This window comes from Lipophrys pholis, assembly GCF_963383615.2.
Source record: "Lipophrys pholis genome assembly, chromosome: 20".
Taxonomy (NCBI): domain Eukaryota; kingdom Metazoa; phylum Chordata; class Actinopteri; order Blenniiformes; family Blenniidae; genus Lipophrys; species Lipophrys pholis.
Genome location: NC_137648.1, coordinates 10,386,339 through 10,506,022, shown reverse-complemented (window position 1 = coordinate 10,506,022; position 119,684 = coordinate 10,386,339). Strand labels below are relative to the sequence as shown.

Sequence of the window (119,684 nt, the reverse complement as noted above, 5' to 3'; positions counted from 1 at the left end):
TCGAGTTCTGCATACAGGGATGTGTTTATACCTTTTAGAATACTTGATTAACAAACACGTCAAAAATAATGTACGGACGCTTCCATTCCTCCAACTAAATGATGTAACTTGAGCTGATTATAATGAGTGAAGAAGACGTTCAGGTCAGTTAATGTGTCACGGCCACACTGCAAAAATATAGCTGAGACATCGGAATTAAGAGAGACAGTGGTAAGTTACTTTTTGTTTCAATAACTAGTAAAGTAACTGGATTGATCATAATGTATAGTATGATAAATACACCATTTTGCTCTGTTCTTAGGTTGACATTCAGAAAAATACCTTGAAAGATCTTATAGTCTTGAGTGCACACAGATACAATATATCACCAGTGTCGGCGAACCGCACAGGCTCTCCTTCATTTCACTTCACTGCTAACCCCTGACCGCTGGCCTGAGCAACCCTGATTCTCACATTTCTGCTGACTATAAATGATTGCTCTCTAAACAGGAGGCCAAATGTCTTATTAGGTCCCTGATGTATCTCAGGATTCATTTATACACATATATCTTCAGCCGACAATGTTCTAAATCAACAGGGACCATCTACAATTCTCCTGCTATCGCACTGCAAGTGAATATTTTATCAGGGCTGCGAGTCTGTGCATCATAATGTATAACTGTAGTTTGAAGCACTCCCGAAATATGGAGAGGAGGTTGTAACACCGGATTACTCGAGACTTACCGGTTAACACACCCCACGACCTTCTGCCCTGCTGTCTTGTGTAAATTTAATGGGATGCGATATAAAGCAGAGTAAATCTCCCATGGTAAAAAGAAAATTAAAAATGTAGACTTAATTCTTAGTCTGTGCAGATCTGTGTCCGTTTTGTTTTTGCGTTTTGTCATTGTTTGTATTATATCATAACATTTGAGTGAAGCTGCAGCACCGTGTGCAGGTCTGATTGCACGTCATGCTTCGTTATCGGGATTTTTCGACTGTACAAATCCTCATTATCTTCTGAGTTGGCTGGAATAGGCTTGACACCATTTTCTGGTTCCCGAGTTCTCACTGCAACACAGGTGCATTCATACAGCACTTAAAAGTGGGGTTATAGTGAAACTAATATAACCACAGATTGTTATACAACACTAACATTTTTTTTTCTCCCTATTATACTAATTCTGACTGGAAGCTGAACGATACACCCCACACACATAAGTCACCATATTTTTCATATCTGGCACCTCCAAATTGTGTAAGTGATGATCTGCCTGTGCAGTGATTCACTTGTTGAAGACATCATTATGGTATGTTGGTTTCTTGTAACATGACGCTCAAACCTTCAACGTTTCATTCTGAATGAAACTCTAATTTAATTTGCACTTCATTAGTCAAACAACACTGAATCTTAGCGCAGGTTGTGTTTGTGCCTCGGTAGTTTCCCCACTAATACTGGCGTTTCATGTTTATTGCTCTGTTGCCCCAGAGGTCACCAGGAGAGTTGAAGGAAAGGTCAGTCGTGCTCAGTTTAGTAGGACAGTGGACAGCCTGAAAAGGCCACATAGGATCTGACCTTTACTGATGAGCATCACTGGTGAGTGTGGAAAAATGTGGAAGGAACACCTCCTTCTGTATGATTTCAGGTCGGTGGTACTTGCAGCAATGTGGGGTGGGGAGTGGTGGGGGGGGGGGGGGGGGGGGGTGCAATACAAAGTAAAACATTAATGCTTCAAGTTTCCTTTAAGATGCACATACAAGATTTCCCTTTTTATAATGCCGAGAGATTTTCCCTGAAGTGATTTACAGTGCTTTAAGTGTTTACAGCTATTTTTGACAGCCCGCGGTATTCCTGTAGATGCACTTCCTTGAAACCCATTTTACTGAATAGAAGATAATTCAGGGTTAATTTGGAATTCACCTTCAAACCGTCTTTAATTGATTGCCACTTTATGTATAGCCTATGCGCAGCTTGTCCAAAAGAACAACCTTTAGTGGTGAATTTAAGTGATTGGCCGATCGTCAATTACCACACTCATGTGAATATCCCAACTAAACGTCCTATTCATTTACATTGCTGTGCTGGTTCCAGGCACCTTCCATATTCAGATTATCATCCATCATCCAGCACCGATCGGACACCCTCTCCTGTTTTGTTTGCCGCGACAACAGCGATCGGAATCTTCAGGAACAAAGAGTCATGAAGCAGATGCTGTGGCTTCTACGGGGATCTGATCTAGACATTGTGACGTACATCTGGGATCACATGAGGGAGAGAAGATACCGAGACCAATTACATCCATAGAGGAGCCGTGGCAGCTTGACTCTTAATAACCTGGGATGATCTTGAAATACTGTGAGCACTGAAAGCAACTCTCGTGGTGTTCGAGGTAAACACTCCACACTTCAATCATTTATCGCATTTAGAAAATATAATCAAATATAGAAGTATGTCTATTTTCCAAACCATCCTTACTTTGTCTGCCAGGATATGTATAACATTGGATTGCATTTGTAAACCATGCAATCTTTTTTTTGTGTGAGTGTCTGTCAGGACTTTAAATAAACTGATTCAATAACAAACCCAAGACATTTTGGAGCAAATTCATCTAATGTGGCAGAGCTGTTATTTGAATTTTTAAGAAAACATTCACAGTGTTAAATAGGGCATTTGGCTCTGAACATACGTATGCATCAGCAAATCTAGTGGATCGCTGTGAGGGTCAATATGTTATTTATCTACAAGTTTACAGATAGGGGAATTTCGGATCTATCTTCCAATGTAAGTTTGCAGGTTCAAGCTTACATAATTGGGACATCTGGTTAGAAGAAAAATGATAAAAACAGCTGATATTTTCAAATATTCGAATATCCTGAGCCATTTTTGGATTTATGCAACACATCCATCCATCCATCCATCCATCCATCCATCCATGCATCCATCCATCCATCCATCCATCTTCTATACCTCAATACTCACTTATACCTACAAAAATAAACATTCAAATAGAAATGTCTTCTTGTTGTCTTCTTATTTGAAAGATCAGGAAAAAAATAGTTGGCTAAAGCGTTAATTATATGATTCAATGAAAAATAGCCTGTGATCTCAAATTCCCAGTGTGAATTGAAAACACAGACTTTGTGAAGAAGTTATCTTTCCTGCCCCATGTGCCTGGACGAATATCACCACTGATTCCGTTATTCCGTCATATGTCAATACTCTTAGGAGTTCAAAAATTACCTGTGATTTCAATGACAATCAGACTTAAATCATTAGTGCTTGATTGTAATGTCATGCTGCAGTTTTCTTCTTAAGAGTGTAACTCAACATCCTTAAGGGCTTCCACGTGACGCCTTGATTAAATACTGATTGAATACTCAGGAGAGTTTCCTGTGCTGATGAATCCTCCCAGACAACAACGGCAATGCCCGGCCGCTGTGCTGCAGTCACTTCATCGTACGTGTTTGTTGTGATCTCATGACGGTGTCAACTTTGTCCAACAGTGTGGCAGCTTTTGATTTCCTCTGAAAACCTAGGGAACAGTGAGTTTCTCCGTATTGAAGGTCTGGGTGGTATGAAAAGAAATGGGAATGGCCGCATGACAAAGAAATGAGAGTTGACGGCAGTTTTACGAGTAAGCAAGCAACCAGTGCAGCAAATTAATTCTTTAGAGGGCGAAAGTGAAGCAGGGAATAAAAATCAGATTCCCCTCTGCGGTTTTCGTTTCATCTAGCCGTAATGAGTGGACGTAGCCGTTAGCGGAGAACAAGTTGAAGGAACTCCAACAGTAGATTTGCTTGTCAAGCGTAAAGTCACATCATGAATCTGTTGCTCTGTCGTCAGCTGGATAGAAAAAGTGGTGTTTTCATTTTGGGTTTCCCTTAAAAATCTCTCCTGAACACACTTGAAAAAGACATCTTAATATTATGCTTTCAGTCATTTCTGAATGGCATAATTGACTTCTTCCATTGAGCAGCACATTTGAGTTGATGAATATGTAAATATACAGCTGCTTTGGCTGTCATACTCTGCCCACGGCCACTTACACTGGCCCTTTCCTCTTAAGTGCATAACCATACACTTCATCTATACCGGCCAGCCTAGTACTGGGCTGGAGAGATGTTGCCTCAGTAGGTGGGTGTGATGCGCTAGGCGGCTGCTGTTTACCTCAGGGGTCGTCCTGGAGGGCCGCAGCCCTGTATGTTTTCCATGTCTCCCTGCTTCAACACGGCTGATTGCAACGAGTGGCTCGTTATCCAGCTTTCTGCTGAATGTGGTGATGAACCATTCAGGTATATACCAATTTCAATAGTACCATATTTGGCTGCGATATCATCGACACGGCAGCCGCTGACTGTCTCCCGCCAGCAGATGCAGGGGCTTGTTTGTGGTTGTTGCCTGCATTCGTAACTGAGGGAAGTATTAAACTAACATGAAGACCTCCCACTGTGTTGGCAGTAAATTGAAGCCGACGTCAAGAAATGACTAGTGCCACAGTGTTTCCCTCTCCTACATCTCCAGGACATCTGGCCACATGGTTCATATATGAACAACGTAAAGACACACTGTCTGATTGAATCCACCGGCAATGCTGGCAGCTGCTAGCAGTGAGCTAATGTTATCAATGTCTCCGTGTGCTGACAAACATTTCTCTTGAAAGGCTGTGTAATGAAATAAATACTTAGACTGTATTTATTTTTCGCCACAGGATAAAATAGATTTTTTTGGCCTTAAAACTAATTTTACGAATCATTTTTGTCACCGCACAGATAGATAGTGGGAAGAAATCCATGAAGCTGGGTTACAGTGTAAAAACTCACTTTCATTTTTTAAACATGGACCATTCTGATTAACAGGCAGATGTTGTTTCATAATTACTTTCCGAAAACTAAACGATTCTTGCACGCGCACATCTCCAGCTAATACCTAGGGAAAATACAACAAAATGTCCATTTTCAGGAGTTGAAGAAAGACTTTGTCACCATAAATGTCAAGTTTAGTTAAATAACTTGATGAAGTGAAGAGTTCTTTACGAGGTTTCCAAAGACATTCGAGTCTTTTGCTTTTGTAGCTGAGTGATTGATTGCCGTCACTGTGACAGATGCGCTGACATGAATTGAGTTTGAAGGCAATTTCCTTGGGTCTTGATTGAATTAAGAGATAGATGTCTTGGTGGCTCCGTCATGGATACCATGAGTTCAGCCAGTCGGATGTGGTCTCCTTCACCGTCACCCTGAAACTTCTCTTCGGCTATTGTGAGCAAAACGCCTCGCTCTGGACCGAATGGCAGCGTGTGTGTTTCTGTGAATGATGGAGAGCAAACTCATTGAAACTCACTCGAACTCTGGCGTTAGTCCAGTGTCTCGGTGCCGTTGATGAAAAGCCTGTCAGACGGCCGCGCGTCGACACAAATCTCAGCTGTTGTCCGTGTCTGTACGCCACAAATCTGATGCCGGCTTCGGTTACTCACTGCCCCGACTGACTTTGGACGTTTACCAGAGAAATGACTCCGGCATCGTCATCAATAAGGAAGATGAGAGTGTAGGAATGTAAACTAGGACAACTGCGCTTGTTTTTTTTGAGTACCTTCATCTGCACAACTAAAGTCATTTGAAATGCATTACATGGGGCTGCGGTATACCCATGTCCAATCAGCTCTGCTCCACCTGCTTCCTGTGATATTACACTTGTGACAAAATGCTGGTGACACTATATAATTTACTGTATGAGTGCCTGTGTGATGGTACTTAAATAAATATTCATCGATGTTGGGTAAATTGCTCACTTCCTGTCTTTTCAGGGTTTTCCTGATGAATTGTGGTTTGCAGATAGATTCCGAATGTTGTGTTGTCGTTATGTGTGTTGTTCTTGAAAGAGGCGATTTACCAAAAGAGCTACACCAAACAAGAGTTGTCCCATCCGGCCACTTTTAAAATGGAAATACACTGAAGTGCAGAATAGAACAGGGAAGAAACCATGATAATTTTCCAAACAAAGAATGCACTGAAATGTGCCTTTCATGTGAAAGAGAGAATAAATATGCTGCCATGGGAGCTCGGGTTCAGGAGCTGAAACAAGAGGAGGCTATTATTATTTCAGCCTTGCAACCACATGTCTAATGGACACCAGTGGCCTTACACTTGTGTTGCAGCATCTTTCCCTTCAGCACAGAGACACATGAGAGCTTGAATCTACATTAGTTTCATCACAGGGAGCATCTGTCATCCCATGTCTTCAATCTGAAAACAACAAATAGGACACCCTGAGATAATGAGATCATGTTTGCTTCGACACAATCTTAATCAAAGTCCAATCAGGGCTGCTGTAGTTCTGAATTAATACAATAGTGTATCATGTGTCTCCTGTCGATGGACATTTTCTCAATACACACTGAATGCACTGGAATTGTAATTATTTGCATTTATTTATGAATTTATTTATTTTACCTGAAGCAGTATAGACGATGGATGGACATTGCCCATAGGTGTGACTCACTGTGATTGTCTGTCTCTCACTGTTTGCTCAGTACCGTTGACCTGTGTCTAAAGTCCAGTTGGATCAGCTGCAGCCCCATGGGATACTGACTTATATAAAGTTGTTTAGAAGATGGATTAAACTGCACTTCAATTTCTCCAGTCCTTTAGGACACTCACACCAACAATTACAAAACCTGGAGGATATTTTTGTACTTATTGTTATATTCCAAAAATCTGTTGGATAGTAGTATATACAAGTATCACACTGACTGAAATTATATATATTCCATCCTTTCCAACTTAAAAATGTCTCACTTTATTGCTGTAAATAGTTATTTACATGCTACAAAGTCCAACTGTCTTGTCATATTTGCAACAAAGGACAATAAATAATAAGACTTATTAGGTGCATTGGACACCTTTCCATGTTTTTTGTTAATGTGATTTGCACAAGACAGAATACAGAAGCTACCAAATATGGCCACTTGCCCCATAAAGGATTAGAATACTTAAATGTTCAACTGTTCTCATATTGAATTTATTACAATAGATTAAGCAGAATAGATTAGAATATAAATACTTTATTAAATAATCTCTCAGGGCCTTCCTCTGTGGAGTTTGCCTGTTCTTCCTGGTCATGTACTCAGGGTTCCTCGCCACAATCCACAGACATGCCTGTAGGGTTAATAAGTTACTTTAAACTACGTGGAAGTGCCAAAGTCTGTTTATGTGACTGAAAAATGAACTGAAAGCGAGGTATTTCAACTCAAGCTGAGTAATCGGAGTCTCTAGATGGCTCATAAGCTCACGGCTATCAGCATCCAGCCACTCTGCGATAACAGATAAACCTTTCTAGCTCTTTTGAGTCTGTCTGCAATCGTCAGAACAAGGCGCAGCGGTGGCTTAGAAAAATGCAAGGGAATACAGTGGATCAATAAAGTATGCTTTCTTTCAGTTTTCTTTCAACAATGACAACATTCAAAAATACTGCCCCCTTTTTCTTGGTTAATGTGTTGACAGCGATTTTTCTTCCTCTATCACTGCTGGTCCCAAAATGACAGATGACAGGCATTTTTCTTGAAGGGCAGTTTCGCAAACGCTCAGAAAAATAAATAAATAAATTACTGGATGTTTTATCTTTTTTTCTGAGCTGTATGAGACGGCATGTGCTCCCTCCACTTTGAGGACAACTGAAAACGATGCATCGACTCAGGGAAACGGTTTTGTGCACATTTGGCATTTACTTGACCTCATGAGAATACACTGATTCTCTGTGGCTAAGGTCTCTTGTTGATCTTATATGTTGGAACCGTATCTATACTCGCTCGTGTTCCACAACTTCTGGCTTAATCGTTAAGAAACCAGTTGATCAAATGGGCTGCTTAATGATCATATTCTGCTGTTGTTATAGATTTGTTTTGAGCTTCCAGGGGGAGGCGGGAGCACTGTCGTGGCAGCATGTGGTTTGTCCTCACGCTCCTCTTTGCTCAATAAATGAGTTGTCATATTGCCCAATATGTCATGTTTTTGTCAAAACTACCAAATAAGAGTTAACAGCAAATTAAGGTGCTTTACATCGGCATACAAGGTTTTGTTTATTCCTCATGAGAGCAACCCACATCTCCACGCTCTGCTGCTCATCCCACAAATACATGTTCTCATGCTCTTGGTCTAGGATACACACTGAGATGCATTGTAACGATGAAAAAATAATCCACCAAGCACAAATGTTTGTTCTCGCTGATTGACCCGTTGACTTTGTGCAGTATTTCGGTTTATGACACAAAATTCCCAAAAGCAAATTCCATTTTACTTTGTGAGAAAAGAACTACTAACATTTTGAATGAAAGAAGTGCAAATGGTATCTAAAAATCATCAACATTCCAGTGCGATGAGGATTTTCTCACATATCGATCTCAGTTTTGCAATTGCAATGTAACCACATTCATTCAAAGACTGAGAGATAAATCAGAGGAAAGTCAAAATAACAGAAAAAGCTTCATTTGCTGTGGATGGCTGAGTTGTTCTTAAGAGGGGGGTGGGGGGGGGGTTAATAAAAGCTTTGCCAACTGAGCTCATAATGCTCAGCTTTGTTCACTTCAAGCATTGAAGTGGAACACTGTAAGAATTTAACAAAAAGCATATTTTCTGGGGTCAGAGTTTTAAAAAGTGACTGCAGTGGTCCTACTCCTGGGCTTCCTGTGACCCCGAACCACTCCTTTTTCCACCTCATTTATTCCACACTCTATGTCCCTGTTTGAAAACCACAAATTGAGCCATGTTTTCCTTCTTTTTGTCAGCAGGTGACACTGATTGCCACTTGTCACCCTGTGTCACTGACGGTTACCGTGGAAACAGCTCTTAGCCACCCTGAGAGAGGAAATATAATGTCTTAGGCCTAAAAAAAAAAAATCTATATTTATTTTGTGAAGCTATGTACCACACAGATGAATAAACCTCAGAATAAAACTATGGCCTGAGCTGAATATGTGAATGAAAGTGCAGCGAGTGCTCAAACATGAAAGTGGGAATTGCATGGTCGGTCGCTGACGACATCTTTTTCCGGGCGCTTCAGGAGTTTTTGAGCTATTTCGAGATGTTGTGTCTGTGGTGATTCACTTGCATTGTTTTCCCGCCTAACTCTGCATTTTGATGATGCTGTGGGTGCTGCTGATGTTGGAGCCAGCTGGGTGGGTTAGTTGTTGCAGGAGATGTGGAGGTCAGACACACAGTTCGCTGCGGGGACAAAAGAACAGCTGGGCGAAACAGGATACTGCCTGCAGCTGAAGAAAGGCCAGGCACCCCTCCGCCTCACTGCCGAGTGCACTTGAGAATGCACGTGTGCACATGGCACACTTAATGTATGGTTATTTCTCTCCACTGTACATGGTTAGGGACAATTATGAACTAAATTCACGTTTGTTGTGCTACTTGTAAATCGCAATGTGTTTGGCTCTGTGAGTGAGATGAGAGGTGCTGGTTAGAAGAAGCCTCTTCTGCTAATCATCAGGTGTTCATTTATTCTCCAGCAGTAGTCTCCACTGATTTAACCGACATATCAACAGCAAAGGAAGAAAGAGGAGAGAGAGGATGGATGGGGTGGATGAAGCCCAGGGGAGCTGTGAAGAAGCAAAAGTAAAAAATAAATAAATAAATAAACACATTTAAAGCCCAAGAATATCAAAAGAGAAGCAAACAGAGGCAGAGAAAACAATTTACCTTCTGTGACGAGGACTTCTGGGAAAAAGGAGATTGTTGTTGTAGCATTTAGTGATTGACTGAGATTTCTTTTGTGCTGTTCCGATGGCCTTTTGTAATTGTAGAAACACACACACACACACACACACACACACACACACACACACACACACACACACACACACACACACACACACACACACACACACACACACACACTTCTTTCAATCTATTTGTGCTCATCGATTAAACATAGTTCCCTGGGGTCTTTCAATCCGCAGATTTAATTAACAAGTTTCATGGGACTAACGGGCAGCAGGGGCCTGCAGCTGGGGGAGCAGATTACTGCGGTGAGAAAAAACAGAATATGAAAGAAAAGGAAGGTGTTAAGGGGAGAGGAAAAAAAAACACAATTGGCATGAGAAATGGACAAGGCCTCGGGCAGCAGGAGAGGAAGGATGCTGACTTTAAGGATTTATAGATTGAAGTGCAAAAGAGCAAGTTACAATTAGGTGTGCACTTTCAGGTAGAGTTAGTTGTGCACTTCTGGAAACACATTTATTTGCTGCCTTCCTCCACTAAGAAATAGATGGAAAAATTCAACCATGTCGATAAAAGTTATTTGCAGCTGTAAGTAAACTTCAGTTAAAACTGATTGTTGTTATTTCTTCTTTTTTTTTCCCAACACGAGGACATGAAGCAGGCTATCTTTCAAAATATACAATTTTCTGGGACAATAACTTACAGTGACTCCAGCAGTATGACATGATTTCAATCTTATAAATACAATGCAGTTACCTTGACTCAATGTTTTCAGGTTCATACTAAACCAAAGTGACCCGTTGTCATGGAATTATATAGAGACTTGAATCCTTAACATTTCAACCCTACATTGTTGATGAATTGCATTTCAAGTCGTAGATTTACTTATGTTACTTTATATATCATATGCCATTTAAAAACATTAACATATGTAAAAAAAAAAAAAAAGTGAATTTCATCATTTCATACAATATAATCTTTAAATTGAAGGGATTTTCCTTGAAATTTCTGGAAAAAACTGCAATAAAGTGTAATGTTCTTTGTTGAAAGTAACTGCAGGCAGTTACGGCAGGCAGTCATGCACTGTTACAGATGTGCGTATAAACTGTAAAAAAATTTCCTGCTGATGTCCACAGTGATTTCTTAATCATCTACCCACAGTTGGAAATGTGGAGGTGATTCATGTGCTTTTTATAGCACCACATCTACTCAAACAACTTCCTGCCAACGGAAGTTCTTTCAAAACCATCCATTGCCAGTAATTTTGCTGCCATCTAAATGTAAATAACCAACTTGTCTCTCTGAATGTATTTTCTGAGAAACAGAGCTGAACGATTGATAACACCAACTTGTGTATATGATGAACAACAAGCTTTGCTTCCCAAAAGACAGAAGAAAGGGCTCGGTTTACATATCAATTCAAATTCTGGAAATAGAAAAATAACTGTGCTACATTTGCAGACTTGTCCAGTCGTCATGCCGAGCTTCATAAAAAAAGATACAACTTTGTTAAATGTGCATTTCAGCAATAGTTGTTGTTTTTTTTAACCTTCTTTTGAAAAAAAACAACAACAAATGTTAACTTAAACATGGTTCCCAAATATTGCTTGATGTGTTCCCTCTCGATTACGCCTGCAGGAGAAGCACAAAGCCACAGAGCGGGCAATATGGCGTCCAATTACAACCCCCTGTACGTCACCACTGAGCAATCAATACATGAGAGCCTGCCAGACGTGAACACAGCACACGTGTGTTTGCAAGGCAGAATGAGTTGGCGATGAAACAATTCAGACGTGGTGGCTCGAGAGAAGGAGAGAAATGAAAATACAAAGAGAATTGTGGACACTTCAATGTGGCTCTTGGACTCTGCTTCCAATGATATGTGCAGAATCTCTCACAGAAAAACACCCAAAAGATGTGAGGAGGACTCAAACATGGGAATAAGGAGGGCTCGCACCAAGGAGGTGCATCAATACGTGTGTGGACTGTGTGTCTCTGTGCAGATTGAGATAACTGGTGACAAACAGGTGCTTGGGAGGGTGCGATCAGTAAATTAGAAGTGAGAAAAGCCTGTAGAAATGGAGGATATGAGCATAAGCGTCAACTAAAAAAAAGGAAAATAATTTCTCTTTGGATTTCTATGTTGTAGATACTATGTTGTAGTACCTTTAGTCAGAATGTCAGCGGAACAAAGTGTGTAATTAGTGTCATTGTGGCAGTTTAGGTCTAAATGTGATATAATTATACATTATTTGATGCTGCGTGGACTTTGACTTCTGCAAGTATAAAATAGCTCAACTGATGTGGCCATGTTCCAGCGGCTTCGTGCCTCACATGCAAACGAACCCTCGCACACATGAATGCACATTGTCCCTATAAGTCGCTCGCATATGGCAGGTCTCCCCCCGTCACGTCTGCCAAGGTGGAGGAGAGGTCTCAACTTAATTGCTCAACTGACTGACAGAATAAGGGGAGTCCAGGTGCAAAAGGTCCAGAGCTAGAAAGGTGTGACCATGCACAGAATGAATTACTTATGCATGCCAACTGCTGATCCATTATTGAATGTGTGCCTCTGTAAGAAGAGCATGGCTTAGCTACAACTAAGGCAAATTGCGAGATAATGATAACAATGTAATGGGATGATTATCCTTCAAAACGGATAAAATAATCATTATATAACCATCATTTTCTCTAAATCTCCAGGGAAATATAGAATTGAGGAATATTCCGCCCACTGAGTTCTCTTTCAGTGAAGTAGGAGAGCGATTGTTCCTCAAATCAGTCCTGAGAGGTGTGGAGGGGCCTGTTGGTCCCTATCTTTGTCTTTCACTTCCTATCTGCTCATTAACTCCACGAGCAGTTACCTGGTTGAGACCAGCGCGGCAGATAATAATCACATGGCAGCATTGTGATGGTAATTCTCAGGTCAGCAGTGTTTGGCCTTTAATCTCCTCCACCGGAGAAGATCTGACGAAACACGGACGAATTGGACTCACCGTGAAGAGTTCCTCTGCTCGGTTCCTACGCAAATCTGTGAGTGCAAGTGGTGTCGTATACCACTCTGCTTTTGTGTGCATGCAAGCAATTCTGCATGACATAAGGGTTTTTCAAGGCCTTATGAGGTGATCCACTGGTCTAAGACTCTTAACTGACTGCTCATAAGGCACGGACAATAACCTTTAGTTCCTCACACTGCATTTGGTCTTTCTCCTTGCTTACAAATGTCAGATCATTTGCTGCAGGTTGGCTCAACTCTCAAAAACAACAGATCCCTTCTGTGTGTGTTCATTTTGAAAGTGTCTCACTGAAGCAATTTAGTTTAAAAAGTCCTTTGAGACGCCTCCCCCACCACCACCACTCTTATTTATCGACACTCTGCTTCACTAACCATCCGAAGCTAATTATATTTAATCGCACTAAATAGTAACAGCAACTCATCCGCCCTGCTCATGAATGTTAGTCACAAAACACATGGAGAGTGTTGCCCTGCGAAGGCCTCCATTACCTCGTCTTGTTAACTTTAACAGCAGTGAGCTATACTGTACATAGGGTCATGAAGCAGATGTTCGAATGTAACGGCATGGCAACAACTTTCAGCGGCTTGCTTGCAAACATGTGAAGGCTCAATGTGCTGAATTGTAAGTTCCATTTATTACGAATGACTAAAAAAAGATTTGTACAACACATGAACACAGAAATTGTCAGCCGTAATCGCTTCCTTACGTTGATTCACTCTCTCCACGTGCCGCCATTTATCTTTTTTAAGCCTATAATATGTATGGTTTCTTCAGGAGGTGGACTGCTGTTGATCATGTATTGTTTAACATTACTCAACATTTTCACAGTCATGAAACTGTGGTTATCTGTGCTGCTGTCGCCTTAGAAATCTGTACATGTGAGCAAATGTTGAGATTTGCATCTGCTTCTTCACACGACAGATGCAATTTGAAAGCAAGTGTGTGCGTGCGTGCGTGCCAATATTTCTATATGCACCCAAAGCAGCAGCAATAATATGTTGTAGCTCGTTCTCAGTTGTGAGTTTTGCTGCATTTGCTTTTTGAGAAAGATGATATTACAGAAACGGTTGTCGAGTTCAAATCAGTCAGTGTGACAAGCAAGAATACTGTTGTATTGAAATTATGTAAAGAAAACCACCACTGAATATCCAACAGACATTTAAACACTCTTGAAATTCTAATAAGAAGAAGCTGCAGCTGTCTGGTTGTTGTAATTGATTTTTTAAGAGTAAAGATAAGATGGCTAAACCTCCTTTATTTTGACCTTTGCAAAGGAACTAATTAGTGCAGAGGAACTGCAGAGACAATGTTTTAATGACTATTTGCTCTTTGTTGCTGCATGTTGGACAGTGATAAGAAAATAACTGTCAACCAAACCATCAGTGGTTTTCTATGGGAAGGACTGTCCTCACCCCTTTATCACCCCATCATATCCGCCTCGCTTGCTCTTTGAATTGTATTGATTTTAGTCCACATATGTACAGGCTGCATATGTTGCATGTAGACGTTTACATAGGCATACACTGGTAGGAAATGTAAAACCGATGTGGCTTCCCGCTGTGTTGTTGGGAGGGGTTCGGTTATACAAAGTAATTGTGCCTAAGAGCAGCCTGGGATGTAATGTCATTTATTGAATTGTAACATGGTATTCAAAAACTGTGCTGTCACTGGCTTCTAATCCCCTCTCTCTCTGGATGAGCAATAGATTTCAGAGTGAACCTTTTTTATTAAGTCACCCATTTTTCACCTCTGTGTTTTGACATTAGCCCAGAACAGAGACTCTGTCTAAACTCTATATGAGAAGTAAGGAAATTCATGTTTGGTGGCAATAAATCTTAAACCACTGGAAAGTTAAATGATTTCCTTTACGAATGGCACCGTGGTTGTAAAGAACATGCAGAAGAGTTGAATGGTTTTGCGCCCATAAATAGTACCAATTCTTCTGCAAATCCAAAAAGGTTTTCCTTGCCTTCAAAGGTTGTTTGGTGGAAATTACATGTCACATATAATATGGGAGTAAGCTGGCTTTCCATTGTCTCCAATAAACATTATTACACCAAAAAAGTAACCTACTTAAAAAAAGAAAAGCACTTATTTTAGCTTTTGAGTGTAGTTGTGGATAACAGGGCATTGAGCACTGTGGTGAAGTTGTGCTGTCGGTTAAAATCTATGACCTCAGATCAATCATACTAAATCTTATACACTACACCTGAGTGCAACATCAGGGTTATGGATGGATTAAACAGAGATAAAAGTGCATTAATGAATTTCAGAAGTGCTGAAAGGGGAATTCTGTTAACCTTTGCAGAGTCCTATAGACTCGCAGGCAATTTTACTTTCCAGGCTTTAGTTGAACTTACTGCCAACATTTCCAGCATAGAGATATGAGAGTGGCATCAATACTTTTCAAACAACAAGAAGCAAATAGGTGTCTACCAAGCTGCTCTTTAAATCCTACAGGACGTGAATGAACACCATATCAGGAGCACTGTACAGGAAAATGATATTGGTGGACCCGCGGGTTCAGGTGAGAGATCGTGTCATTATATATTGATTTGTCAAGCTGCCAGAACTCATTCCCCACCACCGCAGGAGAAGTTCCCTCCTCACACACAACCCTTTCGCCTCAAGATTGCTTCAAATTAGGGGTAAAGGCAGCATACAATTGACAGGGAGGCACAGGGAGGGGAGGATGATTATCATGTCCCATTGACAGGTGGGAGGAAAATGAAGTGGGAGGCTTTGGTGGAGGAAGACGTGGACCGACCCGAGGCGTGTGGCCTCTCCTGACTGTAATCTACTTTATCTATCGTCATAGTGCTAAGAGCTGCAACTGCCTATCATACCTGTTTTTCTGCCCACAAGAGGTGCTAAAGCCTCAGAAATCCATTAAGCCTGAGGAAAGAAGATGGACAGACATTAGAGAACCGGGTCTCTCAGTCACCAACAAACTCTTGTGTTTTTACCTCTTTTGTCACAGTGCAGGAGGTGAAACTCCAGCGAGTAAGAGTCTGGCCACGTTGGACTAATTAGACTACAAGCAGCCATCCTTCAAGCGAGCATCCTCTTCCCTCTGAGACACGCTGATAAACATGCGGACGCAGCATGGCATTCATCTTTCTCTCCCCCTCAAGTAGCGGGGACGTGCACATACCGAGAAGCCAGACCCTCCCCCTGCCTTTCACTCATGGATGAACTCCTTCATTTACGAGCCTCCCCACTCACAGAGACCTGTTTACACACATTCTGTCATTCATGCCACATAAATGTTCATAGACAGAATAAGAGCTGGCACCTGTTTGTCCATGCAAAGACATGCATGGATCATCATCATGCATTCAATACAATCCCCAGAGGCCACGCGTGGGTCCACTTATGCATATACAGTATGTGTACAGGATGCACTGCATACGTACAGACATTGCGCGTTATTTAAACAAACATGATCTGCATGAAGTGGAAGACAGACCAAAATAAAACAGATTTGCAAAGCGTATCAGCCACTATTCATCTTTGGAGGATATCAATGCTTTGGGAAGACAAAGTTTGACTGTTTATTCAGTATATTGTTGCTCCACTGGCAGTAAGAGTCTGAGAGGAGCTGTGATGGTTGTTCCTTCTATCCATCTATCTAAGTCCTAGGAGAACTTGAAACTTAAAGTTAAAACTAATTTAACATCATTTAATGCCCCCCAAAAAAATCACACATTGTAAGAAATGTGTTCCATTATGTCAGTAAAAGATTTATTTGGCTGACTCTATGTGCATTCAACAAACACTTCATAAAAGCTCTCAATATTTTCTCTTTAAGTCAGTCAGTGATTTATACTTCCCATTCACCATTTGGCTTCATGTTAATTGATGCCTTTTCTGTTATAGTTTTCCAGTACGCATATTTCTTTGCAGATCACAATAAAGATGTCAAAACTCTGGTTCTTCGTTCTAGAACAGCTTGTTTTAAACTTTCCCAACATACTTGAACAATACATCACAATCAATTCATTGGGATCAGTTGTACTGGTGGAGAGACACATTTTACACATGCACAGTAAAAACACTCCATTAAAATTGGAAGACAGTGAATTTCTGAAAGCAAATGACAGAGAATTTCTTTAAATCATCACGATGCTATCTGGGCCAACACCTGACCACAGGCCGGTCAGTTCTTGGACACGTCACCCTATTAATAGGAAGAGTGTCCAGACAACACACAAAATAGTTTGAACTGTAAACATTTTTTTTTGTGAGACAATGGTACCAACCGCTCTGTCTTTTTCCTTTAATTTTATCCATTCACACAGATTATTTTTCTCTTTTGAAAACTGTTATAATCGTAACAGCTACTTCAAGTACGTCTTAAATATCTTAGTCACTCCTAGTATACTTAAAAGCTTCCTTCAACATAAATCTCAGTGGCTTTAGTTTCTTGATTAGCAGTTTGTGGACTTCATTTTATCCCCGTCAATAAAACGGCAATCTACCCGGGAATTTTCCTTGCAGCTCAAATTGAGCCTCTGAAATCAGCACTGCTCGTCTGTCAAATGCATCTTTTCAAATTTTGTCCTGCTTCATCTTTGGTCCCCCTGTGATTTGCACACTCCCCTGCAGTGCCACTTCCTGAGGTTGATCCTGGAGGAGTGCGAGATCTGACAGCTCCTTATGAGAGACGACAAGGAGCTTCACCGGGAAGCTGCAGTGCACACAGGGGTTTAAAGACCTCCGATCACCAGGATCAAGACATTCACCGAAGCGGCAGGAGTGCGGCGGCGCATACTGTGAGCGCCATCAGACATTAAGTTTGAACATGGGCCTCTGTGATTATGTGTGAGTGTGTCGACTCTGCATCTGCAAGCCAGGCATGAACAGTCAACTTAGAAGCTATTTCGCTGGCTTGTAATTTTCCACCACTACAATCAGCGGCATTCTGGTAAAACTTGGATCATTCGAAGTACCGTCAATGTGAACAAATCTCTTGAAACAATTCACAATCAATCAAAATTTGAGAATGAACAAAGAAAGTTGTGATGATAACAATAAAGACAGAACTTTGAGAATGAGGCTGAATTGTTCAGCATAAGACTTTGTTCTGATTCTTCTAAACTTTCCCATCCAAATGTTTCCTTAAATGTCAATATTTAAAGTTTCTGTATCTTAAAATCAAGATTTCCATTGTGGTATAGTTTAACATTTTAATTTCAACTTTTTTTTTTAATATGAATTGTTACTTTTAATGACAATTTGACTCAGTTTTCACAATTTCATCAATATCTTGTTTATTGAAATGAGGGATTTAAATCAACTGTGAATATGCAATTTTAAAGTTTTATTCTATGCATAACCCCGACAGGTTAAGTCAGGTGACTGCAAACATTAGACAGAGACCTTCAGTTTCTGTCTAATGTTTGTCACATGAAGTCCAAAACCATGGTTTTGTAAGTAATAACTACCAGAAAGTTTGACTGTCGACCTGTTCAGGCTGTAGCCTGCCTGCACCAATAGACCAAAGTCGATGAACATTCAGCTTTTTTCTTTCATACTCATGCCCAAACATGTCATTAAACCAACTCTCTTTTTTGTGTGTGACACCCCTCTGATTGCAGTGTCGCGATTAACATCTTTGACATAATTGTTGATACTCATGAAGCTTCATGAGCTGATGTTGCCTTCAAGACAACATGTCAACACACGTGACATCTTTCAATGTAAAGTCAGATTGCCATGAAATTGGATGAGCGCATTTTTGATCCCAAAGCGGTGAATGCCTTTTGTTTTTAATGACCCTTTAACCTTTCCTTGAGCAGTATTTTTGGACAGATGAATTTTTTTTTTTTGCATCTCCACTTATGAATATGCACAGCAAAGCTATTTCAATTTATTTCTTCCCTGTAGCAGTTTCATATTGTTGGATGTAATAAACTTTGTCACTCCTGGAGGTCTCTGGATTGGTTCCAGGCCTGTGGAGCTTATTATACATTTACAGTACAATAGGGAATCAGTGCTTTCCTGCGGCCTTTGAATTACTGTGAATTATAGGTTTTACACAGAACTTAGGTGGGTTGCAGCAAAGAAAGATTTAAATAAAGAACAAATAAATCTTTATTATTACATGAATTTGCACATGGCTTTGGGAAAACATCTCATTGAGAGGAGGCTTACCGTCCTTATATTTTAAAAACAAGGCATAGAGCAGCACACAATTTAGATCACCAATTGCATTTTAAAATTAAATTATACTCCAGATCAATCAAATAAAAAGATGGGGGTGGGGGGGTAATAATCTAATCAGCATGTTTTCCGTTGCTTGTTTCGTGGTCTGATCTCAACTGTAAACAAGTGTTCATGGATGCGTCAACACTGAATCATCCATTGATCCCACTGCGGGAGAACAGAGTTTTCTAATGAGGCATGGATATAGTGATGCTACAGCTTATTGATGTTTGCATTATGATGATCCCAAACTAGACGTTCCCGTCGCATCACAGTGAGCATCCATAAATTAAAGCATACACGTGCACACGTATCCACACCTGGTGCATCATCACCATAAACAGTTTCAATGGAACGGACCAGAGTCGACGCAGTCACAGTGTCAGAGGAGCAGGTGTTCATGTTTCTCAGAAGAATAAGAGCATCTGAGATGTGGGTTGAGACAAACCAACCCCCTCCCGTTCTTTACTCCCACTGATCTCCACGATCCGGCTACCCTTTTTCCACCCACTGTCATCTTTGATCCTTGTTCTTTAGGTCCCCCCCCCCTTTTGGGCTATACTTATCTCGCTCTCTCAAGATTCATCCTTCTTCCTCTAAATCACCATATAATGTATTCAACCAGGGCTCTTCTGTGATCTTCAAAAAAAAAAAAAAAAAACCTTTTCCTTATTACACTCACCTTTCATTACGAGCAACATTGAGATGGACATATCCATAGGTGAGCCTGGTATAAGTTTCATGTACTTTTATTCACAACACAATGCAGTAAGTACCCGTCGCTGACAGACCTGCCCACCACTAGTTTTACAATCCTGCTAGATTCTTTAGGATCACAATACTTGTGCCTTTTTCAGAACAGCCTACAGGCAGCTTTAAATCACATAGAGGTTTGCCAATAAACATGGTCCATTTGAAAAACACTGATAATGTTTTCACTGTGCAATACATCAAAATCAATTCAAATGAATCCACACTAAGCACGATGCCGTCACATCAATATATATGACAATCTTCAAAATGATGGGAGTCTTCGCAAGGAACAGGACTCCATTTATTCCGCACAATTTCGAGTCCATCGTCGTGAATTTTGTCTTGTGCATGCACTGGTGATAACCACATCACAGTGATGAAGGAAGGGGTGAGCAGGGGGAGGGGAGCAACATCATTCAATCCAGTGCGGCCCACATTTGTCTCCAAAGAGTTTTCAGATGTATATCCACCTGAAACTCGTGAACTGGGGACCCGTGCATGCCGATGAGCAGGGTACATAGTGTACAAGACAAATCCACAGGAAAGTCCGCGCCCTGTGCTGTCGATAAGCCGATGTCAAAGTGTAAGTCCGATTCAAGGAGTAATACCGTTCAAAATGAGATCCCAGGCCTGTTCAATGAAAAGCTTGAGTCTTTGTTGGAGTCAGAAAAGTAGAAACCCTTTAGTTTTCATGAAGTGAACATCACAGTGCTGAGTCGTGTCCGTGCTTCACTTGCTGCCACTGTATTACTCCGAGTATAGAAGCAGATTTGCTTCTTTTGTTTGTGACCAGCATTCGTCTGCGGTCACAGTTCGTTAAAGGTGCCACGTCCGAGTTGAGGCACAACCGCGCAGCCTTATTTCCATTTTAACTTCCTGGCACGCTTCCGTCTTCAGCAGCTGAGAATCTTGATGAAGGCCCTTCTGAACTCGATGTTGAAGGTGGTGTAGATAACGGGGTTGAGGGCGCTGTTGACATACCCCAGCCAGGTGAAAGCACCGTAAAGAGCAGGAGGCACGTAGCATGTCCCGCAGTGGGTGTTCAGAATGTGAGTCACAAAGAAAGGCAGCCAGCAGATGAGAAACACCCCTGGAGCAGCGAGACAGCAGAGATGTACGAGGAGAGGACAACAGAGGAGAGAAGGTTTGAATGGTCAGTGTGGAGTGGATAGAAAAATGTAATTGTGAAATGAAGGTCAACGTGTTTATAGTGTCAATGTAAGGTAAAAGTGTGCAGATGAAGAGTGAGAAAAGCAGAAAAGAGGAGAAAAAAAGACTTTGTGTTAGTCTTTTCCATAGTTTCTGTTCACTGAAAGCTTATTTATCTATTGCCCTGTAAATGGCATCATAGTAACAAGAGACTATTACATTACTAAATCACTTCCAGATTAAAGTAACATTGGCTTTACATTACTTTTCAGTTACCATACAATATTTGAGATAAACAGTTATAAGAAGGACTGACGGTCTAATTATTAAACCTCCTAAAGGTCCACAAAGCGATCAAAATAATGAAGCTCATTTCAGAATCATTTCATCTTGCCAAGGTAAAAGCAAAGCAAGTAAAGAGCAGCTCAAAGACAACAAACAGGAAAAAAGATTTTTAGCTCAGCTGTTTGCCACATTTTGCACTTCAGCTCCACGTCCATCTGCAAAACTAATTTGAAGTAATGACCTGAATCCTCACTACTTCTCTCCGATTCATTATTTGATGTCTTGTGGAACAAATCATCTGATTATGATACCGTGAGATCCAAGTCCCAACAATATTGTCAGATTGGAACTGTTGAGTGATCACTTAATTTGCAGCACTAATGCTTCACATTAGTGTGTTGCAAACAAAACTGATGCCAAAACAATGATGGTCATATAGTTGTAACTATACAAATCAGGTCCGACACACATTATCTACTGTGGTAAAGGTAAACAGTCAATTCATTAAACTCTCCATGTAATCATATACTATGTGTTTGCTATATTACAATAAAATGTGCCACTATGGTTTAAAAAATTGAAACTGTTTTAAAACATCAAGTCTATCAAAGTGGGGCAAGCAGTAAAAAATGAAATAAAACTAAAAACAAAATGCAATGACTTTCATATCTCACAAATCCATATTTAATCAGAAGAGCACATAGACAAGATGTCAGATGTTCAAAGTGAGACATAAAGCTACAAGAAAAACAATCAACAATTTTGAATTGAACGGCGGTACACAGCGGTAACTATACAAAAGAAATACTGTTTAGTGTGCAACACACAGATATAGATTCATGCAAAGTGAGGTCAAACTTTGCTGACTCCTCCTGGCAAAAGCAAGTAATTCCAATATGAGGTTACATTTATGCCTATGGAGTGGAAAGTTTACTCACCTGTAAGGACATTCAGTATATAAAAATTGTCTGGAGGTTTGAGGCCAACATGCGCTCCTATCCAGATGTTTCATTCAGGGAAGAACTTGTGTATTTCCCCTAGACAATACTACACCACATCTCAACAGGGATTTCGTTTGGGCTGAACTGACCTTACTGCAGTCCAGAACAATAGACAACTTTCTGAAGAGGGCAGCGAGAATGTCAAATCAACCAAGAGTGGAACAAATTTTCTCTCCCAAAACTCCAGCAATCATTCTCTTTTTCCCCGTAAATGCATATTCAGATGATTACAATCAAACTCAACAAGTAATCAGATCTCTTACTTTCAACATCTGCTTGAGGTTTATTTTCCTAACGAATCAACAATGAGTTTATGAGAAGTGAAAATCACGGTGTCCTGTTTCTATTTACAGCTTGCACATCCTACTGACCACTGGAGAACTGTGGTTGTATTTGTGTCTGTTTAAAAGAACAATGTGTTGTTTTAGAAGAAAAAAATAAAAGTTTGATGGCCAGAGTCAAAACACTCTCAACCTCTGATTTGTTGTGCATTCTTAAGCAAGAACAACCCATTAGCAGCCAGCAGGATGTCGGTTATTACCTATAAACAAGTCTCCAAACCATAATTGTAAGTGCTGCAGTGCAGCCAGACTGCTCATTACATCCCGGCCTTATAATTGGGGTCACGGCATTGCAGGGACGCCGTGGTCAGCAGGCTGAGGAGCAGGTGGGGAGCCGCTTGGATTGACATCGACTTGTGTGTGCGCGCCACTGTTTTCACCGACACCAGTGTAATGTAATCAGACGCCTCCCATTACATTTTTTTTTTGCCAATGAGCGCTGTGCTGCGCCAGCGCTAACTGGACCTGGCTGATAATTGGAGAGTGTTGAAGCTTGCGTTATTAGCTTCTTTTCCAACACGCACGCTGTGAACCTGAAGCCAGCCACACTTTTGACATTCTGTTATGATTTATTGTAGCTCTGCAAAATGTGCAGCACAAGCACACAGAGTAAGCAAATGCCTCATACGGGCACGGCCGACTGAAATAGCAGGTGATCGAGCGCGTGTGGAGGAAAAGTTCATCAAAAATATATCCAGGCAGTTAATGCGGAAAAACGCCCAGTTCAGATACTGCACCCATAGCTCTGTCTGTGTTTTATGTTAACCTGACATTTACAATTGTGTTGCCTTAACTTATGCCTTTACCGACGGTTTCTACTCACCGAGCACTATAGCCAGCATCTGAGTGGCCTTTTTCTCACGAGCGTGCATGGTCCTGAAGCGCATGTTGTTGATTTGAGCGTGAGATATCGGTCGAAGGGCCGTGTGTGTCCGGCCGTTGGACAGGTCTTTCACTTCGCAGCTCATCCTTGCAGGGGGACACTCCACCTGGTTGCTCTCCTCCACACCTCGCTCCCCTCGCTCCTGGTCCAGGTCCAGGTCCGTGCGGCCACAGGAGGCGTGACTGATGCTGCAGTAGTTATGCGTGTCGACTGCAGGCAGCACAGAGTTCTCCACTGGCCCCGTCTTTGGACGTTTGCGCCACAAACACCCCGACAGCATGCTGGACTTGGAGGGGGCTGAAGGCTCCACACTCTGCTGAAGGAACAAACACATATTGAAAGCAAACCCACGAGGAAAAGATCCATTTTCTCTTGGACGCTTACATGTGATTCGCAGTAAACCTGAAGCTACGTTTTGACGCAGTCTCTTCCGTAGGACCTGGACTCCTGTCGGAGGCCTCCTCCCTGTTGGAGGAGTCTGATACACCTCGGGAAGCAACTCATCAGCTCCAATGTGGCCTTTGAGGCTCTACTGGATATTTGATCTCCTCACTTGATCTTAAAGAATGAGACCCACCTGCCTTGTTACCAGCCACTTATTCATAGATTTGTCTCAATAAGAGATGCACAAATCAAATTTTTTTTAATCCTATTTTTTCCTCACGAGCTACTTTTCCAGCTAAATGTCAAAGCATGTATTGCAATAACATCTATTCTTGTTCATCGAAGTGACAAAAACATTCTCTCAGCTGCTTTTTTAAAATCTCTCATGTCACCTCATCTTTTCATTGTGGCCTCCGAGTCTCACGACAGTCATTATTGCAGTTTCCAAATGCAGCAATCAGCAAAGCCAGTTGAGCACCGATGGGGGAACACAAAAATTCCCTTTTTGCAGCACGTTTTCTCTGGAGATATTAAAACGTAGCTCCAGGGTTACTACGAATCGCATCCAAGTTAACAGAAACGTGTGAATCCTGCTACCTAAACTATGAAGGTTGTGTGTCATATTGGACTTGCTCTGTCATCCTAGAGTCAACAACAAGATAACAGCAGCTTTAATATTTTAATTAAGTGATTACACATCTTTGCATCTACAGCCTGTTGTAGCTTATCCCTCTTGGGCTTAATAGGAGTGCTCCTCCTATAAGCTCACCGACTTGGTGAGTGAGACTCGCTTTTGACCAGTTTCTATTTCAAGAGCCTTTCAACCCGATAAAAACTTTCCCAGCTGGGGTCATAAAAAATAAACCGTGTATAGGTTTTTGCTCATTTCTCTCCTGTTCCAGGGAAAGTAAACAATGCAAATGGGCCGTACGCCTCCAGAGGACGAGGAATCTTTACCTTGCTGTAAGTAATGTACACTGTGTATTTCTTGCAGTGCCGCACAACTGCATTCTCCTGGTATTCTCGTACTCATCTCAGCATGCTATCCTCTGAGGAAAATTACAGATTGTTGTTTCTTCTGCCTTTGAGCAATCTGCAGGTCTTGCAGGTGCTGCAGTGCGTCACCCACACACTTTGCTCAGCCGACTGGTGATCAGGTGACGCAACACAACGGGCCACGTTTCTGAATTACAATATCCAGCGCTCTCTGTCCAACCTCCGGGCGGTGGTCATGCAGCGGAGCAAAAACTCGGGCTTGCATGTAGATTCACGGAGAGGAAGTCAGAGAGACAACTAAAGTCAGAGGTGCTACGCAATGCAACATTGCACGTTATAGCAGTACATAAATGTGAGGCAAAATTATTTTTCCACATCAGATTTCTTTGAGTTGCATGATTTTATTATGTTTTTCTCTCAAATCAGTGGTTTTAACTTGTAGATGTTGAGTGTAACCTAAAACAATCAGTAAACATGAGGCACGAGGGCCAAAACTGACCACCAGGCGTTTTAATCCAAAAACATCTACTGCCACTTTTCACTTATGATTTAACTGCTGTCCCTACAGTCCAGTGGGGGCCACTTCGATTTAGTGAGGACATAACAACACTGAGACCCAGAAGTGAAATGTAGATCGTGGCAGCAATGCAGCAAGAGATCCGAGCTGCACGAGCAAAGATTGCCTATGTTATTACAAGTGAAGCAGTATTAGCTTCAAAGCCATACTCTGAGTTTGTGAAAACGTGCATTCTGAAAGGATGCAGAATTTGTGCGACTTACCATTTTACTAGTCAGACCTTATTTACATCATATTGGGCTAGATTTGACATCTGTGCTACAATCTAAAAGTGTATGAGCTTTAAGGGTCAATATCGTTTCCATTGAGTGTTGTTTTCGGCCCTGAGAAGAGGCACTTCAAGCTTGTTTTTTTCTCACGTCAGCAAATGTCAAAAACAACTGAAACGATTTCAACTGAAAAGTGACATAAAAAGGCCTTCAGTCTTTAACTTAAAATTAAAATAACACTTACCACTTTGATTTTTATGGGTGACAAGTCTTGCTTTGCCTTGGGAGTCTCCTCTTGCAGACAAGTCTCCTGGGAGCCGGGAGAGGTTGAAGATAGAGAATATATAGGAAGAATTGTTAATTTCCAGAGACATTAATCCAACTCATTCCCATAAGTCTTCATATAGAACATTACTGAGTAATTCACTTGAGACTTCAGATCCCCGAGGATACTTTAATTAAAATTCATACTATCCCCACTGACGCATACAAAACAAATGAAGGGAGTTCATGTATCTTGTATTTTAGGTCATTCTCATTCCTGAGCGGAATGCTGCACGGCTCAATTGCAGCTCAACAAAATAATAACAGTGGGTTCTTTTGAAACATGGAGAAACAGAAAAACTCCTTCATATCAAATGATCTGTCACTCGACTGAGCCGGAGTCCTATTATGCCGTTTCAAAACTGTTTTCCATTAAAAGTCTCTCAGCCTGAACCCCTTCAGGGCCTGGATTTTACACTGGGTGTCTCCACTCATGGATGTGATTCCAAACTGGAGCTCAACTACAACCAATTATCTGTAACCTGGTGTTAAAATAGACGACCTGACGGTAAAAATGTGTGTGCACTGAAGAGGAAAAAAAAAGAGTGGGATGAAACCGGCCGAATCAGACGGGAACCTCCCGGTTGAGCCAAAACTGAGCATGTTACTGGATGTTATTATCCAATAGCGTCTTTTTATACACCACATTTTAAAAATAGGGTAGATACAGATGCAGAGTATGTGACCTGATGTCTCCTTGCCCGTGGTTATTAGGATTAAGCCCTCATTTGTATGATAGATGGAATTGGGGCAAACATTGGAGTGATGGATATGATCAAAACCCGACAGCTCGAGAGCAATATTCAGATGTGTATCATAATGAGAAACCAGCATTTAAAGACCAAGGCCATCTTTGACACCAAATCATTAAGAGTGAAATATGAGTGGAAATTATAATTTCTTAAAGAGCATACAAAAGGTGAAATAGATATGGTGTCTGTACCTATCGACTTCATGTTTTATCCAATATACACTTTATTTTACTAGTAATGAGCAATACTAACCATATTCCCATTTTCTTTATCTGTACTCTCTCCATAGTGCAGCGAGGCAAATCTCAGTACAGTGAAAAGATGTTCAAATGATAAATACCATCTATTATCTGGCTGTCAGCATTGCCACTGTGAACATCCTGGTCTTTGCAGCATTTCAGTGACGGTTCATGGGTTGTTAGGCGTCGTCTATTATTTGTCAGTTGCCAAACATTTTGTTTCTTTAAGATGTAATACAGTGGAGTGTGAAAGAGCTCAAAGACAGATGCAAAAACAGAGTCCACATTGGATTTGCTATTTTTAACATGACAAGCTATTTAATTAAGAACAACTTCAGATTTGCAGAGACAGGCGTGTCAGCTGCCTCAGAGCACAGCTATACATTTACATTTCATCTTTGATCTGTGTTCATTTAAAAGCCTGGTCTCTCTCATCCAACATTTACATAACCCCTTCTGGTGTATAATACTGACATCACAACATTATATCCTGAGGATTCTTGTGACATTGCCTCTGAATGATTTTACCTGTGACTATTGGTTGAAAAATAATTCAGCATGTCAGAATTTATTTTTTATTTTTTTTAACTAAAGCAGTTTTATCTAGTCTTTCTGACAGTATAGCTTTTTCCCCGGTCGGTCTTCCTCTACACTTTACATTTTTCTGCTGTGGAGGAACCAGTTATGAAACATTAAGGGTGGATTTGCTTGTGAGGCATCTGTGTATTGGGAGTGCCTCAACCAGAATATAGAGGTGCACTGTAATTTGCAAGTCATTTTCTATGTGCATGTGTGTGTATGGAAATGAGGGAGTAGAGACCGAAAGCACATAAAAAATATATAGTTGCTGTTAGAGGAAGACCTTGTGTCTCCAAAGAATAAGGAGTTGAAAAATAGCTGAATTATTCACAATTATTAATGCATGAATTTTTAACTTCATACAATCTGAAAGGTTTTATAATAGTGCTTTGAAATTTTCTGTGGCTTTGGGACATTATTAAATATTACAATTAAACCAGTAACAAACGTTCAAGGATTTGTTGGGTTTTCAATTCTCACAAGCCTCTATTTGTGTTAAGAAGTCATTCTTAAGTAAAGTTAAGTAAGTAGAAGCACAATCAATTGTGTGAAAATGTTCAAATGTAGAAAGTAAAACCAAAATGTTGTCAAAAAAAATAAATACGCAAGTACAGATGTTTGAAAAATCTCCTCAAGTTACAGTAAAGAAGTGCAAACACTTTGTCACCTGCAGCCTCTGGTTAGAACTGATACTCACCACAGGCGCTGGTACGGAGCCCGGCTGAACTTTTCCACTGGCCTGTCCAAAGGTGATCCTCTTCCGCCTCATCCTGAGGAAGACGTAGATGCGGATGTAGACCAGCAGGGTGACGATGAACGGCAGGTAGAAGGACACCACAGAGGAATAGATGACAAACTCAGGGTTGGAGATGGAGCACACCATAGGATCATCTGCGACAAGAGGGAAGTATCATTATGCAAAAGGGCTCAAAATGACAGGATGATGTAAGGGGGAGGGCATAATTTACAGGTGGTCTCTGACCCTTGAGCATGCTTTCTATCTCTTGGCTTCCTTTCATATTCTGCTTGAATCGGGAGCTGAGCAGTGCGGCACACCAGCACACATAAAGTCATAGGGATGACTCCCAGAGCATGGCATGATTGATTTGATAATAAAGACACTGTAAATACAGGATAAGAGATCTTTTGGCATGTTGATAACACCATATACACTTTTTTTTTTTTTCAATTAATCTTGCAGAGGGAAATGTGCATCTCTCTCAAAAAGAGCTGTGCATTGCAATTTGAAGAGAAAATGACCACATTCTGACTGCACCACAGATGTAAAATATACATTGCATGTCAGTGTCATGAACAAACTGAGGAGCTCTGCCTCTTGAGATCAATACCACATACCTCAATACACATGGAGATGGAAACATGGACCGACAGATAAAATCTATTTGCAGCCTCTCTCCAAACTGTTCTCAGCTTCTACACTCATATTATTTCTCAATGCTGTTTGGCAGGTATAAGACATCCATCTTGTCAAATGCTACTGGTCCCCCCCACCTACGAGGGTTTCAGAATTTCTGCTGCCATTTGTTAGCAGACGTGTGGAATAAACTAACAGCTTAGATCTGAATGAGTAGGTTTACATTGTGTTTGACTCATGTGCCTGACTGCGTGCGCAATCATGTGTCTGCGCTGCTCGCTATTAAAATCTGATGATGTGAAGCTGATGATGTGCTCACCTTTTGCTATTGGTTGTAATTTTTTTCTGTTTCTTCACAGAGGTTAATATTTTGTCAAGTCAATATCGAGTTACACATAGCAGGTGTCGCTGTTCACAAATTACTCACTATCAATGAATGATGCCCGATCTTCATCTACTGTAATTGCAACATAGATGATGTCTGAAAATTTAAATTTGAATAGCAATATACACTTGACTGAAAAAAACAATCCTCCAACACTGCTGCAAATTCATCAAACTACGCACCAATCAACTGTAACGTTGTGTAGGTTCCCCTGTTGCTCATCCTACACATACAAATTATGATGAGCTCCGTGTTTGAAACCTATTAGAATGCTATCTGCTGGGTCAGAACATACAGGCCAACCTTCGTCTCCCAAGTCCAGCTATAAGACTTTGTTCCCCATGACTGTGTTGTTGCCTGTTCACCACTTTAGATGCAGACCACTACAGACTGCACACTTGTATGGTTGCCTTCTCCTGTCAGTGGTCACAATGTTATGGCTGTCTGGCATTTGTATTTTCTTTGACAAAGCAAGAAAAAGACTTCTAAAGTGAGAGAAAAAAAGAAATGTTTTTCAAAGTAAACTTAGAAAAAGCAATGCCACTCCAAAAAACATCACTTTAACACAAAACAACAACTTTAGTGCTCTGAGAATCACTGATAAAAGATCAACTGTGAAAGCCTGAGAACGTCTGAGGAATTGAGCACTTCACTATAAATATAATAAAGCTGGGAGTGTTTACAAGACACAGTATTTGATCCTCAGCCTGGATCAAGTCTCAAATCCACAGAGTATTATATTGCAGTATTCTATAGAATGCAATTTGTTATGCTGCAGAGTGGAGAAATAAGCATTTCCCCTTTTATTCTAATTTGCTCACACCATGCATATCCACACAGCTAATTTAAATATCTTTAAATTGCCACATTTTGAAATTATCTGAGTGGGTCACAACAGTCTTAATGCTGAATCTTATTAAGATATAATTTTAGCAGTGGTGGCCTGGAAGCAATTCTCCCACTGGTTTGTTGTGTTTTCTGTACCAAGTGGGAGGTATTGTTACTGTCATAATTTCCCCACGACTCAGACTCACAGTGACATCACTGACATATCTAGTCTTTCCCAGTCAGCTGCTCATAATTGTGACCTAAGGAATACGACAGGAACAAAGTGTGACACCCTGCCTGTCAGTAAAACTGCCACAACCACAAATCGCCACATGTGCCGCTTTATTATCCTAGATTTCAACACCAACACCATCATTGTTTTATCATTGATTTTTACAGGCTTCACAAAGCTCAAGACAAGGAACATGTCAGCATGTTTAAAGGCTGAGTTTTCTTTATGCAGCTCAATGAAATCCCACTTTATATCATCCTGCCACTGTAAGCGCCTAGTACTGGATCTTAGAATAATTAAAAGTTGTGTTTGCATCTGTCCATTCAACTTCAGTGAAAGCCATCAGGAGAAGAACCACCAACAAGTCAAAATGTTGATCTGACCTGTTGTGTTGAAGCCAAACAGGAGAGGACAGGAGACAGCAAAGGCCAGGACCCACACGGTGGCGATCATCACAAATACTCTCTTCCTGGAGCGATGTGTGGTGTTGTACAACACTGGCATCACTACCGCGGTGTACCTGCAAAACACACACACAAGCACACACACACACGCACACACACACACACACACACACGCACACACAAAACAATCTAAACCGCTTTGAAAACCCGTGTCATTGTTGACGGTGACATTTGAATGAAGAGAAAGTGCTGGTATAGTATTCTAGAATACAATAATTAGAGGAAGTAACAGAGTGTCCTTGAAAAACATTGGGCCCTGGGGATGCCCGGAAATGCACCGCTGAGAGCAAGTGGATCATGTAAAGACCAACAATAGAGAAGCAAACTATGTATTTCTATTCAGAAACAATTTGAGTATTCAGCAATAACCCAAGAGGGGCTTTGATTTTTAAGAGTTAATCAGCACATTATATGCCAAGAGTGTATAATGAGCCCGGTAAAACGAGGTTCAGCACTGGCTCTGAAGAAGCGGCAATTACGCCGGACTCGCGCCGAAAATGGATGTGATGTTATGTTGTTTAGAGCCAGATAACTGCCATGATTGTTTATCCTCATCAGACTAATTACTCTGGTTCTTCTCTGGGCAAAATGCAGAGTGAAACCCGGAGCCAAATGAGCACAGACGTTCACTAAAAATACTTTGCTCCCTGCTTTTAACTCCGTCTGTACCCCTCTGACGTGGCGCTGTCCGGCTGAATAAAAGCGGGTATGAAATGTGGAGAGTCTATCTAGAGAGTAAATATGCAACATGGTTTATTAATCAAGCGCTGCTTTAACTTACTTTCAGTTTGGAATGGAAAAAAGGAAGAAAAAAAAGTGTTCATGTGCTCTGAATCACCACTCAAAGCACAAAGGTATTTCACCTTGAAGTTTGACGTTGCGGCTGACTTTCTGCTGTATTCATGCCGCTAATGTATAAAGCAGATTTCTCTTTTTTTTTTTTTTTAAAAACGCGGCAACTCTTTAGCACTATCAGAGCCGTCTTTGCTGGGAACTTTTAAATAAACAAGGCTGCCGCCAGTGTAATGCAGATTTGTTTTACACCATGAACACAGAATGCCTCTGACGCGCTGCAATTAATTTAGATCCAAACAAACATGTGATGCTGCAGAGGGAATGTTGTCTCATGTAATAATCAATCACAAACAACCGCAACGCTCCAAGAAACTTTATCTGCATTATGTACTGTGTGAAATGAGCAAGCACCCCACACAGTGCAATTAAACAGGCAAAAGATATTAAAATACGTTTGAGAAACATCTGCCGGCTAAATCGTCCCCATGATCGACTTACAGACTTTGGCTGAAGGGCTAAACGTTGTGCGTTTTAGACTACAGGAGCCTGAAACAGTCATTTAAAAGCCAGGAACTTTCCTCAACTCATGAAAGAGCACTATCTTCAGCGACACTATAATAAAGTCACAGATTTAAATCTTTAGACACTTTAATACCATGAAAAAATCAACTTGTTGGAAAGCCCTGTGGTAGAAAATTGCTTTCAGGTCACTACCTTCTTTGGCCTTCTCCTCCCTCTTCATTGTGAATGAAACCTTAGCGCTCACATTAAAAGCCAATTCTGGCCGCAGGCAATGCAGATGACTAATTAATGAAGAAAAAAAAAAAAGAAGAAAAGAATGGCCATTTGGTGACTGAGGACACATTCGGGACACAGAACACTGACGTAAAGTCGCCTTTTTGTCACAAGGTTAACTATTTTTATATACAGGATTTACGTCTGGTTCTTCGGCTCCTTGAAGTTCACTTGTGCAAGAATAAATTCATGTTTGACATTTGCTACATGGCTGTAGTGGGTTTACAGATTTTTCCATGAAAACGGCAGCTTTCCCTGGCCTGAAAGTGACACTGAGAGCATTCCGTGTAAATCTGGCCAACTAATCAATACTCACAATCTCATCATACATCGTTATAAGAATACAGTAGAGCTGGAGGGCTCTGTGTGTGTTACCTCATCACTACAAACAACCCCTATGACATTACCACAAGGATTTTATTAGTAAATTCCAATATGAGCGAACAAAAGATACTAAAACGAGGTCTGAGTTCAAGAACTCAAGAAACGTTAAAAATTCTGAATGGCTGCGGTAGAAGTATAAATGTCTTATAACCAGGCAAATACAAACGATCATGCCCTCAAAAACTAAAACACTCAGCAAATCTGTATCTTAGGGAAAGCGCTTCGAGTCCTCTGCATCTTTACTGAGTGCACATAAATACAAACACTCCCTTCTCCTTCAGGATGTACAAATAAAATATACATTCCCCAGACACATCCACTTCTTACAAACCTATTTGATTCATTCTGAATATTGTTCTCCTGATGCCTGGAGGTTGTAAGTTCAAACACCGTGGAGAAATATAAAATATTAACTGTAACACAACAAGAAAACCAAGCAAATGAATAATGTAAAAACTCGATGCAAACAGTTGAAGCTCAAGCACGACACTCCTCCCAAACACCTGTCATGTGCGAGATGGCAGAATGCTGTCTTCCTGCAGTAAGCTTTGAAATGTCTATGAGAAGAGATGAAGGACAGAACGGACCTGGCAGAGGTATGGAAATCTAACATTTCCCGCTGGAGGTGTCATGGCTGCATCCGTAGTTGTACACAAAACCTGCTGCAAGAAAGAAAAACGCCACAGACAATCTCACCTGTCGATGCTGATCGCACACAGATTGAGGATACTGGCAGTGCACATCATCACATCAAGCGTGACAAAGATGTTACAGTAGAGCCGACTGAAAAGCCAGGCGCCGCCGACCACCTGCACAGGACAGACAGGCAGATTAACAACATACGAGCTTCTTGTCCCCCCCTTCACCGTGAAGTATGAATGCACACGCTCGTGACATTGAAGTGAGGGAAGGAATCAAAGTGTTCACTTTACACAAAGAAAAAAATATCTGCCTCAGCTGCTAATATTAGTGGTGTATGTATGCCGATGTATTGAATTGGAAGATTACTTCCCACTGGAATGTTAATTAGGATAATGTATGCGTGTTCAAGTTGACATACAGTCCATGTCGTCCTCTCAACAGTAGCTGCAAAGTGCTCTGGAGCAGTCAAGCATAAATATTTTGTGGTGCTGTCATGGATGACATGGATATTGTTAAGGAGACAAAGGAGAGAACCTGTATAACACATAATCTAATTATCTTGCAGAGGGTTTCAATTTTAGTAGAAGGACAGAATCCTCCGGCTAAACCAACAACACCTTAAACCCCCACATCTCTACCCCCCCACCCCCCGAGCCAGGTCCTGCTAAGGCTGACGGGCTTTAAGTTAGGCTCTATAATGCCTGGTAATAACTGTCTGACAGAGATAAATGGGATCCAAGAGCCACTGCCTCACTATTGAATCTCTCAGATCCAGGATGAGAATGTACGCCTACCTACAAAGAGAGGCGATGTCTGCATGTGGGAATGTGCACAGACATACACACACACATAAAGATGTAAATAGAAGGTGCTCTCTACTTACACAGATCGGATATGTTCCACAGAGACTAGGGCATTCACAAGGACAATGGTTTTGAAACACATGTGCAAAAAAAAACAGAACATCTAACTGCTTATATCTCCATGTATTTCAAAATTCTAACAAAATATAATCTTACCCATTCACAATCAATGTAGTCCTATTGACATATCTCTTCAGACTCATACCTAAAGATCAATTGTATTAGATCTTCTGCTGCCCCGGACAAATTCTCTCAAGTCTCCAGAAATGTCACCGTGATGTCATGAGAGCGATCTCCTGGGACAGAAAAGTTGAAGCAAAAAGCTGCGGGCACAACGTTTGAAAGATTTGGGTGTTTTAACAGGCATGAAGCGCTGCGTCTTAGTTCCATATGATATGATGCTCGTGTTGCGTTATGCAGTGTGTTCACAACTTCAGATGGGAGTTTTTCTTTTCCACCGTCGCCTGCGATTGCTCAAGTGGAACAGTTGGGTGTTTCTCCATCAAAGTGCCTTGACATGACAATGTTGTTATTGGTGCTGTAGAAATATACTCAATTGAATTGGGACAAATGGCAAATCAGTGACATTGGTGCAACAGCTGAATCATAATCAGGATTTTTGAAACCACAAAGGTGTGTGTACTGTTACAAATACAAGTGACTATAAATCAGTGTTTTACAGTGGAACTGGCAACCCAGGATGCTGTACAACATGCCGCACTGCTCCAAAAAGTCCTACAAATGACAGGGTCATTATCAAGCTTTTGCAAAACCTGATGACAACCTATTTATTTGAATAAAGAGTGCTAGAGCAGAGCGATGTCCACAACATGCCGGGTAATGTGTCTCAAGTACCACGCAAGGGAAATACTGATTCAAAGTAATGATTTGGGAATGAGAAACGGGATACATCAGGCTCTGCTGCATCGATTCAGATTCTTTTTAATCTCTCTAGTGAATTGTCAAACTTTATGGAAGCTCTGAGATAAATTCCTGTAGTTTTTAATCTGAGTTTGAAAATCGAACTCTAAAAAAAATAAATATATATATATATATGATGTATGTGCACAGATGATTGTACTCGGCCCCCACACACTTAAAGGACTGAGGCACGAACATGGGTCCATAATAAATAATATGTAGGGAGTCCAAAGCAGTGCAGTGTGTGATCTCTACTGTCAAATGATGGACAGTTCAGTAAAAACACTCGGTGGGTGAAGACCAGACCTGAGCATTGAAAATTCACATGTGACCCTTCTGTTGTCTCTGACTGACTCACTGAATGAGAGGTTATGAGTGGAATGACGACGCATACAACGTAGAAAAGCGTGCTTATGGTGAAAAACAGCTTTGAACAAGACCTGGACTCCTCATCATATGGAAGAAGTACACAGACTAGACTAGATATTATGATAGTATTGAGCTGGGATCGATTCTCACTCTGCCCTCTGCTGCAGTCCTCGTTTGTTATGTGGCCCCTCAGAAAAAAAATAATTGCCATTCCCTCCACTCCTAAAGTAAAGGGTCTGATAAGTGAACTCATGGGATGAAATAATTTGTTCTGTTAAGAAAATAACAAGAAAACGTATCAGCAGTGTGGTTTTGGGAAATTTTACAAATTTGACAATTACTTTCCATGTTCCCATGTCAAATTTCAGTGACAGTACTCAATGAAACAAAAAGGCTGATGTGAAACGGAGAAACGTCATTTAGGAAGAATTCTGGAAACCATACCCTCAGTCACTACCTCCAGCACAACTACTATGTTCAAGCACAACAGGTCATAGATCAACTGTACCAATCAGGCGAGAGGCGCCTTGCTCAACAGCACATGATTAGTACCTGCTGAGGAAAATGAAAGTGATACTCCAAACCAGCAACCCTCTGGTCACAGGAAGCTTAATCCCCCGTCGTTGAGATTAGAGCTCACAGGGTGACGGTGGATTAAAGGCCCTGATGCTGAACATGTTTCTTCTCTCTGCCTCATTTAAGATATTACTAGTCTCTGCATTGATATGAAATTAATGAACATTAGACTTTTCTGTCATACTATCTTTAATGGCTCATTCCTCATGGGATTGTAAGATTCCCTCTGAATGTGAAATTAGCAGCACTGAAATGAAATAACAGCTCTTACAGCATGACTGCACGCAAGGAAGTGAAACCCATGACTGAATCTCATCGAGGATCCGAGGTACCTTAATTTACCTCTCATAGGATGTAATCATCTTTAATTTGTCAGCTCCTGCTCACTGAGGAAGGTAATTTTCTTTTCTGGATGACCTGCCGCTGAATCCTCCGCTCACCATGAGAAATACCACAGTCTGTTTATGCTGAGGAAAAACTTTGGAGAGTGGCATGGCTTCTTGTTATACATAATGGGTTTTCAACCGGACGATTTTCAGACCTCATGTGGGTAAACACCTGCCCTTGAGGAGGCACATCCAATTTCCACAAGCCTTCAAGGATACTACCTTGCACACGCTTGCGCATGTATGTCCGTGATCTTATACAAACAGGATGTTCCTGCAATGAATTTCTGGCGTGCCGTATATCACTCAGATGGAACGCAGGTGCCCCAGGGTCAGGTGTGCTAGGACAGGTAATGAAGTTTCTAAACAAGGAAGTAACACAAGAAGGGTGAATGAGGAAATTGAACAATCAGCGGCCGAAAAACTTATGCAAGTGAGTAATCTGTGAAGCACAGATGAACATGATGACTTGAGATTCCGTTGACACTTGAAGCTCAGCCAAATATCTAAAGCGGATAAAGTTATCATTTCATGTTCAATATGCCCTTCAGCTCAACCCAAAATACATTCGATCACAATTACAGTCTTCTGTCAGATGACCCACGTTGTGGTCATGTTTACTGACCCACATCATTTTTCTATCTGACTTCAGCTGAGGGGTTTTTTCTTTTTTCTTTTTGATATTTCCCACACAGCTGCCATGGATCCACATTTCATTCTTGTCCACATCCTCAGATGCAATATGTCTTCTATCCGCATTTTTCTTCTTTTCTGTGATTGATTAGCTACTTCCTATTAGAGGACACTTGTTCCACATGAGCTGTATGTACTTCTGCAAGTGTCAGGGACGGGGTGTAGGAAATGTTCCAGAGTAGACAGCAATTTAAAATGGGTAATAAACAAAACTAGGATTGCAAATTGGTTTGTCGCTGATCAGAATAGAACTGGTGAACAAGTGAAAAGAAGATGAAAAGCTCCATTTTTAAATGTTTATGAGATTCAAATGAATAAGCCAGTATTTTAAAATGACGATGAGAGGATGACAAATTGATAAAAACCTTGAACTAACTGACTGGAAACAATAATTAAACTTTCAAGAGTTACTCACAATATGTGAGTACATTTCATTGCTATACTTGAATGAGTGGCAAAACTATTAAAGCACAAAGTAAAAAATAAGTAAATGAATAACAGATAGATGTTAAAACATGACTAAAAAGTCCAATAGTGCTGAAGTGATGATCAATGTGAATTTTTTGTCTTCTTCACATAATTAACAAAGACTAATGTACTTGACACTGGAAGCTAATAATACAACAAAGTTCAGCAAATAGATTAAATATCTGAAGGAAGTCACATGGGAGTGCTTCTCAACATGTGAACTATCTTCACTTAAGAATACCCTGAAAGTGGAAATAGTGGATATTGTGAAACAAAAACAAAATCAAAAAATTCATAGTTCAAAAATGTTAAAGTGTTTTTTCATTTTGGAAAAGTTAGTTTAAAAAACTGATAAGTTGAAAAAGTGGATATGATGAATGAGGTGGGCTGGAATTGTGTTTATCATTATAAAATAGTTAATAATAGGGTTGGAATTGACAAGTAATTGTCTGAAATATTCTAGATTTATTGATAAATAAATACTACAGTATACCAAATGTTCAAACAAATGCATCTGGGAGTAGAACGTTAAAAGAAAATTAAATGGATAAAGGTATTTAATTAGTCAAACGTAATTAAGAATAGACTGAAATCAAGGAAACTACAAGTGACTAATGTTTTACTTGTTAGTTTTACTTTTAGAATTAGTGGATGAATAAATTGCCTAAATAGTGCAAATGTGAAACATAAAGTACTGTACTTCCGAACTGTGTCAGCCAAAAATAACAGAAATTGTGGCGATAGATTACCTGTACAGTCCATCCATCCATCTCAGTGCACGCACATAGAGAATTTGACAACCACATTCAAATTCACACACACAATTTACAGAACCAATGTACCTCAGATGCATGCTTTTCAAAAGTACCCCGAGAAAACACCCACAAGCACAGGGAGAACATGCAAACCCTGCACAGAGAACTAGACCCAGACCTGAACTGGGAACCCTGTCCCCATGAGGTGAGAATGAAGGAAGCTCAAAGTAGAACTTTTGAATTAAAATACAATATATTTTAATCATTTTGTTCAACTAAAGCAAATGTGGTTGTGTCTTGACCTTGACTGTGGGACCCTGGGTTGAATTCTGGGGAACAAATACAACAACAAATAAATAAACTAGCCAGGTTTACTGTGCAACTTGCAGTGACTTGTACCAACCCCCTTTAAGTGGAATATACACTTCCAGTTCTTCTATAGCCACTCGAGGAAGGAAGAACATGAATGTAAGAAAAGATGTGTGTACATTCCTCAGTAGAAAAGTGTTGTGCTCGATATAAATACTCACCTCCAGGTACACAGCCCAAGGCATGACCAGCGAGGCCACCAGCAGATCGGCCACAGCCAAACTGACCACCAGGTAGTTGGTGGTGGTCTGCAGCGAGCGCTCCCTCAGCACAGCCAGGCACACCAGCACATTTCCAAACACTATGGCCAGTATGAGCAGGGAGTACAGCATGGCGTAGTAGTTGCGCTCCCCGTCCTCCTGCCCTGCTGCCTCCGAGCTCTGGTTTCCCTCGTCCCAACCAAGGCGGTCCGACTCGTTCCAGAGCCGCTCTGCGCCACTAAAGACCGCCATGGAGACGTCCAGGAGTCATGGGAGGTGAGAAGTTTGGCAGACCTTCATCAGAGGGAAAAAAAACCCCCACATAATTGGGTGTTTACTCACCACAAACCTTTCCCTGTTTGGACAGGCATGCAGATACAGACAGATTCCTCACATCTCATTAGTCAGATCAGTGGCCAATAACACATTAGACGTCTGATAATGGCAGCATCACTTCATGTCAAAGGGGAATTATACTGGCTCCTAGCAACAGCAGATTGAGGACCTGCAGGCCTGAATAAAAGCTAATGGTTAATATGTGTCCAAACAGTAATGCTCTTTGCAGGACATCACTACTGTTTGATGGTACAAATGTATTACTTCTCCTGCTGAGTGTAAAATGGAAGCACATATTGATGCCTCATCAAGATTAAGCTCTCTGGCTCCTATCTCCATAAGGACTCAGCAGAAAATCATGCTCTTAATAGCAAACATATAGACTGCGCTTCATTTATGATGATTCCAGTCAGCCTTACCATCCTCCTTCCTGTAAATGGTATTTAACGCAACTAATAGAAACAGAAGCAGCAAAACAGAGATAGTTACTTTAATGAGAATCTGGCAGTGTGCCTTTGAGCAGTGTGACTGGAGTTAGATGACCGGGGAGGAGTAATAAGTCTATGCTGCCACCCGGCAAGACTCAGTTGGCTCCGGTCCCGTTATCTGCTCCCTGCACTTCATCCTTCTCCTCATTTATTCCCAAGCCTCCCTATCTGGCCTGAGTCCAGATATCTGCAGTGTGGTAATGCTCACACCTGTGTCTCGATGGTAAACAAACTGATCTATCTCATCCAGCTCCCTCATCTCTTTCTCACAGACAGAAATAGGGTGAAATGCACAGTGAAAAGCAGATCATTTTTAGACTTGGCTCAAACCCAGGAGGCTTTTAAAGATTTCCTGAGTCTATCATTCTCCACTCAGTTCCTCAGTGGCTCCAGTATCATGTTATTGTTCACAAGAAAGCACTGGGAAAGAAAACGGGGTGCCTATACTGATCACCTTTAAGTCTCCTAATAGGAGTGCAGCAGTGAGATTGTCACAAGATTGGGTGGGACAGGCCACAATGTAAGAGAACCATGCAAGAAAAGCCCATCAGCACACAGATTCACATGCACAAAAAAGCTTTTCCTCAGATGTGACTGCATAACACCCGGTTCCCTCTCCTGATAGGTTTGTTTAAACTTTTAGAACAAGTGCTGGTTGAAGCAAATTGTCTTCTTTCCTCTCATGTTCACTACTGATCATGCTTTATCAATATCTGGCAAGTATGAATGAAGTCAGCATCACTCAACCCCCCGCAACTCAGAAATGTACATGTCTGTTGAGATTGTAATTAAGAGGAAGTGTTTCCCTGTTTATTCATTGGACCTTTAGGCAATTTACATTTCAACAAGATCAATTGCTGATTGTCGGGAAGATGCCACATACGATGGCCTATAGGTGGTAGCGTGTGATCGATTAATTTATCTGGAATTTATTTCAGGTGCTACTGAATAGTTTACAAGAGCCGACGCGTCATCGTCAAATTCAATTAAATGGTGTCATTTGGGCACTTTATCAGGCTCCGCTATCACGGTGTGAGAAAGGCTGGGGTCAAACATAGTGCGGTTACATTGAGGACTAATCATGTAAAAAGAAAACACAAATCATAACAGCACAACCAGGAGGGAACAGCTAAGAAATAAAGAAATTAGGTATTGCTTTTGTAAAGAACTGATGGTAAACAAAGGAAATAATTAGAGCGTTCAACAACCAGCATGTTGTTGTTTTTTACTACACAAACAAGTAAAAGTGGTCGGACGCACACACCTGTCAATGTTTCCCAGTGAAGAACTCATCAGATGGCATCGAGGAAAGACATCATCCGTGCAGAGTTAAAAGTTGTCCGATCACCGCGTCCAGCGCTGCGCGGGGAGCGGGAGGAGCGCGCGGTGCCATTGCGCACGAGCGAATGTGAGTGTGGGGAAGCTCACGCATGGATCAAGAAGCACACTCACTTTCTTCCTTCCCCTCCAAATCTCAGTGGCTCCCCGACAGCCGCCAAACGTTCAGCTTTTTACACTTTGGGCGCACGTAACGACGTGGTGCGTCAGGTGTTTCTATTTGCGCGCTCAGTGAAACGAATCCAAACAAGGTGGTGAGGTTAAAAAAAACAAAAACAAAACAACGTCATTGTGCAAGTTGGAATATCTAAATGCCATGCGTAAAAGTCCCGTGGCTATGTTTCTCATTATGACCCTGAACCCGTGTAAGTCGTGCTTTGCTGGAAGTGACGTTCGCGTAAAAATAGCCCAATGTTGGCCTCACAAAGCAACCAGTTGAGGGACCACTAAGAACTACAGAGCGTAAATTAGGTCAGCATGCGTCTATGCATGAAGAAATGTAGGCTATGGGCTGGCACACTTCTGTGCCAAGAGATGCAAAAAGAAGAAGAAGAAAAAAAAAAGCTCAGGTCAGATAAACAGTATCGGAGTTTGCTTCTTTCATCTTTCACTTTCACTCCCTGCCAGTCTCCTTTGTTTTGCTGTATACAACATGGTATTTAATAATTAGCCCTGAGTATACCACCAAGCCAAACCATTTGAAGTGTGCACATTAAGGTGCTTTTACACCCTTGATTCATAAACTCATAGTTACATGTTAATGATAACAGGAAAACAACCTTAATGACTTCCTGTGGAATCTAATTACATGTTTACATTTTATAAAAATTAGTTATAGCAGTCCATTAAGCAATCATTCGAGAGGCAAATGAAGACCACATGGTTCAGATTTCAGGATTTTCTTATCTGGAATACAGATTTATAACAAAGCTTTGGTGAAGTGAATTTAAAAAGAGAGAGAAAACTGCAGGCAGTTGATGATCTACTTTATGTAACCGCAGTAAGTGACAAACAGCCCTTTTCTGTTCATTTCTCACCTCAAACCACTCGACAGTTTAGGTTTTAACTAATGTAAAAGTGTTCAAATGTCCTTGGAAATTTGAACTACATCCTTCTTCGCCACTGCAGCATTGCTGGTAAATATCTGCTGCACTGTGCCGAGTGAGAGAGAAGCCTATGTGACACATTATAAGTGGTATGAATTTGAGGCTTGACTGACTGAACTGATGGCGCGTGATATCCATTCCATGTGAAATTTTGACTTGGGATGATATTACAGAACACAACGATTCCTCCCCTCGTTTAAAAGCTGTATCCACTAAATGCAATTTTTTTTCTCTTGCACTCCAGTTATGTATATGATGCAACTTTTAGGAAATCAATCTCAGTCCGGCTATATGAGTGGCAGCTCCAAGAAGGGTGTCATCTTTTTTTTTCCCGTCTGCAATGGCTTTTGAGTCACTGACTTGGTGATTTATGATGCAGTTTACCATGTTGAAAAAATAAGGGTGTTTGGAGTAGAGCCTCCTCTAAATGCATCACCAACGGTGTATAAACCCTCAGTGTGTTCTCACAAACCCCCCACCCACCTCCATACACACAGATCAAAAAAATAGAATTGATACCTCCAGACACACATAAAGACACACACACATATACACACAATCACAAGGGTTTTGGATGGGGAGGTGTAGAGTGATGCGGGATCTGCTTTCCCTCTGAATGAGGGATGCACGGACCTTGTGTAGAAAGACTCTTGACAGCCACTCACAAGGCGGTTACTCACAGGATCTATATCTGTCTCGACTAATACCAATGTGAAGGTCAGGCCTGAGAGGGCATTGCTCCAGTAATGATAAAGGACAGTGATGGGGCAAAAATGGAACTGTACATTTTAAAGGTTGGTTGAAATCATGTTGCCATCTACTGGCAGAAACGTTCAACTGCTGTGGTAGCCTCGAACAAAGCGAAGCAATATTGACATTGCAAAGGGAGGAAAAACACAGAAAATTGGAGCACTTAGTCGAGATTATTAAAGGTAGATCCTGTCGGTACAATAAGTACATGTTAAGATGCCGATACTATAAAAAAAAAACATATTTTCTATTTAGCTTTATCAATTTGGAGTTACAAATGTTGGTGCCTGTCCCTACTGTTGCTGGATGACATTTGACATGTCATGAGTCTATCACAAGACACAAGAACTGGAACTACCACCTACACACACCCCAATCTGGAGTCACCAGTCATCCTAACAAGCTTATTGTGGGATGAAAACCAAAATGCCTGGTGAAAACTCAAGCAGGCCCAGGAGAAAAAAAACAAAAAAAAAAACATGCCAACTCCACCAAGAAAGGAATCAATATTGATTATTGAATATATTCAGGTCTTCCTTCTATGAGGCGTCAGTGATATCCAGTGCTACACCATGCCAGCATGACCACAGACAATTGACGATAATAAGTGATTATCAAAGTAGCCTCCCTGTTAGTGGGTTGAATATATTACACAACAATTACTATTTTTAATGTTAATAAATTAGAAGAAGGACAAATAAATAAGCATGAGACTTGTGCAAGTTTGACAGAGGGCCAAATTTGAAGGTGATAAACTCGTATCAGCTCCAAAACTAGAGCTCCTCTGCGGCGTCCTGTAGTGTTCCGTTTTTATTGAAAGCACACCGAGGAAGGAAAAGGGGTTTACCAGCAACAAAGTCATAGTCAGCCAAGGCTCGCTGATGTAGATGAGCCCGAGATGATTGCGCCTCACAACTTACAGCAGGTAAAGGATTTTTAAAAAAAATTTTAAACATCTTATTGCCAGAATTTTCTGCACACGTTCAGACTGGTGGGGTTCATTCCTGGATGAGTCCCATCTGGTATACCAGCTAAAAGGGGACTTCCATAAAACTGTGCATGCGGTAATAATATTATGGTAACAGTAAAACCGTTTTGGCAAAGACGTCAGGAAGCAAAACACACAAATGACCTGAATTCAAATTTAAAAATAATGAAGTTCTGCTGCTAATCTCAAATCTAATCTGTTCTTTACAATGTGGCAGCACTGAAAAGGGAAATAAAACAGCTTTCAAATGATATGAGAAAGCAAATCTTGCTATTTGTGCAGAGTTATTTTCTATAATTGATATAGTGCGTCTGATTCTGTATATTGTTATAGCTATATTGACAACAAACATCAGTGCTGTATGCCTACATACCACACAGCTTTAAAAAGTGACAAGAGATTACTCAGAGGTGTTTGACTTTTCAAAGTTTTAATTAGCATCAAATCCTTTACCAGAGTTTGTAAATCATCATTTCTTTATGGAAGATATAAAACATATGGGGCAGTTTCCCATAAAGTAACAGCTACTGTTGAAATATGTAACTTTAAAAAGTTCAATTTCAGGTGTGTTTCACAATAACTAATGATCAAAATGATTTATTATTGTACCAGCAGGTAAGGGTAATTTGCCGTGTGTTCATGAAGACGAAGAAACACGGTGCAGAATTCCACCTGATTTCATTTCTCTTCTTTTTCGAGCCACTCCGTGTATCCTCCTTTATAATGTCTCGCCCTGAGAAGAGAAAATAGAGAAGGGCTTAGTCTCTTAAAGAGTAGATTGGTTTGCTCCTTTAGAAAAACAGTAATCTGGCATTCAACAAGTTAAAGACTCATCTAAAGACTTTAGACTCTGGCTGCCGCTTCAGAATTGAATAATAATTAAAAGGCAATGTGTCACCCGAACGGGAGCTGGGGCTTAAATGAAAATTTGTTTTCCGTGTGTATAAACAGAAGCATCTGCTGCTATTTACTTGCTGAATCCGAGCTGATAGGCGATGCCCAGCGCTTTGGCGCTCCTGTTTCCACTCTTGCAGTAGAACACAGTGTTGTCGTCGTCCTTCCCAGGGGGCTTCACTTCAAACTTCTCCTCAAAGCGTTCAGGGGGAAGCGTCAGAGACTCCTCCAGGGTGCTCACTGTACACAAACATAAACACACACGGAGAATCTTAAGGACAAACTTAATGTTTGAGGCTTAGTGTGTGTGTTCTCACTGACGCGGGATATTGACAGCCTCTGCGATGCGACCAGCCTGGTACTCGTCAGGATTCCTCACGTCAAACAGTTGTATGTTACGGCTTGAAAGCATGGTCTTCAGTTCTGAGTAGGTCACCAGTGAAGCTGCAATGGAGAGAAAAAAAAAAAGTTCAATGGTCAAATTAAAATGTTTGTTGCCTGCAAAATGGTACTAACCCACCATCCATTGTTTTTCAAAGCAATCATGTGTAAACTCCACTCTAGCTGTTAGTAAAAGATGTTTCTGCCTGCTGTGGGAGCAAACTGAAGCCTTCCCATGAACACAGCTTGAAAGACCTTTGTTTCCTTTGTGAAACAGAACTGCCGGAGTCAACCAAACTCTCACTGTGTTTGAAACAAGTGAATGACAGACACTGGATGCTGCACCTGCAGCCTGAGTCCATTCAGCTCACACAAAGCCAGGCAGGAGAGTCATAAAGAACTTCAATTATAGGGCCATAATGTTTTACAATCACCCAAATGACGCTCTAAAACAACTCCACGCGCTTATATTGGTAATATTATGGCAGTTATCAATTATACAATCACAAAATCCTAAAAGACAGTGAAGATTCATTACAGTCTTGTGAAGGTGATTTATGTTAATACAAAATCCCGAGCCAACACCAGGAAATGCATTTTCTTTTCTTTTCTTTCTTTTTACCATTCTCGGGTGAATCTCCGTAACTCGGACTTGAGGTTGTAAAAGCCTGAAAACGTGGAGCAAGAGTCGCGGGAAAGCTGCGGTTTGCAGCCGTGACAAGTTGACAGAGGCTCCGAGAAAACACGAAGGACAACATGGCGAAGACAAGCGCAGCCCGCAGCCTGCAGAGGACTGAGATCATGATCGAATCAACGTCTTCGTCTACAAAAACACTCAGACTTTGCATTTGACGCCATCCTCAGGTCGAAAATGTTATTGCCCGAGAGTTCATTTACCCCGAGACACAGAGGGGGCAAATCGATGAGTTTGGTTCCCATAATAAACACACACTGCCTGAGCCCATCACACTGCTCATAAAGACTAAACTGCTGGTTTCCTCTCTCCACGTGGAGAACATGCAATCTCCACACAGAGGAGCCCATTAAGGAATCAAACCAGGGATTTTTTTTATTTTTATTTTTACATCAAGGGCAAGGGCAACCACTGCCTTAGTAAATCAGGAGCATCTAGGACAAAGGTGTCAAAGATCAGGTCCGTGGGTCAGAACCGAACCGCCGACAAACCACCGGGCAAATGGTAAAACCTTCAAAGAAAACAAATGTATTAGTTAACACAACATGTGAGACCTTGTGAGACCCAAGCCCAGATATTGGTGCACATGCAGCAGCTGTAGGAGAAGTTCCTCCTGGACACTTCACTGTATTTTACACCCGAGGGTATCATTAAAATTGGCTTTCTGTTCACATTGTAGTCGTTTTCCGAAGCAATTGTTTGGTTTTGCGAAAATTGTGAGATTTTCAATACATACTCTCTGCGCCACTGCAAAAAATGTCTTTAAAGTTTAAACTTAAAGGTGACTATGGACTAAATGTGGCTCCTGAACTACATGTGATTGACACCTCTGATCCAGGAAGACTGACATCTATCATGGACAACGTCTCTCTTTAAGGTCTGGGTGTTCAGACTGAAGATATTGATTTTTTTTCTTTTTTCACTTCTAAGTCCCTGAGGATAAAATTACATCACACATTGTGTTTGAGGAAAATGATCAGCATCTGAGCTTCTTGTACACCTGCAGCAGGACAAAAAACAACAACCTTTTTCTGTCCATTTCATGGGTTCCTAAGAGTTGCTGTTCTGGAGCGCTGTGTCCTTGGAGCTTTATTTAATTGGTTAAAGATATTTGAAGTATCAAGAGCTTCCGAGAATTTGTGCATTTCACTCGTTATCAGATGGGACTGCAGTCAAACAACAGACTTCATAACATCCTCTGAAGGCTGCAGCTTGTAAAGTTGCAGTGAGTCAGTCTCACAAAAGCTCCCAAACACTGGGATGACTTAACTCTTTGCGTGCTCAGATGCAGCACAAATCACACAGAAATGAATTGAATTACAATGTACTCTCACAGCTTATGCGGCAATACACTTCCAGTCCTGTCACAATCTAATGGGATTCTCTAGAGGCTTTATAGACTGGCTTTTTGCACACACAAAAGAATTTAAATTAGGTCTCATTCTGTGACTTACTCTTTTCTACATGGCTTGTATGATTCATGTGCTTAGCAGCCACACAGTCCCTGAACTGCAATGGTGAGTGAGGCCAGCTCTCCAGCGACCATCCTCCACCCTCCGATGTAGTAATATTGAATAGAAATGATCTCATCATTTCCCAGGAAAAGCTCCCCGGGAATATATTTGGTACGCAGCATTTATTTATTTATTTATTTATTTCAGGGACCCTCGAGATTAGTATCCCCAGGATACTGCAATCAACAACCTGCAAAGTCTTCAAATACTGATCCATATATATTGTCACTCAGCGTCTCGACCACACACACACTCAAAAAAATCAACTATGCAGTTTTTCAGTTTACATATCAGAAATATGTTTGATTACATGAGCATATTGAGTTTCTTGTTGTTAAATGGTTCATTCTAATACACGTTGTTCAGATAACATGAATAAATGGGATTCAATCTACTTAATATATAAAGGTGGAAATGCGTGACATGATTAAATTACATTAACTCAGCAAATTATTTTTTGTGTTTGTGGGAATGACTGAGAATCAATTCTTTCAGTGCCGTGTGTGTCTCCTTCATCCAGATTACCAAACTCGTCTCCTTGAAGTTTGAGTGAAAATACAGCAGTGATTTCAATTTTGAATCAGTCATTCTGTTGAGTTATTAGGGTAAATTTAGGAGAGGCTTTATTTCTTTTTCTACCAATGTGTTTGCCCATTTTCTATATAGAAGAAAATGGGCAGGATTACTTCTACTACTACTACTACTACTACTACTACTAGTAGTAGTAGTACTACTACTTGTCCAGCAGATGTCCTCAAAGTCTTTCCAATGAGCCTTTTTGTAAATCTCTCAGAAAAGAAGGTCTTGTGGTCACTTCCTGAAATTAAATGAAATCTCATAGTGTTGAAAGATGTGTCTTCCAAGCCAAAGTGGATGCTACACCAAAAAGAAATCTGAACATATATCGTGACTCGTGTATCGAATCATTAACAAGGAATGCTTAAAGTTGTTTTTGTTTCCTCCTTTCGGTAGGTTTCAAGATGTTTATATAAGATGCTGGACGTGTTTGATTTTGTTTTGTTTTTACAGCTGTACACAGAGCCATTATTGCAAGTGACAGCATACCAAATAAGTTCATATTGATATCACCAGTGCTCCTGGTAAATAACACATCGTATCGGGGACAGGAGCACTGAATGACACGTAACCATTAAGATAATTTCATAAGTAAAAATTGTGACATATATGTGATTTTTGTCAGCTATACTCATTTTTAGTGAGTGCCCTAAATAGACAGAAAAGGTAGCACACAGCTTTCAACAAAGACTGAAGTCATGTAAACAGTCAGCCATCATAAATGGTTTCTCTTAGCACCATGGCAACCAAATAAATAAAAGTATAAACATTCAAATCCAACTGAGAACTACATTCCTTACACACAGACGCAAGTTATGAAAAACTACTTGAATCTTCAAAAGGTATAAATGACCGATGACAGAGGAAATCTTTAGCATAATGCTTAAACCATGACGTTTAATTATAAATATTCCTCGAATGTCAGTTTTAGTGTGTTATGTTGTAATTTTGACTCTTTTTTTTCTTTGTTTATTGTGTTTACTTTATTTGTAGTGTTCTTTTTTATATTTGAATATTGTAAGATTTAGTCCTTGCATGGTTTGAAGAATATTCTTTGCTAAAGTAACGAAAATGATAATAATTGGCACTGACAACAACATTTTAAAGTGAATTTGATTGACACCATCACTGATGATACTAAATTGAACAGATTCTCTCTCATTTTACAATTAAAGCACAGACCAATTCATTCAGATATGTATGTGTTTACTTTTCCCGAATAATCGTAACTATTTTGTGACTATTTTCTGCAGATTTTCTTCTAAACCCGAACAATGTTTAAATGTCATAATTTCATTCCTGTCATACGGTAAAATCGCTCAATCTGGCAACCCAGCTTCACTGCCGATTCCCGGAAGTGAGCGGCGGTCAGCTGTCACTACGTCACACACCGCGCCTCGGACTAAACCACTGCTCTGTAAAACCTGCAAACACAACGAAAAATATCACCTTTCCCAATTAGTAAAATCATTCGTGCTGTAAATATGATTCACAATGAAGAATTTGTTCACAGCTGTGTGAAGGTTCTTGATTTGTTATATTTGCTGTGTCGTTTGAAAGAACCACCCCCACTCCACCACCGTTGGTACAGTCCCACTGCGTGTATCATGTGACTCGTTGACTCACTTCGTACATCAAAAAGAAACACATCCTGCTGAGTTTTCCACATTTCTTCTTTGTCTCTTTACAGAAACTCTTAACAGAAACCATGCCGCTGTGTGGAGGAGTCGGTGACGCCAAGAAGGCCGACCAAGCCGTCCAGGAGCTGTGCAACACAGTGAGTAGAACAAGAAGACTGTAGTGCCACTTTTCCTCCATGACTTCAGGATAAACAGTGTTTTGATTCTGTTGTTGTTCAGGTGAAGGCAAACGCAGAGGAAAAAGCAGGGAAAAGCTTCCCTGTGTTTGACGCCCACAGCTACTCAACTCAGGTTGTTGCTGGGACCAACTACTTCATCAAGGTATTGTCAATTTTTATAGAAGTATTTTTATTTTTTTTCTAAGTCGTTATTAATTCCAGGCATATAGCACAGCAGCAAGAGTAGGAAACCCAGCACTTCTTTTGTTGATCTTGTGTGAAAACTCTGCCTGTAAATGAACTTTAAACTCAAAGTGAGATTTCAAGCTGCTCTTATCACCTCTAAACAGATTTATTTAGATTTTCTCAATTTCTTGCAGTGCTAAAAACAGAACTACCACTGGACTCTGCACTCTGGACAGATGGCAGTTTTGATTTCCATTACTAGATCTCCAGTTAGTTGTCATAGGTACACTGCTTTAGGGGATGGTGCACTAAATCAAAGTAACTATAGAGCAACATGGTAATTGAAGAAATGCAGCTGGTTTTGATTTTTCTGCAAGGCAACAGTCTTTCTCTAACCTCGCCAGGATTCTGTAAAAGTAAATCTAAAGGTTTGTTTTCCTTTCCTTGTTCTGTCTTGCAGGTCCATGTGGGAGATGACAAACATGTCCACCTTCGAGTTTTCAAAGCGCTCCCCCACGCAGGAGCTGGTGTTGAGCTGCACAGCCTGCAGGAAAACAAGGCCGTCCACGACCCCATTGAGCACTTCTAAATCTCTACTGTGCTCGCTGGCTGCAACCTCATTATAATCAGTGGATAATGTGGCTGGTTATATCGAGCAACATAAACAGTTAACATACTGTATAACTGCGTCCAAATAATGATAAAAGTGTCTTTAAATTGAACTATTTTGTACAAGAGGTATGAATAAACAGCACATTTGTTATTTTGTTGTTTCTTTTCTTTCTGTTGTGATTCTGAAAATACTTCTAGTGTTATTCGTCTGGCGCGAGTGTGAATGAACAAGAGGAGAAAGCAATAATGAATCAGCCCGCGCTGTCTTCTCACTCTGGAAGACCTTCATGTGTTTCATGGCTCTTGACCGATTTTAAGATCAATAAGTCCCACATGAAGCTGTTCAAGCCTACCGCTGCATCTCATATTCATGACTTTAGAATGGAATAGAAATACTTTATTAATGCCAGAGAAAAATTCAGGAGATCAAAAAGTTTTCCATTTTTTTCTTTCAGATGCACGACAGTGTGGGTAATCTTTTAGGAGACAAGTAATCCTTTTAAAACACAATCTGATATTATTGCTTGTTGAAATTCTTTAAAAAAAAAAAAACATTTTAGGGACATATGACTGAACAGCTTTGGTTGATCTGCATTACATTTCAGTTTATTTGCGTCCATGTAGGGTAACTTGTGCTGCAGGGAAGTAAAAAATATAAATTACATGCATTCATACATTCATTCATGGGAATACAACATTTAAAAATCCAAGAGGGAGGGATATTACAGTGGGCTGTAGCAACATCAGTAGCAACGATTTGATAGAATGGTCAGATAAACTAAAATGGGTCGGCTCCCGCAGCGTATCAGCGATAATCTTCCAGATTGTTAGGATGCTCTCAGTGTGTATTTTGAATTCCAGTAGGACCAGTTCCAAAAGTTTTCTGAAGAAAGGGTGGGGCACTCGGTTTTCTTGTGAAAGTCAGGCCGGGTCAGTGAAATCAGAGTTACCTCAGAGTTTTCCTGACCAATAATCAAGAACTATAACAAGAGGACTCGGGATTGGAGGTTGGCAGGTTTGAATCCCAGAGCTGGCAGGTTACTACTGTGTGTCCCTCAGCAAGACGCTTGACCTGCACCGACTCCCTGTGCGCTCACACTGGCTCACTGCTCCTCATCTAAACTGTTAAGATTAACTAGAATTATAATCCCTTGAACTTTTTTCCACATTTTGTCACATAGCATCCACAAATTTAAATGTATATTTTATCATGTTTTAATAGGATAGGACGACAGAAAGTAGAGTACAGTTATGAACTGAAAATGTAAAAGCAAAAGTTTTCAAACATTTTTTCACAAATAAAAATCTGAAAAGTGTGGCGTGCATTTGTATTCAGCCCCCTAGAGTCATTATTTTACTGAATCACTTTTCGCAGAAATTACAGCTAAAAGACTTCTGAGATTTTTTTCTTCCACCTTTGCGGTGACTGAAGTCTTTGCTCGTGTGACCTAATGTGGAAACTTTCAAGGGGTGTGCATGTTTCCCATGGTGGCACTGAGAGATGTGGCACACCACACCTTCAACACACATACAGGAGACATCTACATTCCTGTTTGAACATGTACAGAATACATGACACGTGCATGTGTGTGTAACACACTCCCACTTTTCACTGCAGATGAACCAGAACCATGGTCTGTGGCAATAGCAAACATACGGTCTGGAATATGACTGGAACTTTCAGTGCTTTCCCTCTGATTTAACAGCCACAACATTCAGACGTTAACAAACACATTGAGACACCATGCAGGGCGCTCAGTCCACCTATTGGGAGCAGCTTGGGGTTCAGTGTCTTGCTCAAGGGCGCTTCAACATGTTTGCAGCCGGGGGATCAAACCTACGACCTTTCAATTGGGAAACAAGTAGTTCTACAGAACGAGAGCCCACGATACGTGTGTCGAAGGAAATCTTCTAAAACTCATCGAAGCCAGATCAAATCCTGCAAGACATGTGATTTATCATGTCGTAAAAATAAATGAATGACAATTGTGCCAGACAACTGTGTGGTTTTTTTTTGTGTGTGTGGGTTGTTTCTTTCCCCCCACTCCCCTACACAGTCACACCCTTGTTGGTTTGGACTTGTGACTAATGTTCCTCTTTCTTCATCACATGCTATGTGACTTTTGTGCAGATTTGTCTGCTTCGTCAGATTAAATAATCTTCCCATGTGAAAACATTGCTGGTACTTAAATTATAGAGCCATTCATTTCAACAGTTTGCAACTGAAAACGATATAATACATAACATCAAGTGGTGGACAATTCTTTCCTGTGACTTCTGTTGAGATTGATTTGATAGAAAAGCCTGAACACAGTATTGTGAATCTGAGTCATTGAGCTAAATTTTGAAGAGGTTTTTTTTTTTTTCTTTTTATACCAATGTGTATGCTCCTTTTTTATACAGTTGAAAAACAATCATGATTACTACTACTACTACTACTACAACTACTACTACTATACTACTACTCGAGAAGAAATTCAGGTGGTGACTGGCACCCATAGTTTTCCACTATTGTAAAATAATAATTCAGCAATTCCGAGTGACAACTTAGTCTGCATCACAGCAGGTTTGTCTATCAATCAACATATTAACAAAGACAATTCTATGCAAAAGAATAAAACAATATAAAACATCTGTTCAGAATGAAAAATAATTGAAGTGTGGCTTCACAGCAAAACAATATCATTCCAAATTTAAAGAACCTTCCTCAAATTTAAGTTGATTTATTGTCTTAGAGTGTGTCACGTCAACTTTTTCATCGCTTCACGAGTGTCCGTGGCTTTGACAGCAGGTTTTAATTTTGTGACAGAGCCATTGTGTTTCTCCTAAAGAGTCTCTACTGAACAACGATATGAAAATGGTGGATTTTACTTAATGATGTGATTTCATTGATGAAGTGAAGCCTCATCTGATATTCTGTTGGCGAATTTCTTTTTCCTGGTGAATGTGCACAAAGTAATACAGTGTTTTGATATAAATGATCCATACTGTATGTTAAACAGTGAAGATGCAGGCAGTTAATTGAGTTACACAAAAGATCTCCAAAATGAGGGCCGCGGCCCTCTTGTGGTCAACGGCGGTATTACCAGGAGAATTTCATTGCACATTTGATGTGTAGGAGGTTGCTTCTGCTTCATATATTTGTGTGTGTGTGTTTTATAAATTACCTATCATAGAGCACAAATCATAACATTCTGTTATTGTTTAGTCCACTGTGAACATCAACATACACCAGACCATGTGTCCTGTATCAGAACTACATGTATGATGTTTGCGGGAAAGAAAACCAGGTGAGATTCAGTTTAGTATTCTGCCAGTTATGATTGATTAAACAATTCAAAACTTTAAACTAACACAATTTAGAATTTTACTTCAGAGAACATATCTTCCACCCAGTCCTTAATTGCTTCCATATTGGAGCCTGGTGCTCTATACATGCAGCGAATTAGCACATTTTTCTTTACAGATTTCTGTCGTTATGCACTCTAATATGTTATCAATAGCAGTTGTCATATTCTCTACTATCTTATAATTCAAGTCATTTTCTATATATATAGCTACTCCTCCTCCACCCTTGTTCTTTCTATTTATATAATTAAATTCATAACCATCTAATGCAAAGTCAATTCCTTTATCATCACTAATCCAAGTTTCAGCTATTGCTATTATTCTGAATGGTTTTATGAATTTGCCTAAATACCTTTTGATATTGCAGTAGTTTGCATAGAGGCTTCTACTATTAATATGAATTATTTACAATCTACCGTCTGTGTTTAATTTCTGGTTATATCGTCCATCTGTGTCGTAACAGCAGTTGTCCTTGATATTGTAGAAAATAATTATTGTCCGGGTCTACGTCATTTTCCAAGTGCAGTAGGTTGTCGTCTGTATAATTAAATGTTCTCAGTTGTACTTCATCGTTATCTGTGATCATTTGTTATCTTCAGCTGTAAACATTTAAAAACTTTTTGTGCACGTAGTCTGACAGTGCTTCTGTTTATGTGTCCTCAGTGTAGCCCTGCTTGAACCACACCATCAACACGCCCCGCGTTTCTCTGGAACTGCTTGTTAAAAAGATAAAAGTCAATTAAAGCAGCTTCAGAACACCTCAGGTGTTCAACAAGTTTGTTTAACAAGTGAGAAACAGATCAACTCAAAGCTGCTTCACTTTGTTTGGTTCTGGAACACACAGTGGACCTGTCCCAGACCACCCGAGGGGTCTGGATGCTTCGTGGTCTAAGACCATTCAACACTTTGCAGAACAGCAGGAAGATGTTAAAATCCGTCCTTTGACTCACAGGAAACCAGTGTGGTGTTTGGAGGACCGGTGTGATCTGGTCCAGTTTCTTGGTGTTTGTAGGAACTCTGGCAGCAACATTCTGGATCAGCTGAAGTAAAACTCTATTCAAATAATGTTGGAATTGAAAAAGGGTTTAGGAGTAATAATAGATGACAAACTTTGTTGGAAGCCTCACGTAGAACACGTAAAATGAAAATTGTCCAAATCTATTTCTGTTCTTTACAAAACTAGAGACTTACTGAATAATAAACGTCTTCATTTATGGTACTGTTCACTTGTGCTGCCTTACATGACATATTGTGTGGACATATGGGGAAATACACATAAAACTAACTTGGATCCAATAATCAAATTGCAGAAAAGAGCGATCAGGATCATAAATACAGCAGGACACCAGGATTCCACCAATCAACTTTTCATACGATCATCCACATTAAAATTTCTGGATATTATATATTTAAAAACATTAAGAATTGTGTTCCGTGTGATGAGTAATATTCCAGACAGTATTCAAAAATAATTTTTTCAAAGAAAGGCAATTTATAGTTTAAGGGGGATGTTAATGTTTGAAACCTGTGAAGTAAGAACAAATGTTAAATATATATGACTAAATATATCGAGATATATTCAGTCATACTTTTTAACTCTTCACCACAAATAAACAAATAATAAAAAAGGCAAAATATCACACAAACATTACTGTGCGGTGGTTCATATTCATTATGAACTCATGGAACAGCCTTCTGTAAAGATTATCATGCTGCTGTCAGCTAAATAGAAAAATCCTCCATTGGAGAATACTTGTTTGTATATTTGATGTTTGAGAAAAATGGGAGAACTAATAAACCTGAAAAACTGATCCTTTTATCAGACGGAGTTTCATGTCACCTTTGGAGGCGTGTAGTGGATTCGGCACCTTTCATTGAAAACCTGAGAAAACCAAACATTTTACCTGTCAGCTTTTCTCGGTGTGACTAAATGACATTACTAGTGAACCGGCACCACGCACCTTCAGACTTCTATCGCTGACGACTTCTTCAACATTCAGCTCCGACTGCATCAGCTTCAACTGGAGTCAAAGACAAACAGGTTGTTTATGGCTTTATGGCTTTGTCTCGGCTCAGGTGGGCCTCCATCATCTGCACAAGAGAAAAGTCACAGTGGTGGTTTTGAAGATTCAGAAGTGGAATACATTCAGTTCTTACAGATTCATAAAGCTGTTTTCAGGTTTTTGACTCCTAAAATGTGTGAACGTCATATAACCTGCGGCTCTTCCCAGATGTTGCAATTGTCCTGTTGGTGGAGTATTTCATTGCACATTTGATGTGTAGGAGGTTGCATCCTCTGCATGTTTGAGCAGCAGCTGCATTGAGGTCCTCACTCCTTTTTTTTTGTGTGTGCATTTACAACATTTCTGACTCACAAAGTGTCCTTCCACTGCCCTTCTCTCCCCGTGTTTCCACAATTTGATTCGTCATTTTATTGCAAAATGTCTCGCTATAATCCCACTGCGGTGACACATATTTGTGCAACAGTCTCACACAGACATGACGAGGGATTTCAATCCCTCAAACCTGAAATTTACCGCAAGAGTGAAGATGTTTTGATTATATTGCATGTTTTTGATCAATTACACGTTCAAAGTGGTTTCATGTCATTTATCCAATGCACCATGTGGACCACGGCGACTACAAACCGAAGTACAGAGACAAAACTGTAAAACCGGACTGAATGGTTCCAAAGTAACTCAACAATGGGCAACGTGGGCCAAACATTTGGATAATACCCCTTTAAAGCCAAGGAACACCTATCTTGGTTTTCTGCTGATGATGGAGGCAGATATGTGAAACAACAAATCCGGCTATGTCCAAAGCCAAATTTAAAACGAAATACCTAAATCGAGTAATTGATGCATGAAATAGTTGCAACAAAACATTGACCAGTAGCATTAAAATACACAAAGATTAAGAGTAGTATTTCAGCCTATCCGGGACACCGCTTGCTGTGGGCATTGGTACAGTATTTTATCGTCTCCTGGTAATTCTGGATAATCATTGATCACTGCACAGTAATAAAAAGCTACTTCTCAAGAAATGTCTATTGTCTTTTTATTCCACCCCTTTATACAGAACTCACTATGAATTCACTCCAGTGAATAGATGATTTCATCACTAAAGTCTTGTTAACGCTTCTTTCTTTAACTTCAACACCTTAAAGTCAGTGTATAGAATAGATGAACCATTCGACGCCAATAACACAAGAAAATCATGTTTGGTTTCTGTTTCAAAATAGAAATGGTCAGATGCAGTAGTTTTCTGTGCACAGTGTACTTGTTCATGTACAGTATTTCACATTTTTAAGACAAACACATCAAACAGATGTCCGAAGTGGAAATGGGGGAAAAAAATAACATGTTTAAATAATTGGCAGAAATAATTTTTCCCACGTCCCAGTATTTTCTTTAGATTGCCTTAGTTGTTCAGAAGAAAACATAAAGAGTCCAAATATGATCTTTTATCTTTTCTTTCATTGAGATATGAAGCAGCATGCCGAGTTTTCCACCTTCTGACAGCTTTGTCATGCAGATCAAATTATTAATTTCACTTATTTTTCAGTTTTTTTTTTAACCTTTATTACTTCAGATTTTGTTTCAGTGTCACTTATTTAAAAAATATTTTGAGTTTCCTTATTCATAAGATGTTTTGTCTGCAATAAACGTGAAGCATTTCAACTTGCCTTGAGAACCTTTGGACAAGAACGGACCGATTGCATAATAATTTGGGGAGTAACTGTAAATGTGATGAGAAAACGTACTGGCTGAGGTGACGTGTGACGCCGCCCCTCATGTGACTCTTGTCCAGGTGCGTCCAGCTGTGCAGCATAAATACGTCAGACAACCACATGAAATGAAGCATTTTGCACCCGTCCAAGCAGACCCGCCTATCTTCAGAGGACTCTTCCAGAATGGCTAATCTACTAGGAGGATACACGGAGACGAAGGATGCCAATGAAGAGATTCAGAAGATCTCCGATGGGGTGAGCTTCAGCCAACCTTGATTTCTAATTTCCTCACACATGCGTCTCTTTGTTGTATTTGACAATCTGGATTTATGTTTTATATGATTCACAGATCAAGCCGGAGGTCGAGAAAAGGACCGGTAAAAACTATGAGGAATTCACCGCCATTAAATTCAGGAGTCAGTTTGTAAACGGGACGAACTATCTCATCAAGGTAATTTTAAAAAATGTTTTATTTGGTGTTCTTATTTATCAATCAGGCAAAATCGAACTTCAGATGTGCTCATGGACAGAATAGCAGCATCAAGGAGACGATTTGTTCAACAATGAAAGATTGTGATGAATATTAATTCAGATGCACAACTTGCAGGTTCACGTGGGACAATACCTTCATCTGAAGGTATACTCGGACCTACAAGGAAAGTTGACCCTGGTATCTGTGGAAGAAAATCATCACAAAGATGATCCTCTTGAACCGTGACCACACGGCCAGGTTTCCCAGGTCAGAGCCTTCTTCAGGCCTTTCCATGTGAAGAAGGGGAGGATGTGTTTTCTGGATTTTAGCAACACGAAGACCATTCTTATTACTCTGGTTCAACATATTACCGGTTGGTGAATAACAATAAAAAGCTTTGTTTCTCCAACTCTTAAATGTTTCTGTGCAGAATTTATTGACATATTGATTATATTTAAACGTCCAGCAAGAAAAGAGGGAAAAATACAAAGGTGTTGCTGTTTATTCTGTAGGATTTGATGTTTATTCTGAAGGGAATCATAGAGGCCTCATGTCAGAAATACTGCATCCCTGGTTCCGTTTTAATTGTGGGTGTTACTCTGTGGAGATTGTTTATTCTCCTTGAGCCTGCTTTCCTTTCCCCTGGATATTCAGTCACTTCACAGTATTAAAACATGCTCGATTTGGTGACTCTAAAATAGACTGTGTGTTTTGCCCTGAGATGATCTATTCAGGCTGTGTCAGCTGGGATTGGCCGTAGCCCCCTGCAGCGGATAATCGTACCAACAAATCAACAGAAATACAATCTAAAGTGTGGAGTTGTTGATATACGAGTCATTATTTCTCTTCTAGAGTCCATCATCCAAAGTACAATAGGGTCCCAATGTTATTTCTGCAGTAATTTTACCTGTATGAGCACTTTTTATAAAACTCATTTCAAGTCGATAGTAAGTTCTTTAGCATTTAGGATGATATCAAGGCACTAGAGAAAACCTATGTTTGGTGTCATGACAGCTTTAGACGACAACTCTGTAGATATTCTATTGATGTGATGATAATCCAATGAAAGGAACTACAAACCTCAATATTCAACACTTTTCAGTCCTTCAAGGAAATAAACAGGTTCTTGTGACTCCGAAACTTTGCCACAGATTAAAACAAACAAAAAAAAGCACACATCTTAAAGTATTTCACCGTCTTTAAAAAAAACCTCTTTTTGTACAGTAATTTTCATTGAAGAAGCACGGAGATGACAGTTTTACAGCGGTGGTAATGCCATACAATAACCATCGTGGAATACAGGCGTGTTGGGGAGGAGGTCCGACTAGTCTGTACCATGAACCGAATGCCGCCAGGACTCCGCAGCAGGTTCACAACTTGACGCCAGTCTGGATTTGAACCTCAGCGAGTGAAGCGACTCCTTTTATCAGACGGAGTTTCACTTCACCTTTGGAGGCGTGTAGTGGATTCGGCACCTTTCATTGAAAACCTGAGAAAACCAAACATTTTACCTGTCAGCTTTTCTCGGTGTGACTAAATGACATTACTAGTGAACCGGCACCACGCACCTTCAGACTTCTATCGCTGACGACTTCTTCAACATTCAGCTCCGACTGCATCAGCTTCAACTGGAGTCAAAGACAAACAGGTTGTTTATGGCTTTATGGCTTTGTCTCGGCTCAGGTGGGCCTCCATCATCTGCACAAGAGAAAAGTCACAGTGGTGGTTTTGAAGATTCAGAAGTGGAATACATTCAGTTCTTACAGATTCATAAAGCTGTTTTCAGGTTTTTGACTCCTAAAATGTGTGAACGTCATATAACCTGCGGCTCTTCCCAGATGTTGCAATTGTCCTGTTGGTGGAGTATTTCATTGCACATTTGATGTGTAGGAGGTTGCATCCTCTGCATGTTTGAGCAGCAGCTGCATTGAGGTCCTCACTCCTTTTTTTTTGTGTGTGCATTTACAACATTTCTGACTCACAAAGTGTCCTTCCACTGCCCTTCTCTCCCCGTGTTTCCACAATTTGATTCGTCATTTTATTGCAAAATGTCTCGCTATAATCCCACTGCGGTGACACATATTTGTGCAACAGTCTCACACAGACATGACGAGGGATTTCAATCCCTCAAACCTGAAATTTACCGCAAGAGTGAAGATGTTTTGATTATATTGCATGTTTTTGATCAATTACACGTTCAAAGTGGTTTCATGTCATTTATCCAATGCACCATGTGGACCACGGCGACTACAAACCGAAGTACAGAGACAAAACTGTAAAACCGGACTGAATGGTTCCAAAGTAACTCAACAATGGGCAACGTGGGCCAAACATTTGGATAATACCCCTTTAAAGCCAAGGAACACCTATCTTGGTTTTCTGCTGATGATGGAGGCAGATATGTGAAACAACAAATCCGGCTATGTCCAAAGCCAAATTTAAAACGAAATACCTAAATCGAGTAATTGATGCATGAAATAGTTGCAACAAAACATTGACCAGTAGCATTAAAATACACAAAGATTAAGAGTAGTATTTCAGCCTATCCGGGACACCGCTTGCTGTGGGCATTGGTACAGTATTTTATCGTCTCCTGGTAATTCTGGATAATCATTGATCACTGCACAGTAATAAAAAGCTACTTCTCAAGAAATGTCTATTGTCTTTTTATTCCACCCCTTTATACAGAACTCACTATGAATTCACTCCAGTGAATAGATGATTTCATCACTAAAGTCTTGTTAACGCTTCTTTCTTTAACTTCAACACCTTAAAGTCAGTGTATAGAATAGATGAACCATTCGACGCCAATAACACAAGAAAATCATGTTTGGTTTCTGTTTCAAAATAGAAATGGTCAGATGCAGTAGTTTTCTGTGCACAGTGTACTTGTTCATGTACAGTATTTCACATTTTTAAGACAAACACATCAAACAGATGTCCGAAGTGGAAATGGGGGAAAAAAATAACATGTTTAAATAATTGGCAGAAATAATTTTTCCCACGTCCCAGTATTTTCTTTAGATTGCCTTAGTTGTTCAGAAGAAAACATAAAGAGTCCAAATATGATCTTTTATCTTTTCTTTCATTGAGATATGAAGCAGCATGCCGAGTTTTCCACCTTCTGACAGCTTTGTCATGCAGATCAAATTATTAATTTCACTTATTTTTCAGTTTTTTTTTTAACCTTTATTACTTCAGATTTTGTTTCAGTGTCACTTATTTAAAAAATATTTTGAGTTTCCTTATTCATAAGATGTTTTGTCTGCAATAAACGTGAAGCATTTCAACTTGCCTTGAGAACCTTTGGACAAGAACGGACCGATTGCATAATAATTTGGGGAGTAACTGTAAATGTGATGAGAAAACGTACTGGCTGAGGTGACGTGTGACGCCGCCCCTCATGTGACTCTTGTCCAGGTGCGTCCAGCTGTGCAGCATAAATACGTCAGACAACCACATGAAATGAAGCATTTTGCACCCGTCCAAGCAGACCCGCCTATCTTCAGAGGACTCTTCCAGAATGGCTAATCTACTAGGAGGATACACGGAGACGAAGGATGCCAATGAAGAGATTCAGAAGATCTCCGATGGGGTGAGCTTCAGCCAACCTTGATTTCTAATTTCCTCACACATGCGTCTCTTTGTTGTATTTGACAATCTGGATTTATGTTTTATATGATTCACAGATCAAGCCGGAGGTCGAGAAAAGGACCGGTAAAAACTATGAGGAATTCACCGCCATTAAATTCAGGAGTCAGTTTGTAAACGGGACGAACTATCTCATCAAGGTAATTTTAAAAAATGTTTTATTTGGTGTTCTTATTTATCAATCAGGCAAAATCGAACTTCAGATGTGCTCATGGACAGAATAGCAGCATCAAGGAGACGATTTGTTCAACAATGAAAGATTGTGATGAATATTAATTCAGATGCACAACTTGCAGGTTCACGTGGGACAATACCTTCATCTGAAGGTATACTCGGACCTACAAGGAAAGTTGACCCTGGTATCTGTGGAAGAAAATCATCACAAAGATGATCCTCTTGAACCGTGACCACACGGCCAGGTTTCCCAGGTCAGAGCCTTCTTCAGGCCTTTCCATGTGAAGAAGGGGAGGATGTGTTTTCTGGATTTTAGCAACACGAAGACCATTCTTATTACTCTGGTTCAACATATTACCGGTTGGTGAATAACAATAAAAAGCTTTGTTTCTCCAACTCTTAAATGTTTCTGTGCCGAATTTATTGACATATTGATTATATTTAAACGTCCAGCAAGAAAAGAGGGAAAAATACAAAGGTGTTGCTGTTTATTCTGTAGGATTTGATGTTTATTCTGAAGGGAATCATAGAGGCCTCATGTCAGAAATACTGCATCCCTGGTTCCGTTTTAATTGTGGGTGTTACTATGTGGAGATTGTTTATTCTCCTTGAGCCTGCTTTCCTTTCCCCTGGATATTCAGTCACTTCACAGTATTAAAACATGCTCGATTTGGTGACTCTAAAATAGACTGTGTGTTTTGCCCTGAGATGATCTATTCAGGCTGTGTCAGCTGGGATTGGCCGTAGCCCCCTGCAGCGGATAATCGTACCAACAAATCAACAGAAATACAATCTAAAGTGTGGAGTTGTTGATATACGAGTCATTATTTCTCTTCTAGAGTCCATCATCCAAAGTACAATAGGGTCCCAATGTTATTTCTGCAGTAATTTTACCTGTATGAGCACTTTTTATAAAACTCATTTCAAGTCGATAGTAAGTTCTTTAGCATTTAGGATGATATCAAGGCACTAGAGAAAACCTATGTTTGGTGTCATGACAGCTTTAGACGACAACTCTGTAGATATTCTATTGATGTGATGATAATCCAATGAAAGGAACTACAAACCTCAATATTCAACACTTTTCAGTCCTTCAAGGAAATAAACAGGTTCTTGTGACTCCGAAACTTTGCCACAGATTAAAACAAACAAAAAAAAGCACACATCTTAAAGTATTTCACCGTCTTTAAAAAAAACCTCTTTTTGTACAGTAATTTTCATTGAAGAAGCACGGAGATGACAGTTTTACAGCGGTGGTAATGCCATACAATAACCATCGTGGAATACAGGCGTGTTGGGGAGGAGGTCCGACTAGTCTGTACCATGAACCGAATGCCGCCAGGACTCCGCAGCAGGTTCACAACTTGACGCCAGTCTGGATTTGAACCTCAGCGAGTGAAGCGACTCCTTTTATCAGACGGAGTTTCACTTCACCTTTGGAGGCGTGTAGTGGATTCGGCACCTTTCATTGAAAACCTGAGAAAACCAAACATTTTACCTGTCAGCTTTTCTCGGTGTGACTAAATGACATTACTAGTGAACCGGCACCACGCACCTTCAGACTTCTATCGCTGACGACTTCTTCAACATTCAGCTCCGACTGCATCAGCTTCAACTGGAGTCAAAGACAAACAGGTTGTTTATGGCTTTATGGCTTTGTCTCGGCTCAGGTGGGCCTCCATCATCTGCACAAGAGAAAAGTCACAGTGGTGGTTTTGAAGATTCAGAAGTGGAATACATTCAGTTCTTACAGATTCATAAAGCTGTTTTCAGGTTTTTGACTCCTAAAATGTGTGAACGTCATATAACCTGCGGCTCTTCCCAGATGTTGCAATTGTCCTGTTGGTGGAGTATTTCATTGCACATTTGATGTGTAGGAGGTTGCATCCTCTGCATGTTTGAGCAGCAGCTGCATTGAGGGCCTCACTCCTTTTTTTTTGTGTGTGCATTTACAACATTTCTGACTCACAAAGTGTCCTTCCACTGCCCTTCTCTCCCCGTGTTTCCACAATTTGATTCGTCATTTTATTGCAAAATGTCTCGCTATAATCCCACTGCGGTGACACATATTTGTGCAACAGTCTCACACAGACATGACGAGGGATTTCAATCCCTCAAACCTGAAATTTACCGCAAGAGTGAAGATGTTTTGATTATATTGCATGTTTTTGATCAATTACACGTTCAAAGTGGTTTCATGTCATTTATCCAATGCACCATGTGGACCACGGCGACTACAAACCGAAGTACAGAGACAAAACTGTAAAACCGGACTGAATGGTTCCAAAGTAACTCAACAATGGGCAACGTGGGCCAAACATTTGGATAATACCCCTTTAAAGCCAAGGAACACCTATCTTGGTTTTCTGCTGATGATGGAGGCAGATATGTGAAACAACAAATCCGGCTATGTCCAAAGCCAAATTTAAAACGAAATACCTAAATCGAGTAATTGATGCATGAAATAGTTGCAACAAAACATTGACCAGTAGCATTAAAATACACAAAGATTAAGAGTAGTATTTCAGCCTATCCGGGACACCGCTTGCTGTGGGCATTGGTACAGTATTTTATCGTCTCCTGGTAATTCTGGATAATAATTGATCACTGCACAGTAATAAAAAGCTACTTCTCAAGAAATGTCTATTGTCTTTTTATTCCACCCCTTTATACAGAACTCACTATGAATTCACTCCAGTGAATAGATGATTTCATCACTAAAGTCTTGTTAACGCTTCTTTCTTTAACTTCAACACCTTAAAGTCAGTGTATAGAATAGATGAACCATTCGACGCCAATAACACAAGAAAATCATGTTTGGTTTCTGTTTCAAAATAGAAATGGTCAGATGCAGTAGTTTTCTGTGCACAGTGTACTTGTTCATGTACAGTATTTCACATTTTTAAGACAAACACATCAAACAGATGTCCGAAGTGGAAATGGGGGAAAAAAATAACATGTTTAAATAATTGGCAGAAATAATTTTTCCCACGTCCCAGTATTTTCTTTAGATTGCCTTAGTTGTTCAGAAGAAAACATAAAGAGTCCAAATATGATCTTTTATCTTTTCTTTCATTGAGATATGAAGCAGCATGCCGAGTTTTCCACCTTCTGACAGCTTTGTCATGCAGATCAAATTATTAATTTCACTTATTTTTCAGTTTTTTTTTTAACCTTTATTACTTCAGATTTTGTTTCAGTGTCACTTATTTAAAAAATATTTTGAGTTTCCTTATTCATAAGATGTTTTGTCTGCAATAAACGTGAAGCATTTCAACTTGCCTTGAGAACCTTTGGACAAGAACGGACCGATTGCATAATAATTTGGGGAGTAACTGTAAATGTGATGAGAAAACGTACTGGCTGAGGTGACGTGTGACGCCGCCCCTCATGTGACTCTTGTCCAGGTGCGTCCAGCTGTGCAGCATAAATACGTCAGACAACCACATGAAATGAAGCATTTTGCACCCGTCCAAGCAGACCCGCCTATCTTCAGAGGACTCTTCCAGAATGGCTAATCTACTAGGAGGATACACGGAGACGAAGGATGCCAATGAAGAGATTCAGAAGATCTCCGATGGGGTGAGCTTCAGCCAACCTTGATTTCTAATTTCCTCACACATGCGTCTCTTTGTTGTATTTGACAATCTGGATTTATGTTTTATATGATTCACAGATCAAGCCGGAGGTCGAGAAAAGGACCGGTAAAAACTATGAGGAATTCACCGCCATTAAATTCAGGAGTCAGTTTGTAAACGGGACGAACTATCTCATCAAGGTAATTTTAAAAAATGTTTTATTTGGTGTTCTTATTTATCAATCAGGCAAAATCTAACTTCAGATGTGCTCATGGACAGAATAGCAGCATCAAGGAGACGATTTGTTCAACAATGAAAGATTGTGATGAATATTAATTCAGATGCACAACTTGCAGGTTCACGTGGGACAATACCTTCATCTGAAGGTATACTCGGACCTACAAGGAAAGTTGACCCTGGTATCTGTGGAAGAAAATCATCACAAAGATGATCCTCTTGAACCGTGACCACACGGCCAGGTTTCCCAGGTCAGAGCCTTCTTCAGGCCTTTCCATGTGAAGAAGGGGAGGATGTGTTTTCTGGATTTTAGCAACACGAAGACCATTCTTATTACTCTGGTTCAACATATTACCGGTTGGTGAATAACAATAAAAAGCTTTGTTTCTCCAACTCTTAAATGTTTCTGTGCAGAATTTATTGACATATTGATTATATTTAAACGTCCAGCAAGAAAAGAGGGAAAAATACAAAGGTGTTGCTGTTTATTCTGTAGGATTTGATGTTTATTCTGAAGGGAATCATAGAGGCCTCATGTCAGAAATACTGCATCCCTGGTTCCGTTTTAATTGTGGGTGTTACTATGTGGAGATTGTTTATTCTCCTTGAGCCTGCTTTCCTTTTCCCTGGATATTCAGTCACTTCACAGTATTAAAACATGCTCGATTTGGTGACTCTAAAATAGACTGTGTGTTTTGCCCTGAGATGATCTATTCAGGCTGTGTCAGCTGGGATTGGCCGTAGCCCCCTGCAGCGGATAATCGTACCAACAAATCAACAGAAGTACAATCTAAAGTGTGGAGTTGTTGATATACGAGTCATTATTTCTCTTCTAGAGTCCATCATCCAAAGTACAATAGGGTCCCAATGTTATTTCTGCAGTAATTTTACCTGTATGAGCACTTTTTATAAAACTCATTTCAAGTCGATAGTAAGTTCTTTAGCATTTAGGATGATATCAAGGCACTAGAGAAAACCTATGTTTGGTGTCATGACAGCTTTAGACGACAACTCTGTAGATATTCTATTGATGTGATGATAATCCAATGAAAGGAACTACAAACCTCAATATTCAACACTTTTCAGTCCTTCAAGGAAATAAACAGGTTCTTGTGACTCCGAAACTTTGCCACAGATTAAAACAAACAAAAAAAAGCACACATCTTAAAGTATTTCACCGTCTTTAAAAAAAATCTCTTTTTGTACAGTAATTTTCATTGAAGAAGCACGGAGATGACAGTTTTACAGCGGTGGTAATGCCATACAATAACCATCGTGGAATACAGGCGTGTTGGGGAGGAGGTCCGACTAGTCTGTACCATGAACCGAATGCCGCCAGGACTCCGCAGCAGGTTCACAGCTTGACGCCAGTCTGGATTTGAACCTCAGCGAGTGAAGCGACTCCTTTTATCAGACGGAGTTTCACTTCACCTTTGGAGGCGTGTAGTGGATTCGGCACCTTTCATTGAAAACCTGAGAAAACCAAACATTTTACCTGTCAGCTTTTCTCGGTGTGACTAAATGACATTACTAGTGAACCGGCACCACGCACCTTCAGACTTCTATCGCTGACGACTTCTTCAACATTCAGCTCCGACTGCATCAGCTTCAACTGGAGTCAAAGACAAACAGGTTGTTTATGGCTTTATGGCTTTGTCTCGGCTCAGGTGGGCCTCCATCATCTGCACAAGAGAAAAGTCACAGTGGTGGTTTTGAAGATTCAGAAGTGGAATACATTCAGTTCTTACAGATTCATAAAGCTGTTTTCAGGTTTTTGACTCCTAAAATGTGTGAACGTCATATAACCTGCGGCTCTTCCCAGATGTTGCAATTGTCCTGTTGGTGGAGTATTTCATTGCACATTTGATGTGTAGGAGGTTGCATCCTCTGCATGTTTGAGCAGCAGCTGCATTGAGGTCCTCACTCCTTTTTTTTTGTGTGTGCATTTACAACATTTCTGACTCACAAAGTGTCCTTCCACTGCCCTTCTCTCCCCGTGTTTCCACAATTTGATTCGTCATTTTATTGCAAAATGTCTCGCTATAATCCCACTGCGGTGACACATATTTGTGCAACAGTCTCACACAGACATGACGAGGGATTTCAATCCCTCAAACCTGAAATTTACCGCAAGAGTGAAGATGTTTTGATTATATTGCATGTTTTTGATCAATTACACGTTCAAAGTGGTTTCATGTCATTTATCCAATGCACCATGTGGACCACGGCGACTACAAACCGAAGTACAGAGACAAAACTGTAAAACCGGACTGAATGATTCCAAAGTAACTCAACAATGGGCAACGTGGGCCAAACATTTGGATAATACCCCTTTAAAGCCAAGGAACACCTATCTTGGTTTTCTGCTGATGATGGAGGCAGATATGTGAAACAACAAATCCGGCTATGTCCAAAGCCAAATTTAAAACGAAATACCTAAATCGAGTAATTGATGCATGAAATAGTTGCAACAAAACATTGACCAGTAGCATTAAAATACACAAAGATTAAGAGTAGTATTTCAGCCTATCCGGGACACCGCTTGCTGTGGGCATTGGTACAGTATTTTATCGTCTCCTGGTAATTCTGGATAATAATTGATCACTGCACAGTAATAAAAAGCTACTTCTCAAGAAATGTCTATTGTCTTTTTATTCCACCCCTTTATACAGAACTCACTATGAATTCACTCCAGTGAATAGATGATTTCATCACTAAAGTCTTGTTAACGCTTCTTTCTTTAACTTCAACACCTTAAAGTCAGTGTATAGAATAGATGAACCATTCGACGCCAATAACACAAGAAAATCATGTTTGGTTTCTGTTTCAAAATAGAAATGGTCAGATGCAGTAGTTTTCTGTGCACAGTGTACTTGTTCATGTACAGTATTTCACATTTTTAAGACAAACACATCAAACAGATGTCCGAAGTGGAAATGGGGGAAAAAAATAACATGTTTAAATAATTGGCAGAAATAATTTTTCCCACGTCCCAGTATTTTCTTTAGATTGCCTTAGTTGTTCAGAAGAAAACATAAAGAGTCCAAATATGATCTTTTATCTTTTCTTTCATTGAGATATGAAGCAGCATGCCGAGTTTTCCACCTTCTGACAGCTTTGTCATGCAGATCAAATTATTAATTTCACTTATTTTTCAGTTTTTTTTTTAACCTTTATTACTTCAGATTTTGTTTCAGTGTCACTTATTTAAAAAATATTTTGAGTTTCCTTATTCATAAGATGTTTTGTCTGCAATAAACGTGAAGCATTTCAACTTGCCTTGAGAACCTTTGGACAAGAACGGACCGATTGCATAATAATTTGGGGAGTAACTGTAAATGTGATGAGAAAACGTACTGGCTGAGGTGACGTGTGACGCCGCCCCTCATGTGACTCTTGTCCAGGTGCGTCCAGCTGTGCAGCATAAATACGTCAGACAACCACATGAAATGAAGCATTTTGCACCCGTCCAAGCAGACCCGCCTATCTTCAGAGGACTCTTCCAGAATGGCTAATCTACTAGGAGGATACACGGAGACGAAGGATGCCAATGAAGAGATTCAGAAGATCTCCGATGGGGTGAGCTTCAGCCAACCTTGATTTCTAATTTCCTCACACATGCGTCTCTTTGTTGTATTTGACAATCTGGATTTATGTTTTATATGATTCACAGATCAAGCCGGAGGTCGAGAAAAGGACCGGTAAAAACTATGAGGAATTCACCGCCATTAAATTCAGGAGTCAGTTTGTAAACGGGACGAACTATCTCATCAAGGTAATTTTAAAAAATGTTTTATTTGGTGTTCTTATTTATCAATCAGGCAAAATCTAACTTCAGATGTGCTCATGGACAGAATAGCAGCATCAAGGAGACGATTTGTTCAACAATGAAAGATTGTGATGAATATTAATTCAGATGCACAACTTGCAGGTTCACGTGGGACAATACCTTCATCTGAAGGTATACTCGGACCTACAAGGAAAGTTGACCCTGGTATCTGTGGAAGAAAATCATCACAAAGATGATCCTCTTGAACCGTGACCACACGGCCAGGTTTCCCAGGTCAGAGCCTTCTTCAGGCCTTTCCATGTGAAGAAGGGGAGGATGTGTTTTCTGGATTTTAGCAACACGAAGACCATTCTTATTACTCTGGTTCAACATATTACCGGTTGGTGAATAACAATAAAAAGCTTTGTTTCTCCAACTCTTAAATGTTTCTGTGCAGAATTTATTGACATATTGATTATATTTAAACGTCCAGCAAGAAAAGAGGGAAAAATACAAAGGTGTTGCTGTTTATTCTGTAGGATTTGATGTTTATTCTGAAGGGAATCATAGAGGCCTCATGTCAGAAATACTGCATCCCTGGTTCCGTTTTAATTGTGGGTGTTACTATGTGGAGATTGTTTATTCTCCTTGAGCCTGCTTTCCTTTCCCCTGGATATTCAGTCACTTCACAGTATTAAAACATGCTCGATTTGGTGACTCTAAAATAGACTGTGTGTTTTGCCCTGAGATGATCTATTCAGGCTGTGTCAGCTGGGATTGGCCGTAGCCCCCTGCAGCGGATAATCGTACCAACAAATCAACAGAAATACAATCTAAAGTGTGGAGTTGTTGATATACGAGTCATTATTTCTCTTCTAGAGTCCATCATCCAAAGTACAATAGGGTCCCAATGTTATTTCTGCAGTAATTTTACCTGTATGAGCACTTTTTATAAAACTCATTTCAAGTCGATAGTAAGTTCTTTAGCATTTAGGATGATATCAAGGCACTAGAGAAAACCTATGTTTGGTGTCATGACAGCTTTAGACGACAACTCTGTAGATATTCTATTGATGTGATGATAATCCAATGAAAGGAACTACAAACCTCAATATTCAACACTTTTCAGTCCTTCAAGGAAATAAACAGGTTCTTGTGACTCCGAAACTTTGCCACAGATTAAAACAAACAAAAAAAAGCACACATCTTAAAGTATTTCACCGTCTTTAAAAAAAACCTCTTTTTGTACAGTAATTTTCATTGAAGAAGCACGGAGATGACAGTTTTACAGCGGTGGTAATGCCATACAATAACCATCGTGGAATACAGGCGTGTTGGGGAGGAGGTCCGACTAGTCTGTACCATGAACCGAATGCCGCCAGGACTCCGCAGCAGGTTCACAACTTGACGCCAGTCTGGATTTGAACCTCAGCGAGTGAAGCGACTCCTTTTATCAGACGGAGTTTCACTTCACCTTTGGAGGCGTGTAGTGGATTCGGCACCTTTCATTGAAAACCTGAGAAAACCAAACATTTTACCTGTCAGCTTTTCTCGGTGTGACTAAATGACATTACTAGTGAACCGGCACCACGCACCTTCAGACTTCTATCGCTGACGACTTCTTCAACATTCAGCTCCGACTGCATCAGCTTCAACTGGAGTCAAAGACAAACAGGTTGTTTATGGCTTTATGGCTTTGTCTCGGCTCAGGTGGGCCTCCATCATCTGCACAAGAGAAAAGTCACAGTGGTGGTTTTGAAGATTCAGAAGTGGAATACATTCAGTTCTTACAGATTCATAAAGCTGTTTTCAGGTTTTTGACTCCTAAAATGTGTGAACGTCATATAACCTGCGGCTCTTCCCAGATGTTGCAATTGTCCTGTTGGTGGAGTATTTCATTGCACATTTGATGTGTAGGAGGTTGCATCCTCTGCATGTTTGAGCAGCAGCTGCATTGAGGTCCTCACTCCTTTTTTTTTGTGTGTGCATTTACAACATTTCTGACTCACAAAGTGTCCTTCCACTGCCCTTCTCTCCCCGTGTTTCCACAATTTGATTCGTCATTTTATTGCAAAATGTCTCGCTATAATCCCACTGCGGTGACACATATTTGTGCAACAGTCTCACACAGACATGACGAGGGATTTCAATCCCTCAAACCTGAAATTTACCGCAAGAGTGAAGATGTTTTGATTATATTGCATGTTTTTGATCAATTACACGTTCAAAGTGGTTTCATGTCATTTATCCAATGCACCATGTGGACCACGGCGACTACAAACCGAAGTACAGAGACAAAACTGTAAAACCGGACTGAATGATTCCAAAGTAACTCAACAATGGGCAACGTGGGCCAAACATTTGGATAATACCCCTTTAAAGCCAAGGAACACCTATCTTGGTTTTCTGCTGATGATGGAGGCAGATATGTGAAACAACAAATCCGGCTATGTCCAAAGCCAAATTTAAAACGAAATACCTAAATCGAGTAATTGATGCATGAAATAGTTGCAACAAAACATTGACCAGTAGCATTAAAATACACAAAGATTAAGAGTAGTATTTCAGCCTATCCGGGACACCGCTTGCTGTGGGCATTGGTACAGTATTTTATCGTCTCCTGGTAATTCTGGATAATCATTGATCACTGCACAGTAATAAAAAGCTACTTCTCAAGAAATGTCTATTGTCTTTTTATTCCACCCCTTTATACAGAACTCACTATGAATTCACTCCAGTGAATAGATGATTTCATCACTAAAGTCTTGTTAACGCTTCTTTCTTTAACTTCAACACCTTAAAGTCAGTGTATAGAATAGATGAACCATTCGACGCCAATAACACAAGAAAATCATGTTTGGTTTCTGTTTCAAAATAGAAATGGTCAGATGCAGTAGTTTTCTGTGCACAGTGTACTTGTTCATGTACAGTATTTCACATTTTTAAGACAAACACATCAAACAGATGTCCGAAGTGGAAATGGGGGAAAAAAATAACATGTTTAAATAATTGGCAGAAATAATTTTTCCCACGTCCCAGTATTTTCTTTAGATTGCCTTAGTTGTTCAGAAGAAAACATAAAGAGTCCAAATATGATCTTTTATCTTTTCTTTCATTGAGATATGAAGCAGCATGCCGAGTTTTCCACCTTCTGACAGCTTTGTCATGCAGATCAAATTATTAATTTCACTTATTTTTCAGTTTTTTTTTTAACCTTTATTACTTCAGATTTTGTTTCAGTGTCACTTATTTAAAAAATATTTTGAGTTTCCTTATTCATAAGATGTTTTGTCTGCAATAAACGTGAAGCATTTCAACTTGCCTTGAGAACCTTTGGACAAGAACGGACCGATTGCATAATAATTTGGGGAGTAACTGTAAATGTGATGAGAAAACGTACTGGCTGAGGTGACGTGTGACGCCGCCCCTCATGTGACTCTTGTCCAGGTGCGTCCAGCTGTGCAGCATAAATACGTCAGACAACCACATGAAATGAAGCATTTTGCACCCGTCCAAGCAGACCCGCCTATCTTCAGAGGACTCTTCCAGAATGGCTAATCTACTAGGAGGATACACGGAGACGAAGGATGCCAATGAAGAGATTCAGAAGATCTCCGATGGGGTGAGCTTCAGCCAACCTTGATTTCTAATTTCCTCACACATGCGTCTCTTTGTTGTATTTGACAATCTGGATTTATGTTTTATATGATTCACAGATCAAGCCGGAGGTCGAGAAAAGGACCGGTAAAAACTATGAGGAATTCACCGCCATTAAATTCAGGAGTCAGTTTGTAAACGGGACGAACTATCTCATCAAGGTAATTTTAAAAAATGTTTTATTTGGTGTTCTTATTTATCAATCAGGCAAAATCTAACTTCAGATGTGCTCATGGACAGAATAGCAGCATCAAGGAGACGATTTGTTCAACAATGAAAGATTGTGATGAATATTAATTCAGATGCACAACTTGCAGGTTCACGTGGGACAATACCTTCATCTGAAGGTATACTCGGACCTACAAGGAAAGTTGACCCTGGTATCTGTGGAAGAAAATCATCACAAAGATGATCCTCTTGAACCGTGACCACACGGCCAGGTTTCCCAGGTCAGAGCCTTCTTCAGGCCTTTCCATGTGAAGAAGGGGAGGATGTGTTTTCTGGATTTTAGCAACACGAAGACCATTCTTATTACTCTGGTTCAACATATTACCGGTTGGTGAATAACAATAAAAAGCTTTGTTTCTCCAACTCTTAAATGTTTCTGTGCAGAATTTATTGACATATTGATTATATTTAAACGTCCAGCAAGAAAAGAGGGAAAAATACAAAGGTGTTGCTGTTTATTCTGTAGGATTTGATGTTTATTCTGAAGGGAATCATAGAGGCCTCATGTCAGAAATACTGCATCCCTGGTTCCGTTTTAATTGTGGGTGTTACTATGTGGAGATTGTTTATTCTCCTTGAGCCTGCTTTCCTTTTCCCTGGATATTCAGTCACTTCACAGTATTAAAACATGCTCGATTTGGTGACTCTAAAATAGACTGTGTGTTTTGCCCTGAGATGATCTATTCAGGCTGTGTCAGCTGGGATTGGCCGTAGCCCCCTGCAGCGGATAATCGTACCAACAAATCAACAGAAATACAATCTAAAGTGTGGAGTTGTTGATATACGAGTCATTATTTCTCTTCTAGAGTCCATCATCCAAAGTACAATAGGGTCCCAATGTTATTTCTGCAGTAATTTTACCTGTATGAGCACTTTTTATAAAACTCATTTCAAGTCGATAGTAAGTTCTTTAGCATTTAGGATGATATCAAGGCACTAGAGAAAACTTATGTTTGGTGTCATGACAGCTTTAGACGACAACTCTGTAGATATTCTATTAATGTGATGATAATCCAATGAAAGGAACTACAAACCTCAATATTCAACACTTCAGTCCTTCAAGGAAATAAACAGGTTCTTGTGACTCCGAAACTTTGCCACAGATTAAAACAAACAAAAGAAAGCACACATCTTAAAGTATTTCACCGTCTTTAAAAAAAACCTCTTTTTGTACAGTAATTTTCATTGAAGAAGCACGGAGATGACAGTTTTACAGCGGTGGTAATGCCATACAATAACCATCGTGGAATACAGGCGTGTTGGGGAGGAGGTCCGACTAGTCTGTACCATGAACCGAATGCCGTCAGGACTCCGCAGCAGGTTCACAGCTTGACGCCAGTCTGGATTTGAACCTCAGCGAGTGAAGCGACTCCTTTTATCAGACGGAGTTTCACTTCACCTTTGGAGGCGTGTAGTGGATTCGGCACCTTTCATTGAAAACCTGAGAAAACCAAACATTTTACCTGTCAGCTTTTCTCGGTGTGACTAAATGACATTACTAGTGAACCGGCACCACGCACCTTCAGACTTCTATCGTTGACGACTTCTTCAACATTCAGCTCCGACTGCATCAGCTTCAACTGGAGTCAAAGACAAACAGGTTTTTTTTTTTTACTCAAAACTTCTTTTTACCGAGCAGTACCCTCTAGAAGCTACACCTTGACCTTAATGGAGTATCTTGATCAGAGTGACTTTAAATGCTTTGAATTCACATACAGGGGGAGCTCAGCGGCAGTGCTTAGATTCACTAGATAGCCTGAGAAATTGGTCTCACATTGGTCTGCTCCTTCCTCAGCTGTTTGATTAGTGCCAAGTTTTCACGGTCTTTTGCTCGGTCTTCACGCAGCTGTCCCACCACTTCAGACGTCTGGGCGATGCAGGCCTTTATGGCTTTGTCTCGGCTCAGGTGGGCCTCCATCATCTGCACAAGAGGAAACACAGCTCAAGACAATATATCAACGAGTCACAGTGGTGGTTTTGAAGATTCAGAAGTGGAATAAATTCAGTTCTTACAGATTCATAAAGCTGTTTGCAGGTTTGTGTCGCATCTACTTTGGCCGAGAAGGACACTGTGGGCACGGTGGTGTTCAGGGCATGGACGATGCGGTCATCTATAGTGCGCATCACCTTCAGCACCTCCTAAGAAACACAAAGTGGAAAATGGTCTCAGACACACAAGTCATTAAGCCTCTTATTTGATCCCAATGGTGACAATACCAGCACAGCTTTCACTAAGAACATTTACACAGATTGATCAGCAAGAATTTCTGTCGTGTGATCAATGACAATATTAAGTTTTGCATCCTACTTTGTTAAAGAACAAAACATGTCCATGTTTTATAGTTAAATTATTTAATCAGACATCCTCTGATGCTTGATTTTTAGAAGAACAATAACACGTATTTATGGGATGATAGCACAGGCAATGAAGAATTGTCTCATTGCTGAAGTTGAATAATTTGGAACATGCAACTCGTAAAAAACAAAAACAGATTTCTGACACATGCAACACTCATTTGACTATACACCAGACAAAGTATTCTGCTTAGGATGAACCATTTCTCTACGTTTTAATTGAAATATTGCTTTCTCAGCAGGAATTGAGTGGATTTAAATCATTTTCTCCTGCATCGACAGAAATCCCCTCTCTCTATAAACTAACCACAACTTTGCTATGAAGTTTTGTAGCACTTTGTGACAGAGGTCGAAATCACTTTAACAGGAGTAATTGGTCTCATTTGGAGGATTTGGTTCTTTGCAACTCGAAGCAGAGTCCAAACAATAATATTCACTTTGGCCATCAGGTTTCCACTGGTTGCATTTTCTAGTTATGATACTTTAACAATGGGAGTTGGGTGAGGCGGGTCGGTTGGTTTGTTAGAGTATTCGGACGCTTCGATCACATGCTGCCAGTTTCCAGCAGGCTGCTCAGCTGCGACTCCTTGGACCCTGCACAGTGGCCAGGACCCGGAGGGTCACTCATTCAGCGCTTTACACGGAAAACAAACCGTGCGGTGGATGAAACTCAGACACGTCGCGACTCGGGTGGCTGTCATCACGTGGAAGGTTTTGCATGAAGCGATGAAAATTTGGTTTAGACTTACCTGAAACATTGAAAAGTCCTCACAATTTAAAGTTCCACTGGGCGCCGCCATAGTGGACTGCAGGGTCCTCCCCAGACGCAACGTGACGCGGCTGTTCAAGACAGTGCCTGAATAAAATCCCGCAATTTTAGGTATTTTACACTCATTCCTGAACCTAATGTTGGTCTCAGAAGTATTCTATCTCTTAAATAAACGCACAGTATGATTACGTAAAGGTTCCCCCTAATCAGTCAAGTTGTGTTCATTACATGATCACTGTGTTGATATGATGCTACTTTGATTAAGTTCATTAGGGAATTATTGGAGTGGCCTAAAGTGAAAATCCTGGCAGTCCAAGAGGGAGTGACAAACTAAAGAGACAAACCATGTGCACAAAGAGAAATATTGTTTCCGGTAAGGGGCGATTAAGAGACGCGAAATGAGCACAATGAGACACAAAATGACATCAGATAGATGCAGATGTGTTAATAGACATGTGCTCAAAGAGACAAAAGTAAGCCAAACAAGAAAAGGCAATCCTCAAAGAGACAAACACAAAGACTCATATATCAAATAAAAATAAACAGAAAATGAGCACAAAGAGATAAATACAAATGCACCAAAAATCATCATAATGAAACTCAAAACCCTTAGGAGACAGATAATGGCAACAAGGCCAAACAAAACCACCCACACATATTCAAAACAACTGCATGAAATAACCTTAAAGAACAACAACAAACATTTTGTGAAGAAAATCTGCAGAAAACACAAATTTTTCACAACTATGTGTGAAATTACCACAATCTGGAGCTCATTTGGCGGTGGACCTGAGAGGGAACAGGGTGTCTGTCTACTCCGTCTTGATCCACAAGGCCAGTGTGGACATTGTGGAGGAGTACGAATATCTGGAGGTATACACTGACAATAAACTGGACTGGGTAAAATAACATTGAGGCCCATTACAGGAAGGGTCAAAGCCATTTCTATTTTTGAGGGAGATGGAGTCCTCTAACATCTGTTACACCATGCTGAAGGTGTTCTGAGTCTGTGATTCTCAAACTATTAAAAAAAAAAAAGAAAAACAGTGGTGGGAGTCTGTGGTGGAGATAGACTCTGCTCAGGTGGGCTCAGAGAGGAGGATCCCGGTCCAAAAATGAGGTGATGCTTCTCTCTTGTGGCATAAGATTGTATAACTCCTCTTTGTCAATATTGTTTATGTTGTGTTTTTCTGTCCATTGTGTTCTTCCATTGTTATATTAGTTACCACAAGCCTTGTACATATTACTATTTAATTTTTTCATTTGTTTCTAATTTATTTGATATTTCTATTCATGATGTTATATTCAGTGTGGAGCAACGCTTTAGAGAATTTCCCTCTCGGATTAATACAGTATTTCTATTGTATTCTCTTTAGAAATGTGTGCATGGTTTGTGTGTGTGTGTGTGTGTGTGTGTGTGTGTGTGTGTGTGTGTGTGTGTGTGTGGTGGTGGTGGGGGGGGGGGGGGGGGTCTTCACTTGGGAACCTTCTGTCTCGTAATCTGCACATGGATGATTACATAACTTGTGTCGGAACATTTCCGCGCTGAGTCTAAACCAGCCTTCCAATATTTTTTGCATCGCTCTACTTAACTGGATAGGAGCCCCTACCATTCATTTATCCCATGCGTATTATTTGTTTACTGATATTTAGCTGTCTGTTTTTGATCAGGCAGTCGGCGAACGCCAATGTTGTTGTGCTGCGGGGTCCTGCTGGTTGACTTTCAGTCAGAGGTTCATGATTCTCAGTTTGTTTCTGAGTTTCAGTGTTTGACAGATTGAGGCGACCTGAATGGATTAATTTATTAATCCGTCTCTTCATCAGACATCATGAACTTGATCAGATCTCGCCTCTCCGTCTGCAGCCTCCTCGGTTCGTAGCTCTTCCTCCAGTTTGACTTTTGTTTAATAATAACCTGCTGCTTTCACCATCTCCGCCCACCTCTGCTTTTAAAGAAATGGGCCGATCACTTTTTATCAGCGTGTGATGTTTAGTTTCCTTTGTGATCCGTTTAAAGATGTCTTCCAGACCTCTTCACGCAGGTTGTGTCGACAGAAGGTTTGATGTGAATTTCCCGGATTGTGAAATTGATCTTGCATCTCAACAACCACTGAAAATCTCCTTAAGACACTGTGGCCTAATGAACTGTTCTTATTCACCATGATAGGCTATCTTTACACCTAACACACCTTTTTAATATGCAATGATATGCCCCGGATTGTTGTGTGTGATAAACCTTCCTATACTAGTTCAAAATACTTCAGAAAAATTGCAATAAGACCAAACAAGTGAGTTAAGTAAAACAAAAATAATAAAAGGAAAACCAAAATATATACGGAGTGACGAGTTAACCCGAAAAGTAAACTAAAATTTAAAAAAGAGTAATAAAGTGATTAATAGAAAGAATAAGAACACAAATAGGGTCAAAAACAGTAATAAATTCTGTACAAATCTCCACAATTTAGGATGGCTAAATGTTGTTTTTTTTCCACCTTTTTTAATGACCTTTATAGTTTTTGTTCTGTGATCGATTTTTTTTTTTTTTTTTTTTTAAACATTGATCAAAACAGTGAACTAATCAGTGTTGTTTTACGTCCGCACAGGTCGGAGGTGTGTTCAGGCCACTGAGACGGTTTCCTACAGAGGGATGTGCAATAAACCACAGGAGGTCAAATCACAGCCTCCGCCAGCGATGCCAGCACCAGGTGAAGTTTGGAAGATGGAGTAATTGTTTCTCCAGACACCCGTTCAGTCTTTGTTTAGTTACAGAAATCTATTAACACTCTTTTAATTCTTTCCTGTAAATTTCTACAATTTTAGTTTGAGATAGATTTACTCCACCACTGAAATTATGAAACACCGTCTCTGAAGTTGTTGGTCATTTCTCCAAACAACTCGGGTGGATTTCGCTCGTCCCAGGTCAGAGGTGCCAGAGCTTCGTGTGAGAAAGTTATTCTTAAGTCCCCGAAGACCGAAGCGAGCACACAGGAAGAGGGGTCACCGTACAGAGTGATGGGCTGAGTCATTGGGGCCACGCGGATTAGCCGACTTCCACTCTGTGTCTTTGTTTTTCCATGTAGAACCACGTCCTGCGTTCAAACTCCCAGGCTACAGACCCTCAGACCTGGACAAGAAGATTCTGATCTGGACGGGGCGCTTCAAGACGGTAGAGCAGATACCAGATACCGTGTCGTGAGTCCCCTTTTCCTGTTTACACCAGATACTGTGATTGGCTTTTTGTGTGATTCAGTTAAGTTACATCACAGGAACAGAGCTAACTAATTGGATGAGCGGCGGCGCGGCGTGCAGCTGGTGCTCAAGGGACGCTCAAGTTTGAACGGGGTGTCTGTTTGTGGCTGTGGCTCTTGATGTCAGGGCGGAGATCGCTTCTGATCTGCTGCTGTGATAAGATGTCTGCCCGGCGTGCACAGAACGTGCAGCACCCCCACCTCCCCACCCCCTGCACTCATCGAGCTTAGTATCCAGAACAAAGCTGGCGTGAATTAGAATCATTTTGTGTGATAAATATTGACATAAGATTCCAAGAGCTTGAATAGCTGATGATGATTGACTCTGTTGGACAAAAGAGCCTGCACGTCACTCCTTAGCATCCATAAATATCCACAAAGAGCTAAAACACCGAAGTACCTCGCACTTTTCAACCACTATGTTGGTACAAAGTGTCATGGGAATATTTTGGTGAGTCTTTTGTGCGCCTGTTATTGTTTTTCTTTAGGTTTGAGATGATTGATTCAGCCAGAAACAAAATCCGAGTGAAGGCTGCCTACATGATGATGGCAGCCACAGTTGGAGCCTGCTTAGTAATGGTGTTCTACGGCAAAAGGGTGAGTGAACAAAGGCCGTTTTTTTTTTTTTTTTTATTGTTGAATCACAGCCTGAAGGTGAAACTTTGATCCCGTCGTCTCACTAATAAACTCAGGGCTGGAACTGTTGCACTACTCCCCAAAGTGTAAAGATATCAGATGGTCACTGACACCCATTCTGCAAAATTCATGCATTTTCTGATGTCTCTTGATTTAAATGTTCACACTTGACTTCACATTTTCATGTTTTGAAGGGAAACAGAAATGTTTTAATGCACAGGGTTATTTGACTTTTGATTAATTCAATATCTTTTTTTTGTACAGTCTACAATAAAAAAAAAAGAAGAAAAGCATTAAATATCATGGAAGGTTATGCAAGAAGCAAATATCAGTCTACACCTATGGGCAATTCAGTTAAAAGACAGCCTCAAATGTATGTTTTGCAGTATGGGAAAAGAGCAGAGTACCTGAACATGCAAACACCGCACAGAAAGGCTCACAGGCCCAAACCAGAGTTTTTTAACAGATGAAGTCCGAAGAAATCCTGCAATAGTTTCAATTACAGAAAGTCGTCAAAGAATCTGTTATTAAATGATAAAATATGTGGCACTTTATATTGTTGGTCACATTCAGGTACACTTGCACACAAATGGTGACAGCTGCCATGTAAGCCGTTAAATCCATCGCTTGGGAGTAATAAGAAGTCAGCGACTCAAGAACAGTTTGACACATAAATTGAGGAAGATGAGGGATCAAACCTGCGACCTTGCGATTGAAAGATGGACTATAATGCGTCATATGATTAACTTTTTCTTTTTTTTTCAGGCTGCAAGAAGAAACGAGTCCCTGACGTCTCACAACATGGAGAAGAAAGCCAGATGGAGGGAGGAGTTCCAGAGGGAGCAGGAGAAAGCAATCGCCATGTCGGAGAAGCCGCAGTGATCCCGACTGGTTCTAGTCCCTGTTCCCGGTTTTTAATTCACCGCAGATTCAGAGCTCTCCACCCTCGTTCACCGGCCGAGTAGCACATCCGATTAATAAAGCAGTTCATAGCGAGTTGGACACAACGTGATTTTTCAGTAAATTTGAAGCGCAGAGTAAAGTTTCACCTACTCAGGAAGTATCTGCTGAGACTTTCAGATGGCACGCAATGGGAAAGCGGCAGTAACAGTGGCAGTGTTTGGCTGCGTCACAAGAAAACCTAAAGGACAATTCAATCAAAGCAACAATGCATTCAAGCTCTTACCTTTCAATCTCTAAGATAAACACCTTACATAACCTGCTTTTTCCATTTTTGTTTCTCAAAAAATCTGATTTCTTTGCAGTGAAGGTACCTCGTGTAATTAGGCCCATCTCTTCACATCCGTGTTTATATATAGTGAGCGCCCAAAAAAAGAAAGAAGCTCAATAAACTAATTCCTCTTGAGAAGTCTCGTGATTATATGTCCTTGTCTGATTCTGGTGCGTTCAGACGTCACAGTTAAAACATCCAGCTGGTTAGGGTTACTTAAACTGAGGTCATAATCCAGTCTGTGTGGCAAATAAAGAAACTGTAATTGCTGGTGTACATACTTGCTCTGACTGGGCAAAGGAAAGGAAAACCCACAGGACAAACACACTGACAGAGAGGAAACCAGAGTGCTTGGATAAAAACTCAATGATGCACTGGAGGAACTGAAGTCCAACCAGAGACACTCTCACCATGAAGCGAGAATACAAACAACACTGGGCAGAAAATTGTTAAATAGTTTTGACTTAACATTTGTATCGTCGATCTTTAAGACCTTGTAACAACTAATAACATAAAATTTTTATAATTTTGGCATTTTTTTAATGATAGTCAAATATATAACATGCCAATAGTATATTAGTACAGCTGAGCCATTACAAGAGCATTTTGCCAATAATCTAATAAGTTATTACATGATTAAAGTAGCATTACAAATCCTTTCAAATTGTTATAACTTCATGTAATAATTAAGATTTCCTTGCAGGTTTTGTGCAATGTGCTTGACTATAGTGGAAAACATATACAAATATTGCAGCACTCTATGGTTGTTTAAAATCTACTATTTCATCCCTTTATTGGCCATCATTGGATGTTACAGGCCTCATTCATATATAGAATGAAACGCAACTCATGTCAAACATTTTTAATCCACTTGCGCAATATATCCGATGTTGGTCAGGTCACATTTTAATCCTGTTATTTTGTTTTGTTTTTGTTTTGATAGCTTAAGTTACAAAATGGGAGCATTCTTACGCTTGTCTTTTTCTATACACATAAATCGGAACCGAACACTTCCTTAATTTGATTGACTTTTCCACCCCTTTCCTGAATGCCTCGCCTCTGGACTGAAGGAAGAGCGCGCACTGCGAAACAACTCATCAACACCAAAACTCCAAATTCTGCTAATGAAAGGGACTTTTACAAAAAAAGAAACTTCCACTTGCACCATCATCCAGCCACACAGGTGCAGATGAGGTTTCCAGTGACCTTCAGCCTTTGTCTGTAAACTGGCAGAGCATTTTGCATTTTCACGTTTGGCCAATATATAACCTCTAGAGGTACGAGTGCTTCAAAATGTTTTCGTTTTTTTTTTTTTTTTTTTTAAATTTCCACGACGTGGCTGCACCTAAAAACGTCGAGGCGTCGATTCAACTGATTCACTGAACACGGTTGATCATGAAACGACTTTTATGCAAATGGGACAACAGGGGACAGATGCACAAACTCAATACAACAAACATTAATGAACATGTAGAGCTGGTCATCTCTTGTTGAGACGTTGGATGAAAAGTAAGCATTGTAAAGACGACTTGGTAAACAAACATTCAGTTCAGCTAACTATAAGGTGATCACCAGGAGTTTCAAGTTTCAATCTGGATTTTTGTTGAAATCAAAGGATTTCTGTAGAACTAGGATTATGGCACCATCAGCTACATGACAGATGCTAACCCTCAAATAAAAAAAGGATTTGATTTTTTTTCTCTCTCTTTAAAAAAGACCAACTTCAGGCCGAAACACGTTAATCATTTGGCATGATCAAACTGGAACATATTACCTGAATGTGTGTTGGAAAGTCACGTTTTTAGACGCTCACAGCTAAACAGCCAATTTTACAGATAGAGATCCAATTGTCAGAAGTAACTTTGTCAGAATAAAGTTCTTCTAGCTGTGCCGAGGCAGCATAATCCTCTGATTGTGAGAAATGTGCTAACAGATTCAGTCCACAATCTGATGGAATCCCTTGGTGGGAAAAGGGTAAACAGTGTCATTCTTGTCATACCAGAAGGGGACCGAGGATACAAACTGCCCCTCTTTACACCTCGCTTCCTGAGGAGGGAAGAGCCATGTCATCAACCAATTAAATAGTTTATGTCGAAACTATGGTATACTGTCGATGAGCAGGCATCAGTCCAGAACTAAAGTGCAGCAAATGAAATGAAAATATGGTAAGATAATAAAAATCCCCACTGGTCTGCTGCTAGACAGAATCCAGGGTTATATAGTCTTATTTGTCTTGTCCAAGTCTGTCCAATTGTCTCAGTGCGAGGGAAGACTCCAATTCCCATGGTTCCATGGGGTTATTCACATCACACACAAGAAGGCAGGAGGCAGTCTAATCCCTCCAAGGTGGAGCCTGTGCAGGTGGAAAAGTCCCATTAGGTAGAGGAATGCATGATATGAGATCCAGGAGGGATTGCAAGCAGCCTGGTTTGTCACTGACGAGCTCCGCCCCTTTGTAACACAGTCGAGTTCCTAATGTGTCCATCTGCAGTCGGAGACGGGCCACGAGGGTGTCCAACCTCCGTGTTTGAGTCGATTAAGTGCCTTTTGTAGAGGTTAGCCGAGTCCTTGGCTTGGGCCTGGCCACGCGGACCCGCGGTGGGCGGTTCAGTCCGGCGACCACAGTCGAACGTGGTCAACGTCTCAAGGTCAGTCCAGTGTTTAGGTTAGATCATTCTTCTCTATGCGTGTGGGAAAGGGATTCTTTAAAGACAAAAAAAAAAATTAAAATATTACAAAAAAAATCACGTCCATTTTTGTCTGTCTTCAGAGTCTAAAATGCTTCGATCAGACAAGCAGTGCAGTCCGAATACTCCCACCGACTCAAGAGAAAGCGATTGGCAATCCTACAGGAACATGGAGAGGTGCTTTTCATTCGGGATTAGCCCAGGACAAGATCCAAAAGAAATATGTTGTGTTTCAGGGAGTCTGCGAGGAGGAGACGCTGGGTGCAAGACAGAATGATGAGTGGAACCTTCACGAACTGGCTGACAAGACTGCAGAACTTGACCCATGTTGGACGTATGCACACACGTGCGCCTGTAATATTACATTTTTAATAATCGCGATGATGATTAAATCAACCTCTCTGACGATACGACGGGAGAGGGGAGGAGGGGCAGGAGGGTTACTGCCACCCGGGATCATGGCATCGGGCAGAGAGTGAGAACAGTGAGCATGGGCGAGGATGAGCTTTGAGCACGAGGAAGGATTTAGCATTATAGCTGAAAGCCCTCCATCGGGGCCTCGCACTGCTGGAAGAGGAACTGCTGCTGCTGCAGGTCGACGGCCGGAGCCAGAGATGGGTCCTCGTCTTCAGTGTTGAAGTAGCGCTCGATCAGGTCGAAGGCTTTCTGATATATTTCCTGGTTCTCGTGACCCTGTAGGAACTCCAGCTTATCCAGACCTAACGAGAAGAGAGGAGAATTGCACTGAAACGACTGGATGTCGATTACCACACAGCTGATTGAATAGAAAGTCAGGGGCTTGTTTGGGAACTCTCAAAAGTGGCATGACAATATTTGAATGGCTAATTTCTTCACAGGAAAAAAGTGTGTATGATTTGAAGTCTGTATTGTTGTTTCAGCTTCTCGCAGACCATTTGCTGTGGAAGTTAAGTGCGTTATGGCGTTTGTGCTCACCGTAGGCCTCTTCGATGAGTGCACAGTACGGGTTGATGCCTCCGCCCCTCTTGGCCTCCAACTCTCCCAGTCGCAGGATGTTCTCGATGCCGTTTAGCGCCACCTGAACTATTTTGGAGTCCATGAGTGTGAGCAGGTCACACAGAGGTTTTATGCAGCCAAGTTCCACTAGGTGTCTGCAGGAAGTAGCACACATACAAAACAAACACTTACCTCACTTGGGCACTGAGACAAAGCGGCTTCAGATGACTTGTGTTATAAACAGCTTATAAGCATCTTCTAGCAACGTTGAAAACATAAGCGAACAAATCCTTCCCCCCAGACCAAGTTTAAGGGACACGAATACTTAATTTATCAGTTTGAACCTGTTTAATGGATGTTTGCATTAGAAACTTTCTCTCACATGAAACTGTACTGCCCTCTAGTGGATGTATTGTTTCACAACCGCAGCAACATAATGGGTCACGGGAGTGTGAAGGCAGTGACCCCTGACAATGTTTGAAACAACCGTAGCAACTTACATGCCTAAAGAAGCATATTTGCGCTGTAGTCCTGATACTAACTTAAAGTTATTTCATTTCCTAAGGCTATAAAATGTAATCCTTTAGCGCAATCTCCTCAGTGCACTTTCAGCATCCCACCTGATTTGTTCTGCAGAACCCCCCGAGGTGGCGTTGGTAATGGCCCAAGCTGCCTCCTTCCGTGTGCGAAACTCTGCTACTTGCAGGATAGTGATGAGAGGAGTGAGCAATCCTGCATCCATCACCATCTACAAACAGATAAAAAAAAAAGATTTCGTATCTATTCTCTTCCCACCACTGTCAACCAAATCTCAAACTTATTTAGTAGGAAAACACAAACCGACCTGTATTTGTGCTCGGTTCCCTGCAGTGATGTTGGAGATCGTCCAACAGGCTTCCTTCTTGATTGACTCCTTTGGGCTGCTCAGCAGGTGAAGCAGGGACTGCAGTGCTGAGCAGTTCAGGATCACCTAGAGAAAAGTAAAATAGGTCGGACACAAAGTCAGATAAATCCAGCTTCCTTCTGGGAAGTATTTCACCTGTTTGTGTAGCTGTAGCGCCTACCTGTGTCTGTAGATCATCTCCAGTGACTATGTTTCCTACAGCTCGCAGTGCAGGGGACACCACTTTATAATCGGCGTGCCTGGAGTGAAGCAGAAGTACAGTGAGTGAACAATCGGGTTGTTCCCTAGGTGAAGAACCTTTACTTTTTTGTTGTTTATGCAATATCTGAAAATGTATGAGGAAAACGTAAATTCAGAGTGTGAAGACTTAAAACTTATAGCTGGATTGTTAGATCTAACATGCAACACGACACAAGTAAGATTATTACTGCCTTCATTAAACATAACACTAAGATGTCTTTATACTCAACAAGTAATACACGTATATGGTTTTCTAACAGAAATGTTTTAGTGAGGGTCTTACATCAGTAATTCGACCAGCCTGCGACAAACTCCTGAGTCAATAACAGCTTGGATTTTATCATTCGGGCCATCAGACAGGTAGGAAAGTGCCCAGCATGCGTCGGCCAGGATGTCTGTGTCATTGACAAAGAGCAGCCAGGACAGCACACTGAGACACGGGGACACCTGGAAGACATGACGAGGAGAAAACACGTCCATGTTAATGTCAGTGGAAGCAACAACGTTTCTTATATTGAGCTACTTCATACAGCGTGTGACCTCGAAAAGTAAGATATGATGTACTTTTGCAATGTGAGAGGTGTGCTGTTGCCATAGTGATATGTTTATCTTGGCAAATTACCTTAGTGAAGTCTGGAGGTGGGTTCTTTCCTCTGCACAGGTTTGACAGTGCCCACACTGCATTCCTCATCATAGTTAGACGATTTTGTTTGGCCAATAACCTGAGAGAGGAATTTTAACATTCATAAATTAAAAAAAACAACATAAGGGCTCAATATTGAGTATTTCCATGTTTGACAAGAATATTTAGTTACACTGAGTTGCAACTTACTGCACCAGCGAAGGCAAAATGTTGCAGTCTATGACAAAGTCTCTGCATTCTGTGCTATCTCCTGCTATGTTTCCCAGGGCCCACACTGCCTGAGGGGCAACAAAAATCATTCACGTTAAAGAGGAACCAATAGTGAAATTATTCGTTTTTCAAGGGCAGTTTTAAATTTTGATCAAGTTCATTTAAAGACGCATAAAAAGAATGAATAACCAGGAAGGTCAGGAAATCCTCTTTACCTGTTCCTGAACATCTTCGAAATCTGAGCTCAGCATCTCAATGAATATGGGCACGGCTCCGGCCTGGATTACCACCCGTGTCTGGTGGGATGTGCCCGACGCAATGTTGGTCAACACCCACGCTGCCTCAAACTAAAATGTAATTCAAAAAGTATTGGAATTAGTATGGCAGAGAACAAAGTGCACAGGCCTTAAAAATATATTGTTCATACAGGAAAAGCATAAAGAAGAAAATAACTCATCCGGGTCACCTCATGACCTTCACCATTACTAAGATTCACTGAAGAAAAGTACCTGCAATGTGCAGTTTTCTCTTCTTTTCAGGAACTCAACAAAATGCTCCACCACACCTGGAGTAGCAATAACCTCATCGATGGGTGGATTGGGCTCTGTGTGAGACACACAGCATAGTAATTGGAAAACAGTGAATAGAGTCAAACCTGACAGCTTAATGACGCATATTTAAATACATCTATTAATATTCAAAAGCCTTATGAGATTTTATATAAATTCACTTTTTCAATTGTGCAATAAAGTAACACACAGGGATGCTACTGAGCAAGCAAACTGTGTGTGATTGACAACAACATCTACGTAAGAATGAAAAAGAACTAAGGCACCCTTACCTTTAGAGAGCAGTTTCCTAAAGCGCTGAGTACCTATTAGCTGCTGCTCAGGAGAGTTTGAGAAGATCATCTGGATCATGTCCTCGGAGATCACCCCTCCCTGGGCATCACAGCAATGGAGATTAAAAAAAAAAAAAAAAAACAAGCACAAATTTGTGATAAGCAACTTATGTGGAGTTTATGATGGCATCGTCTACGTTCAGCTGTCACAGTGGCGAATGCTTTCTCACCATAAGAGGATCCATGTTGTTGGCCTGGGACTCCAGGTAGCCACTATCGACCATCCCATCGTCCTCCAAGGCGCCATCATCCTCCACAGTGGCAACATTCCTCCTCTTAAAAAGCTGAAATACAATAATACTTAAGTACTGATGCATTGCTGAAAAAAACAAACAATATATATCTACTCCACATTGTTCCCTTGACCACCTGGACAAATCAGAAAATGCATTAGCTTATGAAGCCACTTGCACAAAGGCTGAAACATCTTCCAAGACATCCAACCAAGTCCAGTTGACCGGACTCAGTTTGCTTTAAGATAAAAAAAAATCACTCCCATAAAAAAACCAGCAACATAATATAATTACTGGATAATTTTGGCAGTAAGCTGTAAATAGAAGCCACAACTTTCTCAGTGTGCTGGAACAAACATCAATGCATGTAAACTTCTCTTACTTGTTCATCTTTCTTCTGTTTGCGGAGCTGCAGACCTTCCTCTTCCCTCCTTCGTCTCATTTCGTCTGTGTTAAGAGACTTGTTCTTGTAGCTCTTGAGTCGTGCATTGTCCTTACCCTGACTCATTGTGCAGCCTAAGAAGAAGCAGACAACTATAAATAAAGCCACCCCAAGATATTATCTAAGTTGGTGTTTAATGCCTTATTTACTTTATCTAATCAGTTTCAAACAGGCGTGATGGGGCAGGGGCCATCACCTTTCAGATTAGGGTCAAGAAACATTTAGCACCAGATTATTGTGTTTTTAGCTTGAAGTTCTTGACCGCTGCCACAATCTGTACGATACAACACAGCATTGATCGCCAGTTTAGTGTTTAGAAATGCAAACAAAAACCGAATAAGTCTTCACACGGCAGTAAACAAGGCCACCGAGGTCTCGTTCCTCTCAACGAAGATTGTTTTTACAAAGGAGGGCATCTGAGGTTACCAGCTAGCAGGCTTAGCTTCAGCGACTTGACAACGTTGCTATTAAACATCACATTACATCATTATTACGCAATCAGTGGCAATGCTTGCTACAATCGAGTCAGAAGCAAACAAAGTCAAGCGGAGACCAAATTAACGAAGGGTACAGTTGGTCAGCTGGCGAATGTCAAAGCCCGTTGTTAGCTCCATTAACTAGCATTAGCTTAGCTCCGAAATGTAACGCTTGGCTCACGCCACAACCGGACATCCATCAAATGATTGCCATGCTAACAACTCAGCAATCTCGCTAATATTACGCGTTGACAAACATACACAGGCAAAACACGTATTTTTTCTCGACATTTGACCTGTCAGATTGGGCTCCGTAATCCCCTGGTTCGCTAGGCCACCGTTCGTACAGCCGCCGCCGGTATTGCACTGCGCATGCGCCAAACCATTCCCGTCGCGCGCCCGCTCTCTCCTCGCGTTCGCGTCAACACTCCGGCTTCGCCCACGCGACGCCTTCTCCTTGTAAATAATTGACAGCCCGTCTCCATTCATGTAAAGCGTTACGTGTGTGGTGCTGTTGGCTCACACCTGCACGGCTCTGGTTGGAGCGCGTGCGGGTTAATTACGAGTCTGAAAGGAGATCAAACTATGTATCAACCTCAAAAACAACACGAGCGCAGGTGTGAGGTTATATATGATACTTTTTTATCAGGGCACGAGACACATGTCGGTGTGTGTGTGTGTGTGTGTGTGTGTGTGTGTGTGTGTGTGTGTGTGTGTGTGTGTGTGTTAAGTCTACTCCTGAATTCAGTTGTCATTATATGGGTAATATAATGAAATTACAGCTGCTGCTCCCTTACGGATCAGTAAATAAAAGTGCGCAAAATAAAACATGTAATATAAGAAGCACTCATAACATAAATATATAAACAGAAAGTTTTAAACTGTTAAAAAGGCAAATAAATAAACACAAAGACACTTTATAAAAGCATCATGAGCTTGAGATTAAAAACACTAATGTCCAGCTCTTATTAGTTACATATGAAAATCTTGTATCTCCTTATCAATATGCCGAAGCAATTACGATTCATAAAACTTGGTGTTTTAACTTTGTAAAAAGAACAAAAAAAAGTCTAATGCCACTCACACTGCCAAATAATGACTGTTTCTTTTTTGAGAACACCATGCGTCTTGGACCTGAAAAAACAAATCCTGAAAGTAATTTTCAGATTTCTGAACCTGTGCTTCTTACAGATTTCTAAATCCTAAATGTATGTCTCTATGCCAATACTATTATTATTATTATTATTATTATTATTATTTTATAGCTGTGAATAGCATATGGTGTCTCAGCGTATCTATATTTATATTACAAATCCAATAGTGTCACATTGTTGTTTATGTTGTTTGATTTCAAGCTACAACATATTTGTGTTTTTGAACCTACAACACACGTGCTATGATGATATTAGTAGAATGAAGCTGTGTAAATATTATTAAAACCAATACAATTGATCCCCGAGTCTCCAGTCTGCACAGACTAAAGCCGTTTTGTTGGTTTTTCTTCTTCTTCGGACACCTGGGACTGACTTTAATTAAAGACAGGTGTCTGGGGTGGCACAGAGGAACAATGTTGCCGTTTTGAGCCCCTTGCAGACTACAAATATGAGTCTGCAGCACCAACTCTTTCTTTTTTTCCCCTCCAAATCAACACAATGCAAAGACGAGAGAATGTCCAGTGTCCCGTCCTGTCCAGCGGGGGCAGCTTCGACATGTGGCATGACTACATGAAGCTGGGAGGATTGCTGTGCCGCTGGCGGGAGGTGGACCGAGATGACCCTGCGGGGCAGAGAGAGAAGGACCCCGGGGAGCGGAGGGAGAAGGACCCGGGGGACCCACCGACGCTGACCTGCATCCAGACTCCACCTCGCTGCCACACCGGGAAAAGCTCCGCAGGCACGAGCACCGCCAGCAGCCCGTCGAGCAACAGCAGCAACTGGACCTGCAACGACTACTGCCGCTTCTGCAAGCAGAACGGGGAGTCCGCCGCGGTGTACCGCTCACACAAGCTCAAGTCCGACACCGGGAGGGTCACCTGCCCCATCCTGCGCAGCTACACCTGTCCCACGTGCGGAGCCTCCGGGGATCGCGCGCACACGCGCCGGTACTGCCCGCAGGCGCAGCTGCAGGAGACTGCCGGGATGCTGCCAGCGGTCAACTTCTGGTGAAATAAACAAACAAACAAACAAAAAAGCCACTGAAAGACTGAACCGGACAACAGTGTACATAATTACAAAAAAAAATGTGTTCATGTTGAGACAAACTGTTTCAGTTTTAAAGTTGTTTCATGTTGGACTTAAAAACAATGATGTCATTTGACAATACCACTGTTAAAATTAAAAAAAAGCTTGTTATTTAAACATTTTGAATCTTTGTTGTTGTTTTTTGATTTGCTTTACTATTAAACGTGAGCATATCCACATTTATAAACGTGTTGTATCTTTGTTTACACTGATGCGCAAACATCACACAAACTCAAAATCACATTTTTAAATGTCATTCAAACCAAAATGTGCCAATAGAACCAGATGATTATCCATATATTTATTCACTGCTGCCTTGTAGATGAAGGTTTTAAATGGTTTACTGAGCTCAAATTTCTTTTTATAATATAACTATCCTAATTATTACCTCTGACTTGTAGTGTGTTGAAACATATAGCACCAGACAATACATAAATACAATATTCAAAGAAACTTTTAAACTTAAACTTGTGAACTTTTTTAACTTTTATCTATTGAAGGAGTGAGTGAACGATGCACTAAAATCTTATCTTATACATTTTATATCGAACGATATAACTGCTCTTATGACGTGAAGGACATTTTAGTACCACATGCCACCTCTGGATGATAGTCTGGCTTTATCTTTATAAACATATTTGTAAAGTGACAATAGGTTGGGCACAGTCGGGTAACATATTAGCCACAATCAAATTCCAAATACCACTGGAAGGTCCGGGTGGTGGATTGTACATCGTGAACGGGACAGATATAATGCAAGTTAAATAAGGATAGCACATGTTCAGTTATGTGAATGAAAGGAATTTTCAAATAAATGCTGAGAGAGAAAGAGAGTGGCAGCGATAACTGGTATGAGGATGAAGTTACTTTATTGAATATATCTGAGGGTTATACAACATAGCATTTCATAACAGCTGAATCCATTGGTCTTTGGATTTGGATTATCATTATTTTAAACACAGGAGACAAAAAAAAAGTCAGTCTATAGAAAAGAAAATGTAAAAAAATATATATTTATTTATATAAACGAAGCAAATTGGAACAAAAGCATTACTATTGTCTCAAATAGAATAGGACAGAAGCTAAGCTAAATTGTCCTACCCCACTACGATATAACTTGATCGAGAAGAAAAGCAGGAGATACAAACAACAACAAATTGGAAGAATCTCTCTCAGTAACTATTATACAACTATAATTCAATATAGTAGAATGAACTTCATATTTAACATTTTAAACTGTATGATGCTTTTACTTTGTTGATGGCTTCCTCCATGTTGATCCACAAAACCAACCATCAATGTGGAATTCAAGTACAACGAAGATGTTTATGTAAAATGTGGTTTCCAACGTAACATTCCTCTATATATCATTGTGACCACCCTCTATATGTTTATATCTGTAGTTTATTTGTATTTATCTTAGGCTGAGGTCCAACTATAACGCCACCTGCACATGCAAATATATATGGTTAATAATGTCTGGCCATATTGTCTCTGCAATTACTGTAGTAATCGTGAAGTAAATGTTTCAGAAAGCACAAGAATAAATCATGAGTCTGTGTATGTGAGGGAGTGAATTAAAATGAATTTCATTTTGCTGTTTATGTCTTCATGTGACTGAACCTGACAGCGAATTAGTTGTTGTGGACGACAGTACAATATCTCCTCACAATGGAAATCCAGTGAACATACCCAGTCGTGACAGAAAATATAGAAAAACCTCTCCTGCAGTCCTAAAACAGGCTTTGATGTCAACTGAAGGCTAAATTGCTGGTGAGTATGAAGAAATGTGTGTGACTCTTCTGTCTCTTTGGGTTTTCCCTGGAGAATAAAGAATAAAGGGAGACACGAGGTGACTTCATTTGAAATAGAGTTTCAGTCTCTGATGGAGCAACAGCGAGACCTTTTGAATGTCTGGGCCTTGGTGGGTGACTCAGCTGGTCCCAAACAAACAAGCAAATCCACTTTTTCATTCTTCTGTGAAAGTTGTGGAACAGTGATAGAACTTTCACCAGCGAGCAGCGGGGGTGAACATTTTTTGAGGTAAAAGTTGAAATTCCACAATTTTGCGATAATCCGTTGGTCGTTCATTACATAGCTGACCTCACCTGCTGATGCCAGTGGTAGATAAATACCTGTTACCAAACATGACTACCAGGTCAAAGTCTGTATCGCTCTATATTATAGAACCTCATTGTAAAGTCGAGTCAACTGAGGTGATAGTATTTTTTATTTTATTTTTTTTTTCCATTCAGTTTCTTGAAAACAAAGGACACGTGGGAGTCTGTAAACTTTGACGGGGTAAGTTTCAAACCAATACACGTGCAGGAGTGTCATAAAAGCCCTGCTGTTGCACAACGAGCCCTTTTTAATCAAGTCGAGCCCCTCGTCAGCCGCCACTTTGTGCTCACTTCTCTCTCTCAAGAACACACAATAATCGGTACGTTGGAGGATGTTTTAATTGTTGCTGATAATGTTTATGCCAGCTATGTGATCCCCGGGGCTTTTTGATCGCCAGTCAGTTGTTTCTAACATTAGATTGTGTTCTGATTGAGCGTTTTGGTTTGTTTTTAGAAGAGTTGACTCTCCAACAATGGCAAAACACAACATTAGCCTTGCGATTGCCATTGTGCTCTCGCTGGTCTTCTTCATCATCACCATGGTGTTCACTGCTCTGGCTGCTCCAGGAATATGTAAGTCTGACTCCTAATATTTCATTAATGGACATTATGTTTTACAATTATGGCTTCTTCTTTTTTTTTTTTGAAATCTGATCACTGTGATGTTCTTGTATTCAACACTGTGGGGAAAATGCTGCTTCAAAGTGTTTTCTGCAATCTTAAAATTTGTTACCCACAGACCCGTTTCTGTACGACACACGGAATATTTCAGAGGGGTTTATAACTGAAATCACACCATCTGGATGGACCTTTGCCATTTGGTCAATCATTTATGCCTTCCTTGCACTACTGTTGGTCTTCATCATTTCTGGTCTCTTCAGAAAGTAAGCCCTCGCCCCAAACTATGACGGCCAAAGAACAACTGTGAACATGATCTGTTGCAATATGTATTGACTTCTCTGTCATTTCTGTCTACAGAAATGCCTATGGTTACGTATACTGCAGCCCGGCTGTTCTGCCGCATGGATTTTTTGTGACTTTGTGCCTTAATCTGAGCCTCAATGTTGCATGGTTGTTCCTGTGGGACAGGAAGTGAGTTTTTTTTTTTTTTTAAATTTGCATTATTCATTTCATTTTCATTAATTCAAACCGAAATGTGTTTGGATTCTTTGTATCCCGCGAATCTGTCTTAAATCATTTGTTCCATGTACATATTTGGCGTTGAACACACAGATTTAATAAAAAATGGTAAATGCTTTTCAGTGCATTGTGTCAGAGGGTGAAACTTGAGGTGACAGGGATGTTGAGTTTCTGTTAGACTACATGTTATTTAATTCAGGATGAATCCTAAGATTGGAGGTTTAGACCATGAGCAGAAACTATCAATTACTTGAGCAATAGTAAACAAATGCAAAGAAGGGAAGCTGAGCAACTAAATGAAGAACAAATCTGTACGCCATACATCACGCACTTGCAACCTTTATAAAGTTTTACAACTGACAAATAGTAAAATATACTTTATCCTCTTTTTTTTTTTAAATTCCTCTCATAGGTACACAATTCCTGCTCTGGTGTTCCTCATCTTAATCGCCGTGACAAACTACACCTTGATTTTCTTCTCCTGCTACGGTCTCAATAACTACGGAGCCTGGCTCAGCAAATACCACAGAGTGGACCTGTGGCTGCACCGTGTGTTGGTCAGTTGGTTGACGTGTGGCAAATGAATACGTGTTTATCTGTCACTTTGCAGCTGCTTTCTTCTCTTTTGACAAATATGCTTAATGTCTTTTTTTTCTCTCTCATGTGAGCTTCTGCTCTTGTGTTTCTTACAGATTCAGAATGGCGTCGCCATCTATGCCACATGGACAACCATCGCATCTCATGTGAACCTGAATATTGTGCTGGCTTACGATGCAAACATGTCCCCCTCAGATGCTACCACCGTCTCACTCTCTGTTCTGACTGCGTTGTTGGTTGTGTGGTGAGTGCAAAACAGAGGAAAAACTCAAGAAAAACGAGTCAGTTTCAGGGTGAAACCGCCGTCCAATAATGTTTTGGATCCATCACAGGTTTATCCTGGAAAACTTTGTCCTTGAGAAACATGTGAGGTTCATTCTCATCATCTACCCTGCTGTGATTTGGGCCCTGGCGGGGGTATTCACAAACAACCACAACTACGATGCTCCAACTCGCAACAACATCTTTGTTGGTGAGAACATACTAATTGATCACATTGGCTCTGTTGTTTCAAATAGCCCTATATGTGACATATATATATATATATATATATATATATATGTGATATATGACATTAATGCTCCGCTCTGCCTCTTTCTTCCCACTGTAGCTGCGCTGATAGCTGTCGCCTGCACACTGTGTGCCCTGCGCATACTTTTGTTTGTTTTGAGGCAAATCAACAAGCCGACTTCAGAAGACATAAACCCTGAAGCCATGTCTCCGATGGAGATTGCTGACAAGCAGAAAAAGATCTTTAAGTGACCATGCTGACTATGCCGATGTCCTAATGCCTTATGTAAATTGTGATTTTTTGACTTTCACCACTGTAACAAACACGTCTGTTTTGTCTGCGTTTTATTGTCTCGCATATTGACTTTTTTTTTTTCCTACATCGCCAAAATTCACTTTTTGTGTTACTTGTATGCTTTTGTGGAATGACTTGCTGAAAAATAAACATGTTCAATCAAACAGAATGTGAATGTCTTTGAAAGTTCCAACTAAACAACTTAAACTCTTCAGAGAGATGGTTTCATGAATCATAATTGAATCATTATCAAGAGGAATGATGTGACGAGGCAGACAGAAAGTCTCTGTGGCATTTCTTCAGACACGCTGCTTGATATAACATAAAGTTACACAAGTTCATAACTTGGTGGTGTTGTATGTTTAATCGCATCACTTTTCAATCTAAATATATTAGAGAATCCTTTTTTTTTTTTTTTTTTTACAGTATAATCTATCATGATTTTGCATTTCACAATTCATAAACCTATTTAGGATGCTTTAGGAAAATTAGCTATGAACCCTCTCCCCTTTCATAAATCCAGACTCATTATTTACCGTTATAAAAAAGTTTCCAGAATGAAAACACAGATATTAGTAATCAAAACAAAACATTCACACGTCACCTGAAAAAAAAGATTCATACCCTTTTCATTGTTTTACAGTGTTTTTGTTTTAATGCTGCTTCTGGTATTGAATTGGTAATTGAAGGAGTAATAACATAATGAATTAAAGCGGCACGCAGCGTTAAACGGATCCTCGCAGAGGTCTGGTGATGCGATGGCGATGTGGGCTAACTATCACATCTAAGTGTGGAAAATGTCAAATTCAGGTGGCCTGACGTGCTGCACATGTCTTCTAAATGTCTTGGATGTCGGTGAAACAGTTTGCCTGTTTTAGACGTTGCAAATGCGAAAGCCGTGTAGGGGGCGCTATAGAGCCCTTTTGCCAGACACATGCGCAGTGACCACAAGTTATACAATTTTTAAACTCACGTGTGTGCAGATTTCTATGAAGGTCTGAGCACCTTTAGGCCGTCAAATATGCAGCAGTTTCGGCTGTAAAAGAGTAGTAAAATAATAATCATCTCCTGCATTCCAATAGGGTCGCGCTCAGCTCTGCTCTGCTCCGACCCTAATAAACAACAAAGTACAAAACAAGGTTAAACGGTTCTGTTATTCAGTGTGTTTTCTCATTATGAAACCTCAGGGGGGAAATGTTTGCCAAGGTTTTATTATGCCTTGCACTATGACAGAAATGTATACAAGATAAGGGACGCACGTGGTCGCTCAGCCATAAAGGTTCATCTTACACAACAAGCTTTTCCATATAATAGACTGAGCCCTCCCCTCTGCACAGTTACTCCTCTCCCTCACTCTGGCTACTCAACTCATTTACGGAGGAGCAAAGCAAGGTAGGACCGGTTTGGTGGCTTGAAATGTTAATTGTGTTTGATTTTGTTACGCAGCCAAGCCCAAATACTTTACTATTGTGGACAGACCACAAGCAGCATGCACGTGGACTCGTGAGTGTTGTTACACAAGTAGATTTCATGCTTATGTATTCCGGAATGACATAATGTTTAAGTCTTCGAAAGAGAGCAGTCGGAGCTGCAGCAGGTGAGAGATTATCATACGCAAATTCAGATCCGAACTGTAGATGTAAAAGGGTATGAGGTGTCACTTTCCCACTTTATCTTGTCTAACTATTAATCTTGTTCGTTTTTCTGATCTGATTTCTTTTCCTTTATCACAGTGGATCACAATGGGACACCACAATCCTGGGCGTCTTGCTGCCATAACCGTGTTTATTGTCATTTACATCATAAGTTTGGTGTTCAACGGGCTGTCTGTTGTTGGAGCTGGTAAGATCAAGTTTTGCTAAACCGCTTTCTCTTGATTTAAACTTCTTTGGTTGAACTGTTAATTTGATTCTGGGCAAGGGCAGTGGTGGGTTAGAGGTTAGAGAGGCGGACTTGGCATCCCACTGGCTTGCTGGGAGCCATACTGGCAGCATACTGAATACAGTTAGAGTTAATTCTGAATAGGATGGGTTAAATGCAGGGAAGTAATTTCCCCAAATCGGATCGATGAAATACTCTTTGTTTCTCCATATTCTGACTCAACATGTGCATTTTTCTTCTCACAGGACCTTATGAATCCACTACAGGCAACGTTTCGGCTGTGTTTGACACACAGATCACGCCTTCTGGATGGACCTTTAACATCTGGTCCGTCATATACATCTGGCTGACAGCGATGGTTATCTACATCGTTGCGGGAATATGCAGAAGGTTGAGAGCACCTCTTTTATTTTCTGTTTTGAGAACAAGATATTGTGTTAAATTAACATACAAATGGGGAAATAAAACAGTCCGATGCTATTATTTGATTTGCTACATGATGAAAGTTCAGATATAGTTTCCACAATGACTGACCGCGCTGTGGCTCTTTTGTCTTGCAGGAATGGATATGGATATGTGTACTGCACCCCTGCGGTGTTGCCTTATGGATTCTTTATTTCCTGGTGCCTCAATCTGTGTTTCAATATTGGCTGGCTGCTTGTTTGGGACAGAGGGTAAGGCACTTCACTGTGTGGGAGTTAAAAAAATAGGTTTATCGACAGAAGACATGGCACATATTTCTGTCACTATTTTCTTTCAGGTCATAAATGTAAAAAAATAAATAAAAATGAACAGATGTAGTTCAAGAAGTTAATAGAAATTTCTGTTTCTCTGTTGATTTTCTCTCTCATAAAGCCTGATGATTCCTGCACTGGTTTTTCTTATCCTGGTCATCCTCACCAACTACTGCAGTCTATTCTTCGTTTGCCACGGCCTTCATATTTATGGACCCTGGCTCAAGAAATACCACAATGTAGACCTGTGGTGTATTCGAATTTTGGTTAGTATCCGGCAAACGTTGAGAATTCATAAGATTAATGATACTTATGTACTCGGGTTTTCATGTCGCGTGTGTGTGGCTGCATGTGCATATTGTGTCCATGCAGTGTTGAGGAGTGCAAAGTTCAAGGGCAAGGTGTCTTCGTGTATTGATCTAAAACGGACCTTTAAACCACATCTGTAGGTTCAGAATGGTGTGATGATATACACAACGTGGACAACAATTGCGACACTCATCAACCTGACAATTGTCCTGACTTATGAAGCCAAGATGGACCCAACAGACGCTGCCACCGTTGCATACTCTGTTCTGGCTGTTGTGTTAGTCGTGTGGTGAGAACAGATCGTTTAAAAATGATTTTAAAAAGACTGAAACTATGTAATATCCAAGTATATTTTCTCTTTAATAATCCATGAGATTCTGATGTTTTGTGTTTTTGGTATTTCCAGGTTTGTTTTGGAAAACTTTTTCCTTGACAAGCATGTGCGGTACGTATGCATAACCTACGTTGTAGTGATCTGGGCACTGTCTGGAAACCTGGACAAAAACTACGATGTCAATTCGCCCAGTCGCAATGGCATCTTCATCGGTAGGTCACTGATGAGCACTTCACATAAAATGTATGACAGGAATATTTGTTTACAATGTTAATCCTCATAAGCAATAATGCTGTAGCTTTGATAGCCCAGATTAAAATCTAAAAGCCACTCAGGAGACACAGAAAGCTGTACTAAATATCTTTTTTTTCATCGTAGTTGTGCTGCTGTCTACCGCCTGCGCGGTGTTTGTTGCCCGGATTATTTTGGTGGTTTGGAGACACTTCAAACAGCCGCTCTACGAAGGCACCAATCCTGAAGCGATGGCGCCGAAAGGGATTGCTGAAAGACAGAAGAAGATATTTCTCTAATCTTTTTGTATATATCATAACTGTGATGTAAAGCTTTATCTTAGAGAAGAGCAGCCATAAATTATTCAAGTATCCATTGGAAAGTTTCCAATGATAGTAAATATTGTCTTTTGTAAATATTATCTCATTAAATTGCTCTACAACCAAATATGACTTTCTTTCAACTTTGACTGACTGATTTAAGAACTTTTAAGACTGTTTTCTGACACGTTCACATGGCTCTGATATGATTATCATTACATACAGAAGATCATCTGCACAAATTCTCATCGTCTAATTCTAATCAAACATCTCTGAAAGTTTCTGATTGTTGGCATAAACATCTGAAGCCAACTGTCTTATTTTACATACATACATACATACATACACACACACACACACACACACACACACACACACACACACACACACACACACACACACACACACACACACACATACATACATACATACATACATACAGTACATACATACAGTACATACATACATTTTTAATCTGATGAGTTAAAGAATTAACAACAGACATATATGTGCTACCTACAGTGATCATGAGCATGATCAGATATAGTTTGTTAGTTTATGATCATCCATGTTAAAATGTACTGCTATGCTGTATGAGGTGAATGGGCTAGAAAACACAACAAAACTAAAGGAAATAGTAACCTGAAATTATTTAATATTAATTATTATTTTTGTCCCAAAGGTTTCATTTGTATAGTGCAATAATATCACGAACAGTGCAACATATTGCAGTATTTGGGGGGTATTTTCTATTTTAACCACATTTAATGATATTTAAATCTGTGGGACTTCATATGCATTTTACATTGTTGGGACAAACAATAAACTATACAAAGATTTTGCTATAGTGATATGATTTGTAAACAATTGTAGATGTAGAGTAGGATATTTGGATCTTAGCGAATGGATAGTGATGAATCCCACCATGACGGTAGGGGGCGGTATAAGTCTTCAGCGCTGTATATGAACCGCTTTGCACTCTCAAGAAGGAAACCCACTGAGGGAATAGAGGGCATTTTTACCCTGTGTACAAACTTTCAGGCAACAGATTTACTTCAAACCAATTCGAAATCCACTCATAGCATGATTCATAGATCTGGCCCACAGACAAAACTTTTATGAGAGTCACATTTTCGTTATTGTTGTTAGAGATTTAGCTCACTTGTGCCACATCTCTATTGATCGCAATAACTAATCTCCTGCGAGTCAATGCACATGGTAGTATTTCTCCCACGCTATGCGCGGTTTTTTTTGTCCATTTGTATTTTGCGGGAGCGCCATTGTTTCGCTAACGCGTACCGTTATGACATTTAACCAGCCCTTGTATCGCGATATACTCTGTCCTAACACGATTGTTGCAGATTCCTGCCATTCTCACGAATGAATTCGAGAGGCGATGCCAGCAAAAGTACCCGTGGGAAAGATTATGATACGTGACTAGCTCTCTAACTGCGGCTCCTCTAACGTTAGCTCGCCAGGAAACCGACGAATGGAGGAGAATTCGTACCCGAAGATGGTGAGATAAACTACTCTTTTGTGTATATTTCTCCTTTATGAATGTAAAACACGGTTACGGTAGCCTTTAAGGTCATGCTAGGCTTAATCCTCACAGAAACAAGGTTGTTTTGTCTTGTTATGTTTGACAGGCAACCAAAATATTGTCGCCATCTTTGTTTTGATTCCTTGAGACGCCCCTTAGTAACTTAATGTTTTAGAAGAATCTGGAGATACATTTATCCAAGACTGGTTGAAGTAGAATCTATTTGTATGGGATAGCGTTGCATCAGTGTGCTGCATAACTCGAATGAAGTGTTGTATAGCAGTTTCCCTGAGAGCCTCCACTCTTACATGTTTTAGCTCTATTTCTGCTTCAACATATGTGAATCTAATAATTGTACCATTACCAACCTCCTAACAGAACCCAGTAATGAGTCATTACATCAGATGTGCTACAATAACGAGATCAGGGGATCTCCGGGACCAGGGTTGTTCGCCACTTATTTTGAAAGTGGAATAACAAATACCCTTCAAAACTGAACATGTGAATTTGTGATCTGTTCACAGAGGAGGCCTAAGAGGCAGCTCTGCTACCTGAGAAGCAAAGAAAAGTAAGTTTAAGTGTAAAAGGGATCACCTTGAGCTCACACATATCACGATATGACCGTGTTTCCCTTGCTTATCCAGATTGAAAGATTGTGTCATTATTAAATCTGATAGAATTTAATAAATTAGTTTGACTTCCAATATTTGATGTCTAACTGCATGGTATTAGTCCTGTTTATAAAAACAATCCCACAAGTGTATATATATATCCAGCAAATCCCACTTCTTGCCTCAATCATTTATAATAATTTTTTCCCCGCATCAGCTTAATGGAGGTTTTGAGGTTTATTCAGGTGTCAGCAACTTTTGAAGTTCCCACATTTGTGTTGGAATTGCAAAATACTGTTGTTATTATTTAAGGCAGAAATTTGTTCTTTCAGCCCACCTAAGCAGTGGGAAGGACCGCTGACACTGGAGGATGTGGACAGGATGTTTGATGACTTAGGTGAGGGTGTGATTCACTTAAAAACAGTTATTTTGCTGCAAAGCAGTTTTTTTCAATTGCTCTAACTCATGCTTATTTTTTTTTCTTTTCAGACTCCCCTCCAAAAGAGGATATTCCTTCTCCGGCTTTTCTGGGTCCGAACATTTGTGCAAGCCCTAACTTCCACAAGGGAGCAATCTCTCCCATCCCACACGAGGGACACCATATGGTAATGTCAGTCATAACAGACGCTTCTGCTACCACCACTCTCATTGAAATAAAAAGTATTCCTTACTCTTTTGTCAGAAAAGTCTCTTCTGCCAAAGAATAAATGTCTTTTAATGTCTGTGCGTTTGTTTTCGGACTTAACTGTACACGTGTTCCTTGGATTTATCTTCTTTTGATTCAGTTCAACTCCTTAAATCTAACTTCTTACTTCTTCAGGTTCCTGATAAAGACGCCCTGCACCCCGTGTCCAGATCCGTCGCCTATAAGCTGGATGTTGGTAAGAATCTCAAATGTGTTGGAATTGTAAAAAGTTATTTCAGTGAAATTACACTCTTATCATTGTACCCATGTGTACCTATCGATGTTGTGTGGTAATGTTTTTACGATCAAGAGTACATTTCTTTTTCTTTTATAGATTTGGATGTCCCATTGACATTACATGGGCTAGCGAAGACATCCAGTCCTATTGAACAAATGACGGGTGTGAGCCGTGTAGAAAAGCAGTATAATGAAGAAGCAGTGCCTGAGATTCTACTTTACTTGGAAGATGAAGTACCAAAGTCGATGCCTCGACCTTCAAAACAACAGGAGTGCAATGAACAAGTCACAGAAGAGTATGAATCTTAATTTGGCAGCTGCTTGATATCTTCTTATGGAAGAAATGCTTTTTTTGTTTTTGTTTGTTTGTTTGCTCTTTCGCTCTTTCGATGTTTGAAGAATTGTCTTGTTTTCTAGGAGTGGCATCTCTGAGCTGGAGACTCCTCCAGAAAAGTTTGTTCTCCCCAAGTTGACCAGTAACAAAAAGAAGCCAGAAGCATCACAGTAAGATGTTTTTGTTTTTGTGTGTGTGTATACATTGTATGTCTTCTTTCCAGAGCAATTGATGCAAATGTTTCCAATAGGACTAAATGTTTGTACTTTTCTTTATGTGTTTGTTATACACTGATGTTCAACCTTTTTTTTTTTCTCTCTGTATGTTTCAATTTGTCAGATTATACAACACAATGATATAATTGGCTATATTGAATATATATACATATAACTACACTGAGTAATAGAAGTTATAGAGTGTCATTGATGAAATGCGTAAAGCAAATGTGTACTTTTGGAAATGTTTGACATATAGGATATAGTAGAAAAGTGATAATCCAATATTAACAATGATTGGGGGAAAAAGATTTCTACATCTATTGCAAGCTGTAATGCCGTTCAGTTGTAATTTGTGTTTCAGATGTGCTTTTTATTATATTTTGCAGGAGGCAAGTAAACACTGAGCACCCTTCTGTTGCTCGGCGACAGGAACCTGCACTTCCAACTGCTGACAACAAGTCCAAAACCGTCCACAGAAAACCACCAGTGGAGACGACGACCCGCTTGGGAAACAACATGACGACTTTTCTGCAGAAGCTCAAGGAAGCTGGACAGTCAAAACTGGCCTGGTGAGTTGAGAGGAGATGAAGTCATCGGTAAAATTGCTAAATGATCATAATTGATTCATACTCTAGTGAAACCCTCAGTATCAATTTTTGCATCCGTCTTTTTATTTTCAAAGTCCAAGGAAGTCGGTGGTTCCTGTCAAAGTTTCCATCCCTGAGCCAGAAGATGATTTTGTCATTTTGGAAGATGATGCAACCTTTCAATTTTCCATCCCAAGTAAAAATGCCCCCAGGAAGACACAAAAGCAGAGCAGGACTTCCATCTCGGACAAAGACAGTTCAACAGACAAAGGCTCGGACAGGGAAAGCCAACAGAAGAGGTCACAAGATCAGGAGGACTTGGAAAAAGTGAATGTTAAGCTGGGAAGCTTGGCTGCTGATCAGAAAACGAAGGCAAAGAAGAAAGAAAAAGAGGAGACTAGGGACGAGAGGCCTGAAAGTACAAAGGATGAAATGTTACGTGATCAAGAGAAACCAAATAAAAATCAACTCACGGTTCAGTCAAAAGTGAACGACACAGCAAAGAATCCATTTAAAGACAAAGCCAGCCCAGCAAACCCTTCACGGAAAACAAAAGAACACAAACCTTATGAAGTAAAAAAATCTGAGTGCTCAAAAGCCAGTAAAGAAAGCATCAAGACGACCAGGACTAAGGCGTCGAAAGGGTCCAGAAAAAGGCTGCAGAGTTCCGAAGTAAATGAAATGGATGTTGACGTGAAGAAGCAAGTTCAAGAAGATCCTGAGGAACTCTGTGCACCCGCAGGTAAAATCAAATCAATCAAATCTTTCTGTTGGCCACTAAATGTTTCTCCATCTTTTATTTCTCTCTGTGCTTTGTTGTGCTGTATCGACAGGAAACTTTAGGAGAGTAGATGTTGAACTCATGGGAAGATGATCATTCACCTTTGCATACAATCACATAGTAAAGTAATTTGTGTTTAAACATTAGATCATTCTTTTGTTGCGGCATCATCCATCAAATCCTCTTATTCAAGTTGGTTGAAATGTTTTTTTGTTTGTTTTTGACTCTTACCTTCACAAGCCATTGGGCTATCTCATTTTTTCCAAATGATCAAAGCCTTTAATCACAAAACTATTGAGACAAATGCATTATAAGAAAATCAGCATGTTAGATAGTATTTGGTACCTCAGTACTGCATTTCCTGAACATGTTCTTCCTCCAAAATGTCTTACATGGTGGGATATTTGCTGGATAATACTGACGATGCAACGTAACATTTTGTCTGAAATGTGTTCGGCTGCCCCACAGAAAACCATCTTGTCATGCCCGACACAAGTGGAAATGCTCAACAAAGCAAACCAATGGCTGAGTCTCCAGGGAAATCGTCTGAGGACGAAGAAGTCTTTCAAAAAAGAAAACGAAGGCCGCCTGGACCGTGGTGGAGGACTGATCTGATCAGTCTGAGCTCGGAGGAAACGGACAATCAGCAGCCGACTGTCAAAAAATCAAAACAGAATAGCAAAGAGCCAAAGGTGGCAGCACGCTCCCCTGTAAAGGATAAAAAAGACAAAGTTTTCAAGAAAAGATCCCAGAAAGACACTGCATTGTCGAGCCCGCATAGTAATAAAGCTAAAGGAAAAGAAATTAAACAGAATAAAAAAAGAAATAAGAGCGGGAATACGCCACAAAAGAAGGTCGAAACGGAGGAAACCTTCAAATCAACAGATGAACAGCAGCCTGAGGAAGAGGAGGTGCACGAAGTAGACCAGGACGAGGAAGAGTCCAGCCCTTTGGCCTTCAACCTCAGAGAACAAACCATTTCCTCAGGTAAGGTCATTGCTGCAGGAGCATCAAGATCTTTTACTTTGGCAAAAGAACAAAAAACCCTGCGACTTGAGATGAGGTTGGACCGACGGACTTTAAAAGGAGGGAGAAATTAAGGTTTAGCCACATTTTGCCCATCCCCCAGAAGTCGAAAAGAAAAAAAAAAAGTCTGTTGTGAAGTCGGCTTAGCTGTAAGTAGTTTTAGAATTACGCGTTTAAATCATTTATGCCCGAACTGCCGTGAGCCATACCATACCATACCATACCATACCATACCATACCAACATGTTTGTAAAGAACTTGTGTCTTTGGTTGAATTCAAATCAATCTGAATCCATTCAAATGCTAAATAGTTAGAAAACCCTGCATTACAGTGTCGGATTGCTGCATTCACGTACCTTACAGATGTTGTCCGTTTTCTCAATCGTGTAAAATGTAGCAACACTACAAATTAATGTGTTCTTACAGCTCAAACAATTGAATTTAGCATGCCTTTCCAGGCTTCTGATAATTTTGGTTCACATCATAATACATCAGAAAAACAACTTTCTCCAAGTGGTTAGTAATTATTAACATAAAAAAGGTGTGCGTGTGTTCAAAGGTGCTGTGTTTGATTTTGCTCTGGCGACTGCTTGATTTTCTCTTGAACTTGCCAGAGCAATGTAGCATAACATGGATCTTAAGTACAACGATCTCAGCACATTTTCTTTTTGTTTCAGGAGGCAAAATATTCCAGAAAGTGTATCATCACACTCCTGTTGACAAAATATCCACCCCACATGCAGCGCCCAGCTCCCACAGACAACCCGAGGAGCTACTCAAAGAAGCAGAGCCGACCAAACGGAGGAGAAAACAAACGGGCAGCTGGTGGCTTGTCAACAACAACAACAACAACAACATGGCTGACATTGTGGAGACCGCCGTCCCCCCCAAGAGGCAGCTGCTCCCGGCTCTCAAGAAGTCCAAACCCCAGAAGAAAAGAGAAGAACAGCCCGAACAGAATAAATCTACTGGACTTTCCAATAACAGCACTGTGGACGTTTCATTAAAGCCAGCAGAGGGCGCTCCTGTATCTCCTCTGAAGCTAAAGCCACATTTCACTCCAAAGACTGTGAAACGCTCTCTGGCTAAATTCACAGACATTTTTGCGACAGGCCTGGAGACGCCAGCAAGGTCGAGAAACGGAGACACACAGCTGAAGAACAGACGTAATGTAGCTTCACGTCCCGCCGAGGAAAAAGCCACGTCTGACGGCATAATACCCAGTACGTCTAATACAGATGTGCCCAGTGTGGACGGTGGTGAAGACGTGGGCACGCCAAGCGTTCACGACCTTCACAACCAACAGACTCCACAAGACGACAAGCGTCAGACGGAGAGCGCGTAAGAGAGCAGCCGACCTCCTCCACTGATGTTTTCTACGGCACACAGCATGTCTTTGTAACTTATTCATTGTTTTTGTTAGGTCGCATTGCTTCAGAAGTGGGCCGTGCTCCATGATTGAACTGGAGGAACATGAGGAGAATGACAGCATGAGTATGGTTTCCATTTATTCCCGTCTTATTTCATGTCTTCAATTGATTCTCATGAATAAGCCTTTTCAAACGGCTGCTGGTGGTGTTGGGTCCGGCAGAGATCCCATGTGCAGCAGGAAGAGTGTCCAGAACAATGAGTCAAGTTGAAATGACTTGCTTCGGCGCCCCTGTGAAAGGGAACGGCTGAACAGACACTTTATTGATTTGATGGCAGCGGTGGCTTTTGAGAAGCAATCTTCCACCCAAAAGGTTCGACACTCCGAGTCCCACTGCCAATGTTTTATCTCTGTGGGTCTCCGAGCGAGGGTCCTAACTCACTGCTCACACAGCTCCCAGCCAAAAACTTGTTCCAAATCAATTGTGTGGATCATCTATTGGCTTTATTGACTCTGTAAGAGAGCAGACCTCCAAGCTTTACTTCTCTTTTCAATTCTATAAGCACTGATGGGAGAGAAATCAAGAGCGATGATATAGTACAATGTCAGTTCTATTCAGCTTGGTTCTATTTCATTTGTAAAATATCAAATCTTAAGGAACTTTACAATGAAATAAAGTATGTCAATAAAACAACCTCACTGATCCCACAAAGGTCGACAGAAGTGAAAAAGTCTCCAGCAGAATGAAACTTTGCAAACCTTCAGCTGCACATTAAGTCCTTAAAGCTCTGATGATTTTGCTCATGAAACAAGCCAAGTTTGTCGAGTTCGTTGAACAGTTTTGGATCTGGTTTTAAGCTGATGAGAAACTTGGCTTCGCTGTGGCCTTCAAATCTCCGTTCCGCAGCCCCCAACTGCTCGCGACTGCTACGTCGCCTGCTGTTACTGAACGTGGCAGACTTCACCCTCCACATCACCATCAGACACATTTTCACCAACGTCCCTCAAAGAAATGCCCACGGCAAAAAGAGCTTTAAATTTCATTGATATTTTTTTTTTTCTATTTAAGTAAAAAAAGAAAAAAAAAATTTTTTACCAACAGTATATCTGCTGAATGTTCAATGTTTTTATTTGACTTGATATGATTTATTTTGGGTCGTGTGGCTCCTGCAGGAGCGTTTCCCAGTATAAAGTTATTTTATCTCACGGCAAACTGGAAAAGGAGTCCAGGAATATGAGTTTAAAATCAGGGAAGATGTCTTTTATGTTCCATTTTTTTTAAATAACGTAAAAAGAAAAAGATTCTCTAGAAAGTTAAGTCTTCTTCCGCCGTGTTGATTCTCTGTTGACTCCACTGTCTGTTACATAATCTGGGATTCTAATCTTCACGTATGCTTGAAAACCCAAGTGTGTGTATTTGTCCGAATGTTTCTAACGTCTGCGTTTCTCTTTGTTTTCCAGCTTTGCCGACCTCAAGAGTTCAAGCTTTGCTCTGTCCGTCTGATCTGTGCAGCCTTCCTCTCAAGCCTCTGGTCCTCCAGTCTAAAGATAAATCCAATCTGGCCGAGTGGTTCAAGAGTCTCTGGGCCACGACGGCGAAGAGTACGAATGTTTCATCCGTCAACCATTGTGATTGAAGAAGATCTTGATGTCTCTGTCTTTGTTTCACAGAAGAAAATGTTTGACTGCTTGTTGCAGATGGTGCAGCGATCACTCCAGACCAGTTTGACTGGTTCTACTATAAGGACAAAGCGATGGGTCTCCACGTGGAGCTGAACGCCGGCTCGGTCTGTTATGGGAAGATGATGCTGGGCTCCCAGATGAAGAAGCCCCTGTGGGTGGATCACAGCGCGACAACAGTCCGTATTAGACTTCACTTTCTTTTTAGCTTCTGGTATCTCCTCATAAAGCATTTGACCAGAAATTGTTTGATTTTCATTCATTTATTTAATTTCCTCTTTCGTTCTTTTTTTTAAATGAAGGTTTTTCACTTGTTGACGAGTTCTGTGAGTTTGACGGTCGACGGCTGTGAGTCGTACTTCAATCCAGGGCAATCCTTTATGGTGGACTGTGGTAAGTCATGATCTCCTGTGGCTGTACACACTCGCACATACGCAGGTAGAACCAGTATTATAATACTGGCTTTGTTCTAAAATACTCTCTTCCATGGTATCCCTGTTATTGTGTTCAGCATTCTGACCTTTTATTTGTTTTTGTTTTTGTTTTGTGTCCACAGGTCACGCCTACAGCATCCAGAACATCACTTCACAGCCTGCCATGTTGTACTTTACCAGGATGTCAGCAGACAGTTCAGATTGAAATCTGGAGATTTAGGGGGGATTATTACGATGACTTTGACTTTTGGATTAGATGATGTAAATACAACCATTCCACTCGATGTTTCTTTTTTTTTTCTTTTTTTATCTTACAAAGTAATTAATTCAATTGGTCAAAATCTGCTAAAAAAATGTAAATAAAGAAGTGGCTTTGTATTCCTGCAGTGGAGTTTTTACTCTGTGGTTTCTATTAGTGCTGGGACCTGTTTTCTATTTTAAAATGGGAGTTTGGACAACAATGCTTCTTTTCATGTATATTTTTGTTAAAGTGTGTCATCAATAAACATTTGAATGCTGTTGATAGTTCAGCTGAATAAAATTTTCTAAATTACTTCTAGGAGAGATTAAGTGTCTGTTTGCCCAGTGATGGACTGCTTCTACTTTACCTTCACTCTTGGTTTAGATTAGTTTCGACAACCTCTGGTCAAATAATACGCATTGTCCTATTTCACCAAATAAAAATACTAATCTACACCGTAACCTGTTATGCGGCTGTCAAAGATATGCTGTGGTGAATAAACTGCAGTACTCTAAAGGACTACAAGTTTTAAACAGTTCACTCAGAGGAGTACTTTTGAGAAATTTCAACTTTGAAAGTGCCAAAAAAAATACATCTTCCCTGATACAGGACAGTTGATTCTTGGGTAGATGCGTTGAAATTTACTGGTATGCTGGTGCTGAGAGATAGTGGACTCATCATCATCATCATCATCATCAGAGAGACGGCTGCTCTCAGAAGTTGTGACAGAAACCTTTCAAAGTGCCTCGTCTTTAGAGGGCTCACCTGCAGCCTGCTCACGCTCCCTCTAAATGTCAACGTCTGAACACACAGCAGTCGCCTTCCACTGGATCACAAAGTGTCGTTTTCATTTGAACTCGTGGTTTAGTCCAGTAAAAAAAAACTATCCCTCATGTCTCACTGAACACTGAGCAGGAATTTCAACTTTACTGCCACTGGGAAGGTTTTTGTAGTACTTCATCATGTCTGCACAGGTATTGACAAAATCATGCCCCAGTGTAATATTGCATTGTGATAAATATTGCCCAAAATACTTGCTTGTTTTTATTCAGATATATAGATTTAATAACCCAGAGCTCAGACATGTGGATTTACAGGTCTGTCTGTGGAGCTGTTACACACCTGCAGACTGAAACTTTGCAATACATCTTCACAGCTCCGGGAGGATGGACGACAGAAAGAAAAGCCTTTTAAGTTTTAATACTGTGGCGGTCGCCATAATAAGTCCTTGATGACAAAACTTTGTCTTCACCATAAGCTGATGTTTGTCACACACCAAAATCACTCAGTCTTAACGTCTGTCAGACCTGCTGGTCTCTCGTCAATCATGACCAACTTTTAGAAAAAAAGTTTTTTTTAATCAAGGCTAAATGATGTTTTTGCAAGAGAATCTGATATATGTTTCCCCCCAGGTGTACTATTGAATAGTTTATGATACAGGTACCAACATGTTTCTTAAACAAAAGCCGCTGGGTTGCGCTGAAATATTTGAATCGCCATTACTTCATAATTTAGCTTCTACTTAATAATGTAACACAAAGATTAGAAAAAAAACAAGATTGTTTGATGTACCCCCTTCGTTAAAAAACACTTAATCTGTTTCTACAGGCTACAAAATGTCAATCACTGCTCCATCGCAGCCAGAGCAGCTCACACCTGAACAAATCAACATCCACAACTTGAATTTGAAACAGAGGAGAGCCGGTCTTCTCTGCAGTGGAGCTCTAAAACAGCCTGCCACTTTGATAATTTATCACTTTTGAATGTCTAGTTTTAGCTGCGCACGGCGTCCCAGCAGCCCGGCTCGCCTCAGGGCAGGATCTCCTTCAGAGGAGTGAACGCTGCTCGGACCACCAGAGTATTCACAAGAACAGCCTCCCAGGTCTTTAATTATAAACTGAGTCCATGGCCGAGTGGTTCTGGCTGCAGCGTAACATCTGTGTGGTGAAACGGCCGGCGCACTCCGGCTCCACTTAAATCTTTGGAGGGAGAAAAAAAACTAAATAGGGGCTGAATGAACTGTGAAGTTCTCAGTGTGAACTTTTTCTGAGGAACACAGTGGAGACCTGTCATACTTCCGACATGTCGAATTAGTTGTTTCAATGCATTTGTTCAAAAGAAAAGAAAAAAAAACACCTTATGTGGAGTCCAACCTCTAGAAAATTACGCTTTAAGAACAAAAATGCACATTTCTGAAGAAACGTTTTTCAATCTTTTACTTGACGCAGCATGCTTTCAACATTCAAATGAAATATTTGGAAACAAAAGGTGTGTTGTAAGGTAGTACGAGACTTTTACCATTTAACAGATTTGATGAAGGAGAGATAATGTTATTTTTATTAAACGGCTGTTAATCAATTGACTGTCCAGCCTCGTCCATCCACTGTATAGCTGTTCGGATTATCGACAAACCTGGCGCAAGATAAGATCTGGAGTTCAATGATTTAACGGCAAACCCTGACGATGTTTCAGCAGCACATTCTCCTGAGGGAATTGAACCTGTATTTTGAGAGAAGCACAAATGTATACATGTATTTTAATCTTACACCTGCATTGCCTTTAAATGTACGCATCTGCTTCGAGTTTCTTTTCTCGGAGAGCATTTTGTCCCGTTCATGACGGTTCACAGACACAGCAAATGTTTCAAAGCTTTTCTATAGTCACGCTATGATCACAACACTGAAAACTCAGCTTCTGGCTTTGAAAAAAAAAATAAAAAATTCTACTTATCAGTACCAAAGAAAAGGAAATGAGCTGTTCATTTATCTTGGCCTTAACCTCAGGCAGGGTGCACATGCAGAATCTCATCCTGGGATAAGTTGGTTTAAGTAGCACGCCAGGCTCTAAATAATGTATTCCTGGGAGTCTGCCCAACACTGAACTTAATCTCAGCCTTCACCAACAAAATGCATCCTCTTACTCACTATGTTATCCCCCTCATGCGTCACACATCAGCTTGTCAACACAGGTTAATTCAGAGTCAGCAGAATAAATATTCAACGAAAAGTGCAAAATAACTTTTTGGAGCCTTTTGTGTGCAGTTTTCATGATTTCCCTTGTGTGAGCGCCGCTTTTGTTGGTGATTTCCTGACAGTAAAAAAAAACAACAACATGCGTTTGAAGATATTCTGTGTCTTTAAATGTATCTGAAGCGTCATCATATCTGAGACTGTCTTTCTGTGTTGGTCTTGTAATGGACTGCTGATATGTCTAGGGTGTGTACTCTGCCTTTGCTCGTGGTCAGCTGTGACCGGCTCCACCGCCCTGCCGCCCTACATATAAACGCAGTATGCACAGTCGAGGTGTGCAGGATCTTGTGTGGTTTACTTCAATTCAGAGGCCACATAGAGTCGAACTAAGATTATTTTCAGCCTGTGGGGGGTAAAACCCCTCACTTAATAGAGAATTCCTGATATTTTTTAACATGCATGTTTTCAAAAACTCACTCTCACAAAATGACTTTATTGCTAATGCTATTTTACCAGGATTGATGTCGTTAGTCTTAACTGACCACTCAGCTAAGATCATTGTTACCATCTGCCATTGAGTTCTGGCTCTTGTTATTGCATCAACCCATAAATAGTGAAATTCCCAAATGAGTAACTTTTGTTGAAAAGATACATTTAATGTCCTTTTTTTTGTTGTTGTTGGTATTTTCACACCCTGTAGTTTCATCTCTGAGGCCACATTCAAACTGTTTGCAGCCAGTTTCCGCCAGTGGGATGCATGATAGAGACTCCTGCAGTGGACAGAGGCAGCTGTTGCCCTGTTCTCTGCTTTGGAGTGATTTCTTATGCAAAGAGGGTTTTTTTTTTTTTGTAAGTGACGGGCTTATCAGCAGAGAAGCAGAGTGTTCACATTTGTGATGCCGTTTCAGCACAGAAGGCAGCAAAATGTTTACCTTTCGAAGAACCAACTTTGGCCCAGTTCATTGTAATCACGCATTCAAACAGCAGGAGGAAAAGACGTCAGTGAGAAAACTGGCCACGAGAGAGCACTTTTAATAATTGGACAATATAAATCATGCAGTATTTGCCTCCACCGAGCTTCGCATGACATGAAATCACTGGACCAAACAAAGGCTATACAGGTTTTCTTTGATTAGGTTGAGTCTCAGTTTTTGGAACAGACTTTGAGCATTGAGTATGATTTCCTCCTTTTGTTCCAATTGGCTCAGTGAATTTGTTTGTGGCTTTTCGATTCAGCAGGAGAGCATTTGATAAACTTGTTTACAATAAAACTGTTGCATCGCTTCATGAATCTCCCCCTAACAATGGAGCAATTATTTCAGGTTCAGGCAAAGAACAGGAAATTAATTTCGGCATTCATTTGAAGTAAAGCTCAATTGATCAGTAAAGAAAAATTAAAGGCTTTTATTACTTTCTCAATGGGTTGATTCTGTGAGTAATATGCATTACAAAATAAGAATAATAAACAGCAGAGAAAGCCGCATACCAAAGACATTGCTCCTCTGCTTCGCCCTGATCCTATGTCCTCTCTCCTGGTGCTGCAGTAGTCTCAGATTTATGTCCAGAGAAAATTCAAATTATTTCACGGTGGTTTGATAGTAGCAATGCTGTTTATATACTTTATGTTACAAGCTATCGTGCTTGTTTGGGAATCACCCCAGAAACATCATGTGTTGCACCTGTTTCCAGAAAGTGAAAATCAGATTTTATTGAGAGGAACTATTTGATTAGGAATAAAAGAAAAGTTGTGTTTGATTTAAAGTGAATGAAAAGTTTCAGAACTTCACAGTATTGGAAACAAAGTACTGACCGTGCTGTAAGTTCATGCATAATGAATAGACTGAAACAGACAACAACAGCGTGCTTAAGAAGAAAAAGACTGTTGTTTGTATTGTTTGAAACTCTCCCTTTGAAAGTTGTGAGTGGTTTTTAAACTTCCATATGCCCATAACATAGAGACGCACCTCATATTCTATTTGAGTGGGATTAGTATTCAAAGCTCTGTTCATGAACGTGTTAGTGGACGACTGTTTATCACGTTGTCTCTGTGTCAGCTGCGCTTCCTTTTAGCAGATCCTGAGGTTGCCTCCAGCTTCAAAAAGGAAAATGGGTCTAAAACTTAAAACAAAAGCTGCATGACTGAATGAGCATTAATAGAAGCTACTCTAAATTAAGCAAAACACCTCTTTGATTCCAAACATTTCTCTTCAACAAACCTTTTATCTTTCCCCATAAAACCCCCAAACTTTTCCGTGGCATCGTCCTAAGTAGGACAGGGCTGCTGCCGCTCCCGTGGGTCGGACGGTGGGGACAAACAGCCAGATGGCTGCTCAGGTCAGAGGATTTGTTGAAAGCTATGCTGTGTGTTCTGGGGAAGCAGACCAAAGTGAAAACACCAGTGACATAATTACCTTCAGCTGGAGAGGAGCAACTGTATTTAATTTGAGTTCACTAAACTCCAGAGAGAAACGAAACCTCAACTCTCATCATGACTTGTGAGGGCCTTACGGGGGAGGAACGCACACCAATTCATTTCTGATGTGAACATTTCTGATCAGGGCATCCCGGGATATCATTTGACACCCATTAAACACCAGTACAAAACATACTGCTTTCCATCTAAAAAAAAACATCGCAATCCTCTGTCCATCAGTCATTTACAAAAAAAATTTTAATAAAAAAAAATAAAAACAAACTCAAAATTCTTCATTTAATTCAAAACAGTGCTGCTAGACTACTGACAAATACAAATAAACACAACCGCACCACACGACTCCTGCTTTCCCTCCAGAACTCATCTCATCCTCACCCACAAGTTCATCCACAGTAACGCTCTTCCCTGTCTCAAGGAGCTTCTTACCCCCACATATCATAACACTCCATCGGTTTCTGTCGCCTCCCTTCAGCTCATCTTACCACCTGAACGCACCACAGATTGTAGAGTCCTTCGACAAGGAGCTCAAAACATTTCTGTTTTGTAGCTTTTGGAAGTCGCATGCTCAATCTGTGTTTTCATGGGTTTCCTCCAGGTGTGTGTGTGTGTGTGTGTGTGTGTGTGTGTGTGTGTGTGTGTGTGTGTGTGTGTGTGTGTGTGTGTGTGTGTGTGTGTGTGTGTGTGTGTGTGTGTGTGTGTAAAAATACAGGAAAATATTTACACTTCAGATTCAAATCCCATCATAGTAAGATCTTCTCTACAGTTTTGTGTCAAGTGACAATCCCATCTACCCTCTCAGAAATACATCTGAGGCCATTTTTTCCCTGATTCCAAATGAAAAGATTATTGTGATATCACAATCTGTCACTCGACCTCTTTAATCTAAAATCCTAAAGGTTCACCCTGATGCATCGACCCACCGTCTCCCCTGTCAACTGGTCTCTGACCCCGCGCTGCTCTGCTGCACAGATGATGACAGAGACAAGAGGACTCTCAGAGGAAAAGCGCCCCTCTGATCTATGTTTAACCCGAGTTCCTAACCAATAAAACTAAATGAATTACACAAAGTAAAGCAGAGATCCACGCTCAGGGTTTCTGTCTTGATGAGGCCTCTGGGAGCAAAAACAGCCCTTGAATCAAAAATTCCAATTAGCTTTGGACAGCTGGTTTGGTGCCTTCAGATAAGTACGTTCCCCTGTCGGCAGAACGGATTTAGCAAAAATAACACTGTCAAAAGAAAATCAATGAACACAACAATAATTTTCTTCTTGGGTTAAGTGATTAAAGTTCAATTCTGTGAAAAGTCTTGTTTCATCACCGTTGCACATTTCCAGAATCCTCTGTGGGGGGGTTCCTTCAGCGCTCGCTGACCTTGAATTCAAAACGCTCCCACTGAGCACTTTGGAGACTGCAAACGGACGACGACGGCAGATCCTCCAGCACCAAACTGTGTGCGCTACCTTTCTCACAAGTATGAAGAGAAAACGGTTGCTAAGAAATACAGTAATACTAATCCCTGAATGATGCAATGTTTATATATACAGTCAACCACTACTGTAAATATTTATTAATGAAAAAATGTTGACCTCGGGTACAGTCTCTCAGCTACCCTGTGGGGCAACAACTGCCAGCCTTTGTCCCTCCTGAAGCTCCGACCCTCGGTAAGACAGGATGAAAGCAGATCTGAGGGTTGCAATCATAAAAACCAACCACACAATTCAGATCTAAACGGAACACTGGGCAAATCCAAACCGCTGAATTACAGCAAATTTAAAAGCAATATCCTCCAATTTGGACAGTCCGTGTCAGTGAAGGTTGCGAAAAGTGTGCCTCACATAAAAGTTTTAAACCACTGCAACAGGAAGTGACCTCGCAAGTGTCCTTAGAGGCTGCGCTCAGCGGGGAATGCTGTGATACATGTGAAAATGGAAATCTTTTTTATTTCTCATCTCGCGGAATCTGCATGAATAGAATGTCGAGGTGAATAAAATTTTTTCTGAAAATCGCATGAAGCTCCAGAAGCGTCATTTCGCTCCAAAAGAGAAACAGTGACATACGGAAATGAGACAGACGCAGGTTAAATGTTTGTAGTTTTTTTTTTGCTAGAAAGTGACAATAAACCGTGTGACACGGGAAGCATGGCATTTCAATCTAACCAAAAAATACTCAAGAATTAAATGTCTCATGAAGTGCTGTCTGAGTCCAGAGAGTCTATTTCTCACACATGAACCTGTTAAATCGAAGTTTTGTGATATAACTATGACATCTCCAGTTCAAATGAATCTTGGGGCACAGCCGCATGTCAGCACATTATTTATTGTACTTGGGTCTGTTTTGCTTTGTTGTCATGATCCGATCAAGAGTAATAGTCCATCAAAAAGTAAAAAAAAAAAAAAAAAAATATATATATATATATATATATATATATATATATATATATATATCGTCTTTGTTTGTATATCAAGTCATTAAACATATTACCTACCATAACATGTCAGCATACGAGGCAGAAGAACTTTGTGGTTTGAATTTGAAAAGGATATGACAAGTAGCTGCAAACAAAAAAAGTAAGATTCAGAACCTTCTTGTAAAATGTCCCACTTCAGTTTGGGGCACTAAGGTGCTGTGGGGGTTAATGTTGTTGCCACTGTTACAGCAAAAGAATCCAGGTTGAAATTGAACACATATATCTGTGTAGATAGGAGTATTATGGTTACCATATGGTAACGTCACCAGTTCCACCCTGTTTTGTTTAATGTGGATATTGCAGATAGACGAGTTATAGATGTTACAGTCTTTCTGGCTTTTGGATGTAATTTGCTTCCAATTGATTTGCTACTGTAGTTCCCTACCACACACTACAGGGTGAGAAAATGTAACCAGTTTCAACGTAAATCATTTCTTCTCTTGATTTTTAACTTCACCCCTCCAGTTTCTTACCCTCTCAAAGACGTCAGCGAGTCAAGTTTCACCTTTACATGCATCGTGACTTGTAAACTGACAATGCAATTGCACCGTGATTTACTGAATGTTTGCAGTTTTCATGATCCCCCACATCTTGCATCCCACTGTTTGTCTTCCAACGAGGCGCGCCTGAAATGTCTGTAAACTCCCAGAGCGACGATGAAAGATCATGAGAGAAGGTAGATCCCGGCACGATAAGGTTCTGCTTCTGACGTGCGCGCCCATAAATCCACATATACAACCTTTCAAGCCACAGAGCTGAGCATTTTCAAAACATGTTGAGTAGGCTGCAAGTACGTATTTGACAGAAATGTCTATCTATAAAAGTACATGAAGAACAAAAGCTGTGTTCAGAGAGCGATGCCCTGTTTCCGGGTGCAGCTCATCTGATGCAACGGGTGCATGAGAAACGACGTATTTCAATAATTTATGGAAAAATGAGTTTTCACGGACATCCTGACTTTTCATTCTAGTCAATCAAAGAACTCAAGGTTAGCTTTGGTGTAGGTTTTGTTCTTTTCTTCTTTTTTTAACATCTTGTGTCAAGTACAGTTCATGAAGAAGTCAGAGACATACAGTAGATAAGATTGGGCCTAAACTGTTACGCATGGACAGGCCTTCCTATATCCATACTTATTCTGTGTAAAAGATACACACTCTCAAATACATAATATGCAGTTGTTCCAGCCAGCCACCCCGTGGCCACGCTTGTATATTGGACTTTCACTATATTAGAACAGAGACATGCAGTGGCAATAGAAACAACAGATTGGATGCAATATGTAACAAATTCTCTACATCCAGAGAACAAAAAGTAAATTTTTTATATTTTTGAATATCATAAGGATACATTTCTCTCACTACGTAATAATAATAATGTACAAACTACAATACTCAAATGTAATACAACCTGTCATGGTATGTGTTGGTATACTTGCTAATATCAGCAGGTTGTCCACCTTGTGCTTGCCTGTTTTTTGGATGTCATCGCAAACTCGGTGTGCAAATTGGTCGATAAATGCGAACCCTGTATAGAATGAAATAAGTTCTGGTCAATAGGTCACGTTTTTCCAAAAGTTACTACTATGCTGGCGAGGTGAAGCGCTCCTGAAGACTCCGCCACTGATTCCCTGTTCAAATACCAATAATTTAAAAGAGGATTACATGTGCAGCACCTTGGCAGTACCTTATCACTCTGACTGAGCTTCACACTGGGGGAGTCTGGCCCTGCTAGTTTCCTTTTCCGTTTATATACCTGTAACACACGTAAATCCCATCCAACTGGCCCCGGTGAGCGTTTGTTTCTGCTTCGTAGGGCTTTGACCAACTGTAGTGGCATAACGTGGCAGGTGTTACAAACAATATTTGCCCAACTTTAATCAAGCTCACGGCTGAGAGCCACTACTGCAACTAAATGAGAAGAAAGTTTTAACATCATCCCGTAGCAGTGCTTTTTCTTTTTGTCTGGTCAGACAGTTAAATGTATGTTTAACTGCAGCTCAATACGATCCCC

General features: G+C 40.5%; 15 protein-coding genes across 15 annotated transcripts; 11 read left to right on the top strand and 4 right to left on the bottom strand.

Annotated features, from left to right (window-relative positions):
* Positions 1–20,566: 20,566 nt before the first annotated feature.
* On the bottom strand, positions 20,567–39,144 carry drd3 (dopamine receptor D3; the record flags this gene model as incomplete). Its single annotated transcript, XM_080488998.1, has 7 exons — positions 20,567–20,763; positions 23,273–23,648; positions 25,743–25,808; positions 28,090–28,283; positions 30,596–30,732; positions 33,347–33,459; positions 38,854–39,144. The coding sequence occupies 7 exons, from the start codon at positions 39,142–39,144 to the stop codon at positions 20,567–20,569; spliced, it is 1,374 nt and encodes a 457-aa protein (XP_080345124.1).
* A 5,319-nt stretch (positions 39,145–44,463) lies between these two features.
* LOC308125556 (thiosulfate:glutathione sulfurtransferase) lies at positions 44,464–46,056 on the bottom strand. The gene is made up of 4 exons (XM_080489415.1): positions 45,796–46,056; positions 45,114–45,236; positions 44,870–45,032; positions 44,464–44,631 (listed from the first exon to the last, which is right to left on the bottom strand). The coding sequence occupies exons 1-4, from the start codon at positions 46,019–46,021 to the stop codon at positions 44,577–44,579; spliced, it is 567 nt and encodes a 188-aa protein (XP_080345541.1). The 5' UTR covers positions 46,022–46,056; the 3' UTR covers positions 44,464–44,576.
* Positions 46,057–49,557: 3,501 nt separating this feature from the next.
* On the top strand, positions 49,558–50,704 carry LOC308125379 (cystatin-B-like). Its single transcript, XM_080489065.1, has 3 exons — positions 49,558–49,734; positions 49,817–49,918; positions 50,402–50,704. Exons 1-3 carry the CDS (start codon positions 49,666–49,668, stop codon positions 50,528–50,530), a joined length of 300 nt encoding a protein of 99 aa, XP_080345191.1. The 5' UTR covers positions 49,558–49,665; the 3' UTR covers positions 50,531–50,704.
* Positions 50,705–57,779: 7,075 nt separating this feature from the next.
* On the top strand, positions 57,780–58,523 carry LOC308125728 (leukocyte cysteine proteinase inhibitor 1-like). Its single transcript, XM_080489686.1, has 3 exons — positions 57,780–57,889; positions 57,984–58,085; positions 58,242–58,523. The coding sequence occupies exons 1-3, from the start codon at positions 57,818–57,820 to the stop codon at positions 58,350–58,352; spliced, it is 285 nt and encodes a 94-aa protein (XP_080345812.1). The 5' UTR covers positions 57,780–57,817; the 3' UTR covers positions 58,353–58,523.
* Positions 58,524–61,591: 3,068 nt separating this feature from the next.
* Positions 61,592–62,335, top strand: LOC308125302 (leukocyte cysteine proteinase inhibitor 1-like). Its single transcript, XM_080488952.1, has 3 exons — positions 61,592–61,701; positions 61,796–61,897; positions 62,054–62,335. The coding sequence occupies exons 1-3, from the start codon at positions 61,630–61,632 to the stop codon at positions 62,162–62,164; spliced, it is 285 nt and encodes a 94-aa protein (XP_080345078.1). The 5' UTR covers positions 61,592–61,629; the 3' UTR covers positions 62,165–62,335.
* A 3,068-nt stretch (positions 62,336–65,403) lies between these two features.
* LOC308125859 (leukocyte cysteine proteinase inhibitor 1-like) lies at positions 65,404–66,147 on the top strand. The gene is made up of 3 exons (XM_080489880.1): positions 65,404–65,513; positions 65,608–65,709; positions 65,866–66,147. The coding sequence occupies exons 1-3, from the start codon at positions 65,442–65,444 to the stop codon at positions 65,974–65,976; spliced, it is 285 nt and encodes a 94-aa protein (XP_080346006.1). The 5' UTR covers positions 65,404–65,441; the 3' UTR covers positions 65,977–66,147.
* Positions 66,148–69,215: 3,068 nt separating this feature from the next.
* Positions 69,216–69,959, top strand: LOC308125811 (leukocyte cysteine proteinase inhibitor 1-like). Its single transcript, XM_080489812.1, has 3 exons — positions 69,216–69,325; positions 69,420–69,521; positions 69,678–69,959. Exons 1-3 carry the CDS (start codon positions 69,254–69,256, stop codon positions 69,786–69,788), a joined length of 285 nt encoding a protein of 94 aa, XP_080345938.1. The 5' UTR covers positions 69,216–69,253; the 3' UTR covers positions 69,789–69,959.
* Positions 69,960–73,027: 3,068 nt separating this feature from the next.
* LOC308125325 (leukocyte cysteine proteinase inhibitor 1-like) lies at positions 73,028–73,771 on the top strand. Its single transcript, XM_080488980.1, has 3 exons — positions 73,028–73,137; positions 73,232–73,333; positions 73,490–73,771. Exons 1-3 carry the CDS (start codon positions 73,066–73,068, stop codon positions 73,598–73,600), a joined length of 285 nt encoding a protein of 94 aa, XP_080345106.1. The 5' UTR covers positions 73,028–73,065; the 3' UTR covers positions 73,601–73,771.
* Positions 73,772–74,603: 832 nt separating this feature from the next.
* On the bottom strand, positions 74,604–76,568 carry mix23 (mitochondrial matrix import factor 23). The gene is made up of 5 exons (XM_080488981.1): positions 76,505–76,568; positions 75,414–75,539; positions 75,175–75,321; positions 74,921–74,980; positions 74,604–74,841 (listed from the first exon to the last, which is right to left on the bottom strand). Exons 1-5 carry the CDS (start codon positions 76,553–76,555, stop codon positions 74,791–74,793), a joined length of 435 nt encoding a protein of 144 aa, XP_080345107.1. The 5' UTR covers positions 76,556–76,568; the 3' UTR covers positions 74,604–74,790.
* Positions 76,569–77,979: 1,411 nt separating this feature from the next.
* On the top strand, positions 77,980–81,914 carry fam162a (family with sequence similarity 162 member A). Its single transcript, XM_080489020.1, has 5 exons — positions 77,980–78,396; positions 79,128–79,229; positions 79,605–79,716; positions 80,261–80,369; positions 81,174–81,914. The coding sequence occupies exons 1-5, from the start codon at positions 78,354–78,356 to the stop codon at positions 81,288–81,290; spliced, it is 483 nt and encodes a 160-aa protein (XP_080345146.1). The 5' UTR covers positions 77,980–78,353; the 3' UTR covers positions 81,291–81,914.
* A 1,012-nt stretch (positions 81,915–82,926) lies between these two features.
* On the bottom strand, positions 82,927–89,724 carry kpna1 (karyopherin alpha 1 (importin alpha 5); the record flags this gene model as incomplete). The annotated part of the gene is given in 15 exon segments (XM_080489019.1): positions 82,927–85,045; positions 85,281–85,456; positions 85,922–86,049; positions 86,146–86,271; positions 86,366–86,444; positions 86,729–86,892; positions 87,068–87,167; positions 87,278–87,366; positions 87,514–87,645; positions 87,808–87,902; positions 88,140–88,239; positions 88,370–88,483; positions 88,815–88,948; positions 89,647–89,694; positions 89,697–89,724. Coding segments are annotated over 15 exon segments (1,701 nt in total). The 3' UTR covers positions 82,927–84,857.
* Positions 89,725–91,002: 1,278 nt separating this feature from the next.
* Positions 91,003–91,515, top strand: nanos2 (nanos homolog 2; the record flags this gene model as incomplete). The annotated part of the gene is made up of 1 exon (XM_080489953.1): positions 91,003–91,515. One exon carries the CDS (start codon positions 91,003–91,005, stop codon positions 91,513–91,515), a length of 513 nt encoding a protein of 170 aa, XP_080346079.1.
* Positions 91,516–93,954: 2,439 nt separating this feature from the next.
* Positions 93,955–96,413, top strand: LOC308125400 (uncharacterized protein). Its single transcript, XM_080489096.1, has 8 exons — positions 93,955–94,030; positions 94,165–94,283; positions 94,450–94,594; positions 94,689–94,802; positions 95,263–95,407; positions 95,543–95,691; positions 95,780–95,919; positions 96,058–96,413. The coding sequence occupies exons 2-8, from the start codon at positions 94,184–94,186 to the stop codon at positions 96,207–96,209; spliced, it is 945 nt and encodes a 314-aa protein (XP_080345222.1). The 5' UTR covers positions 93,955–94,030; positions 94,165–94,183; the 3' UTR covers positions 96,210–96,413.
* A 1,215-nt stretch (positions 96,414–97,628) lies between these two features.
* LOC308125810 (uncharacterized protein) lies at positions 97,629–100,185 on the top strand. Its single transcript, XM_080489811.1, has 8 exons — positions 97,629–97,644; positions 97,986–98,094; positions 98,379–98,523; positions 98,694–98,807; positions 98,989–99,133; positions 99,317–99,465; positions 99,583–99,722; positions 99,889–100,185. Exons 2-8 carry the CDS (start codon positions 97,995–97,997, stop codon positions 100,038–100,040), a joined length of 945 nt encoding a protein of 314 aa, XP_080345937.1. The 5' UTR covers positions 97,629–97,644; positions 97,986–97,994; the 3' UTR covers positions 100,041–100,185.
* An 853-nt stretch (positions 100,186–101,038) lies between these two features.
* On the top strand, positions 101,039–110,121 carry LOC308125725 (uncharacterized protein). Its single transcript, XM_080489683.1, has 16 exons — positions 101,039–101,577; positions 102,126–102,169; positions 102,545–102,609; positions 102,702–102,817; positions 103,033–103,093; positions 103,232–103,430; positions 103,552–103,638; positions 104,073–104,255; positions 104,369–105,015; positions 105,523–106,041; positions 106,758–107,421; positions 107,504–107,574; positions 108,911–109,051; positions 109,148–109,308; positions 109,432–109,522; positions 109,686–110,121. Exons 1-16 carry the CDS (start codon positions 101,551–101,553, stop codon positions 109,766–109,768), a joined length of 3,159 nt encoding a protein of 1,052 aa, XP_080345809.1. The 5' UTR covers positions 101,039–101,550; the 3' UTR covers positions 109,769–110,121.
* Positions 110,122–119,684: the final 9,563 nt, after the last annotated feature.

Coding starts and splice junctions, on each gene's coding strand:
- LOC308125556 (XM_080489415.1), bottom strand. CDS start 46,021: ATGCAAAGTCTGAGTGTTTTTGTAGACGAAGACGTTGATTCGATCATG. Junction 45,237..45,795: donor CGGAGATTCACCCGAGAATG/GTAAAAAGAAAG, acceptor TCTCCATTGCAG/CTTCACTGGTGACCTACTCA. Junction 44,632..44,869: donor TATCAGCTCGGATTCAGCAA/GTAAATAGCAGC, acceptor TTCTCTTCTCAG/GGCGAGACATTATAAAGGAG.
- LOC308125379 (XM_080489065.1), top strand. CDS start 49,666: ATGCCGCTGTGTGGAGGAGTCGGTGACGCCAAGAAGGCCGACCAAGCC. Junction 49,735..49,816: donor TCCAGGAGCTGTGCAACACA/GTGAGTAGAACA, acceptor GTTGTTGTTCAG/GTGAAGGCAAACGCAGAGGA. Junction 49,919..50,401: donor GGACCAACTACTTCATCAAG/GTATTGTCAATT, acceptor TCTGTCTTGCAG/GTCCATGTGGGAGATGACAA.
- LOC308125728 (XM_080489686.1), top strand. CDS start 57,818: ATGGCTAATCTACTAGGAGGATACACGGAGACGAAGGATGCCAATGAA. Junction 57,890..57,983: donor TTCAGAAGATCTCCGATGGG/GTGAGCTTCAGC, acceptor TATGATTCACAG/ATCAAGCCGGAGGTCGAGAA. Junction 58,086..58,241: donor GGACGAACTATCTCATCAAG/GTAATTTTAAAA, acceptor CACAACTTGCAG/GTTCACGTGGGACAATACCT.
- LOC308125302 (XM_080488952.1), top strand. CDS start 61,630: ATGGCTAATCTACTAGGAGGATACACGGAGACGAAGGATGCCAATGAA. Junction 61,702..61,795: donor TTCAGAAGATCTCCGATGGG/GTGAGCTTCAGC, acceptor TATGATTCACAG/ATCAAGCCGGAGGTCGAGAA. Junction 61,898..62,053: donor GGACGAACTATCTCATCAAG/GTAATTTTAAAA, acceptor CACAACTTGCAG/GTTCACGTGGGACAATACCT.
- LOC308125859 (XM_080489880.1), top strand. CDS start 65,442: ATGGCTAATCTACTAGGAGGATACACGGAGACGAAGGATGCCAATGAA. Junction 65,514..65,607: donor TTCAGAAGATCTCCGATGGG/GTGAGCTTCAGC, acceptor TATGATTCACAG/ATCAAGCCGGAGGTCGAGAA. Junction 65,710..65,865: donor GGACGAACTATCTCATCAAG/GTAATTTTAAAA, acceptor CACAACTTGCAG/GTTCACGTGGGACAATACCT.
- LOC308125811 (XM_080489812.1), top strand. CDS start 69,254: ATGGCTAATCTACTAGGAGGATACACGGAGACGAAGGATGCCAATGAA. Junction 69,326..69,419: donor TTCAGAAGATCTCCGATGGG/GTGAGCTTCAGC, acceptor TATGATTCACAG/ATCAAGCCGGAGGTCGAGAA. Junction 69,522..69,677: donor GGACGAACTATCTCATCAAG/GTAATTTTAAAA, acceptor CACAACTTGCAG/GTTCACGTGGGACAATACCT.
- LOC308125325 (XM_080488980.1), top strand. CDS start 73,066: ATGGCTAATCTACTAGGAGGATACACGGAGACGAAGGATGCCAATGAA. Junction 73,138..73,231: donor TTCAGAAGATCTCCGATGGG/GTGAGCTTCAGC, acceptor TATGATTCACAG/ATCAAGCCGGAGGTCGAGAA. Junction 73,334..73,489: donor GGACGAACTATCTCATCAAG/GTAATTTTAAAA, acceptor CACAACTTGCAG/GTTCACGTGGGACAATACCT.
- mix23 (XM_080488981.1), bottom strand. CDS start 76,555: ATGGCGGCGCCCAGTGGAACTTTAAATTGTGAGGACTTTTCAATGTTT. Junction 75,540..76,504: donor AGGACTTTTCAATGTTTCAG/GTAAGTCTAAAC, acceptor TGTGTTTCTTAG/GAGGTGCTGAAGGTGATGCG. Junction 74,981..75,174: donor TGAGGAAGGAGCAGACCAAT/GTGAGACCAATT, acceptor CTTTGACTCCAG/TTGAAGCTGATGCAGTCGGA.
- fam162a (XM_080489020.1), top strand. CDS start 78,354: ATGAACTTGATCAGATCTCGCCTCTCCGTCTGCAGCCTCCTCG. Junction 78,397..79,127: donor CTCCGTCTGCAGCCTCCTCG/GTTCGTAGCTCT, acceptor ACGTCCGCACAG/GTCGGAGGTGTGTTCAGGCC. Junction 80,370..81,173: donor TGGTGTTCTACGGCAAAAGG/GTGAGTGAACAA, acceptor TTTTTTTTTCAG/GCTGCAAGAAGAAACGAGTC.
- LOC308125400 (XM_080489096.1), top strand. CDS start 94,184: ATGGCAAAACACAACATTAGCCTTGCGATTGCCATTGTGCTCTCGCTG. Junction 95,692..95,779: donor ACTGCGTTGTTGGTTGTGTG/GTGAGTGCAAAA, acceptor GATCCATCACAG/GTTTATCCTGGAAAACTTTG. Junction 95,920..96,057: donor TCGCAACAACATCTTTGTTG/GTGAGAACATAC, acceptor TTCCCACTGTAG/CTGCGCTGATAGCTGTCGCC.
- LOC308125810 (XM_080489811.1), top strand. CDS start 97,995: ATGGGACACCACAATCCTGGGCGTCTTGCTGCCATAACCGTGTTTATT. Junction 98,095..98,378: donor GCTGTCTGTTGTTGGAGCTG/GTAAGATCAAGT, acceptor TTCTTCTCACAG/GACCTTATGAATCCACTACA. Junction 98,524..98,693: donor GTTGCGGGAATATGCAGAAG/GTTGAGAGCACC, acceptor TTTGTCTTGCAG/GAATGGATATGGATATGTGT.
- LOC308125725 (XM_080489683.1), top strand. CDS start 101,551: ATGGAGGAGAATTCGTACCCGAAGATG. Junction 105,016..105,522: donor GGAACTCTGTGCACCCGCAG/GTAAAATCAAAT, acceptor GCTGCCCCACAG/AAAACCATCTTGTCATGCCC. Junction 109,052..109,147: donor CTGGGCCACGACGGCGAAGA/GTACGAATGTTT, acceptor TGCTTGTTGCAG/ATGGTGCAGCGATCACTCCA.